This window comes from Myripristis murdjan, chromosome 1 (genome assembly GCF_902150065.1).
Source record: "Myripristis murdjan chromosome 1, fMyrMur1.1, whole genome shotgun sequence".
Taxonomy (NCBI): Eukaryota; Metazoa; Chordata; class Actinopteri; order Holocentriformes; family Holocentridae; genus Myripristis; species Myripristis murdjan.
This window is the reverse complement of record NC_043980.1, coordinates 23,075,412-23,219,590: the sequence shown is the minus strand read 5'-3', so window position 1 is coordinate 23,219,590 and position 144,179 is coordinate 23,075,412. Positions and strand designations below refer to the sequence as shown.

At 40.0% G+C, this 144,179-nt stretch overlaps 5 protein-coding genes across 7 annotated transcripts in view; 3 read left to right on the top strand and 2 right to left on the bottom strand.

Annotated features, from left to right (window-relative positions):
* Positions 1–8,544: 8,544 nt before the first annotated feature.
* Positions 8,545–20,414, top strand: ednraa (endothelin receptor type Aa). The gene is made up of 8 exons (XM_030061674.1): positions 8,545–8,788; positions 9,871–10,413; positions 12,425–12,552; positions 14,388–14,586; positions 16,098–16,250; positions 16,534–16,667; positions 17,096–17,204; positions 17,645–20,414. Exons 2-8 carry the CDS (start codon positions 9,919–9,921, stop codon positions 17,780–17,782), a joined length of 1,356 nt encoding a protein of 451 aa, XP_029917534.1. The 5' UTR covers positions 8,545–8,788; positions 9,871–9,918; the 3' UTR covers positions 17,783–20,414.
* A 5,048-nt stretch (positions 20,415–25,462) lies between these two features.
* Positions 25,463–32,237, top strand: tmem184c (transmembrane protein 184C). The gene is made up of 10 exons (XM_030051909.1): positions 25,463–26,108; positions 26,397–26,527; positions 26,638–26,674; positions 27,008–27,213; positions 27,555–27,629; positions 27,753–27,846; positions 28,008–28,120; positions 30,006–30,105; positions 30,248–30,419; positions 30,548–32,237. The coding sequence occupies exons 1-10, from the start codon at positions 25,992–25,994 to the stop codon at positions 30,838–30,840; spliced, it is 1,338 nt and encodes a 445-aa protein (XP_029907769.1). The 5' UTR covers positions 25,463–25,991; the 3' UTR covers positions 30,841–32,237.
* On the bottom strand, positions 32,234–47,359 carry prmt9 (protein arginine methyltransferase 9). Of its 2 annotated transcripts, none has more exons than XM_030051886.1 (13): positions 46,953–47,359; positions 46,385–46,588; positions 45,021–45,169; positions 44,605–44,841; positions 44,218–44,385; positions 43,929–44,031; positions 42,021–42,130; positions 41,679–41,871; positions 39,046–39,229; positions 36,127–36,826; positions 35,840–35,993; positions 33,686–33,808; positions 32,234–32,991 (listed from the first exon to the last, which is right to left on the bottom strand). In XM_030051886.1, exons 2-13 carry the CDS (start codon positions 46,580–46,582, stop codon positions 32,749–32,751), a joined length of 2,562 nt encoding a protein of 853 aa, XP_029907746.1. In that variant the 5' UTR covers positions 46,583–46,588; positions 46,953–47,359; the 3' UTR covers positions 32,234–32,748. The 2 variants fall into 2 exon arrangements, with proteins under 2 accessions (XP_029907746.1, XP_029907755.1); XM_030051895.1 differs by having other exon boundaries at positions 46,385–46,584.
* A 1,310-nt stretch (positions 47,360–48,669) lies between these two features.
* On the top strand, positions 48,670–100,945 carry arhgap10 (Rho GTPase activating protein 10). Of its 2 annotated transcripts, none has more exons than XM_030065241.1 (23): positions 48,670–49,257; positions 61,288–61,383; positions 61,715–61,776; positions 63,559–63,630; positions 63,883–63,984; positions 64,890–65,000; positions 65,446–65,550; positions 66,634–66,763; positions 66,974–67,080; positions 67,258–67,352; positions 68,080–68,161; positions 68,379–68,421; positions 68,587–68,655; positions 69,862–69,936; positions 72,234–72,318; positions 74,304–74,362; positions 76,278–76,383; positions 78,727–78,886; positions 81,890–82,031; positions 87,714–87,873; positions 94,723–94,824; positions 96,293–96,384; positions 99,108–100,945. In XM_030065241.1, exons 1-23 carry the CDS (start codon positions 49,104–49,106, stop codon positions 99,194–99,196), a joined length of 2,298 nt encoding a protein of 765 aa, XP_029921101.1. In that variant the 5' UTR covers positions 48,670–49,103; the 3' UTR covers positions 99,197–100,945. The 2 variants fall into 2 exon arrangements, with proteins under 2 accessions (XP_029921101.1, XP_029921018.1); XM_030065158.1 differs by having other exon boundaries at positions 87,708–87,873.
* Positions 100,946–103,675: 2,730 nt separating this feature from the next.
* nr3c2 (nuclear receptor subfamily 3, group C, member 2) overlaps positions 103,676–144,179 on the bottom strand; it is an 85,526-nt gene continuing 45,022 nt past the window's right edge. The window contains exons 3-9 of the mRNA XM_030052476.1: positions 137,833–137,960; positions 128,444–128,560; positions 124,894–125,238; positions 122,589–122,733; positions 115,071–115,201; positions 108,747–108,904; positions 103,676–107,871 (exon numbers count right to left, since the gene is read on the bottom strand). Of these exons, the coding sequence (XP_029908336.1) occupies positions 107,716–107,871; positions 108,747–108,904; positions 115,071–115,201; positions 122,589–122,733; positions 124,894–125,238; positions 128,444–128,560; positions 137,833–137,960 (1,180 nt within the window). The 3' untranslated portion in view covers positions 103,676–107,715. The remainder of the gene's footprint in view (positions 107,872–108,746; positions 108,905–115,070; positions 115,202–122,588; positions 122,734–124,893; positions 125,239–128,443; positions 128,561–137,832; positions 137,961–144,179) is intronic.

The following is a 144,179-nucleotide window of genomic DNA, read 5'->3' as shown; positions in this document are numbered from 1 at the left end:
GATGATAAGGTCCAGGGAGTCGCTGCCTAGCCCAGTGGAGGAGTGCAGCTCAGAAGGAGTTCATACAGTATGATGGGCCAGTTGGGGCGAGGGGATCCCTGAGGTCCATTAATCAGCATGAAGAATAAACACAGCACTACCAGGAAAGGTAATGAGTCATGCACAAAGATTGTACGAGATAGCTATAGACTGCAAGGCCACAATGGTTTGACATCATGACGTGTGAGACAGCAATGAACATTCATAAACACTGATTATGGTCTTAATACAGAGACTTACCCACACACTTACCAAGTGAGTTCATATTGGATGTGTTGAAAAGAGTAAACAGGTATCTATGTGCACGCACGCACACACACGCACACACACACGCACACACACACACACACACACACAGACAGATAGATAGATAGATAGATAGACATATGTCATCTCCACATTGTTTATACCTGGTGATACTATGCATCTCCAGTGTCCACAGTGAGATCCACTTGCAACCTGATCACACACACCTCACATCAGCTGTTTTTAAGGATGTCCATGTCTACACATATCTCTGCCTACCTATTTGTTGTATGTGGAATGGAGTTGTGTGGTCATAATGTCTCCCTGACTGCCTCAGGAGGGGGTTTGGGTCCTTTACACCTGTATTTTTATGAGATTGCTACATCACTATTGTAGTACTTTCGGATCCCCTGAAATGCATATTAATACCAAGTGTAAAAGTGGTAACACCAAATTCTCACAGTTACATTCAGTAACTGCAACTACAAGTATTTTGGCTGGCATGAGGATACATCAAACCGTCATAGTCAGCCAAAGCAATGTCGGTTGTGCTCCAGGGTTTCAGTAACCTGATATTTGATTGCATTTTTAGGGGCCAAGCGCTGAAACAGCGCAAAGCCCTATTGTTAATGGGTTTTTTTTGTTTGTTTGTTTTTTTTTTATTGTTTTTTTTTTTTTTTTTTTTTTTTTTTGTTTTTGGATGGGGGTGTGGGTTTCTTCTTTAAAACACTATCATATCTTGCCATGTAGTCAAAGGGGGTGTACAGAATATTGGTTAAAAGGAAATAGCAATTTGATATGATAGTCAATGGAGGAAAGGGGCCCACGCTGATGGTTGGTGGACAGCAGGGCCCCACTTGACAGATTGCCATCATTTGCTAACCATATGTCAATGTGATCGCCAATAACGATCAAGGGAAGACTTTGTAAATCTCCTGAACACCTGTAGCCGACTGTAGCTGACTAAACAAAGACACATGCAATTTTATCCATCTCTTTAACTACAATATTGACTTTGATCCCCATGCTGCTTTCTTGTCTAACAGAATCTCTTTATAAAAACGCTGAAGTGAGCAGATAGATGAAATTGGCAGGTGAAATATATTCAGACACTTCTGACTGATATTAGATCTTTATCCACCAATGAGCCAAAACTGAGCAACATCTGGGGTTCGACCAGTGAAGCCACATTACTCTCTCTTGACTCTGTGGTTTATCTTCAGAGTTGGCCACTTGGTATTCACAGCTGTGTTTACAAGTAGCATGCCATGTTCAAATTGTCCACAGATGTTTTCCAAATCCGCCCTACCTGAGGAAAAGACCAAGGCCCCGCTAAGCAGCCTTGATCACAGCTGTTCGTTTTTTGATGAGACTGCAACAAAAGTGCATATAGGAATACATTTTTTCACATACTCAAACACACTTATCAAGCAGCAGAATACTTTTTAGAGAGCCGGTTGCATGTATAAAAAATTGCTGATACTGCTGTGCTAATCATCTGTAGTTGAGGAATTTCTGCTGGTTTTGGAGTGAGGCATAGTTGAGGTGGCTAATTGGAGAAGATTTATTGCAGTGAACATCAGGCCTCATGCAATGGTTCATCTGTCTGTAGAGGTCGTCTTATTTCTTGAATGTCTGTGATCAAAGAACGTATTAGAGTGTCACCACTTGACCACAAGATGAACAGGGACTGAGATAAGTGCCAGCAGAGACTCTATTTCAGTTTCATAAAATTTAATTTGTCATGCCCATGTAGAACCACTGAAATAAAAAGAAATGGATCTGTTAAATAACTTTTAAAAGAAAATGAATTCATCAGGCACCGTTTGAAATTGACATTGAGAATTTCAGAATGATTATATTTGAACTGAACTTGTGTCTGTTTATTCCTGTTCCCAGAAAAGTTGTGAAACTCCATTGGAAACAGTTGTTATTATCTCATCCCACTGGCAGATTTCTTTCACTTGCTTGATGAAAAACAATATTTTTTATCTCTGTATATGGGATTTTAAAGACTTGTTCAAAAGGGGATTTTGCAATGCATTTTTTTGTTTGTTTGTTTGTTTGTTTGTTTTTTTGGTTCAGATTCAACACTTTGAAACACACATCTGGGCGCAAGAACCTGTTGCTGCCCAAATGTCAACTTGATGATAGCCAGTTAGCCATCTACTCTAAGCCCACCAGCAGTGCCCCACTCTTCACTTAGCCAACCACAAGCTATGCAGCACTGTGCGGTGTTCATCCTCTCTGCCAGTGATTGAGTCTTATTCTCCCCACTTAATGAAAGAGTTGATAAACAGTAAGTGAAACACAGCTGTTTCATTAGGAGATATTTTTTTTAAAATAAGATTTCCAGACTACATCAATAGTTTGTGGTAGCTGACCTTTCTCCTTAAAACCAGTCCTCTTGCTGCACAGACTGAAATGGAATCATAATTATGTTCCAGACATTTTGAGTGTGCATTCATGGACTTTCTGATAGGAGAAAGCAAAGTGCGATGGGCTCAGACTCTTGTGCTTATCAGTGAGAGTAGAGTCTGTCAGACAAGAACCAGATTGTAAGCAGGAATGTGTCTAGGCTGTAACTGCCATGTCAAAGACACTGAGCTATCCATGTTTAGCCAGCACTGCAAGGATTGGCAATTGGTAATTACTCTTAAGTAATTACTGAAACAAGGTCAGGTCGGCCTGTTGGCATGTTGTATGGTGAGTGAGGGCATGTAGTAGGGGAATGGGGTATGTACAGTAGATTTGGTTTAGGGTGGTGCTACAGCAGAGAGAATGTCATTAGGTTGCCAAAACTGGCAGGGTCAATTAATGGGGAGTGTGATACAATCCTTTTTTGTGGGAGCATGAATGTAGTTTTGAAATTTAATGTTAGGCTCACCAACAAGTCCAGATTAAGACACCCTGGTGTCCTTGGACCACAGGGGCACCAGGGTGTTTTTTTTTTTTTTTTTTTTTTGCAAAGTTAGAGATTGCAGGTACACTAGACAACATCGCATTTTCTCCAGATTTTTTTTTTTTTTTTTTTTTTTTTACCCCTAGTGGGTGAAACTGTCTGGTCATATGGATAATCTAGGCTCACTCACCAAACTTGATAGGGATCATTCTCTGGGGAGCATTAGTCCACTTGCATGGTAATCCATTCAGTACTTTTAGACATTTGTTTATTTGAGTTGAATGTTTTGCCCCAAGGGTGGCTCTGAGCATCACCAAAGTTGACAGGGTGCATGTTCTTGGTAACATGGATGTGCTTGCCAAATGTCATGGAAATCTGCCAGATAAAATTTAAAAGATCAAATTTGACATTTTGGCCAAAAGGTAAAGCCATAGACAAGGTCAAAGGGTCACCAAATCAAGAGGAAGCTTCCTTTGGGGAGTTTGAATACACTCACCAAATATCATGTCCATCCACTAATTAGATTTTGTGATATCTTGTTAACAAATGGACATTTTGGCCTGAGGTTGAGCTTGACCAGAGAAAGGTCATAGTGCCAGCAAAACAATGCAGTAAGTGGATGTTTAAGGAGAAAGGTCAGCCACCACAGCTCACCAAATTTTAGGAACATCAACCAAAAGATAAAGACATTATGGATATTTATCTGCTTCCAATGTTGAGGGAACACAAGACCTTTGTTGATAATAGTTTCTAATAGTGATAATAGTGTTTAAATAAAAGAGTACCTTTGAAAGCAGCTTGACTATGAACACCTTTTCAGAAATTATTCACTGAAGATGCAGATTATGCATTTTTGTTGGTATAACAGGCAGGGGCATGCAAAATATTCTTTATTTTATGTTGATGGAGCATGAGGATGTTTACGGCTTAAAAAAAAAAAAAAAGTTACATTGAGAATCATGTTTTCATTTTGGGTAAAAAAAAAAAAAAAAAAAAAAAAAAAAACAGATTGAGGGAAGATGTTGCCCTGGGAATATAGCATAGACAGCCTAGGGAACTTATTGAGTGAACATGTAATAAACAATCAAACAACCACGAATTACCTAGTTACTACCAAGTAACACCAAACCAATGGCGCTTGTGAATGAAAATGATATAGGAATTACCACGGAACTAGTAATCCAGTCTTCAGTATCCAGAGCCTAGAAACACCTTAAATAGCCTAGAAACTCCTTTTTTCACTAAAATCCTACACAAAACTGCTAGACTTAAAAGTATGTCACCTAAAATTACTCACCATGTATCTTTAGAGCAGCTATAAGTTCTGAGTTTCTTACTTTAAGATAATACAAGTTGTTGACGATCACTCACAATATTCTTAAATGTTAAGAGTGTCAGTGCCATGTAGGTAATTTTTGTGCCTATATTCAGTCATTGGGTAAGTTGAAAAGTGGATGTATTGCTTTACTTTGCCAACATGCTTCTCTCTCTGCATTGAGTGGTGATGCCATGTTCCAGAGGGCTAGAAAATAACCTCTTGTTGTATAAAAACAAACAAAGATGAAATCTCACAGACAGGAAAAGAGAGAGAGGACAGGAAAAACTATAAGTTGGAGGTGCATGAAACTGAAATCTGAGCACTGATGTGAGTGCTGATTGCAATACATTACACACTTTGTATGTGTTGTCTCTTTGATGCTAAATGAAATCAATAACTGAGTGCCAACGCGTGATTCCTGACATGCTTTTGTGTTTTATGATTTATTAATTTGTATATAGGAAAAGGCCGTTCCAAAGATAATCAGCCATATCTGAGGATCTCATTAACAAAAACTGTGTTATAACTGCTGGTACAGGCCTAGATAGGAAAAAAAAACCTGCCATAACCTCTGACTTTGCTCTGTTTGTGAAATAAGAATAAAAGATAATGCAAAAGTCAGTAACAATCTACTCCACACTTTCAGACATCTTGGGGCCATAGCGTCAGGAAGTTTTGGGAACGTCAGAAGAGCCAGATGTTTCTGAAGAACACAAGCTTCTCCACGGGCTCTTTTCATCACCTATCCTCATTCGCTGTTTTGACAAAGCTTCCCTCCTTCCAATTAAAATAGTCTGTTAATATTATATTGATTAATTTCAGATGAATACAAGCGCTGGCACTAATCAGGCTATTATAAAACTAACTCCGTGACATTTTATAATTCTTCTTTCGTTTTCTTTTGTGCCATAACTTTTTGTTTGTGCGAACCATATGTCCCAAATTAATAACACCAGGCAGTATACTGAAACCTCCTCACTATGTCACTGCTTGTCACAGTAGGATTGGCCTCAAACTTATTTTACATCTTTCTCTCTCTCTCTCTCTCTCTCTCTCTCTCTCTCTCTCGCTCTCTCTCTCTCTCCCCCTCTCTCTCTCACTCACTCAATATCTCCCTTCCCTCTCTCTCTTTTTCTTTTTTTTTTCTTTCTTTTTTTTTTTTTGCGCAAGTGTCCCAGTTAAGAAATTGCTTACATCCCACTCAGTCTGGGGCTGGGTTGAAATTTCCCACAGGGTATGTACCAATATGCAGAGAGCACACTTCGACAGATGCCATCAGAGAACAAGCATATGAATTACCAGGCAGCCTGCCATCTTTGAGTTCAGACAGAATGGCATTAATACCTGATTAAGACCCAAACAACAACACAACAACAACATGAAAGCCAAAGCAACTGGGAGCAGGTAAAGGTTTCATCATTTATATATTAATGGATTTACTAACAAAGACTCTACTACCCCCTCAAAAGTTAAAATGTCATAGAAGCTGCCAACAACCAGGGGACTTTGGAAAAAAAAAAAAAAAAAAAAAAAACTAGGGGGAAGAAATCCGATCCCGTCAGCAAATCACGTTCCAATAAATTAAATATTCGCCACTGTTGACCATAACTAATTCAGAAGCCATAATATATTCATGGCTACAATTAAAGAAAACATGATCCCTTTAAATTTAAATGGCAGTAAATATTGGCATTACCCAATTAAGTCACAATCAGCAGTAGGAAAAGTACCTGCAAGTGAACAGTTAGTGCCGAAGATTTAATTCTTGGGAAAAAGCATAAAAGTTTCATTCCAATTAGAAAAAGACAAAAAAAAAAAAAAAAAAAAATTAGAGACAGCACTGTTTTATTAGGGAATTTTATATATAATTGTTATAATTTATAGTTATTTAACAAATGGCACAGTATCTGCAGACTAAATGTGTCACAAATTACTGCCATAATTATTGCCATAATATTTAATGATCTATGTCATTATGTCTGTATTGTATGATAAAAAAAAAAACAAAAAAAAAAACTCAAACTTTGATTTCTTGATTTCTACAAACTGTATTTTACAGTATTGACAGGACCCAAAAGGCTGCGTAACAAAAGCATTTGCATTACATGGCTGAGGGGAAATGAGCCTGGAACCCAAGGCCAAAACATACAGCCATACACAACAGCTGTGAGAGCTGAGGAAGGAACAAATATCTCAGTGGTAAAAGAAAAAAAAAAAAGATTATCCTTGAGAAGCACACAACCGCGACATCTCAGAGGATATTCAATCGATGCCCTTTCACAGCGAAGGTCTGAGGGCCACAGCTAATCAAAGATGGAGGCACTGTGTGTGTGTGTGTGTGTGTGTGTGTGTGTGTCCCAACTGTCCCTTTGTGCCAGTTACTACCAATGCATTGTAAAACATTACTGTTTCTATTATATTTACAGAATTTTCAGGTGTCCCTGACTCTAAAATGTTTAATAATTGCATGTTTTTTCTCCTTAATTAAATTACTTAAAAGAATTATTATTTACTATACTGCAAAATTACTATTATTTTCTTAAGAATAAGAACAACAGGTTGTTAATATTACATTTATATACACGACTTTCCATTTCCAATGGCAAGAAGTGCCCTGTTTGTAAAAATCAACATTCACTAATATCCTGTAAGACCACACAATCACAAAATCCAAAAAATCAATTACCTCTTCAATGGACCCGTTCTAGGTTGTAGATCTAGAATTTATTTGTTTGCTCGTTGTTTCTTGTTTGTTTGGTTGGTTAGTTAGTTATTTAGATTAGAGCTGACTATCTCAGGACAAATATTTATCGAGCTGTCCCAGCACAGATATAATAGCATATGTATATGAGCTCTTTAATTGAGTGGTTTTCCCCCTTAAGTAGCTGCTGTCTCAGCTCTTTGGCACTGGGTAAGGCAGGTTGCGGTCATTTTGATAGCTCTCTTCCTGCTCTAAGAGCACATCATGATGAATGGTCCATTTTGTAATCCGTAATGGACACTGATGCAGAAGCACTCCTCTCCCTTGACATTGAACTGCCTTTGCTCATTTAGCCACTTCACAGAAAACACTGAACATTTAGCTGTCTTTTTAAGCATGCCAAGAAAGCAGACATGTTAATTTAATTGTAGCTTTTGTTGTGCACTTGACAGTTGTATGCGATAAATGTAGCAAAATACAAACCTTCACACAGATTTATAAAGTAAAGGGAAGCCCCACCTATACTCTGTTTATCCACCTTTTAATTTACCATAGAGAGTATTACCACCTTTTAAAGCTAATATGAAGCTTTATGTGTGTAATTGCAGTGTGCATCATAGCAGATGGCACCAGTCTGACGCAAGCTGCATTAAAATAGAGTCTTCTCACATAAATACAATCATCATCATCATTATAACGCTTTATTGCTGATTATTAACAGCAACACCCATTCAAAAGACTAACTCTCTTACACTTGCAACTTGTGTAGTGAGTAAATTGGAAGGTGGTTTGGCCACCCACACAGTGGCTATTTAGAAAAGTAAAGGCCAACTGATAGTTAGCATCCACTTCCTTTCTCAATCTGCCCCCTCCACTCCTTTCTCCAGAGTTCAGACGAAAACAACACAACAGCACAACATGGACACTGATTTCCTCGTGCCGTCCTCCTCCCTTCCATCCAGGCCTGTTTCCTTTCGTGTGAAGAAACAGTTGCGCGTAATGCGCTCAAGACATAATCTGACACAGAGAGGGATATGGAGAGAAGGTAGGAGGGGTATAGGGAAAGGGGCAGATTGGAGGGGCGTTGGGCTCCCAGATGCCCCTGCCCCTGTGTGTGAATGTGTGTGTGTGCTGCTGTGCCTTGGAGATGACTGTCAGCAGGCGGTGCCTCTCAGAGAAAAGAGAGAGGGGGGTGATGTTTCCAAAGGGGGCCCAGTCTGTTACCAAAGGGAGGTGGAGATTTACTATCCCACCCAGTCAAAGTGTTCCACTGGTGCTCTGACACACACATACGCACACACATACACACATGCACAGATGCACAGAAACTCACACACACACATACACACGCACACACTTGAGCACACTCACTCACACGTACTGCAAACTCTCCACAGGAAACCCTGAGCCATAATGCGAAGGCACCTCAGAGCAGACGGGTGCGTTGCTCAAACCAAGTGGGATACGGTGCGACTTTGATAGTGCTTTAATTACTCATGTGATGTGATACAGATGTCTGGGGGCTTCAGCCGAAAGTTTGCCTGACGGTTTCCAAGGGGGCCAGGCAGACATTTTAGAAGCGGTAGGTGAAAACCAAACGTATTTATTATTTATGGATAGATCAGTTTGTGTGCTGTCACAGATCCCAGCAGTGCCGTGCTGATGCTAAACTGTGATGCTACTTGAAGGGCTGGCTGCTAAATAGTTCTTTGTGTACTTGGTGACAGATGGGACTTTGAACAGGAAGAACTCTTGGCTATAAGAGTTGCCTGTACTGTGATGTGATGTGATGAAAAGGGCTTTGCTATGGATCTGACTACTTGAAACTTTACCCGCTCTTTACTTTCCTCCTCTCTTTACCTTTAGAGTTCTGTGAGATGGGTATCTCTAATTGTGTGCATAAAGTTTTGTTTTTCTGTAGAGTAGGAGTAAAAATGTAAATATCTATGACTTTTTAACATTAAATTGAGCACATTTACACACAGAGACCCTGGGGAATCAGCGTTCTTTTTAAGTGAGATAAACTTTTTTTTTCTGGATTTTTTTTTTTTCCATTTGATTTTAATTTGAATCTTGGTGCTGGCATTGCACAATTGACCAGATCTGAAGCAGTTCTTTCATGTTAAAATGGTTCTTTGTTTTGTAACCACGAGCCTGAGCCTTTTCTAAATCAGAAACAGTAGGGGAATGCACGCTGAGGAAACCATTCTGCTGAGAGCCACGTAAGGGGTCTATTGTCAAAGCAATGAGAAGACATAGAGCCTGGCTCTGTAGCCGCAACCTTATTGACACAAAGACGTAGCTGATTGCCTCTTCCAGGAATGACTGTGAGCAAAAGAGATACCCAGCGCACTATGCTGATGCTTCATCCCAGCTGTCTGACTGTAACTAGTCTTGGCATCTCCCATCTGTGCCCCCTTGGCAAAACCTTTTTGAAGTCTTAAGGAAGTTGTTAAACTTCCTCAAAGCATTTGGAAAGGGACGACGGCGCTGTCAAACTTTCTTGTAACTGACACATTCTGCTTTGACTAGATTTTAAATGAAGACAAAATACAGAAACAATAGGTTGAGTGGGCAAAATGTTTTGTTTTTTTCCCCCTGAAGTTTGTTGTCTGCAAATAACCTAAGTTTCCTCTCATTATTTGTGTGTTTTTTTCTCACCAGTGATATATTGGGACTTTAATCTTTCAATCAGTGAAATCAAAGTGTGGAATGTGTTCTACAATGGGCGTCCCAGCTGTACATATGTTGGTGCTAATGGCCTGTATGGCAGCCAGAGGAATGTGCCAGATAAACACTACCGAGGCAGAGGACGACTCTTCCCGAGACTTTCTCCTCCACTCCACCCTCCAGACTCCAGGTTTCCTCAGCACCAGAGCTCCCAGCCTGGAGCCGGGCCCCACCATCTTCCACCATGGGGCCCCAGGGGCTGGAACAGGATTTGGCTCTGCAAATGAATCTGTCATAAGGAGGCCAGTAGCACCTCCACCGTGCGCCATCACAACGTCCATTCATGACTATTTTAAATATATAAACACAGTAATCTCCATTATTGTGTTTGTGGTCGGCCTGGTCGGCAACAGCACCCTACTAAGGATTATCTACCAGAACAAGTGTATGAGGAATGGGCCAAATGCTCTCATTGCCAGCCTGGCACTGGGGGACCTCATCTACATAACCGTTGATATACCCATCAATGTATACAAGGTACAGTTGTCACAACATTCATTATGCTGCACATCAAATACTCTGCCTACTCTGGTTGGTGCTACAGATGAGACAACATGAAAATTATCGTGACCAAAATTGCCCTGGTTCTCAGTATTATTGCTGGATTATTCTAGCAGTATCCCTTGAGCGCTTTAATAGAACCCAAAATATGACCAAACATTGAACCTTATCCACTTCAAAGGGTTAAAAATCTACCAAGAGCTGCCACTACACTAAGTCATGGTTTATTAAAAACCAAAACAAACACACATCATGTGATGAGCATGCGTGGTAGCTTTAAGGAGACTTGAATGCTTGATGATAGACAATATGTACCACAAAAACTGACTTTTTTCTAAACATGCTAATCTTTGAAAAATGTGCTAACTGTGATCATTAAGATTAGTTTTTTGCTAAGCTTTGTAGTTAATCAGATTCGATTTTTTGTATGGTTAATTGAATATAATAATTTTATCTTGATAGCCAAGCTGCAGAGTGATCTGTCACCTTGCTGACAAAATGAAATTAGTACCCAGAAACAGTGGAGCAGATATAGAGAAATAACCTGGAATGCAAGAGACAGAAAATGGGAATGAAATGGGGTGTGTAAGGTAGGTTGCATATAGAAGGCAGAGTTTTATCGGTTACACTGCTTTATCTTGGTCATGTAGGCAGATTAGTGATGAGAGGAGCAGGGATATGGCTGGCTAAAATAAACACAAGAGTCACACATAGCAGTGACCTTGCACTGACCTGGGATATTAGTCACTGACCCTTATCTAAAATTCAGACAGAAAACTGTATTCAACATAACATTCAACTTAGTGGTTCAAATTAGTTAGTGTTTCATGTAAAACATATGCTTAATACTCTCTTCATGTGGTATTTTCAGTGATAAACAATCTCATGTTTAATATAATAATAGAGGATAATGGTTGAACTGAGTGAACAATCAGTCTGATCGTTCCAGTACATTATGAAAGGCCAATTCTTTGAAGAAAAACAGAAACAAAAAGCCACCACATTGGAATCACTCTTGAATTTCCTCATCCATATCATATCAGATTACATTATGACTTTTCAATATGCAAAAAGGGATATTGCAGGCTCAATTTGTGCACAGCCAGAAAAACAACCTCATATAACTGAAGTCCCTGGTGAGAATCTCTGTATTGTCCACCGCGGGACCATATGTTGAAGCCCCTGGTTCGCTTCCTCTGGGGTTTGACAGTGTTTCCAAAAATAATCAGCCACTGACTTACACACTAAAAGCAGCGGCGTGGGCCCCTTTCCTTTCTCCTACTCTTCTGTGCTCCTGGGAACGCACAAGTAAAAAAAACAGGGAGCCAGGATGCACCCGTGAAGTGCTTCCTTTGGCCTCAGCTCTGAGAAACTCTCAGATACCCCCTCATATTTCTTTGTTTAGCCCATGTTAAGTCCTGTTGAGGGAAGGGTGCCAAGACCACTTTGGTAAACAAACAAAGGTCTCTACGCATAGAGCCATTTAGTTTCCTTTGGGAAGTGATTGTAAGTAGAAGTGGTACTTTGATACGTGGGAAGACATAAAGTGCTACCTCTAAAGTTTGGAGGTAAATTTAGAGATGACGTCAGCCCACTGGAGAAGCCAAAGTTTTACTGTATCAGCTGATGAGCTGTGTATTGTGCACTGTTGGACTGCTCTCACACTAACATCAAGGCACTGATGAAAGGCTTTTGATGTGGATTTGACCAAGCAGCTGTGAAATATCCATAAATAGATAGTAAGGATGTTCATCCCATGGTGAGCATTCAGTAAACAAAGATTAATCATCAGCTCCCTAACAACAAATCCTTTAAAACCAAGTGTTACTCTCTGTACTGGTGGTGTAAAAACATTAAACAGTTATAGTATCTATTGACAGTTATGAATGTCAGTAAAGTGATGCATATTCAGTAGCTACAACAAATACTGAATTCCTTGGAGTTGTGTGTTAGTTTGACAGTAACGTGTTGATTATTTCTCCACCAGCTCCTGGCCTCACGCTGGCCGTTTGACAGCAGCGTCGCTGGCCTGTGTCTGTGTAAGCTGGTGCCCTTTCTGCAGAAAACCTCTGTTGGTATCACCGTGCTCAACCTCTGTGCCCTCAGTGTGGACAGGTCAGTGCCAACTTTAGCTTTATGCCTTACATAAATTCAATGTTTTGACTAAATTCCTGTTCTTTGTTTATCAAAATAAAGAATTAGCTGGCTATGATGTAGCTCAGTTCAGCTGGATATTAATTCATAATAACATTTTACTGAATTAATTCACTATCAGTGGCCTCCTCATACAGTTTAGATGACTTTATACGTATGTCTTCTTTCACACATGCATCCCCACTGCACATTCACATGGCCCTGTAAAATCATGGCTTTTAACCTCTTCTGTTGCACAGAGTGTACACTGAGAATCCATGGTGTTACCAACCTAGGCTTTTTCAAAAAAATCAGATCCTGCTGGACAAAACTTCAGAAGGCGGGCAGCTTCCTCTTGTCTGGACAGTCGACCAAAGCATCTTTCAGTTGGCGCAAAGGGGCCATTGTTCTTGATTAATCCAAAACAAATGTTTCCCTTTTCTCCTCATTGACATGTGGAGATGAGTTACAACAAATACCTCACAGACGAATTCGTCTCTTTATTTGATTAAAATGAAAACAACAGGAAGAAATTACCAGTATGATGCTCCTTTTCAGGAAGATTGAACTCTGGAAAGTTATCAATCTCTCTCGTTCTTTTGTGCTGCACCCATCTGACACTAATTGCTGGTAATAGCTCACTTTGATTCAGTTGAAGTCAATGATGCTTTATTGGCATGGCCATAAACAAATAAGTATTGGCCTTCTTTGATGAAATTATTTTGAGCCAATGAAACATCCATACATTTAACATGCTGTGTATATTATAAGCACTGACTATACATATGATGTTAATATTCACAAATGTTTTGATAGCGACTATCGCATCATGGATTTTTAACTGACAAGATTTTTTTTCAATAGTACCTTCTAGTGGTTCCCTAATGATGAATAAATAATGATCATAAGTTGTTCAGGCGCAGCTTCATCTCACTGTGTACACTAGGAGACATAACCTTCGAGATAAGAGGTTGCCAAGCCTGCTCTGATTGGGCTCCAAGGTTCAACAAGGCAGACATATTTAATGACCTCTATTATGAGAAAAAAAAAAAGAGAGACAGAAAGAAAGAAAGAAAAAAAGACTATAACACTGCTCAGTTGTGTTCAAGAGCAGATGCTCTCAATTTGTTTTCAGGAAATGTGTGGCATATCTTTGTGTGTGTATTATGAAAGTACTTGAGTCTGCTGTGTCTCCTTTCAATGTTGGAGGAAGAGAAAAAGGTGGATACATTACCACTTAGTAAAATATAAATGCCGCCATGTTGTTCGACAGAGAAATTCAAATGTGTCATGAAAAATATATTGTTTTTGCCATAAAATCTTGATGCAGGATTTTACTAAAACATTTCGACAAGTGGTTTCCATTAATGAAACAAACAAGCAAACAAGTATTCAGTGCATGGGAAACACAAGCCAACAGACAGACCCCTCTGCCAACATGGGCCAGTTTGTTTGGAGGCTTCACAAAAATATAAATATTAGATTTTTAAAATAAACAATTGATCATCTCTCTTCATTAAATCTTAACATTTTGATATTCTTTACTGACTGTGCAGTTTGTTGTGTTTGGTGTACTGCCATGCATAAACACAATGGTGTTAGCTTAATCAGTCAGTGCAGCTGCAAAGACAAAGAAATCTAGGCGATAACTTTGCCTAGTTATATTATCATATATTTAATGAGTGACTCAAAGTGATATATTCCTTGTTGCTACAGTGACTCAAAGGGATCTTTTAGGTTTTATCTAGTGTATGTCATCCAAGTAGTCTGCTCGACAGCACGCGTTCTGCCTCACTCTGTCTGTCTGTCTGTCACAGATACAGAGCAGTTGCATCGTGGAGCAGAGTTCAGGGAGTGGGCATCCCCTTGCTGACAGCCATAGAGATCGTCTGCGTCTGGATACTGTCAGTCATTTTGGCAGTGCCAGAGGCCATTGGCTTCGACATGGTCAGCTTCACCTACAGGAATAAAACCATACGCACCTGCATGCTTAACCCAAAGAGTGACTTCATGTTGGTATGTTATCATCCTTTTCTTGTCTTTTTGGATAAGGAGCTTGCACTCGAGCAGTGTTTTGCTTATTCACAGGCCAAGATGTGCTGCACAGTACATTGTGTCAAGGCACTCATGCTGAGGAACTGTTGAGTTTTGAAAAAAAAAAAAAAAAAAAAAAAAAATAGACAAAACATTATCGGACGCAGAGATAGGAAACCCACCTGCTGTCGGACTACTTAAAGTGACACTACAGGTTCATGTCAGTATTACATAATCTCAAAACGATGTATTGTTAGGCTGGAGGTTATACAGCCTCAGTCTGCATAGCTGACTAGTGTTTTTACCTGATGAGCAGCATGATTAGATGTGCTGTTAGTCTTAAATATTATAGCTTTCCCAGTGTCGTCATGTCAGCAAACTCCATTAGCTGCAATAAATACTGCTTGAACCACTATGAATACATAACAAAATTATCATATAAACAGGTTGAAATCTTTGGATGCGCCTGACAAAATGTTCACAAATATTTTTTAAAAAAATCTTGCAAAAAACGGATTTCTTCATTCACTCCTCTTGAGGACATCATGATTGGTGTTTGCGGCCTTTTTCGCATGCTTGGAGAACATAATTGATTGCAGGCAAAGAGTAATTACTGAGGCCTGATGTATGGGGGCCTAAAGCTGAGCCACATGTGCATATCTATCCCACATGCTGAAAGCGGGAGTATGCCACTATCTCACATTTTGGCAGAACAATGCTGAGGTCTGGGCCATGTGAACTAACCCAGCGGCATGATTTCAACTCAGCCTTCCTGTAAATGAGGCAACTAAATAGCACATTTTCTTCTGAGGAAACATTTGTTTACCAGACACACATAGTCTTGTATTTTGGGCTGCATGCTTGGCCAGACAAGGTGCAATATGCAGAATTTAGGGCTGACTGAAGTGAAGACTCAACTAACAGAAAATGTGAAATACGCACATAATTTATCAGTGAGATAGGCCTTCAAATTTTGTGCTTAGGCTATTCTGTTGTTGTTGTTGTTGGTTTTTGTGTGTGTTTTTTCTCATTTTTTCTCATCTTCTCAGAGTCCTCACCTCAGTGCAGCTTAACATAATGCACTTTTAAAATTTGTATTATTGTTTTGCACAGAAAATATTTTATAGTTTGTTTTATTTGGTGCTTTATTTAAAAAGTAACTTTGAAATATACATATAATTCATTACAGCTGTGTAGAACCAGATGCTCATACAAACAGTGTAATTATGATGTAAACATATGTAGTGGTTATAGGAGTTTAAGTGTGGGTCAAGTTCAGTTTTGGTAATTATTATTATAACACCTGGAAGCCTCTGGTCATAAATCAGTATCTCTCACTGCAAAAACTCAAAATCTTACCAAGAATATTTGTCTTATTTCTAGTCAAACTATCTGGTATCTGGTTTGGTATGATTTTGAGTTTTTGTAGTGTAACTGGCAGGTTGTGTCTGTTTAAATGGCATACTCTATCATGTGTGCTTGTTTCCCTGCAGTACTACAAGGATGTAAAGGACTGGTGGCTGTTTGGCTTCTATTTTTGTGTGCCGCTGGCCTGCACAGCTTTTTTCTACACTCTGATGACCTGCGAGATGCTCAATCACAGGAACGGCAGCCTCCGAATAGCCCTCAGCGAGCACCTCAAACAGGTTAGACTCTCTTCTGAAACATGCACTAGTAACACTATAACTCTGCTTTCAATTTGGTGAACCTTCTATTTTCCTATGAAAGGTATTTATTCAGCCTAAAGCAAACAAGAGTTTTTCCTGTGAAAGATTAGAAAATGCCTCACAGACGTTGCATGACCAGTATGATGCAACTCAACTTTCTGAGGGAGTTAAACAAACTAGTTAAGACTGTCTCAGTTAAAAGTGTTTGTTCCCTCTTTGGCCATCTTACCGTTAATCTATAATCTGTTGTTTTTGTCTGCAGAGAAGGGAAGTGGCCAAGGCGGTCTTCTGTCTCGTTCTCATCTTTGCTCTGTGCTGGTTCCCGCTGCACCTCAGTAGGATTCTCAAGAGGACGGTCTACTCCCAGAACGACGTGGACCGCTGTGACTTGCTCAAGTGAGTTAGCAATATAAACAAACACAAACAGAATGACAGGAAGATTAAATCTTAAATTAAGGAGAAACTCAAAGGTCCATGAACAGCCCTGCCGAAAAGTGAACAGTGCATGTGCTGTAGCTCCACTTATGGTGATTTTAATGCTTTAAATTTGACTGAAAGATTGTCCGTTACGCTATTGGTTGATAAAATTCTGCAATGATATGGCTTTTGAAACCTTTTCAAACTCTATTGGATAAACTCAGAAATGCACAACAGACAAGCTTTGTTTCATTATTTTAAGCTGACATTTGGGAAATTTGAGGTTTTCACTCAACATCGATGACAGGCTGATTGTGGAGGACTGCCTCCCTCGTGCCCCAGGAAGGTTGAAATTAAGTGGTACTCTATGCCAAAATAATAATGATAGACTTTGCTTTTGTTTTCAGTTTCCTGTTGGTCCTTGATTACTTCAGTATAAACCTTGCAACAGTCAACTCCTGCATAAACCCGATTATCCTCTACTTTGTCAGCAAGAAGTTCAAAAACTGCTTCAAGGTATAGTACATTTCCATTTGTACCAGATGGATATATGTATGCACTCACAAACACACACACAGGCACGTACACACAGACCATGTCTAAAAAGCCTCTGCGTTAGTCTCGCCAGTTAAACAAACAGTGAACTCAGCCCTTTGCCCACGACTCGGAGGCTCTGGTGCTGATGACATTCCATAAGGAAAATGTAAAGCAGACTGGTGATTTATGTACACATTTTACTGGCTGAGGTCACTTACTGAAAATGTCTGTCACAGCGACCTGGGCTGGAGATAAACCATGCCCCAGTTCTGCCTGTTGCGATTTCGGGGATGAGAAAACCAGGAGATAGCTTTCGATCTTGAAAAAATTCTAGGAAAAATTTGCAGATGAATTAAGCTATACATTTTCACCCCATGTTTAAACATTTCTCTTTTTCTTCTTCTGCCATGTCTTTTTAGTCTTGTTTGTGCTGCTGGTGCTACTCTGACCAACAGTTAACCAGCAATGGACACATGAACGGTACTAGTATCCAGTGTAAAAGCCCCGAGCCTAACAACCTCCACACTGACCGTAGCATCCGGAAAGACAGTGACTGACCGCTCACCCATGGACTTTGACTCCCTGTGGACAAACTCTCATTATACCCAGCCAGCTTTTTAAAATGCATCAGCATTCAGTTCTCACCACAAACACATATAAGAATGACTCTTTACAGACAACATGTATGCATCCCAAGGACCATGAAGGCCACATCCAAAGCCTGAAGCGGATGCATGAGGAAGTGGAGTTAAAAGGCACAGACAATGGGTTTGGTGTACAGTTGCTCTGGCCTCTCAAAACAAACTAATTCCTATTCCTATTCCAACACCTGAGGATAGTGATGCTGTAGCTTGAGAGAGGAGGGAGGAGAGGGGGATGAGAGCGAAAGGAAGGCAAGACTCTTTAACTGGATGTAGCTGAAAGGTGACTATAAATTACCCTCAATCAGTAGCCAAGCGTGCTATTCTTATGGAGGCCAACACTGCTGGGAAGGACGCATAAGCCACAGGAAGGAAAAGCAGACTGCTCACTGTCAGAGGGGATGATGGGAGAAGAGTATGCGCTATCCCCAGGAGTTCGCCCACGCTACTCTGTGACGGCACGGAACAGAAAAGCACATGTCACTGACTCAAGCAGCATTTCATTCTCCATCAGAGATGCTAGTAGTTTTACAGTGTATTACTCACATTCATTATTCATTGAGCTACTTCTGGTATAATTAGAAGAATATTTTGCAATCGGTTTGCCTGGCGTTTGACTCCCACCGCTAGTCCTCAAAATGTAAAATAATGTTCCATATTACTTTATTAAAGAGAGAGAAATAAAGAATCCTTCTGAATGAAAAGGTGCTTTTCATCACCTTGAGCATCCAAGGATTGTCAAACATAATTTTTGGTTAGTATGAGCAACATTCATTCATACTGTCTAGTCTTCAAGTTTGCAATACAAATATTAAAGATTTGTCCAGTCTCCAAATATACAAGGGTACCCTGTCAGAAAAGAAAGTATGGAGTTTTACTCTTTAGGGGATAAGGTACAACTCTGCACCCTATATTCTGAGCATATGATAAACAAAAAGCAGACATGAAGTACTACAATTAAAAGTATACACAAAGGAAAACAAAAAAGGACACAAATTAAGTATTTTTCCCACAACACTGTGAATTTTCCACAACATTAAAAACTAAAAAATGCCATTATTGCGGGGTTGTTAGAAATATGCTCCTGTAATCCACATAGTATCCACTTTTATAAAGTGTGCTGTTTTGATCAAAGTAATTATTGTATATTGAATGCTGTACTTTTGTTATGCCAGAGGCAGGAGGCTGAGAGCGATGGTAGAATTATGTTGTTAGAATGGGAATTATGTCAGCTACCAAAGAAACATGCTACCTTACCTTATACGCCTACTATCTGATATGTGAATACATGTACTATTTGTGTGTTTGTGTGTGCGTGAGTGTGTGTGTGTGTGTGTGTGTGCACATGTGTACTTGTGTGTATAATTACTTGCACTTCTTCAGTTGGAGTGTTTTGCACACTATGTACAGCAGGCCAGACTGTCTGCCCTATCAGTACAATATTATTTTACCACTATTCACAGAAGAGATTCATAATAACCTATAGAGGACTGTATTCATGCAATTATATGTTCGGTGTCATTGGTTTAAAACATTATTCTCATGTTAGTGCTGCTGCTTATACTAATAAATTAATTTCTAAACGAGTACAATCATCTCCACTGTAAGAAAATGGAGGTTTATTTCACCCCGCTTCAAATATTGGTCTCTTTGGGAAGTGAAGGGCCCCCCTCTGTTTTTCATCTGTGTCTGTGAGAAAGAGGCGCCTGGGAGTGATTTGAAGTGCACTGTGACCCGCTTGGCAACTGAGCCCTTAGGGTTGCTCATGTCAGTGGAGAGGATGTGAACAGCTTGAACAGACGGTGGGAATTTAATCCATATAACTCACTTGTCGTCTGTGTTGCCGAAATAAGATCTCTGGAAGAATAATCCGACTGTTATTTATCCATCTTTGAGCTATGTCTTGGCTTGGAAGTTATCCCGGATCATGTATAGGATCATCTGTGTTTGTAAATATAGTTGAATCATGAGAAGTCACCGAAAAGCCTTGATGCAAGTGTTGCTTTATTTAATTAAAAATGCATTTTGAGAAATATGTCTTTGCCCAGGTAACAACCTGTGTTGGTGAGAGTGTTTGTAATGGATTAAATAAAGTGCTGCTTGCATCAGTGCTGAGTTTGTGGCAACGTCTTTTAATTCAGCTTCTATTTGGCTGTGGCCAAGTGCCTCATTAATCCAGGAGTATGTTCTGTCTAGCCCTCTCATAAAAAGACAATTACCAGAGCCATGTAATCCCAGACACAGTTTGAAAAGCCCCAAGAGCAACAGAAAAGTATAAGAACCATGGCTTTATCCAGTCACTTTGTTATTTGTTTCGGTGGGTTGGCGATAAGTCTCAGATAGGTCATAATCTTTATGAAACTGTTCCATATCCCTCATATGAAACCACGTCATATTTCATATCAGCTGGGTTCTAGTAAGCCTCAATAAACACTGAATTCCACTCACAACTCAGAACTGTTGTTGCCAAGATATAACATGTAATAACAAAAATAACATGGGACATAATCGTGCTATTCAGGAAAATCAAAGAGCAAAATGGGAGAGAAGGACACAGAGGGAGAGAGAGAAAGAGAGAGAGAGAGAGAGAGAGAGAGAGAGAGAGAGAGAGAGAGGGAGAGAGAGAGAGAGAGAGAGAGAAACAGGATGGTTTTAGCTCTGTGGAATTTGGTGGGAACCTTGTTTCTCGCCAGCAGTGAATTGAATAAAGCTCAAAAGCAAATAACAGAGGACCTCAAAGGTCCAAAGTGCTCCTCCGTGTACAGCTTATTTAGAGCAGGGTGACTTATGCCAGGGCTCTTCTTTGGTTGTTACTAAACAAGCTGAGGACCAATCACTGTCCATGGCAAAGGCAATAAAGGATGTCTGTACAACGCACTTTACACTGTGAAACAAGAGCATTACATCATTGCTTTCTGTTCCCATTCTCACTGATGATGTTTACAGCACATTAAGAGTGAAACCTGCATTAATTTGATTAGAAGATTTCAGTAAATATGAACTGGTTGGAATATATGCAAGCAAGCTAAAAATATGGACTGAATACTACAACAGAAGAAGAATTTTTTTTCTTTGCTGTATTTCTTTGCTGTACTGTAGACATCACTCCATCTGGGTTCTTTGTGTTCTTTGTATTTTTTTTTTCTATTTCAGATCAAGCTGAAGTATTATTGTATTGTGAAGTATTTTGGGGCAATGCATAGAAAAAGGTTGCACTTGGTCGCCACTGTGCCCGAAATCAAACTTGAAGGACAAATTTGAGTGATCTGGTTGATTCTCATGGTATTTGGAAAGTATATCCATGCCATACAGCATCCAGTGTCAAGAGATATCTTTAAGAACTGGGTCCAGACAATAACAGAATTACATAGTCCTGATGGGAATATGGGAATATAATATTTATCTCCTATCTGAGGGGAATAGCTCCTCAGAGAGGCTAACATGGCGCCACTCAAAGATGTAAAATAGGCATTTTCTGCATTGCTAAGTCAGGTCAACAGATGAAGGCTCTGCTTTCACTCCAGACTCATTAAGCAATATTCCCTTAGCATTAAAATTATACTTGCTGCTGAAGTACTGCTCCATCATCCACATCTACAGTTGTTGCATTTAGGGAGGAGTTGTTGTTAAAGGAACCCCTTGTGCAAGCTATCCTTCCTCATAGGTCCTGCATTATATTGCAAGGTATCTAGTCTGCTGCGGCCGTCTCTGTCTCCTGGCACCCAAAGCAATGGGCCTGGATGCATATTGTTTTGTTGTGCTCAAACCAAAAATCAAACCAACCAAATCAAAAATTAAAATATGAACTCAACAACAACAACTCTTCCCAAAAACACTGACACAGGTACATGGGGTAATTCAAAGTCACTGGGGACAATATCGGGGGTTAGGGGTGTACAGATGTAAACTATCTGGATGGAGGCACATGGGAAAACTCTTTAGGGTTGAAATTACTGTTAGATTTCGGTTAATGTTAAATATTAGGGAGAGAAAGAAATCAGTGGAAATAATTCAAACATATTTAAAACAGTAAATACAGTATAGCCCTGTGACCACTTCATTGGGTCCACCTGTAAAATCTAATGCAGTTCAGTGCAACAGCTCTGCCATAAATTCTACCTTTTAACAAAGTTTATAATACTTAGTTTTTCTTGACATTGTGGAGAATGTGTAAATTTAATTATATGTTTATTACTAAGGTTGTAGTTTGCAGATGTCCTGTACTGGAGTACATTATATTGGGAGGTGTTTCTAATTTTTTGTCGTCCCATTTTAGATACATGAGGGGGACAGAATATTAGAAACACCTCTCAATAAAATGCAGTCCAATTCAACAGCAGCACTAACTATGAGCTCAAAGCCAAACATAGAATAGAACGAACACCTCTATTACTGTGACAAAAAGAAAACCTCAGCATTATAGGCATCAGAAAAGTAAACTTTATTGTAGAACATGTGTATTGGATTGGATTAGCTTGTGCACATGTACCTAATAAAGTGGCCACTGAGTTTGTATTAAGTCTGCATAAGTATAGTTATACAAACATGTTTCTAGATGTGCCATTTTTGTAAACCTTGCCAAATCACACAGTAACATTTTGGAAGGATAGACTGGGTGAACTGTTCCTTTAATTGAAGCAGCTCTATACTGTGTATTTATGTGAGCCAGTAAGTGTAATTCGTGTGGCAGTAGGGAATGCTTCCTGACAGAAAACAGTTAGACACTAGACAGGAACGCCTTCTTCCCATCATCAGCCTCACGATTAGGAAGCTCACTGTAAATGGCAGAGCCAGTCTGGGCCTCTGAACACGGTTAGTCATAGACCAGTAACAGCTTACACCAGGACCCCTTGAGCAGCACCCAAAGCGAGTGTGTTCAGTGTCACACAGTGGGGCCATGTTGCTGAAAAGAGCAGGGTTTTTGGGGTCCCAACCAACACTTTAAGAAACTTTAAGCTACATATAGCTATAACTCACAGGAATTGGTTTCCTATGGTTTACGTTCATGCTGCATCACTTTGCAGTGCCTCTCAAGAAGACATCTACTGTATTTCATTCTTCTTGTGTTATTGTTCAGGGAAATTTAAACATTTCCTAATACTTAGAACAGCGGCAGGAAAAAAAAGGAATCTGTGAATTATTGTAGACTTATGTATTCTCTTGACAAAGGAGGCCCACATTGGTTGATCCAGCATCTATTATCTCTAGTCAGGAATCAGACATTGTTGTGCATTGATTATATTATTCTTTATACCTGCTTATACCTATTCTTTTCAGGTTACCCCTTTTTATATGTGTATGCTGCAAGGCAGATATGGATTGCTACACTCTACAGTTAAGACTATGATTCAGTGGGATATGGTGGACGTCACATCCTTTATGCTAAAATATGTTTTGGGTCTGATCAAACAGAGCATATGTTTATCTACTCTGCCCTTACATGGCTGTACTCTGTATGCCATTTTGCATGGCAACCCCTCCAAGCTATCCACCATGGCACTCTCTCGCAGAACTTGTGGCAAAGACTATTTCTAATTCATAAAAGCCAAAAGGATCAATTCAAAATTCATGAACAATCTGTCCCGCAACAACCAGTGATTTCTGTGACTGTGGGGCAGTGCAGATATGGTGCAATAGAAAGGAAAGTTCTGCCTCCCCTCATTTTACAGGAAGACACACACACACACACACACACACACACACACACACACACACGTACACACACGTGTACACACACACACACACACACACACACACACACACACACACACACCAAACAAAAGCAGCAGAGAGAGGTAAGAGGAAATTCCAAGTTCTTTTTGATTACTTTCTCCATGTCATATTTTGATAGAATGAAAAATATCACAGAAACCTGGAAACCTTTTCAGACTCAGTTCACTGAGAAGTTATGGATGACATTTATTTTGTTTTACAAGCCAGTCAAATAGAGCATTTGACCTCATCATGGAAAGGTTCCCACAGGGAGCCAAGTCCATGTATTACATCATTAGAAATTCTTGCCATCACTATGAACGTAATTGAGGTAGAACACAAAAGGTTGTAAACGAGTGCAAGCTGCAATTTTGTCATGATTCACGGTTTGACTGTGAGAAACTTTTGCTAAAAAGAACAGCTGTCCAAAGCCTAAAACTAAATTCATAGAAGATGCTAACATCTATTGTGTTATATGAAGATTATACGCAACTGAATGTAATGTTAATTTTTGAAGGTGGAGAAATCACACCAATGTGTACCTTCTACTAGAAACTGGATATTGGCCATTCAGTGTCATGCAGCTTCTGACATTATAAATATGATGCAGCTTGCTTGGTTATGTATATATTGTATAATATATATAAACTGCTTGTCTCTTTTAACAGATTCAATACAAACATGCAAGGATGGATGCAAGGATCATCATCGTTGTCATCCTGGGTTGCAAAGAATCATGGAAAGTAGTCGGTTTTAAATAAACAGAACAACAACACAAAATACAAAAATATGAATTTCTTCGTAGGCCCACAGACCCTCAGAAGTCCGTGTGGATTGAACCCTACAAAACCTTCAAGAGGAAACCTTAAAAACAGAATTCACATGATTTTTTTAATCTGATCTTTGACATTTCAGTCAAAAATTTTCAATATGATTAATGAATAATTCACTTTTAAAAGTAGAAACAAAAATTTTGAGAGTATGCAGCTGGAGCAAAAACAATTGTGTACACTATTAAATTAAGGTGTTGGTTTCTAGTTCAATAGATCCAAGCCTGTTTATTACTGTTTAATTCTAAAAGATATCAGGATCAAACTGAGGAAAATGTGCATACAGATTATTGTTATCATTATTATTTAAAAATATATATATACAACAAAGACAAGCAGATCTGCCATCTTTTAGGAGTGGATGTTTAGACTTCTGTATTTTCAGTTCCTTAATGTCTACATGCATAACAGTGAATATGAAACATTTCTCTTTAGGACTGCTGAACATAATTTCATGTTTCTAATTTTCCTCAGATGGCTTGCAGTATTATGAAAGCTTTTGCAGGCCTTAGAGAGACTTTTAAAATCTTTCATGAGTCTCTCGTTTCTTTGGAATTGATTTGCAAGCAGCATTTAAGGCAAACAGAGGTAATTTGGAAAACTGGTAAAACAGACCCAGCCAAAATGCAAATGCTTTTAGAAACAAGAACAAGAGCAAACTGTGATCTGTAAGATCAACAGGGAAGGTGAAATGACTCACAGCATGAACAGCAAACAGTAAGGGTTGTTTTTATGGTTAAGACAGTGTGGATCACATCATTTTAAAATTATTGCTTGAGAAAAAAAATACATATTTTTAGAAGTCATAATTCACATGTGTGCATCAACACCAAATCTTTGTCTGAATGGGAAATCATTTCAGTGTCTCAGGTTGAAAATCTATCAATTCCTAATTCACATTGCCATCTCGTGGCCAAAGTGGGCATCGCGCACGGCGGCCGATGACACTGCAGAGCAACCAAACTAGCCGCCACCCGATGAGACCCTGAACACAACACGCGTCACCACATGCAGATTCATTAGTATCAACCAATCAGACGGCATGTAGGCGGGAGGAGCTCTGAAGCCAACAGGAAGTACACCTGAAATCAGCGTTTACTTGTTTGAAAACTTTCAGCTGTTAACGCGAATCGGCTACAAAGACACTTTTATGTATATTTAGCTGGTTGATACTTAATCGTGGGGCTGTATTTCATTGTTTTAAGCGGATAGCTATTGTCTTGGTGTACGTAAAGCGAGAGAGACAGCATGGGACATTGTCACGGGTTGTTTACATGAAGCAGCTGACCAGCTAACGTTAGCAAACTAGCTTGATAAATTGCCTGTCTTTTGGGCTCATACTTAACCAGCAGCTGTGTATTTTTTATGAATGAAATAGTGAAGTACATGAGCGTTACTGAACTACCGTTTGGGTCGCACTACTTTGAGGTGCACTGAGAGTTTGGCCGCTCAGTATTGCGAAGCTAGATGTGTTGAGCGTTAGCAGGACTTAGCAAGAAGTGTTGACTTATTAACTTATCCCAATCAAGTTGCTGGTCAGTCAGACTGGCCAGCTTGGAAAGCTTGAGAGCTTCTTGTCCAAGATGCCCTGTACCTGTGGGAACTGGAGAAGATGGATCCGGCCTTTGGTCGTCTTACTCTACATTTTGTTGTTATTAGTCGTCTTGCCCCTGTGCATTTGGGAGCTGCAGAAGTCGGGGGTCAGTTGTAATCCAAATGTCTGATTGTCGTGTTTCATTGTTTTGGTTTTGGTCTAGATTTTACCTTTAATTTACATCGATGATTTGTTTGGCTAGCCTGGGTATGAGAGCTCAGTCCATAGGTGAAACAGCCAAATTATAGGCTTCCCCAGATGTAACATATGGCTAAAGCATATCCTCTACTGTTAAATTATCTCGTTCATTCTGATTAGTTAATGTTTTACTCTCTGTGACTGTTATGGCTACCAAAGCGATAGAGTTAACTGTTCTCAACACAATGCCTTTCAGGTTGGCACTCATAACAAAGCATGGTTCATTGCGGGGATATTTGTCTTCATGACCATACCCATATCATTATGGGGCATCCTCCAGCATTTGGTGCACTACACCCAGCCTGAGCTTCAGAAACCCATTATCAGGTGAGGAAGTCAGCAAGGCAGCCTGTTTTAACATTGGTACAAATCAGCCATGAAAAATAGTCTAATAAGTTTATTGCCTGTTTTATTGACTGTCTATTTATTTACTGCAGGATATTATGGATGGTCCCCATCTACAGCTTGGACAGTGTGAGTTGTGTGTGGTATTCAAGAACAGGCAGCACATGTACAGTATTACATTATATTGTTTGGAAGTACTGAGGCATTAGAGGTCACTTGTACATCTGGTGATGCTACTACTGGAATCATGTTTCTGATTCTACACAGTTTTTTTTTTTTTTTTGTTTGTTTTTTTTTTTTACAGAGCAAGGAATGCACTTTTGTGTCAACTGTAAATGATCTTTGCTCTTGTAATGTGGCTTCTGTTTTAGGTGATTCTCTTGTACAAAATGCTTTTTTCAGTTAAGCTTCTTTGATTTTTACTCATCTCGTCATCCTTGCCCTCTCTGTTTTGCCTTGCAGTGGATTGCATTGAAATACCCCAATATAGCAATTTATGTGGACACATGCAGAGAGTGCTATGAGGCCTATGTCATCTACAACTTCATGACTTTCTTGCTTAACTATCTGGGAAACCAGTATCCCAGCCTGGTGCTAATGCTGGAGGTCCAGGAACAGCAGAAACACCTGCCTCCTCTCTGCTGCTGCCCCCCGTGGCCAATGGGAGAGTGAGTTTACATATGAATTTCTGTTGCTGTGTGATTAAACCACATTATCACACATTGTCTGCTATGTTTTCAACCACATTGGTCAGCTTTACCAGTAAGTCATGTTATCGTAGTGTCTTAGTCAGTGTTGGGGTTAACAATATTTATTCATGTAATCAAACTAGTTTTTACACAAGTGTGCTCTTGCGAAAAAAAAAAGAAAAAAAAAATCAAGCATGCAAAATCACCCCTTTGATACTGTCGACATGTCAGAGATGTGCTCAAGAACTACAAAAATTTAAGCAGCAAGGTAGCTGTTGCATAATCAATGCAAATATTATTCAATCATAAATTCTCCACAGGGTTTTACTACTGAGATGCAAGCTTGGAGTGTTGCAGTACACAGTCGTAAGACCAGTGACAACAGTGATCGCCTTGTAAGTGTGATGTGGCCTTTACACACTTAATGTGGATCATGATGCTCAGTTATGTCAGTGAATATCAACAACAGCATGACATTCATAATGTGGATCTCTGTTGTGATTGTTCTTGTCTTCTAGGATCTGTCAGCTGTGTGGGGTGTATGATGAAGGCAATTTTAGTTCAAAAAATGCCTGGACGTACCTGGTTATCTTCAACAATATATCACAGTTGGTAATGATCGTACTTATTTTTAAGTGGATTTTTGTCTCAATTGGGGGCCAGAAATTAGCTTGCAAGCATGTTAAAATATAAGGAAAACTCAAGTTAGAAAGGCAAGTATCCTGCCTCTCAACCAACTCTTCTCTCTTTCTCCTTCTTTCTGCCAATCCCAGTTTGCCATGTACTGCCTGGTGTTGTTCTACAGGGCCCTGAGAGAAGAACTTGCCCCAATCAAACCAGTGGGAAAGTTCTTGTGTGTCAAACTGGTGGTTTTTGTCTCTTTCTGGTAATTATCAGTGCGCTCAAACTTAAAATGTCACTCACATAGTTGTATTTCTGAACTTGCACGGTCATTCATAGCAGTGTTTACCACTAATGTGACTGATACTCCTTCATAGCTTAATCTTTAAAATAATGTGGGTTTTCAGTGCTTTCTTTGAAATACAGTACAGGCCAAAAGTTTGGACACACCTTCTTATTCAATGCGTTTTCTTTATTTTCATGACTATTTACATTGTAGATTCTAACTGAAGGAATCAAAACTATGAATGAACACGTGGAGTTATATACTTAACAAAAAAAGGTGAAATAACTGAAAACATGTTTTATATTCTAGTTTCTTCAAAATAGCCACCCTTTGCTCTGATTACTGCTTTGCACACTCTTGGCATTCACTCCATGAGCTTCAAGAGGTAGTCACCTGAAATGGTTTTCCAACAGTCTTGAAGGAGTTCCCAGAGGTGTTTAGCACTTGTTGGCCCCTTTGCCTTCACTCTGCGGTCCAGCTCACCCCAAACCATCTCGATTGGGTTCAGGTCCGGTGACTGTGGAGGCCAGGTCATCTGCCGCAGCACTCCATCACTCTCCTTCTTGGTCAAATAGCCCTTACACAGCCTGGAGGTGTGTTTGGGCTCATTGTCCTGTTGAAAAATAAATGATCGTCCAACTAAACGCAAACCGGATGGGATGGCATGTCGCCGCAGGATGCTGTGGTAGCCATGCTGCTTCAGTGTGCCTTCAATTTTGAATAAATCCCCAACAGTGTCACCAGCAAAACACCCCCACACCATCACACCTCCTCCTCCATGCTTCACAGTGGGAACCAGGCATGTGGAATCCATCCGTTCACCTTTTCTGCGTCTCACAAAGACACGGCGGTTGGAACCAAAGATCTCAGATTTGGACTCATCAGACCAAAGCACAGATTTCCACTGGTCTAATGTCCATTCCTTGTGTTTCTTGGCCCAAACAAATCTCTTCTGCTTGTTGCCTCTCCTTAGCAGTGGTTTCTTAGCAGCTATTTGACCATGAAGGCCTGATTGGCGCAGTCTCCTCTTAACAGTTGTTCTAGAGATGGGTCTGCTGCTAGAACTCTGTGTGGCATTTATCTGGTCTCTGATCTGAGCTGCTGTTAACTTGCAATTTCTGAGGCTGGTGACTCGGATGAACTTGTCCTCAGAAGCAGAGGTGACTCTTGGTCTTCCTTTCCTGGGTCGGTCCTCATGTGTGCCAGTTTCGTTGTAGCGCTTGATGGTTTTTGCGACTCCATTTGGGGACACATTTCAAGTTTTTGCAATTTTCCGGACTGACTGACCTTCATTTCTTAAAGTAATGATGGCCACTTGTTTTTCTTTAGTTAGCTGATTGGTTCTTGCCATAATATGAATTTTAACAGTTGTCCAATAGGGCTGTCGGCTGTGTACCAACCTGACTTCTGCACAACACAACTGATGGTCCCAACCCCATTGATAAAGCAAGAAATTCCACTAATTAACCCTGATAAGGCACACCTGCGAAGTGAAAACCATTTCAGGTGACTACCTCTTGAAGCTCATCGAGAGAATGCCAAGAGTGTGCAAAGCAGTAATCAGAGCAAAGGGTGGCTATTTTGAAGAAACTAGAATATAAAACATGTTTTCAGTTATTTCACCTTTTTTTGTTAAGTACATAACTCCACATGTGTTCATTCATAGTTTTGATTCCTTCAGTGAGAATCTACAATGTAAATAGTCATGAAAATAAAGAAAACGCATTGAATGAGAAGGTGTGTCCAAACTTTTGGCCTGTACTGTATATGCTTGCAGTCTCTTGCTTCACAGAGACACTGATGCATCAGATTTTGTGAAAGATGCAGTGTTGAGATTTTCTTACATTTTCTTTTGCGAACTCAGGCAAGCTGTTTTCATTGCTTTGCTGGTGAAAGTCGGGGTGATTTCAGAGAAACGCACATGGGACTGGCAAAGTGTGGAGGCTGTAGCAACTGGCTTACAGGTAGAACTATGACTTAAAAACGTGGCATTAAACATCTATGGCTAACTGAATGTACATAATAGATAGAATTTCATGATTTACTATGTAGATTTTGTATTTTATGTACTTAGTCTCTTGATTGCCAAACCCCTATTTCCTTCAGGATTTCATCATATGTGTGGAGATGTTTCTAGCAGCCATTGCCCATCACTTCAGCTTCACATACAAGCCTTACATCCAGGAGGCTGAGGAGGGCTCTTGTTTTGACTCCTTCTTGGCCATGTGGGACATCTCAGATGTCAGAGCAGATATTTCTGAACAAGTCCGCAATGTTGGTGAGTGCATCCTGACTACTGGTAGTGTACTTTTACATCTGCTGTGTATTGTAAGCACGTTTATTTTCTTCTCTCCTGTACACAGATAGAATACTGTGTTTAGTCATTTTTGTTTTCTTCAATGACAGGGAGAACTGTGTTGGGTCGTCCAAGGAAGTCCTACTTTGATGAGGCGCAGAATGACGGTGAACGATCTGGCCTTCTTGCTGCGGGTTCCCAGGATGCTGCCACAGAGAGCTTGTCCAACCCAGCATCACCCAAGGGTCGATACCAAGGCCTGGGCAAAACCCTCACACCGCATTCCTTGTCGGCACCAGCTGGGCTCAGCTCAGCCCCTTGGGAAGAAGGACATGAGGCTAGACCAGAAGAAACCCAGGACACCAAAGAACCAACAGACGCAGATCTCATTGTAATCACCTAGCTTATCATCATGGCAATCGTCACTGAGAGACTGTACCAGACATGGTTGGGCAGGACCCAATTACAGCCTTGCCAGTTCCCTCCAGACAGTTTTACTAATCCAACATCACCAAAACTAGTGAACATTGTAAGAAAAAGCACATTAACTGAGTGATAATAGATATTTGCCAACAAATGCAAAAACAGATGGACCTCTGTCAATGACAGCTCTAAGAATGTTCCGTTATGGCATGTGATCATGAACTTGTAAAAATTTAGCTTTTCTTTTTAAATTTTTGTTGTACCACAGAGTTGCTATGGTTAAGTATGATATATCTGAATTGTTTGATATTTCTTGTAATTGGGCAAGACTTTTCACTTGGTCCACTTGCATTCTTAAGGTGTGTCCCAAAGCTCCAACTCACACCTTTCCTTCAAGACTGGAAACCCAGTGTTTCTGCTGCCGTGTTGCCTGTACATGGCAATACATAGTGCTTTTAGAGGAAATCTGCTGACATGAGCAATCATAAAGTGAAATCTATGGTGCTAAAGCACAAGAACTGTCACAATTTTTCTGTCCTTTTCTCTTAGTTAAGTAGGAGATATGTGGTCCTGAGGGAGGGGATGAAAAGAGCAGTGGCAGTATGTTTTGGCTTGCACGCTAAGGGTAACATTTTTTTTTTTAACCATGTAAAAATGTACTGGGAAAAACACTTAGAAATAGCCCTATGTCTGTTAGATAATCTTATGGTCAGTTTTACAAAGCCTGTCAATATCAGAGAGAATGCAAAGTATTTCCAGAGGGTTTGAGCAGTTTCTTTACATATCGTCAAATCAGTGCACGACTTAAACAATTTAGACTTTAGACTGAGCAAACAGCACATGCTTGTAATGTCCTGGTACTAACGTCTTGATGCACACAGCTCTCACTCTAGGGTTTAATGAAATCATATTAGTCTGTAGTCCTTTCAGATGCCTTGTTCATCTATGTGCCGTGGAAATACTCTATCCACTATATCAAATTCACATTTATATTCCCAGGATCAGTCTCATTTGATAAGGTGTTCTTTTTCTCCCTCCATTTTAGTCTTTATGTATGATGGGATACCAGTGTATCCACTGAAGCCATGCAGTCTCCCAATATCTTAGTTTCTCATTTGTCATTGATTTGTGCAGGGATACTGATTTGACACATCTACTGTACAGTGTTGATTATCATTTTATGTCTACATGTACATGTGTGTATTATACCAGCAGCATAATCTGCATTATGTGCAGTTAGAGTATGTTGCATTGCCTTACCTGACATTTTTTTTCTGTCAAAATGTTAATCTGACAGGATTAGATCAGATCAGATGTAAACTTTTAGTTCAGTTCAAAATGATATTTGCCATCTTTAAATAAAACAGATTCACTTCATTTCATCAGATTCTTCTTTGCTTACACATTAATGTTCACAATAGCTCTTTTTACAGTTGAACTACTGACAAATGACTAATGTTCATAAAAACAACAGCACCCATAGTGAAGGAAAATACTATAATACACAAAGTACTGTACAACTTGTAAACGTTCTTGGATCATACATGAAACATTTACAAATAACTGGATATTCAAAGCTGTAAATGCCTTAGGCTTGACAAACTTAAAGGTTCCCACAGTTTGAGGTTACAGGATCAGGGGTTGTGTGGGTGTCTACTTGATCTGAAAACAGGTCATCTCGTGTCTGGGAAAACATGGAAATTTGACAACTAGCTTCACATTAATGTAGCACAGCAATGTGGAATATGGTAAACTGTCATTGATAACAGGGAGAGACTGCGTAACATTTAATGTACTCTATCTGCCATCATAGCCTCAATTTGATGTAAGCATAACACATTGAAATGAAAGAGGCAGCAGAACTATGATACCATGGACTACAACACAATTACTCGACAGGCCCAGACTCTCTATTCTCTATGTGGGCTGATATGGAGATACTGCTCTTGTGAAGCTGCACAGCAAGGCAGACCCAGTCTCCTGCTCTGATCTCAAGGGGCTTCTGCAGCACCACGGCTGCCTGCTTCCAGTGCGAGTCCTGGCTGAGGGTACTGATGCTGATCTCCTCATCCAGGTGGATCTGGTACCAGAAGGGGATTGCTGTCACCCTGCCTGAAGAGGTAGCCTGGACCTGCAGAACAAGTATCAGGACTTAAAAGACATTTCACTGATGCAACATTTGTTGGTTTTGGCACTTGTTTAAGTTTCGAACAGTCAACAGCTTCTACTGTCTGCAGCTGCAAACTCTTATAATTCACCAGTTTTGTCTTGTTTGTGTTAGTAATACAGTCCTGTGGAAATGTCCTGAAAAATTAAGTTGTTCACTATGTTGCCTTGGGAAATATTTTTTTTACCTCTTGAAATCCAAAAAGACAGGTTAAATGACAAATGCAGTATTCTAAGAGGACTCAGAATAGTGTTAGAAATTGGAGGTTATTTCTTTTGATTTGAGAAGAGATGAAAAACATCTCTGGAAGCATAGATGACTGTCGTTTTACCTTTTTGATTAACAGCTGCAGCTCTGACTTTGTTAAATGTTAGACAAGTTTATACATGTAGAAATTCCTGACATGGCTGCCACATTTAGTACTGCTTTATCATAATCACATGAGGCTGCAGTTTTTATCAGGCAGAAGTGTGTTTCAAGCAAAGCTCTGAACAGCATAACGGTGCACTTCCAAGTTGCAAGTTTTGATTCAGTTCTTTTGACAAAACCAATTTGACTCCCTCACTTTAAAAATATCACTCAACTAAACAACTGATTTGTGAATCAATCCATCACTGGTCTTACATGCAGATGTTCGTTAGGCAAATGAATGCTATACCTTAACTTCTCTGTTAGAGTAGTTAGCACTGGAGTCCATAAGGTCCAATACAAAAAGCTCCACAGACGCACTGAGATGCCTGCATTCCAGAGTGGAAAAGTCCAGAAACACGTGAACCGGTACCTGGAGCAGAGGGAAATACACAAGTAATAGAAAATATCCCATCTGTTGAGGGGATCTTTGAAGAGTGGCCACATATCATCTGTACCTGAATTTGCACCAATGCAAACTCAAAAAGATGGTTTACAAATATGAAGCTGACATTGATCATTTCTACTCAGGTAAAAAGTAGCATGGACAGATTTAGATGAAGGCTAACTCAAAGAAGAGTCAGATAAAAACGACATCAGCATTCTTCCTCTTCATCTGTTATTTGTAGTCAACCAGCAATGATCCAAATGCGCATGTGCCTACCAAACTGTAGTCTTTCTCACTAATCGTTGTTTCTTTTTATCATCATTCAAAGCAAGTTTCAGCAGGTCATTGATTAGTGCAACTTATCTTTGACCTGAAAGTTTTTCAACTTTGAGAGAGGCACTGGCTGCTGTGGTTTGCAGCACAGGGCTGCTGACTCGAAGGCTGGTGGAGTAATGAAATGGCAACACAGAAAGTGTCACTGTTCCTTTACTATAGAACAAAAGAATCTTTCCTCCTCCCTGTCACAGTTGTAAATATCTCAGAGTCTGGTGTTTGATGTGCTTGATATAATGTGTACTGATGGATTCAGGTAGGAATGTCCTGGGCCAAGCTGTGTGTTCTCTTGTGTGACAGTTGTGCTAGAAAGTGCCCTCCACTGAGGGCTTCAAAGACGACATCTGTTAAAACAAACCACTGTCCCGTGAGGGGCCTGCAAAATTAGAACACAAACATGATGCCAGAAAGAAAATAACAAAAATTTCCAGACCAAATAAAGAAAAAAAAAAAAAAAAAAAAAAAGATTTCAAAAGGACTTCTCAGCTGCTGTAATGCAGCTGGAAAGCACACATGAAAGAGAAGCAAGGAACAGAAAACAAAGTCATGGACCTCGATATCTCAGTGAAATATCTTTGCAACAAAAGACAACATATGCATGACAACAACAACAATAAAAAAAAAAACTAATTGGAGGTGAAATATACCTTTGAATATATATTAGGTGGAAAATTAAAAGTCAATTTACCTCATCCAAAAATTCTGTGGACATAATGCAAGTCTAATGTGATAATGATCAAGATAGGTTTATAAACCTATATACCTTTAAACCTTTATAAAGGTTTTTTTTTTTTTTTTTTTACCTTGGCATTACCACAACATGTGTCAATCATATTATACAAAACCCCTGGGCAACATATTTGTCTGTAAGAGGCAACCCTTTGAATGTGAATGATGCAAGCCTAAAAACACAGCATCTGTGGAAACTGTCAATATTGACTATTGCATCAGTAACATGAAACAGAATACGAGATATGACTGGCTTGAGAAGTGCAAAAAGAAGATTCTGCTACTTGTGTCATGAACAAAGAAGGCTGAAGTTCACACTAATGTTTCAGTGTGTTTTCTGTTGATTTCTTGTAATATCATTCACAGTGACAATGACACTGTAAGCACAAAAAAAAAAAAATTCAGCAGGGATATTTTCATTTAGCTTTGATCAGATGCAAGCATATTCACCCACAGTGTGCTTCAACTGGATACTGATTTGCAAAATGAAGTCATTTGGTGAGCAGCATATGCAGACGTAAAGTACCACATGAACATGAAACAATGGCTCATGCTATTGATATCAGGAAAAAAAGGATGTTCAATAGAGCCAGCATATATAGAGAGCTGGCTGTGCAACATAGTGACCAGTTCCTGTCTTTCTCACTGTGGACTGAGCGAGAGAAAAGTGAGACACTACTGCTATTCATCTCAAGCAGGATGTTTTTAAATCTTTTTTTGTTTTGTTTTGTTTTGTTTAATAAATCAATAATAACGATAATGATAATAAAACCTACAGTAAATTGTCCAGTTGTGTGAAACTCTGCAAGGAGTCATGGGCACATTGGCACAGCACAGAACAACTCCTCCATTAACTACATAACACAAGACAGAATTAGGGAGTAAAGATCTTTAGCAAAATCACAGCTTTCATTATATTTTATGTTGTGGCTGTATTGACGTAGGAATACTCACAGTGAACTGGTTGATGAAGGGAGCGATATTAAAGCCAAGTGTTGGCTCCTGTCCCTGGACAGCACTCTCTAACAGCAGCGTGTCTGACTCCACCAACATCCCATACAACACGATCCGTTCTGGGAAGATATGACCTCCTTCCTCCAGTAGACACCTAGTGTGGATCAAAAAGATTTTTGTCTCAAGTACAGAACAGAACAGAACAGAACAGAACAGAAGAGGACAGGACAGGACAGACAGAAAAGAAGTTCTCACATCTCATGCCTTACTTGTGCCATTTCTCTTACCTGGCCAGTGAAGCTTTCTCCATCAACTTCTGTCGGATCAGACCACAAGTCTCTACACAATCCAAGATGATGGCACTCCACAGCTTTTCCCCGGAGGGCCTCTGGAGCATGGCCTGCTCATCCTCCAAATGGTTGAGCCAGAACTCCAAATGCTGTTCTGGGACGTTATTGGAGCAAGCCAGTCTCCGCAGGACTTCTTGCTGCTGGCTCTTTTCCACTGAGCTGTAGGCTTTCACATGACCTTGGCTGGCAGCCATGAGGGAGAGGAGAGAGAAACCCTCTGACACGTCCAGCACATAGAAAAGGTCACGGGGGTCTCTGGAGTTAACTGGGTCAGATTTGATATCTGACCCTTGCTCCTTGTTTTGATGAGCAGTCTTCAGGGTGGTGATGAGTTTGGCTAGTGAGCTGCAAAAACTCTGATGGTACTGCCGATTGTTCAGTAGCGCCATTTCTGAACATTCCAGCATACAGAAGTCTTTCGCTTGATTTTGGCCTGTCTGGAGACATGCTAATGCACTGCAGAGTTCCACCTCTGGGCTTGGGTTTGGGATGGGGTTCTCAGTATACTGAGACTCCAGACGCTTGTCTAGACGGATTTCATGCCCATCTCTCACCACTGCAACACTGCACAGCCTCAGGTAGGCATCTCGGCAGGAGACCTCGATAATCAGTTTGTCTTGTGGTCTTAGAAGAAAACCTGGAAAAGAGCAAACAGAAGAAAGCTTTATGAATTAAAATAAATGATAAAAATAAATATCCATCTGCGCCCGCTGGAAAAAAGATGTCAAAATGACAAAGGGCTTCAAACCACCAACAGAGAAGAAATAATAAATGCAGTCAAACATACAAATAATATTATTATTCACAATGCCATGCTTATAAATTGGTAAACATAAACTGGAAGAGAATAAGCATCCTTGCTAAAATGTTAAAAAAAAAAAAAAAAAGAAGAAGAAGGGGGGAGGGGAAAAAGATTCAGAGACGAAGGGAAATGAGGAGGTGGAAAGGAAAGGAAAGAGGACGAGAGCAGGGAGAAAGCCCAACAGAGAAATGAGATTCAGGGGACTCGGGATAGAGAGAGGGGGAGAGGCACAGAAAGAAATCCTGAAGGAATAACATCTGTTCATGTCTTCATGTCAGCGCCTGGCTTGTCAGGGGCATTTGGGAAAAATGCATATTTATTGCCTATAAGAATTTCATGAACACTAAAGAGTGTCACAGGCGATCACGGTGCACATGTCGCATCGGCCGGGAAACGGATGTTGGTGATCACCGGGAAAGGTGGCGGCTCCCTCGACGCTGCCCTTGCCAATTAGTAGCTCTTTGAAATGCTGTAGAGCCCTGCCTGAAAGATGATGTGCCACAATACTAACTGCACCATGTCACCGCATGCCCATGGCTGTCAAACGCACAGAGCCATGATCTGACAGCAAGACACGGTATAGAATGAGCAGCTGCCTCTAAAACTTTTGGCACCCTTGACTTCAGAAAAAAAAAAAAAAAAAAAAAAAAAAAAAACAGTCACTAATCTGTATTTAATGCTCAGGAAAATTACCAAGTTCTGTTGTTTTAATGTAAAGCAAATTTAACCCTTTGAGGTTCTAAAATTTGCTATGCTGCTTGGTAAGAATCCATTTGAATTCAGTAAAACTGTTTAGACTGTAAGGTGATGGCCTTGGTGATAATGAAAATGGCCTTGTATTGCTTTGGGATAGCAGTATATTCTTTTAATGGCTTTCAGTGAGGTACTGTAGATTTTTCTCAGTTAATATTAAGTTTGACTCTGGCATACTGTGCACTGCATGATTAAGCAATAAAGTGTCAAGATAGTGAAAATCTGAGGGAGTAAAGTTATCATTTGCTATCACCCTAGACTATTTTCACTTAGAAATTTCACTTCACTAAAATGAACTTAAGACCAATGGCACAATAGTATTATAAGTATTATAATAATTATAATTATTATAATATTGGTATTGTGTTGCCAGTTCCATGTATCAACAATCCAGGGTTAACAAGTTATCGATGGAATCCTAATAATGCATACTTTTTTCTAAAAAGAAAAACAAAAACAGAAGTTGCCATCTTTAAGGAATATTCATTTTTGCCTCATTATATAGATGGATGTCATTTAAAGCAACCAAACTAAATTCAAACTAAGATTATACTGGTTCATAGCAATTTCAATTAGATTTGGAATTATTGCTGTCAACAATTCTGCCAATTATTAATTTTATTATTTTTTATGCACATATGCTTTGGAAAGAAACTAATTGTGCACCATTGGATAGGTTAGGTAGGCCTGTTATGCTCTTCCAATATGCTATTTTTGTATTGTACTTTATGTTTCCTTGTGCTTTATTTTGTTGAATACTGTAGTGCATCATTTTGTTTAATGATTAACAGAAAATAACACATCACTTGCTTTTTGAGCTTAATTGTAAAAGGATGTTTTTACCATGGGCATTTTTACATCCTCTTGGCTTTTGCAACCTCATTAATAACCGTTGACAGCACTTAATTACAGTATGTTAACTTTCAAAACAAATGTTGAATTATGTTGTATACAGATGCAAAAGGAAGGCCTTGAAACTACTAATAAGCCTGAATGATTTAGGCAAGCCTTGAAATTTTCCCTGAGATTTTTCATGAGAAGCACCAAAACAAGCTCTAGTTTCCACAACGCACACTGCCCTCATCTGATGTAAGGCAGAAATGCATCACAGAAAAAGGGTTTAACAGAGTATAAAATAAATATTTTTGAAATTACTTCAAAAACATGTTGAATTAATCAACATTTGATATAATTAGCTGTAAATGGGCCGTGCTGCTTAAACTGAAGAGCGAAAATAGAGCAAAATCAATCAACACTTTTAACAAAAGATGTATGACAGAGAACTACCATCAGCGTCCTACCATTAGGGATCTGGACAGGGTAGATGGCTTGCTCCCAGCAGGTGTCCTCCTGCGGTCCAGTGGACAGGCTGTTGTCTTCGTCCAGGTGCAGCTGGAACCACACGGCCAAGGCATCAAGCTCACCCTCCTGGTTGACAGGCAGACAGATCCTCTGGACCTCCCTGGAGGTGAGGCCCTCCAGTTCCTACACGTGAGCCTCAGCATTAGTATTAGAGCTAAAAAGCAAAGTTATTACCCGGACAGAAGAATGTGAACATCGGTGAAACCCTGTACAATCTGCACCTACCCCCGCTGGCATTTGATCATTTAGAGTAAATTAACCTGGCTAGTTAAGGGTTTAAAAAATATTTTATTTGTTTTTTTTAACATAGGGAGGACTAATGCTTGTGTTTAACTGTGACGTCACCCAATCAGACAGTTTAAGTATGAACAAAGCCTTATGATAATTTGGCAAATGTCTCTGGGGGGTGTAGCACAAAAACAGGTGACATAATGCAACTACTATAGGCAGGTGAGAAATAAGGAAAGACTGAGTTCACTAGAAAAAAAAAATACCAAAAGATACATGGCATCAGCCCTAGCAGGGTATATTCAAACAACAAAGACATTCTGACTAATTACAAAATAGGAAGCGCAGAGACAATTGGGTTGGTAGTGTTACTTCTGGGTGAGAAATAAACTCAGGTTTCAAAAACAATGTTTGGTTCTGTTTAAAATGGGTTACACAGAATGGAAATGGGAAGGAAAAAACATCTCTTGTCAAAACCTGTCAGCTCACTTCATCTGTGGGCAGCTGTCAACTGTAACAACATACAGCCAGTGGAGGTAAAGGCGTTGGGGAATTTTGGAATATTGCAATGGGGCAGATCAGATGTCTCAGATAGAAAAAAATGCGTTTGTAGCTTGTCAAGACAACGGCAGGTACCAAGGACAGTTACACAAACATCTCTGAACCACTGTATTTGATGCTGGATGTAAACACATGTCCGATGTCAGCAGTCTTCTGCAGTCTTATTAACATCCTGTAGTTATCAAAAGCTAAATTCAAAATATGACTGCCACAAATTTTGATTCAGTCCACATAAGCAGATGCTGTCAGTTCAATCTGGGCAGTAGTGATACACATCCCGGCTGCTGCACAGAGCTCATTTCTGCATGCTGTGTGTCACAGTAAGAAGAAGCAGCCATTGCCCTCTGCAACGTTTGCAAAACACAAGACACACTACAGAATTGTTGATATTTTATGTATATTTTTATAATATTTTTTTGTGTAACAGTTTAAACGCTCCTAATAACTAAACATGAAGAGTTGATACAGAAAGAGGGCAGAAAATGTCAAGGGAGGTTAAAAAAACTAAGTTCAAGTGTAAACAATAGCAGGTGTGTCTCATTTGCTGTGAGGAATGTGCTAATGATATTCTATTAGACACGGAAGGAAACTGGCCAGTCCATGGCCAGCAAGGGTATAGACTGAGAATAAAAACAGGTCCTGCAAATAGGCTTTTTGTGTGGCATAGCAGCATCTCAACAACCTGAATGTGAAACTGCACAAACACAAGCAGGTAACCACAACTATGTATTCAGCAGTGAGAGCCTTACAAACAACACAACATCTATGGGAGAGTCAAAAGCATTTGGAAAACTTTGCTTCCTTTCCAAGGTTTTGATGCTCTTAATTCAGTTCAGATTTTTTTTTCTTTTCAAATTCATCTGTGTTTGATACAGGGCATGTGACAGAATAATGACCTGCAGCACTTAATTAAATTATTTTGTATCAGTACACTCACAATCAAGTTTCACTCTCTTGAAATGACTTTGTTTGTTTTATTTCTGTATCACAGCTCGGTCATGAGGCTATCCATGTACTGAGCAGGTTCGGCAATATCTTCTCTTTGTGTGTGTGAATAGAAACTCGCTGTGATGAAGATCAGCATATTATCCCACAGGTAGTGTCTGGTGAAGAAACACCACCTCTCCACTCTGAAAGTTTACAATTCATGACTTTATATTCATGACTGATAAACATATACCAAAGACAAGCTGCCATGTTCACTGGGAGCTAATAAATCAGAGAACAATTTCTACAGGCCAATCGCTAAAGACTTTGCACTCACTTTTTGCAATGTTTATGCCGATGGGGCAGGCTGAATGTTAGCTATATGGAACTGGTACAAATACTGCAAAGTATAGTCATTATTTTTTCATTCATTCATTCATTTAAACCTTCATTTAAGCCAAAAAAATAGTTTAGGTTTCCCTCGTTTACAATGATGTTGATACAGAAAAACATATAAAATTAAAAAACTCAAAAGAGAAAAATACCCACTGAAAACAACTGCATACTGAGGTGAAGTGTGCTAGATAGATAGATTATTTTTCTTGACATAGGTCCATGTACACCCACTTATTTAGGACTTGTAAAACACTGTATATGGTTCACCGAAAAAGACATAAATTTGCTTGACTGAATGACATGGGCTGCAAATCCATTCTCATGCTGCCATTAAGTTATATCATTTAAAGCTTCATTCTAAGCATCCCACATCAGGCAAGACATAACTTCACTGTAGTCTCTCAACGTGGAAACTGAATGTGTTTATGACCTCTGTTCTGAGAAATACATTAGTGTTTACCTGCACATTGTTGAAATCAATGTCGAGGGCTCTGAAGGGCTCGGTGAGAGGCTTATATCCTCCTGGCAGTCTGCTCAGTCTCTCTGTAGTATAAGGCTCCATGGAGTCATCTGGCTCTGAGCTGCAGCTCACTGGGCTATGAAGCTGCCCGGCTGCAGCCATGGACAGGCCCCCCACCTCCGACACGCACAGCCTAAAACACAAGAAACAGCAATATCTCATGGATCTCACTTGTTGAAATACTCTGTAAACACAGCTGATGGTTCAAGAACTGATCTTCTATTTCTCTAATAACAAAGCTGAGTAATCTTGAAAGAGTTAACATGTGGTGTCTGGACAAACCTATGATGCCGGCGGATCTCAAGACACTCAACAGCCATACCGAACACAGTGGCTCCAGCAGGGATGACCCGGCCTGTCGAGGACGGTTCCTTGAACTTATCCTGCCCGCTCTATAGGACAGAAAACAGACACAAAACATGCAACAATTAGCTTTCTGTTAGTCTCTCTATAATTTCATGTAACATACTAACAGCTCTAAATGCACAAGTCAAACATCCATCAAATGCTTGTGTTAAATTTGATGGCTGTTCTGTTCATTCATTTAAACATAAGTCTTATATTAATTGTGCTTTAAATGATATCATACATTAAGACCCCTAGATGGCACTAACATACCATAACACTTGACATCCCAGCCCACAAACAAATAACCCATTTTCTTGCATTGAACATAGCACATAACATTTTTACACTTTCAGCAAAGCGCTACATGCTTTTATGTGCAGTATATTGGAGATAAGGCAGGTGCCTGCTTCTGCAGTCTTATAAGTATAGAATAATCCTTTTTAACCAATAGGCTCAAGGTAGAGATGAAGGCCTGAATAAAGAAATTTTACAATAATAAAAGACTGCTCTAAGTTTGATGTTAAATGTTAAGCAAATATAAAACTGTGGCCACATACTGGTTATTCATACAGACTTTAGAGGTGACAAATGTGCTGACTTCTTTTTGGGAAAAAAAAACAAAAAAACAGTCTTTGAACTACCTATATCTAGTCTAAAAGAGTTAAAAGGCACAAAGGTAAAACCGGACATGAGGCTGACAGAGTCTAAAGTCCTAACTTTGAGAATGTCATTCCTACACTTACAGCTCAGTTAAAATAAAACACATGTGAAACACACAGTCAGCACTTGGACAGTGAGATATTGTCAGCCTGGTAAGGAAAAAGAAAGATGATGGTAGAGTAAACACATCAGAAAGACGAAGCAGCAAAGAGTGCCTGTCTCTCAGTCAGTGAGTGGGTGGGGACACTGCTGTCTCTTTTATTCAGTCACAGACACTCTTAAGCTCTCTCTGAATGGCGTCAGTACTACCAGGGAAGATATAGTGATGGTCATTTTTTACTTCAGGACCAGAGCAACTCAGCATCTAGATTACAGTGGCAGTACATCTAGTAGTGGGGTGGAGCAGCATCTCTCTTTAGAATAATGAAACTTAACCCAGTGAAAAAATCAGGTCGTTGCAGCCTCTATAGTAACAGGATACATCAGGGGGGAAAAAACTGAATGTAACAATACAAATAGAAAATAATACAATGACAACACAAGGTTTTTAAAAGTTTGATGCCAATAAAAAAATGCAAAAAGTGGCCAAGAATGCAAGAGGGCTGCTTCCGGTGTTGCAGTAATGGACAACCATCCAATGACAATTTTGTTGTATTTAACTTGAAGTTGAACTTGAGTGAAGTTATGTGGAAAATTCATTATGAAAGTCCCTGGACTATCACAGTTCCCTAGCAAAACATTGTCCCATACTGATGACCTATATTCATGGGAAAAACCATATTACTTTCCCCTGGTAACACTAATATCATTCATAGAAGACTTGAGACATTTTTTCCCCTTTTTGTTAGGAGATAAAACAGGATCGTCCCAAGGACAGAAAATCTTGTGACATAACTACTGGCAAATGACAGTAATTTTGGTAATTCTGCAAGTCAGCAACACTTTAATGTTTGAATGTTGAGGATGTAGAAAAGTCAATTTTAAATGCTGCTTGGTGAATCTGACGTTTACAGGTACAGCTTAAAGCAAGCAGTAAAAAGGTGTTTGTAGCACCAGTGGGTGGAATACACTGTATCCTCATGCTGATGAGTTAAATATTCTGAAGTCACAACAGTGTCAGCAATTTCTTAGTGTGTGAAGACTTTTTTTCCCCAAATTTTCATGCAGCATGCTTTAGGTCACCTGCGGAGGTAGAAGTAAATGGTGCCAGGCATGGATGAGACTCTCTATGATGCCCTCTCCAAATAATCCTGCATCTACAGTCTCTGTCACCACCAAGGACACCCTGACCGGGGAGCAACACACAAAAGGACATAATTGAGAAGACCATGAGAAATACTTAAGGCATGAACTTGATGATAGCAAATGTTAAAAGTAATGTAAGTAGTCTAGCTAATATTTACAGACTTAAAAAATGTATTTGTGCCTGAAGGATAAGTGACAAAGACTTTTCTCTGAGTGTAAATCTTACCTGTGTGGGATGTCTTTAGGCACTTCCATCTCCAGAGATTTTTTATGGAGGATCTTTATGCTGCCATCCATTCCATTAGCAGCCACCACCTCACAGGCAAGGTCATACATCGTCTTGGACAGTTCACAGGCGAACACCTCAGCAGCTCCTGCCTTCTTAGCGCACATGCTTGACAGAAAGAACCAGCAAATAAGAACAAGAACACCCATGCAGGGATGGATAACTCCTACTCTATGTATATCCAAAATAATAGTTTTCATATCATCAAAATTCGGTATGCATACAACTACACACAATCTGAAATAATTTTACGATGACAAAAATCAAGTCCTTATCAAAAAAAAAAAGGTTTAACCAAGTTTCCAAATTCTCATGAAAATATCTCACCCAAGGATCCCAGTGCCAGTACCTATGTCAAGTACAGTGTTGCAGCCTCTCTGAACTGCTTTCTGAATGGCTTGCTGGTACTTCCGGTTCCTCCCGTGGTCATTGAGCATCAAGAAGTGCCAGCGCTCCACCAGCCAGTTGGCTACACGGTAGAAATTCTCCCTGGCTTCTGGAAAATCTGGTTTCAACTTCAAGGCTTTGTGGAAATGACCTGCCGCTTCATCTCTGAACCCCATTCTGCACAAAAAAAAGTGCCACAGCATTTCAAATTGAGGGAAGAAAAAAGAGATCTACTCAGTAAAACTAAATTTTGCCCTGCAGGAAGGGGAATAGTCATGTATCACAAGAAAATATTAATACGCTTACACACACTTTATAAGACTTGCTGCAGAGTGTTGTTATGCAGAGGAGCATACCTGAACAGGTGTTCACCCATGCTGTTTAAGATGACCTCATCTGCAGGGAAAAGTTCCAGGGCTTGTTCATAACAGTCAAAGAGATCCTGAATGCGCCCCAGAGAGTCCAGCTCATCTGCCCATTTGAAGAGAGTGAACCTGAAGGACTCCTGAAAGAAGGCCAAAACAGACTGGTAAGTACGTGTATAGAACAGTAAGTAGACTTATTTACATAAGAGAAAAAAGCCTTTTCTCTTCCTCACCAGCAACTTAGTTATGTCTTACAATGATGACATTAGAATCAATCCTATCATAATCAGTGACCACGCCCCCATACCTCTAAACTTAAACGGTAAGCAATCAGAAACTGATCCTAGATGGTATTTTAATACTGCAATCAAATGTTTCATAAGGCGAGAGTGGGCATCCTTTATGGAAATAAATGACTCTCCAGACATCACACGGACACTACGTCAGGAAACTGGGAAGGTTGTATTAAGAGGCAAAATACTATCTTATTCATCTCCTAAGAGAGAAATGGGAAAACGACTTGAAAAAAAAAAAAAAAAAAAAAACAATCTCAAAAATATTTATGCCAACAGCCCCACCAAAGATGCCTAGGTCAAACTATTAGGGAAAAATAAACTTCAACTGAATGAATTCAATTAAAAAAAAAAAAAATCATGGTACAGAAACTGAGGCACAATTGTATTGAATATAACAATAAATCAGGAAGACATCAGGCTAATCAACCAAAACAAAACAGAGAAAAATCAACAATCCCAGCAATTAAAAATTCAGCAGGGTAGCTCATGTACACACCAGAGATTTTAACAGGAAATTATACACATCAGAATTAAAATCAGACAGATATTGAAATTCCTCCATAATATGGACCTTCCAAAATTATTCAAAGATCAAAAAGAAGCATTGACTACACCACTAACTGCATAAGAATCGAAGAAGTTCTTGGTAAAGTGTCAAATAATAGATACAGAAGACCTAGAGATCAATCCCAGCGGCAACTTCTAGGCCAAAATATGCAAAACACCTTCTCCACGATTCAAAACACAAACATGCACTTAATGCAGAACAAAGTTATCCACAGAAAACATTTTACTCTACAAAAACCTGTGCACACAAACACTCATGCATACATATACAACTACAAAATGTGGTGTACTGAGCACAGCATGTTCCTGTCTGGCGAAATTATCGCTTCAAAATTTTTTTCTTTTCCGTTTTGCTCTGTTCTGTGGTATTTTGTTTTGTGCTGTTCTGCCTTTCTCTTGTCCTGTACTCACACACTTGTATACGCTGTAAATTCTGTTCACTTGTGGTGTGATAAGGAGAAAAAAATCAGAACAAGTGTAAACAGTCAGTACCCTTGCAAAATCCTTTAACACAGGGGCGAGGTTGAGGACCAGGAGGTAGTGGACAAATGCGGTCCCATAGTCCTGGTTGAACAGGCACTGCTGGGCACTCTCCAGGGATCTGGACACCAGCTCATTCCTGGCTGGGTCCTCCCGCTGCCGCCTTCGGGTCCTCCTACCTCGCTTTGGCCTTGTTGTGGCATTGGGCATCTCTTTCTTATAAGAGCAAGGAAAATGACAGAGAGAAGAAACATTGAATGGGTAATAATAATAATAATAATAATAATAATAATAATGATAATAAAAAGATAAAACATAAACAGCACTTATTCAAGGTTTGCCTGGTAGCAAAAGCAGTAAAACCACAGAGGGTTCCAATGACGAAATCAGGTAAACAGACTCTGGAGAGCACTGAGTTGGCTACAATTAATTTATTCTGAATAGCAAAGCCAACTGAAACACAGATGCTACTTCACTTTGCACACTGTTGAACTGGAGGTTACTCACAAGATGGCCTCTGTAACACTATTTACTACGGTTTGTTACATGTTATATATCTACTACATGTGTTTGTACTTACTTATTGTGTGTTGAGCTGGATGATGGACTGGAAAGGTAACTGCAGGCCGTTATTAATTTAGCGTGAAACCACGACGTTAGCTAGAGACCAAGCCTCCTAAGGGTTACCAAGTAAGCCAGAAACCTAGCTCACATGATAAAACTTCGCTTTAATGACACAAGCAAGACAAAACTGCGAGGAGTACGCCTTTCTACATTCAACTTAAGGTATATTTAAAAGCTACGGAATTTAACGAATTAAAAGGGTTAAGGAAATTTCAAATCACATCTTAAATTTCGCATCTCTGTACCATCTGAACCGTCGGAGCCAGAAACATGTCCGCACGATAAATAACCCGGATAGAAACATACTAACTAAGCTAAAGTTCCGCTCGTTCCGTACGTCTCAGATAGCAGCCCCGCTCACGTTTTAGGCGTGAATGAAAGTAGAATGAAAGTTTCTGTTTTATTAAGAATAAAAAAGTGGTGCAGTCAACAATTCAACCATCATCAGAGTATCGAGGACACCAGAGACACAGTATGCACTACAATACACTCACTGCCCCGGACGGCGCGAATAACATAGAAGTCCTCGTAGAGCCAAAGAGTTCTATTGCCCACCAAGATAATTCAGGCCTGTAGATGTGACAGCACAGGAGCATCAACGCGGGGTTAAACTCATAGATAGAGTAATGCAATGGTTAGGTAATGTAGCACAAAACGGTGTTTGTTGTTTGAGATTAAAGCAGGGATCTGCCTATGTTCCCTAAAGTCCTATGTTATCTCAACATCAATAATAATTTCCATAACTGCTGCTATAATGAAAAATGCATCATGTTATAGCAAGCCCACTTCTATGCATAATATCTGAAATGGTGTTGATGGTCAAGCTGCTTTCAAACATATTATTTGAGCTATTCAAACACACTTTCTGGTAACATTACGAAACATTAACATATTTGGCATTTGCGTCAGCATGCACAATATCAGCCACATGAATAACATTAAACATCAGCAATAGTCACTGTTACAATTGGCCGTATAGTTCAATGTTTCTTGCATTATCCAATGTATTACATAGTTCAGGACAGCTTGGCTGCTAAGCAGAGGATAGACACAGCAGGAGCCAGATGTACTTTCTCTATCTTGTTATTTAGGTCTGTTGCATTAGATACACGCCCAGTCAACATTCACACACATAGCATCACACATTCCGGGAGCAAGGCATGGACAGTGGTTGGCCTGTCCATGTCCGGGTAACTGGCCAATTATTCTCGGTTGCGTTTAAGTCCAACCTATGTACGGGGCAGGCCCAGCCCAAGAACATAAATGTGTATCATTTCCTGATATCGGCGCTCATTCTGACTGAGATCCTGCGGGAGCTCTGTCACACTGAGACCAGCGCTGCCTTGCTTTATATGTGACCATAATAAATATTGCCTCAGAAAACTGAAGACTGACTCCGGACTGTACTTGGGCTTTCAACAAAAGAATCGGGAGCTAACAGTCACAAACCGATGTTCCCTCAACATAAACAATAAGAATACGGTGTGAAATGCCCATGGCCTCTGGTATATAAACTAATGCATACCATGGTCGTACATGTTCAGTATGAAACGATGTTTGAAAATGTGGGGTCCTGGCAACATGAAGCACCAGGAACAGACAGGCTCCCCTTAAGCGAAGACGGAATTAGACAGCAGGGAACTATCTCGTTAATGTTTGTCACTCAGAAGTTTTGCCACACGCCCACAGATGTCAGTGGAGTTTCTCAATCTGTCACTTTGCTTGAAGGACTAGCGAGTGAGATGGAAGAAATCATAATTTGGATATAACAGCCATGATTTTGTGACAGCCCCGGTTAACCGGCTACTTTTAAATGCTTGACCCGATAGCGTATTGCTATCTTCGTTATTTAAGTCCGTTACCTCTCACTATTTGCGCCTTTCGACAACCGTGGAACAACACCCATGCGCCTGTGACCGAAGTTACTATGCTAACCTGCTAACCAGCTAACCGCTACTTTACGTAGATATGGTTTTCCCAACTAGGCGTGGAAGTGAAGTTACCGGCGAGAAAAGCGGCGATTTAATTGACTACACTAGTTTGCTATTTAACAGAATATTCACCGGGCGTGTGTGCTAGCAAACTCAGCTAGCAGTCTATCAGAGAAATGGGACTACACCCGCTGGAGTTTAGTGAGTGCTATCTGGACAGCCCCGGCTTCAGGGAGAAAATTAAGGCTCACGAAGCAGAGCTGGACAAAACTAACAGGTTCATCAAAGAACTGTACAAGGATGGGAAGAATCTTATCAATGCAACAAAGCGTAAGATCTTATTTTTATGTCAATATTATTAATGTTATCTGAAATGAACTTAGCAGAAACCACGTCTGGCTTTGCTGTCAGGATAATCCCTCTCTCGTTTTGACGAGCTCTTGAGCCAGTAGGCCTACCTCTTTTACAGTTTGTTTAATAAGATATGCGTTTGGCAGCAAAACAGCACATGAATAGAGTCATTGCCAAACAATGTGAGGTGTTGCGGATGTGAGAACGCACACTTTTTGCGTGCAGTCAGCATCGTCAGTAGCTGAACTCGATCATGTCTTTTTATTGCTTTTGCTGACACTGGTATATTGCTTTGCTTATAGTTTGTCAGGAAACACATTCACGTTTGATAGCATATTACATAAACCTAACCGTGGTTTACATTTGCTTAATAATAGTATTGTGCTGGGTCATTTCCTCACCCGCCTTACTGAGTTTACAGTTTGAGGACTGTATGGAGTCTAGTGTTCTGGGTTGGGTTTGGCTCTAAGGTGCCACATGAAGAACTGAGCTCCCAGTTAAGGTGGTGCCACACTGGGATGCATTGAAACATCAAAAAGAACATGCATACAACATAAAAATTCCTGTCAATACTCATTTGTTTGAGATGGAAAATCTCATTGTTGTTGGTCTCTTCAAGTAACACTATACTTGAGGCACCCATTGTTGTTTTGTATTTCCTCATAACAACTCCAGCTCTTGAAATAATTACTCTACAACTAAGTACGGTGTTTTGAAGATTAGTAGAAGTTGGCAGACAGTCAGTTCTCTGTTAAATGAATGTTGGCACTAATTCTTGTTTGTAGAGAAAATCATTGCCGATAGTAATTGATTTGCTTGTAGTAGTGGCAAGATGCAAGACAGACAGGCTTCAGGCTTGCCACTGCAGCGTTGTGGGAATTCCTTTGGTCCTCCTGCTTGTCATAAAAATATCATTTAAAAAAAAAAAAAAAAAACACTTCAGAAAAGCTTACAGTGGACACTAAATGATGTAAACCTGACTTGTTTTGGGTGGGACCCTGTTATGCTCTCAGAGCATCCCGAGCTCTTCAAGGCTTGCTTCAGTGAGCTGCCAGACATATTACACAGTGATCTTATTCCATGCTGACTCAATAGTGTTGTGTAGTTCCAGAAGGGTTTTTTTTCAGTATATTCATGCTCCAAACATTTTGTTCGGCCTCACCCTAAAGGTTTTACGCTGAGCTGAAATATGAGGAGTGTGCATGTCATAGGAGTAAAATAAAGTCACTGTCAATTCTCTTAACCATTTGGAGACAGTTGGTGCTCAGTTATTTGCTTCGTAATCCTCCTAGAGTTATTATTTTGACAAATGAACGGATGCTTCTTGTTAGCAGTAGCATTCAGGTACAGTTTGGGGATCAAATGCTGCCCCCTTCATATTCAGGGGACTCCAGTGCACCAAGGAAACATCATTACACACAATACCACACTGATAATCAGGCCCTGTTTCATGATGATGGTGGACAGTGTTGTCTAACATGTTGGTTCAAAATCTTCCATAAGTGTTCAACTGGATTGAGATCTGGTGACTGTGAATGTCATTGCTTATGATTTACATCATTCATCGTCATCAAGTCATTCAGTGAGCCCTTGTGCCCTGTGGCTGGCACATCCTGCAATAGATCACACTACTCTCATTCTTTTATTCAGATTTTTCCTTTGTCACCTGTCTGTATCTCTGGTATTTACAGGAACATAGTGTAGAGCGATACTGTAGGTCTTCAGTGAAAGTTAGATCTTTTTAAAATGAATGATTGCCAATATGTCACTTTCACAGGCTGCCATGTGGCCACATAGGGTGACCTTTGGTATTCATTTGTATTGCTAAAACATGCTTGGAAATTGGTGCAGTGCTATGCCGGTGTAAGCCTATACACAATATCCTATTTCCGAAAGGCTTCAGATGTCTTGTACTGCTATGGCTAAGCAACATAACCCTTCTGTGCTGGCAATCCAGAGTGTTTATAGTGGCCCACCTATGAGTGATGTATAAAAAAAAATATCTAGCCTAGTAACCATTTAGAAGAAGGCTTTGTGGGAAGCCCCGTGAATATCAGACTGTGACAGAAATTATGAAAGTAGGCAGTCCTGGTCATACCTGCCCCACTATAATCTAAACACTGGAGTTTCGACCAAAGTTTCAACTTTAGAAATCAGTTGTGATATTTCTGTGTTGTCACATACTGTGTAGATGAACAGAGCTCATCCTGTTTTTGCTCAACCTGTGCTGTAGCACTGCGTGGACACTTTTTGGAAAGTGTGGTTTGTCGTCTTGCCAATAGTCAAATTAGTGTTTTTGACATTCTTGGATGACTGTAATCATGCAGTGTTGACTGTATATGCCAATAGAAGCAGCAAAGCAACTCAGACTCTCTGCCACAACAAAATATTAAAATATTGTCTTGTGCTGTCTCAGGCCCATAGAGTTACACAACAATAAGCTACTATTTACAAAAGGTGTTTCCAGCTCATAACCTTCAATTTCAGGATGAGTGATTGTTATTAATTCAAAGTGTATTTAATAGCTGTCAATTTTATATCTGTGCAGAGGGACAGACTTGTTACAGACATCTGTGGTGCCTCTGTTACCCAGAGGGATCTTTGAATCTACAAATATTATTTTATGTATATCTGTGAAGAAAGAACAAATGGTAAGATGCAGTTTTAAAACTTGTTAGTGCAACTCCCACCTGATCTCAATGCAGGATTTTCATTTTGATGAATCTGAAATTATCAGGAGAGGCCTAATAAGCCTGAATGGACACTATGAGTCCACCCTCACTTGTACCACAGATTATAAGTAAGTTATAAATAAGTTATAAAGTAACAGTCTTACACTCCCAGGGTGGAGCTCAGCCCCAGCAAAGCTCCTGTCACTCGAGCACCTCTCTAACAAGCTTGTGTCATGAGCTTACAGTTGTCTGTAGTGCTCCTCTTGGTAGAGATTATAGAAAATAGCTTAGCAGTTGGGAGACGCTTGTTTTTTTTTTTTTTTTTTTTTTCTTAATCTCTCTTCTTTGTGGTTTGTAGTAGGAGGGCTCAGCTTTGATGTAGATAAGGATGCTAGACGTGGTAGACTATCTCAGCCAATGTTTTTGATGATCAGAATTGATTTGAGCAGGCTGAGCTGTGTAATCCTCACTACATATAATTATCACTGTCAGCTTTACAGAAACATCTAACGCTAGACTGTGTTGTAAAAGTGGTCGATGTAGCATGATTCTAATCTACAGTAAACATGCAAGTTTAGCTTTTCCTTCATGACCTGTAGTAAATGTCATGTTGCAGCAGAGAAATGCTTTGGTTTGTGTCTGACCCAAGAATGATCTGGTGTTTGGGTTTTCAAATGGAACTTCCAACTCTCACTGTTGTCATAATCTCCAAGTCCCAGTCCATCCTCAGCCCCTCGGTCACTCCCTTCACTCCTACGGGTGAGAGGATGTCCCATGACGGAAAGTCCTTGGTTCTGGGAGGAAACGTTCAAGCAGGGTCCCGGGCCAGAGAGCCATGACATGGAAGTGCCCACTAGAAGAGCAACATGCAGATGTGCTTCTGTTTCAGTGGGTTTCCTCCACAGGAACTCTGTCCTGTGTGTACCCTCTCCACGACCCCTCATTTTTATTGCCCATCCCTCATTTAGCAAAATAATTGATTTCTTGTGAACAGTTTAGGAAAGAATGAGTTCTTCTTGATCTGTACAACATAATTTATCTCGTCAGTGCACAATCAAATAACAACAAGCATAGTCACATTGGTGGGGGTTGTCTTTCATGTTTTTTTTTTTTTTTTTTTTTTTTTTTTTTTTTTTCAAGAGCATAATACTAGTTTGGGCTGAGTTGCTGTGTGTCGGGTCAATCATGGTCGGTCATTTCCGCTGCTGAACTTCCTCTGGTACATTGACCAACCACCTCACAAATCAAAATGTTTTGTCTTTTTCTTCATCACCAGTTCCCTAATAAAAACTAGCCAATGTGAAGGTCTTTTTTTGTCATTGGCAGACAATGTACTGCAATGATTTGCTCTGGCTATGGCTGCTTCTCTCTGTAATCACATTACTGATTCTGCCAAGTAGCCACATCACAATCTTTCATTAAAACCGCATTAACAGAGACGTGAGGTCATGTAGGAGGAACGCTTTTCCATCTCTCCTTCTGGAAAGAACAAGACCTACTATAAAAGTGATATTGCATACCTGACATTATAATACTTTTGAAGCTCCTTTTATGGTGCAGACAAATGTGAAGGAGGTTGCTAATCTTGTTGATGAGCTTGGTGACTGGGTGATCCTGACAGTATTGTTATATAACAGTCACTATGGTGGTATTATAGTCAGAAAGTCCCTCTCAGTCAGTATCACCTGTCCTGATGACTATTTCTTGGTGCTGAGAGATGTTGGCACAGGCAGGGCACGAGATACAACCTGGTTTTGCCCAGTCAAACCAGTTGATTAGCTAAAGTTAACCTGAAGCTGGACAGTAACTGAGTAGCTCACGTTCCTCCACATTTGCTAGTAGCACCTCTCACCAATACATGCTCAAGGGCTAAACCAAGCTTCAATAGTGAAACCAAATAAGTGGTTCATACACTTCCTGCAGGCAGAATAGCACCTTCACTGCAATGGTACCAAATTGTCTGAGTAACAATTGCTTAAAACCTGCATATATTTCAGTCTTAGACATGTTGTTTTAACTAGGTTTTTATGAGCCACTTGACAAGAAGACTCTGATGCTGTATTCATAACATCAGATCTTCTGTAAATATGAATTACTGGCTAGGAAAACCTGTGCACGTGGGTATTTTTTTTTTTTTTTTTTTTTTTTTTTTTTTGCTAGGGCTGTTATCTGTGATCTGCCATCACAAATTACAGAAGTGTGTCCACACAGGAAATAAACATTGCAACACCAATATTGGTAGTCCAAGACAAAAAGTGGGAAATATCTGCTGTTGTTTATTTATTTATGTTTGTATTTATATAAATAAATTATCATCTTGTAAAATCTGCAGCTATTTGAAAGAGATCATAGCTAATGTTATTTTGGAGAACACCACTGATTGTACCGTAGCCTATTGAGTTGTAGGAGAACTCAGTAGGCTTGTTTGGAGGGCCAAGAAGTTAGGAATGAAGTAATGCCTGCTTTGGGTGGGAGAAAAACATACAGTGAGGAAAAAGAGGGTCTTCAGTTGGGGGGGTTGTACAGAGGGCAAAGGTGGCAGCAGAGTGGAGCTTGGACTGTGACTGGAAAAGATGGGCGAGTGGAACAGGAAGGACGGGGGAAAGGCACAGCATGTAAACACTGACTGCTCTTTGAGGTCCTGGACTTAGCATGCTCTGACCTAAGTGGCACATCTGATTAGTGTGCAGAAAGCATAACAAAACAGACTCAAACAGGCGCCAATGAATACACCGTGGACATGGTTGATAGTATACCCAAAGTGATCTTCAGCAGCTGAACTTTGACATATACATGCCTTTTTATGGATTGTTTTGGGCAAAGTTTGTGTGTATTGGCTGCCTCACTATGTTGAAACTCCTCCTCACTGAAGTGAGTTGGGAAAAAAAGTGCAATGTGGTTGTCTCTCACAGCATATTTTCCTGTTGTCTTGTCTAAGACTAGGTGTTACAACTTCATTAGCCTACACTAATTTAGGAAACATGGAGGTTAAGAAATTCATGGCACCGTGTTTATAAGAAACACAATTAGGCCTTGTTAGGCCTGTAATATTGTGTATTTTATTTTTATTTTATTTTATTTTCTCGAGGTCCAATGTCATGTGAACAGTTTTGGTGTCTGACTCAATCAGGCCCCCAGCTACCTTCATTGCATAGTATTAATGACCTTTAACAATATAGCCTGTTGTAGTCTACCTCATCTATACAGTTTTGGTGTTTTTAGTTGCATAATGCATCATTTGCGTTTAATGTTACCATAGCTAAACAAATTTTCCTTTGTGAAGCAATAAAGCTAAACTGAACATAATTTTGCATTTGATGCTGTAGTTGTTCCACGGCCTCTTGATGATGAAAGACTAAGCCTGTACTACTTTTGTTTTGAACTGTGTTACTCCCCAGTAACCAGAGCCCTACGTGATTCAGTACCTTCTCCATTGTGTCATCCTTGTTTTCCTTCCCACTTCCCACCTCTGCTGAATAGGGGTACCAGTGTTTATGTCATGCAGCTTGGCATTATTTTTTATTATTTGTTTATTTATTTATTCATCACATGTTTTTCTTGTTAAAGAAAACCTGGCCCATAAGATCAAATTAACGTACGGTTGAGTCTGTATGACTCATACTCTGAAGCCAGTGAAGGGGTCTCTGGTTTTCTGCACAGAAACTAGCCAAGTTTGACAGCTCCCAGGTTTGCTCTGAAATACCTTGCTTTAAAAGGCAAAAACTAGACGAAGCTTTGCCTTGGACTTATGCCCTAGTGTGTGGTATTTCTTTCTTGTGATGTATCTTTTTTTTCCCTGTGGGACAGCAGCTATCACTTAAATCTGTAAATGCAGACCTCTAATCTGACACATTTATTTATTGCTCCAGTGATCGTATCCAGTTGATGTATGCTGTTGTAATTCCACTGACACTGTACAGTGACAGCACTGCTGTTGCTAATTTCTTCCTTCTCTGAATGTTGCCTGTTGTCAAACAATGTTTGGGCTTCATGTGTCAGGATAATTTAATCATGTAATGAAGTTCTTACAGCAGGGCCTAGTATCTGTCTATATTAAGTGTCAACCCTGCAGTGAATGAAGGAAGCATGCAGTTTGCAGTACAGTCCTTGTAACTAGAGCAGGAATGGGTGGGATTCTGCAGACTGTTTGTGCACCGCACTCACACATGGGTCAAATAAAGAGAATGGAAATCAATCCATTGACATCACTGTTCTTGGTGAACACTCTCCTTGTTCACAATGACCTGGACCTTGATCCCTTCATTGTAGAGAGAAAGCGTGTCCTTGAAAGGCTAATCAAGTCCAGCTGAAACGGATAGCATGGTAGACTTAAAAAAAAAAAAAAAAAAATTAGGACCCAGAAAAAAAAGAGGAGCAATGATAAAATACACAAGGCCCAAATGCTCTTTTAGATTTATCTATCAGTGCAACTAATGAGGAGGCTTCAGCATTTTTTTTTTTTTTTTTTTACAACAGATTACAGGCTGGAAAGTGATATTTGAAAGCCAGAAATGTGGGCATCTGGCATCATAATTGTTCAGGCACTGGCATTGATTAGTGACCCTATCAGATATCCCCTTCATGGTAGTTTTGTTTTATAGGACAGTATAAATACTTTTTGCATCTTTAAGACTGCCAGTGTCATATTGTCCTGATGTCATAGGTTTTTATTCTTTATCTTTCGCAAAAGAGAAAAAAGAGTGAAATTGGATACTACCCTGATCTCACTTCAGACACAATATTGTGCGTTGAGGCTTTGTCAAGGTTAAAGGGAATGTTGTCAAAACATGTTTTTACCCTGATAGATGTGAAGGAGCAGTTGCTGAATTTTCCACTTTGCATTCATTAGTGTTTAGTGATTAGTGAGTGCTGTTGTCAGCCATCAAGGGCTCCCTTAATGGTGAAGTAAACACTGATCAAGTGTTAGGTTGATGGACAGTGTGTACATTTATTGAAAGCTAAATTTAGTGCCCTTACACATTGAAAAACATAAACCAATCATCTTTAGTTGATTAAAAATAATGAGGATGGTCATTTGCTTTACTGAGACAAAGGAATAAAACAAAAGTAATAAAATTGGGGAAAAGCCCAGCAGCTTAAAAATAAAAGCTAAAAACACTTTGAAAAAGGCACAAAAAAACAGTTAAAACAATTTGAATGAAAGCGAATAAAGTCTGAAGGTTAAAGAAATGTAATAGCATCAATAAAAACACATCAGGACAGCGAAATAAAAGCAAGATAAAATGTAGGCTATCTTTTGTAAAAGAGGGTTTTAAGCAGCGATTTAAAACATGATTTATGGACAGCTAAAAGTTGTGAGTCATCAGTATAGCAATAACAATGGATGCTGTCTTTGAGAGGGAGCATATGAATGGAGAACATCAGGGACCCTAGAATACAACCTTGGGGAATGCCACCATTGAGATGCACCAAGGTAGAGGAGGCAGGGACAGAACAGATTTCCTTTTTTGTTGGAGTTTAAAATATAACATTGAAAGAAAATAACATTATCACTGACCTTGATAATATTACCAGGATACTGTGATCAACAGTGTTAAAAGCATTGCTGATTTGTAGCATAATTGGGGCCAAGCAGTCATCCATGTTAGCAGCAGTGAGGAACTCAGTAGTCACCCTGAGCAGAGTCCCTATGCTATGGTGAGCTCTGAAGCGCAATTATGTCTTTTCTAAAATGTTTGAATTTGTGAATGACAGCAGGTGCCATGAAATAACGCTTCCTTGGACAAGAAGAATAGTTTTGAATAGGTCTCATAATGTCAAGAACAAGGGGGTTGAGTTGTTGCTGTTTATAATAGGAAGGACCATTATAAGCAGGGAGCAGTAGACACTGAAAAACAAATGATATGTAAAATTAGTGGGCTAACTGTACCAACAGCCTCATCCTGCAGATGAGGATTTCATGATGATATGTTTGTGGTGTCAGTGACCTGTAATATGTCAGTTTTGCTTTACATGCTGTGAATGAGATCATGAAATAAGATTCTTAATTAATTCCATTGGAGTTAACAGAAATTACCGGAGCAAAATCATTAGTGTCCAAATAAATTGATAAGGTCGTCTCAGGACATGATTCGGCTTTTTCCTCCACTGTCCTAGCTGAAAGTTCAAGGGTTGTAACTGATTGCACACTGTGTAAGGATGGGGCAATAAAAACAAATGAGCAGTGACAGATTGTTACTGTAATAATGCAGTCAGTAGAGGCTTTGTCACAATATTTCAGACCCCCAGTGCAGAAAAGGTGTGATTTGAGAGCAAATTGTGCAGTGTGCTAGAGTGCCTTCTGGCATGACAAAATTGTCTTAATCAGTCTGGAAAGGATTAGCCTACCATTGAAAATACCTCCCAATTGAAACCTGTAACAGGTGTGTGTGCCAGATCCAGTGGATCATCCTGCTTAGTGATGCTATCAAATTATTGAGCATGCCATAATGGAATTGTTTGGACTCTCACTTGTTTTCACTCCTTTCACTTGCTGCAAATGATGAAAAATCAGCTACACTGCAGTTACCTTTTATGTTTTTTTTGGGATGCACACCCTGGCCTGGATTCCTTGCTTTCTGTGTGGTTTAGACTCCTCCTAGAATTACAGTCAGTCCAAAGTAAATTGCTATGTTCAGCATACAAATGTTTGCTCCCAAAATAATGACCTGACAGGCATATATTTGCCATACCTCTATTATGACAGCACTGTCCCTAACCCATACTTCACTAATCCCGCATAGCACTTCATTAGGCCATGTTTACATCCATTGGAAGTCATTTCTCTATGACAGAATATACCTAATAATAATAATAATAATAATACCTATTGTAAGGCAAAAAAATAATTAGAATATAAAAAAAGACATAATATTCACCTCCTATTTTAAAAAGTCTCATCTGCACATCTACAAACAGGTCCTTTGAAAGGCATGGCTTACAAAAAGGTACCAGCACAGTGAATTTGTAGTTTTATACTATACAAGGTTTTGTCCAGGATTGGTCTTGACTGCCTGGAAGACTGTCTTATACACCTTGTCCACATATGCCTGAGGAAGACCCTGGTGGTGAGAATGTTGCATGAAGAATAAGGGATCAGCTATTCAGCATGCAGGTATATTTTTGTCTATTATCTATTAGTAAAATTTTCTCCAGAAATATTGGAAATGTTTGAAGTCATTTAGTCCTCTGTTTATGAGATGAGTTGCCTTTTGTATAATTAAGTCATCAAGTGTCTTGCTTCTGATTGTAGTCTGACAATAATGTAGTATCCCATAATATGTGCTTCTGTTTTATTGCTTCTGACCTCATCAGAATGTTTTCTTTAAACAATTATCTGAGCCAAGACTTTTCAAGACCTGCCACGGGTTATTAGGACCTCTTAGACTTGCCGCTTGGACCATAGCCTGTTTTTCATTATCTGTAGGATGAATAGGAAGAGGCAAATGTAGACCTTTTCAAGTCTTGATCGGTGATTTAAAGTAAAGCCTGTGCAGTGTCTTGAAGAAGTTAATGAGCCAAAAAATAAACCATTATAAGCCATGAACAGGTCATAATTTGAAGCCTTTTATTTTGTCTTGCTGTCATCAGAACAGCTCACGACTTGATTTGTTACATTCCTAATAGATTCTTATTGAAACTTGCCCGTGTCGATGGATGTCAGACTCAGGGTGTAACTGATACTTAATTGTATTTGTGTGTGTGTGTGTGTGTGTGTGTGTGTGTGTGTGTGTGTGTGTATGCATTTGTGTTGTTGTTTGAACATTTAATTCCTTAAGAACAACAATTACCTCACCCCTAAGGAGAGGGGGATGTTTCCTGCAAGTGCTATTTAAAGGCCTGCTCAAAGAACAAACAGTTGTAAATACTATAATACACAAGCTGTCTCAATGTCCGGTTTTGCATCTCCTAGCTTCCTGTGGTGCCATGATCTATACAAATTGACCAAAGGAATTGAGTACAGGTGTTTTAAGCTTTTGGTGGTCCATATTCCTTTGTTATGTGTTTGAAGACTGCACAGATTTGAGATCACTTTGAGTCACCCACAGTGGATTTAAAACGGTTTTGAAATAAGTCATTGAGGCAGAAGCTATGCTCTTTGTGCCAGGCTCAGGCAGGCATTGTCTAACACCACTCACGTGTTTGAGCTTTGAGCCCTGGTATAAGTTTAATCCATAGCATGTGTACACACACGGCTCAGAATTTGACATTGTTGTTTGGATGAGATGCAGGTGTAAGCTGCGTAATAGCCACAGGGAGAAATGCAAAAGAAACTGGAAACAGCCTATTCTGCAAAAATTGTGAAAATGCAGGTTGATGGCTCTGACTTAGTATAGCATTTATGGATAATCAGAAATATTAGTCTACATTTATAAAGGTCTAGTTTACTGTTTAGTTTCAGAATGCTATTAGTGTAATAGGAATAATTTGGCTTCTCAGTCTACCTAGCCAACAAATGGCTTTGTGGCCTTTAGAAATACTTGCTTGTTTGTATACAGTCTAAGAACTCAATTTTAGAGTTAAAACAGATCAATTTTTCCCTATAGAGTCCCAGCCAGCTGCCACAGCTAATGACACTCCTCCTCAGGATACCGCTCATAGCTCCAGTCTTAAAATACCCACGCTACGCACTGTCATGCCTCCCAAGGGGACTACCATGGGACAGAGATTCCCACCTTAGGGAATCTCAACACTGTTTTGAAATAGAAAGGGCTTGGTCTATTTACTGATTTGCAAGGGCTCTTTCTTCTGTCAACACTAACTACAATACATAAAAATCAACATCCATATAGCCTAACATTCTCAACATTAAAGTACCATGATTAAATTGACTAATTTCTTCTAGTAGAGTATCTTAAGGGCTTAGACCTATTTTCTATCGAAATTTTATATTGAAATACACAGACACATCTGTCTGCTGTGGTTTAATTTGCTCACTCTGTTGCACTGGGTTAACTTGTGGTACCCTCCGCCCACTAGACTGCAATTCTGAGTTTAACAGGATGTAGCAGACTGCTGGCAGAACCAGCAGGATGTTTGCATTGTGGTTAACTGCACAGTCTGTGTATTATACCTGTGTGGCATCAGAGATGAATAAGAAACACTTTTTTCCCCCAAATGGTTCCTCACTTCATTGGTTTTTCTCTAAAAATAACCATTAGGTCTAACCTGTCTTCTTTACACCACCAAACATCCTTTCTATTCAGTAAATTTTCATTACTCAGAGGATCTCAGCTACATATAACCATAACCATAGAGAGTATAAGCATAATAGCAAATCTTCATCCTAATAAATGCATTGTTTATTAAGACTTGCATTATACAAATCTTCTTTCAGAGCTTGGGATGGCACAGCGAAAGTTTGCCCAATGCCTGGGAGAATTTCAGTTTGAGTATATCGGAGATGCAAAGACAGACGATGAGAGATGTATTGGTAAGTGTGGGTTTACCTACACACATAATGCTAACCAACCTATTGCTCCTACCCATGCAGCCACATACTATAAATGTTTGTTTAGGGTTTTATCTACCATTAAATTAAGAACTTGTAATTTTCTCAATCGTTGGTTTCTTCCCCTAACCAGGACCACTGATAATCATAATGTCTGTGGGTTGTATCTGTGTGTGTTTAAGGCTGTGTGTGTGTGTGTGTGTGTGTGTGTGTGTGTATGAGAGAGAGAGAAAGAGAGAGAAAATGTGTGTTACTGTGCTTTGCGATATCTGTTTTATTTTATGATTATTATTTATTCTATTTTTTTTTCCAGATGAGTCCTTGCAAGAGTTCTCATCATTCCTTAAGAACTTGGAAGACCAAAGAGAGCTAATGGTGAGCATAACCAGTTGGGACCTGCTGAAAAGCCACGGAAAATACCTGTGTGTGTGTGTGTGTGTGTCTGTCTGTCTGTCTGTCTGTCTCTCTCTCTCTCTCTCTCTCTCTCTCTCTCTCTCTCTCTCTCTCTCTCCCTCTCTCTCTCCCTCTCTCTCTGTATGTTAGAGCTTGGCAATATACCAGTATTATCATATGGAATTTTGCATATCATAATGTGATATGGCAGGAAGTGAAGGGATGACATTTTTTCTGAACTATAAATTTCTGAACTATCTAACTATTATTGGCCTCTACTTTCTTAGACACATTACTAATGACCTCATATGAGGCAAAATCGAATGAAACCATCCATAGAATACCGTCCTAATATTGATATCAAGGTATTTGGTCAGTGATACTGTGATATTTGATTTTGTCGATATCACCGAGCCCTTCTGTGTATGTGTGCATGTGTGATTGTGTCTGCTAGTGCGCAGGCTTTCACATGGTGTTTTGTGCTTGAATTGCTTTATTTCAGTCAGTTACTCCAACCTACAGATGCAGCGAGCAGTGGGCAGAGCCAACAGGTTTACTATAGTGGTTAAGTAATGATTGTGTTGTAACACCACCTCCCCTCTCCTGTCTAAGGGTCACTGTCACAGCACCTGCCAGGGAGTGGTTTGGGAGAGGGCGGGATTGCATATCCGTATCATTACACTCAAGCCTTAAATACTAGGACAAATCACATGGGCTACTACAGGCAACAACAATACAGCCCATTACAACATGCTTCCATAAAACCTAGCTACTACTCTAGGCCTAGTTGTTAAAGTTGCTCATTTATAAACCACAGTAATTACACATCCAATATGAAGGAAGTTAGAGAGTCTTTCATGGTGACAGTGCCTCCTTAAAGCAGCTCACTGTATCTTGCCCACTGCTATTTTTGATGATGCAGCCTGTTAACATTGAAAAGGTTTTGCTTAGATTCTGTCTTGTGATCTTCTCGTGAACTCTGCAGAGGTTATGTAATACATATGCTTGTCAAAACTCCACAAACCTATTCCTGCAAACAATGTCTTTTTTCAGTTAACCTAAGCAGTAGGCTAGATCAGCAATGATGACTTTATGAAAACTGTTCCCATGGGCATGAATCAAAAAGATTCCCCTTTTTTGGAAAGGAATGCACAGTTTACGTGCTCCGTGCTTTTTTGCTATAGACAGCCCCATGTAGCATCATTGCCATGTAATGCCTGTCCCTGTGGTCTGTAGTTAGGGTCTGGGACCACCATCAGTAGATGACTGAGTTTGTTTTGTCCTGGGGCTAGAGCCAGGCTCAGACCATAATAGTAAATACGCTGCTCAACACAACACTGCTCAGCATAGTAGGATGACATCACAGTGCAAAGTAAGGAAATGTGGGATGGGCAGGCAGGCGCAGACATGTCCTGTAGCCAGCCCAGCAAAAGCACTGGAGGAATGGAGAAAAACACTCTGACTAGCTATGAATTCTGAGGAAGACCATGAATGAGCTCCTGTACATAAGATAGATGGACTGAGTGAAAATTATGAATATGGTGGGCTATAGGCAGCTGATCTGTATATCCATGTGTATAATTATGTTGCTATGAAGTACTGTGAATGATAGCTAAATGTTACAAAGTAGCTGTAAACAGCTGCCACTTTATGCTATAATCAACAAACCTCTCACAGTGGAATATGTTGCTAAAACATATAAAATCTTAAATGGACTAAGCAATATTAAAGGACTTACCCTGGCTTTTTTCTCTGTCTGTCTAGATGAGAAACATCACAGAAACCTTAATGAAACCCCTGGAGAAATTCAGGAAAGAGCAACTCGGCATAGCAAGGGTACTGTATAACATTTCATTGCTCATTTCACATCATTTCATGTTAACAATATAATAAATATGTTTGGCAGCCCTTAACCTATAACTGCTTAATGATTTTAAAAAATAAATTAAAAAATACCTTATTCAGCTCTGTGTACCTGATAATGCCACACTGTATGCACTGGACTACGCATAGCTCTGATTCCTTTGTCAGCAAGACTAATCAAATGTTTTGTTCCCCTTATCTGCTTCTGCTCTGCACCCTTTTAAGGCGGAAAGAAAGAAGTATGAGAAGGAAACAGAGAAGTACTACAGCTCCTTGGAAAAGCTTTTGAATATGTCAGCAAAGAAGAAGGAGCCACAGCTACAGGAGGTACTTCTCCTTAATTGAACCCTGTGACAGATAATATGGAAAATGGAGAATAGCAACTTACTCTGACAGTAAAATGGATGGCAAAGGATTTTTGTTAAATTTGATAATCCCCTATTTTGGCCTTTGCCTTTGGTGCCATGGGGATGAGCGTAGCTGTAGTGAATATTTGGACAGTGTGAGTTTCCACTGGCCTGTCTTGCAAGAAGAGTTTCCCTGGCTTGTTTGGAAAAGAAATGTATACTCACTCTTACAGTATGATCAAGGTCAACTCCAGTGGCTGTAATTTGTGGAACTTTCGTTCTACAGTACACTGAGATAAATATTTTGTATTGTGGAGGACAAGGCAACCTCTGAATAATATTTCAGTGATCAGTTCTTCACCCTTCTGTTTAACCGTGTAAGGCCAGCCATATGTTGTATGCACCAAGCAGAGAGGGCACTTTAAACTGTTGACATTTTTACCGCAGGCTGTTCTGCTCTTGCTGACTCTTGTGACACAAGGATCTGTGTTACCAACAGACATTGCTATCAGAGCTGAGTAAATATACCAAGTCATTTGTTCACAGCTACAGACGTTGAGTCAGGCCCTCCTTCAACCTCCTCACAGCTTTTTCAGCATGATTTCTTAAAAAAGATGAATCGCTAGTTGACATTCAGTGGACCAGGATGTCAGCCAGCAGTCCTAGCAAGAAGTAACTCATCAGTCAAACTCGGCATTTTTTAATAGCGCACTATGCAAAAAGAAGTGTACTCTCGCTCTCTGCCTTCACAATATCTTAACTCGCTTCCTATATTGCACATCATGCATGTATTTAATATTTCACTAAAACCAGAATATTTCTTTGTTTCCACACATCTGTCTATGGCCATAAGCATCATGCAGTGTGTCTTCTCTCCTTCTCCAGGCAGACATCCAGGTGGAGACCATGAGGCAGCACTTTCAGGAGGAGTCACTGGATTATGTGTGTAAACTGCAGGAAATCCAAGAGAGGAAAAAGTTTGAGTGTGTGGAACCAGTGAGTGCACCTATGATGTAACCAAATGGAATAAATTAGGAAAATCACCCATGCTCGAGAAAGACTTATATGTTTACATGTCTAAATGAGAGAATGTCCAGAGGAGCCTTGCTGATGAAAAATGATTTAATCCAAAAAGTGATCAAAAAGCAAAAGCACAAACTGAAAGCCATTCCTTCTTTTAATTAGTATCTAAATAGAATGGCAGAGTTCATGTGTGGCATCTTTTACATTAACTAAAGCATGGGTCGGTATAGCACTTCCCATATTCTGCTCACTTAGGAGTCACTGAACAATGAACATCTTAGCCTACCTGAATGTAATCATGTTGCAGGTCATCGTGTTCCAATGACAGTTTCTCTTTCCATTGTTTAACTTTGCTTTTTATTCTACTTGAGACGTTGACATATTAATCTGTTTCCTTTTGTCTTTTGATTTACTTTAGATGCTGGCCTTCTTTCAGACGGTCTTCACATTTTATCACCAGGGCTTTGAGCTGGCGAAGGACTTTGACCACTATAAGCGAGCGCTGCAGATCAATATTCAGAATGTAAAACACCAGAAATATCCACTTTTTTTAGATTTAGACTTAGATTTGTATTTCTTTTCTTTACACTAAGCTACACAGCTTGACCAAATGCTTGTGATACTCAAAACATACAAGAAATCTTTTAATCTTTTCCTTTATCACCTTTATCTTCATATGTAACCCAGGAAGTTAGAAAGTGGAGTAGGGTAATTTTAGTTTTTAATTTGGTTTTAGTTTTATTTAGTTGTGGATTTTAGATTTCAGTTTCGATTTAGTGTTACTGAGTTTACAAGGTACTTTTACACTTTGTTTTTTTTTTTCTGTTCTAGTTTCATTATGTTTCTTATAAACATTTCTTAAAGGTCAAATATTTCCTTACACACTGTTGGTTAGTATTAGCCTCTTTGTGTGTGTTCTTTACATACTGGTTAGTTTGTGGGATTCCTCCCTTTGTGACTTGTTCCACAAATTTTAACATCAGTGATGATGACAGACTTACTGTAGTCAGAAACCACATCATATGGTTTATGTTCAAAATAGTCCCCCTGACTCTAACCATTGTTATCAAATAGGTCCAGCATTGTCATCTTTAATGCGCCAGCACGGTATGTCACAGCAAAGGGTCAGTGATGTAAAGTCAGTGTAGCTGTTGTGTAAAATGAGACATTTCAGCCAGGAAAGTGGTTATGGTTAGAGTTAGCATAAGAGGTGGGATTTTTGTCAGAAAGCCTCAAGTGCTGTCTGGCAGAAAGACTCGGGCTAATTTTACACATGAGCTCAGTGCACACTGGGACTGACCCTGGACCAGTGCTGACAGATTGGGTTGCTGAACTACTGTGTTATGGTTTAGTGAAGACTCTACTTGCATTAAAAGACAAAAACTAAAGCATTATTCTCCACAGTTTGATTTAGTTTTAGTTAGTTTTGTTATGCACATTGTAGTTGTAGTTTTTTGTTTTTTTCCTTTTCTTGTTTTTTGCAAATTCTGTTTTTTATTTTTACTTCAGTTAGCTAAAATATCTTTCACCAATAACTTTATTTTTGTGTTCATAAAAATAACACTGCTCAGGAGTATGTCTTTCCTTTACCTCATTTCCTTTCCAGACGAGGAGTCGCTTTGAAGGCACACGGTCAGAGGTGTATGAGTTGATGAAGAGGATCAGGGAGGCACCCCAAGACTACAGACAGACCAGCCCTATTAGTAGCGAAGGCTACCTCTATGTACAGGAGAAACGTAAGACCTTGTATGGTGCGAGTGTGGCTGCATGAATATGTGCCCTGGGTTTTCATATTACTTTGGCAGATTTGGGCGTGGGAATCCCATGAATCTCTCACTGGTGTGCCAGTAATTAGCTACAACTTAACTTTTGCTATGTTAAGCAAATATTAGTTATATAGCAAAAACAGCTGAATTTTATCACAAATCTGTACCTGGTCTTTTTAGGGCCTCCTCCGTTTGGTTCAAGTTGGGTCAAACGCTACTGCACATTTGTCAAAGAGCAGAAGATCCTACACATGGTGACCTTTGACCACAGATCTGGTGGGAAGATTGTGAGTAATACTATAGCACATTATGCACAGTGTGATATTATTGCCACTTGACAACTCATGACATTATCTCAAACATCCTAACTTTGCAATCTGTCAATTCTTATAATAACCAATTATTATTGTTATGATTTCTGTCACCCGAAGCCATTCTGAACTGTACATCTGTCTTCTTTACAGGGTGAGACAGAGTCTGTCACTCTCAAATCTTGCGTCCGCAAAACAACAGACACGTTGGACAGGAGGTTCTGCTTAGACCTTGATATAACAGATCGGTAAACACTTTTCCTCAAACACCTTCTAATGATATTCTGATTGGAGGTGCAGGTCTACCAGCCAGTGAATCTTGCTGACGTGTAATGCAGTACAGACACATGTGCCCAATCTATAGCTGAACCGGCAATCATGCATTATTTAATGTAATACTCCTCGTTAACAGTTGAGCTAGAGGTTTCAGCACCACACACATGCACTCTGTTTAGCATTTAGCTTATAACTCTGTTCTTGTTTGACTGGCAAAGGGCAGGACAGAAGGATGTATCCTGGAGGGTTGCCATCACACATGTAGCAGGGGGGATTTGCCGTGCTTTGCTGTGTCTTACTGTAATAGCCATCACACTATGCCAGTCAACTCTGACCCTGTTCTGTAATATTAATAGCACTGTGAAATCCCAGATTAATTTTTTATATTTGAAGTCCACACAGCCACCCTGGCTGTGAGGAATAACTGGATATGCCTCTGGTCTGATACCACTGTGTATGTACTAAAAGTAGCTTGAAACACTGAAGGGAATCACATACCTGTGGTTATTAAGACACCCAGGTGCAGGCACCCATCTACATCATATTTTGTTTCCAGGAATGGTAAGCTGTAAGAGCACATTCAGTGTTTTATACTCACACTGAGTAGGGATTCAGCCCCTAATAACTTAGATGCCACACACTGCTTCTTTAATGTTTTTCTGAGGCTGATCTAATGTTGTGGTATTTATTCTCTACCAGTCCAGGGACCGTTCTTACAGTACAGGCCCTGTCAGAGGATGACCACAAGTTCTGGATGCAGGCCATGGGTGGGAAAGAACCTGTGAGTCAGCCGAGCATATCATGTCATCGTCTAATGGTCACTCTTGCCTAATACAGGCCTAAGAGGAACCCTGTGCTATTAAACTGCATTATATGGCAAAAAAACAGCGCTCTTGGTTTAGTATACACTTTGTTTTTACAACAGTCTAACACAAGAGATTAATATACTTGATTGATTTTGAAAAGTAATAAAGGCTTTTTTCAAAAAACTCTAACAGATTGGGCATTATCTTGGAAGGACTTATTCCAAAGAAAGGGGAAGTGAGTATCTAGCTGTGCTTAATTTTTATTTTTATTTGATGAAAATGAACTTGCGGTTTTCAGTCTGCAAAAGAATGACTATAAGTTGAACACGTAAGTCTTTCCTGACAACACTGCTGGAGAATTTGTCACAACTGAAGGATTTGTGTTTTCCTCACTCTGCAGTTGATGCCCAGTTGGATGACGTGGGCTTGTGTTTTGTGAAGAATTCCATCAGTGCCATAGAGACGCGAGGTGAGCTTTAGACTTAAACACAGGCGTAACAGGAAGCTTAATTGGCTGTAAAGGTCTTTAAGTTCCTGAGTCCCTACACTGTCTGGAAAAGTATGAAAAAGTATAGACTGTGCTTTTGATAATTTCCAGGTCTGGAGAGAGTATGGAGAAGCATTTGCGTCTTCTGATTATTGCTTATATTAACAGTTTTCTGAAAAGCATTTTTCTATAAAGCATAATTCAGAAGTTGCTATAATAAATAAATGAATGATACAAGCAGTGTATTTTGATTTTGTTCACATTTGGAGCAGACAGCTGAGTATGTTTTTTTTTATTAAGTGGGCAGGGTAAAGTAATTCAAACATCTGTCCATATTACTGTGCATAAATCAAAGGTGGCATTTGCTGCACCAGCCCATCCAAGGCCATAAGATGGGAAAAGGTTTCTGAGAAATGGCTTACTCATCTAAAATCTAAAAAAAAAAAAAATGTTTGGTAAACAACCTAAAAACAGAGCAAAGACCATGGTTCTAACTGTGTAAGAAATCTTTCACCATCTCTAACATGGGCGAGGCAACCATCATTAGTCATATGGAGGGGGAAAACCACAGGGATCTTGTGAAAGCATCATCAGCACCTGGTGTCTCATCATTTGTGATGAATCTGCCAGCTCTCCACAACCATTGGAGTATTTACATGCTTGATAAACATGTAGGTAGTAGTAGTCTGAGATGTTAAACAGTCTGAAAAAAATCATCCACCAGCGTGTCTGGAAATGTAGGTCTGGAAAAGCCTGGGATTTTGGAATGGGAAATTTTTAGGAACCTTGTTAAAGGTGAGTCATATCAGGGAGTTTTTATTATTGGATTGATAGATAATGAGTGAACATTGGAGCTGTGTCATTATCTGTACACAAGAGGGCAGAGTCGCTCCAATTATTATAAGAAAAAAAAAAAAAAAGTTAGACTTGTTGACAGAGAGAGCAGAGCATTAATGTAGTGCTAATATCCTTGGCCCAGTTTTAAATTTGTCATGAATTTGCTTCATACTTCACTTTGTCAGATGGCCACGTTTGAACTTTCATTTTATCAGTCAAAATATCAGTTTTTGTCTTAAACATATATGATGCACCCAAGGAGTACCAACTGTAGCTTTTTAAATTCATTTTTTATATCGATCACATTCAATACTACTGTTGTATATTTAACAGTGCAATCTGATTTGGCAGGTATCAGTGACCAGGGCCTGTACAGAGTGGTGGGGGTCAGCTCCAAGGTTCAGAAGCTTCTCTCACTCATGATTGGTGAGATGCAGTTTTTTTTCTTTTCTTGCAATCCCTTATTGTCAAATGCTCTGGATGTTTATTTGTATTAGAGTGTTGCTACCGAGAGCTGAATAAAACTGGAGCACAGGTTTAATTTATATGCCGGTGTTGTTTGACTGTCTCTGTGATATTACGCTGCTGCTAGTTAGTGGAATGTGGTAGAATGAGGGACAGCATGGTTCCGGCGATATTAAAACAGAAGTGACAGACAATACGCCTATGACTCAGCCTCTCAGAGCCAGAATCCGGTCTCACTCTCTGCAGTGCAACAGGTGCCAGAGTGTATCCTATCCTCATTGGCATTCAGTTTTATATCCCCAGACAGCCAGACAGGGTCCCTCCTGTCCATGTCCTTGCACTTTTTGGCTTTTGGTTCATTAACACACAGCTAGAAATCAGACTGCCTCTCATCTGCTTGTGGCTGGCTCACTCACTCAGTTGCTTTCCTCTGTCTCCTTTTTACCACTCACTTCTCTTGAATCCCTTTCACTTATCTCTTTTTCTACAGAGCTTGTCCTCTGTCCTTTCCTTTACTCCCTGTCTGCTCTCTGGTTTCCTGCCGTCTCCAGCAGACACCAACTCGCTTTCAGCTCTGTGTTCAGAATGACAACAAACCCAGGCTGTTTCTGGCCTATCTCAGCTTCCCCTCCAAACCCTTCCAGCCTCCCAACCTGCCGACTCATGCTGTAGACACCATTAACACTCTGCTGCGACTCTTGAAGTTTCTTTTAGGTCTGGTTATGGTACAAGAAGTGTCTGTGTATTGTCTGGACATATCACACATTATTGTGAATGATGAATAATGCAGACTTGACTCAGGAAAACTTGAAAAATAGAATGTTTTTGTATAATAAATGCATGCATTTTCACCAGCTTAACACATATTTCTATTTTATTGTTTACAAGTGTTAGATTACTAAAAAACCACATGCAGCACGGAAGGTGTTTTCAGCATCACTATATTTTAAATCTTCGAAATGATTAATATGCTTCATAGTGGTAGTACTACTTTCAAAACATGCGCAAACAAATAGATGCATACAACAGTGTATGGTGTGTGGGTGAAGCCAGCCTTTAAACCTTGAAGGAAGACTTAAGATCCTCCCACTCCTCCTTCATTTCATCTCTCACCCACTAACATGGCCAGAGTCCAATCAGAGAGGACAGAGTGATTAAAAAAATGAGTGTTTCATTATGTTACAGAAGAAAAAGAAAGAGTGGCACACATGGAATATATATCAGAAGGAATACTGTAAAAATAACAGTTCAGAGATGAGGCAAGAGTGCAACATAAGTGAGATCCGATTTTTCACTTGATGTACAGTTGATGTTGCATGGTAAAGCAAGTTTGAATAATGCCGTGAGACATTACCATTGGAAATATGCAATCAGAAATCATCCAGGTTTTCTCAGCTGACGAGGGAAATAGAGAAGAAAAAGTCCTTTGAACTTCCTCCTTTTTGATGAAAAGTTTGGTAGCCAGTTCCGCAATTCTGTTTTTGCCTAACTGACCCAACTAAAGTCTGTATAATCAAAGGCCTGTTTATGCTAGGCCACACTACAGAGCCTGTGTGAACCCCATCAATCACCACACACACACACACACACACACACACACATCTTTGGCTGCAAAGTCTCCACAAAAACATTTGCTTTCAGAAGTTGATATTGGACGGGCTATTTTGTGGATGGAGCAGGCAGAGAAACACAAAGTCCCACTGGGTGTAGTGTATAGATGAAATCAAATAAATAAATTCCCCACAAACAGACCAGCTACCACCCACAAAGGCAAAAGCTTTCTTGTGACCTGGGCCATGTGCCTGTGCCTGACTCAAACACTTTACTGACTCACACACATACATACATATTGAGCTTCCACATCAGAGGTTACTTAAGGTATGACTACCCCCCCTTCGTTTCCTCTAAAACACAGCCCTGGAGTCCCTGTGGAGTCGGTACAGTAGTAAGGGATTAATTAAACTTGTAATGAGTATAGAATCAGCAGCCCTCAACAGAAACTGTAACTTCCTTCCATACCCACTGGGGCTCGGCATGAACCCTAAGGGTAGTAGCTATGCTTTTATCCTCACATGGCTAATTACAAGTTATTTATATTTTAGCATATTTGGACTTTCTAAGATGCCATTACAACCATAGCAAGTTGTTTGATACACTTGCAAAATGTAAAAATAATTAATTAGTTGGTACTCTGTATTATGTTTCATTCATTGGAAATTTTTAAGTCAACCTGTGTTGCATGATTGTAATTCATGCAGATGAGAAGAGCACCGAAGTGGATTTGTCTACCTGTGAGGATTGGGACATTAAAACAATCACGAGTGCACTGAAGCTGTATCTGAGGTAAGGATTAATGTGATGAAATATGAATGAGGAAAACACAAACACACACATTTTACACCATCCATTCCTATTCGAGTAGCACTGATGGTATTGATATTGTATAGCTAATGTACAAATTTAAACAAAATGTCATTTAATGTTGCATATTTTGACTATGTGGTCCTCGAATACATTTTGTACTGTGGTATTTCTGTACTTTACTGCAGTTTGTGTAGTTAATATGGTAGCGGTGGAGGCTAGCATTGAAATAGAGAATCGGTCTTGTCTTTGGTTGACTGCATGAGAGATAGTTACTGATCCCTTTTGAATTTTGATGCATAATCCCTCTTATAACCTGTCCAACTTTATTATTCAGAACTGTTGTGTTTTATAAGCAAATCCAGTTCTGAACAAACCCTCGGTTGTTAACAGATACATTTCTTCATCTCTCTTGTTCTCCCTATCATTTTCTTGATGAGTATAATAGAGCTTCTCTGTTGACTTGCATATGAAACACTTCATCCATTGTAACACTGTCGATCTTTTATAAAATAGCTACAGTGTTAATTAGGCAAGTTGTCTCTGCCAGGTGGTATTCGTTTGGAACCCAAGCCTTGCGACATCACATTGTTTACAGTATGCCTGTTCCACATTTTCACTTACTTCTTCCAGCTTGATAGATACTTACTGTGGGTGAAGTTCACAGATCCTAAACATTTAGTTTGGCTACCCGAAACTAAAGAAGTTCTATTTAAATGACGAATGTTTTTTTTTTTTTTTTTTAAACTTCCGTCGACAGCAGATTGACTTGGCTTTGCTTGTTTGGATGAAGGCAAAGTTGTATTTACTGAAATACAAGTTCAGCATCTGCCTGTCTTTCCTTGCAAACACAATGTGTATTCAGAAGAAAGTACTTGCATTTATTTTATCCAAGACTTTTAATGACTGAGGTTTTTTTTTTTTTTGTTTGTTTGTTTTGTTTTTTTTCAAGTCTACTTTGTTTTTCTTAAATACCATACACTCAAAATTGTGATCAGGCGTCAACCTGTACCATTAGAGGATGGTCATTATTTTCTGATGCCAATGATGTTTTCACAATGAAATGAAACAAACTCAAAGTGAAAATACAAAAAAAAGTTAAATGTTAATTATGATCCAAATCTGTTACCCATTGTTACAATGTAGTTATTTGTTTTGAGGTGAACCTCAAGACGCTGAGGCGAAACGCGTTGTTCCCTCTAAATAAAGTGTTAAAGTAAAGTTTGAGTCAGTGTGCGGAGGATCCTGCTGCCTTCCAGCACCTGACGACCTGTGGCTGTGCGAGGAGTTTGCACTGATTGTAGTTATTTGTTTGTTTGTTTGTTTGTTTTTGTGTTACTTTAAAAGTGGTACAAGTGTAAATGCATGGGAACTAGACTGGTATCCATCAGCAAGTATTCTGTTTGGGATGCTGGGGACAAGAGCTGCTCAAAGGGGTCAAGACCTATTCCAGGAAGTGGTTTGATGTGGGTCATGGGACATTGTCACACTCAGAGGCCCCTCTGTTTCAACTCCCAAAGTAACAGAAGTTTTCTGAGAGAGTTTTATGCATTGTAAAGCAATGTTTACCATATCCACTGAGTATTTTTTAAACATAGTTTAAGCAAAGCATGCATATGCTATACAGGGTAGGCTGTGTTGTTATGCTGTAATAAAGTATGATGGATCTTACTCTGTCTTTTGGTTTCTCTCTGGCCTTTTGGAGGAAAGCAGGGTCAGTCTCCTTCTCAGTTTGCTCCGAGGCTAAGTACCCTTGGCCAGGGGCCAGCCGCAGTGTGGAAGTACCTTCAGATGAACTTGGTTATCTCAATGTGCACGCCATCTAATTCCATCCCCTGGCCTGGCCACATTAATCATTGCTGTGTGCAGACCCTATAAAACAGTGTGCCGTCTATTTCTGTCCCCCTTGCTCACTTAAACTCTCCTTCTCAACCGCCCCATCTCCTCCTCTCTCTTTCTCTCTGAAGGAGCCTTCCTGAGCCACTGATGACCTATGGACTTTACAAAGAGTTCATCAGCCCTGCAAGTAAGTTTCCCCACGTCTGCACTTGCCACCAACAATTAATCTGAGGACAGACTATCAGCAAACAAAGGTGTATAAACATATTTATCAGTCTGAAATCTATATTTTATCAGAATTAATCATTTGGGCACTGGGGTGCGATGATGTATGTGTGATCAATGATTTAGTGAAATCATGCATTCAGCAAAAGAAGTTTATAACAGTGAAAGAGCTCATTAATTGTTTTTACCAAATCAGCTTTTTATGGGGTAGTAGTGATTATGGACATGTTTTGTGGATAATCTGAAAAGCATGTGTCAATGTCAGTTACCAAGTCTCTGAAACTATGGTTTCTGAAAGACCTTTACTATTATGTGTTACTGATAAATTATTTTTCAAACTGGGTCAAATCTCAGTTTCTCTCTGCGCACTTAGTGATGTATGTGTGGTAATAAATCCTACCATCTGAGGACAGTCTTGTCCTATTTTTCAGGACGATGAATATATCAGTAGTTGACTTCTTAGCTTTCAGCAAACATAGCTGACCCACAGCGAGTGACCACAGTGCCTTTTGGGTGACTTTGGTTGAGATGTCCCTTTCTTTTTTCTTTTCTCTTTTTCTTTTTTCTCTTTTCCCACTTCTGACAGTTTTATGATGCTGTCGTCTTTACCATTTGTGTTTACCCGATCAACCATGCAAGAAGCCTGGCTGATGTTGCTGTCTCTTAGAGTAATTATTCACCTCCGCTTAAACATGCTGCTTGAAACATGTTGCCAACTAATCCATTAAAGGTTAAGGCTAAGAGGTTTAAAATGATAAAGACACTATAATTTACACGCCCTCAAATGGTCCACTGACCTTGAACAGCAAAAAGACAAAATTTTTCACCCACATACCATTACTTATGTATGAAATGTTTTCTAAGCGAGCCAAAGTTGAACCTTATTACAACAAGTGCTATAATTGGATCAGGTTGACATTTTTATCAGGCGCTCGCAATGCCCTCATAACGAGGGGGAAAAAATGGATTAGCAATGAATATTTTTTGATGGATGACAGCATCCATAAGAAGCTTTTTCCATGTTTAAATCCTTGTCGTTCCCATAGTAATGGTATTGTGTGTGTGTGTGTGTGTGTGTGTGTGTGTGTGTGTGTGTGTGTGTGTGTGTGTGTGTGGGCGGTCAGATGCCCATGTGTGAGGAAATGTTTAAGAGATGATCTTGGGGGTTTTAACACAACCCTTTTATACGGTAGCGTCAGTAGCATAAAGCTATCTCCGCAACCAGCGTAGTGGTCCCTGCTGCCAAATTCCAGGAGGCTTGAGACCATATATCACCATCACACCTCTTCCTCACTCGTTTAAACTAGAATGTGTCATCCTCTAATGGTTAACTCCTTACTCTTGCTGGTTATAGCCTTTGATGAATGCACCCTGATAAGCCCAGACTGAACATTTTGATTGTCACTATTAACATGGATATGATAACCAAGCAGGTAGGCACAACTAATAGACGGGTTAAAACAGTCAAATACATATTTAAAAAAATATCCATTACTGTAATGCAGTCTTAAAAACCAGAAGAAGCCAACATGTATACTGTATTATGATAATATGATAATATGATATCCAACATCCCAGATAATATCTAGTCTTGTATCACTGTATCAGTGTAATATTGATATATTGCCTAACCATATTTTAGCATGTGCCATTATTGTATATTGGGACTTTCAAATTGAAATCCTGGTAAGACATTGCTCAAATCAATTATGTGCTGTGTATAGTGTGGCCAGATTAACAAGTGAAACCCTTTCAATTTACTGTGCTAGTACTGTACAGTATTCACTCTCAGCTGTGTTGGCTCCATGCCACCTGAGGAACACAGAGAATTGCATGCAGTTTAATGCAAGTGCATTGCTGCTCCTGTGTTTGAACAGAGGGTGGTAGTCCAGAGTCTCGTATCCAAGCCATCCACTGCCTGGTCCACAAACTGCCAGAGAGGAATCGACAAGTCCTGGGGCTGCTTATGAAGCATCTGGCCAAGTGAGTGTTCAGAGTTCCTTGGTCATAGTTCATCAAATCTCCACCCCCTCCCTCTCTCAGTTCTCTCTCTCTCTCTCTCTCTGCTCTTCCTGTCTGTCTCCTCATTCTCACTCCACATGCTTTCTCTTTCTCTCCCTCACTCCCACTCTTTTCACTCCCCCTTCCCTGCTGTCACTCCATCTCTTCTCTGTCTACTCAACGACTGCTGGGTAAGAAAACTGATGCTGCTAGCGTCTTAACTTTTTGCCTTTTCTTAGGTCATTTTAGCATAATATTTAAAGCTGTTCAGGCAGTGCTGTCTAGCCTACCTTACCTGTTCAGCATCCCATTCCACAGCCCACCAGTGAAATTAAATGGACCACTCAAATTAAGCCCTCACTCGAGATTACCCTATTCACCCCTGAATGGACCGCTATTGTGCATCACTCCATTTTAGAGATTAGATAGGAAGAGAGATTTAAGAAATAATGTTAGCTAACATTACAAGGTTTTACCTCAGCAAGCTTTTTATAAACTAAATACGAGCAAATTGAAGATAAGTAAATAATCCCTCTTCCCTGAGGCAGTCAAAGTCTGGTGGATCTTATTTCATAGAAACCTGCTGCAGAATCAGGCTCTGGTAAAAAGGCAGTGCTATTGAAATTGAATTTGGATTATCCAGCGTGAAATTCTCCAGACTGGAGAGACTCATATTTTTCTGAAGTTGGCGTGTGTGCCTGTCCTGCAGGGGAAGGAAGCAAAGCCAAAATTTCACACTCCTATCTGAAATGGTTTCAGAGATGTTATAAATGTGAGTTGTCACCAGTGTTTTTGTCTTCAAAGGCATCCTTTGAAGCTATTTAAACTGTCTCTCTGCAGATGGAGTGCATATCATCATATTTTTAGTGTGAAATCTCTTCACCTGTCTGTAACTTTTACTTCAAATAAAGTTTTTTACACTTCTGTGACCCCATAAGTTTAAATTACAGTACTGTATGTGTCCCAATTTTGAAATAGAGGAAGAAGACATTTAATGAAACAGGCAAATCCTGTGAAGACCAAATCCAAATGCCCTCATGAGGTGGAATGACCCTTACCTCTTTCTATTTAGTGTCACTCATATGATCACATGTATATTTTCCCAGAAGCACCACTGTCAGAAGCATTAGAAACCCAAAACTAAAAGTTGGAACAGATGACAAAATTCCATACTAGTAGAAACTAGAAAACTGTGTGGTGTACTACATCACTATTTTGTTCACACAATGTGCTCTTAGAGGTATGAGTGTATAACTTCAGTGTCTAGGTGTACATATAAGGGTAACTCTCAGTTTTAATGGAGTATGTTTTCTATTAAGATGTAGGAAATTTGGAAATGCATGAAAACAAAACAAAAAAAAAAAATACATTATGTGAATATACTCTAAAACTTAATCTCTCAAAAAGTGGCTTTTTGGTGTTTTAGTGTTTTTGCAACCTCACTTATTCCAAAATATCCATGTCAGTATATTGTAATACAACACTCTCTTCTGAATGAGACAAATTAGTCAACTGTCAATGCACACACAAATCAAAGAAATGTACAATATCTCATTATTGTTGGTGAATCACGTAGTATTTTTTATTTAAGTGAGTTATAATTCTTATAATTCTAGCTCTTTCATATCAATACAGTGTCCTTTAAAGTGGTCAGTTGTCCCATTTTAGACCTTAACCATTAAGTGAGAGGTAAAATCAGAGGTCAGTTATGATTGTGTTTTGCTAGTCATTTTGATAACATTTCCATATTTAACTGATCAGTTGATTGTGTTACATTGCAATTCTGAATTTCATATCAGTGTTCTGATATGGTAGTCTCTATCAAATCAGTATAGTATATGGTCACAAGTAAACGCATCTCTGGGAATGCATTTCAGAAGTTTCTTTGGAGTATTTCTTGTCTTAAGTGCATTTTGTTGGTATTATGGTAGGGGGCCACTGGCTAATTGTCCTAGTACAAATTTTAGTCCCAATCGGTGCCTGTTAGTGCTAACTAGCCAAAATGTTTGAACCCCCACAATAACTCACTAGATGACATCATATATGCAGTTTTATACAGTAATCACAATATTCTGTATATACTGCAACATTATAGCAACGGCAGCATTTGCATTCAGAATAAAGTATACTGCAAATATTGCCAGAGCTGTTGTCATTACAGAATCAGGGGCATCACAGCATTATAGAGTCTTCCTTATTAAAAAAAAAAAAAAAAAAAAAAAAAACAGTGATAAAGCAACCCTTTATCAGGGACTGTAACAGGAACGGAGTTTGGTTTGGTTTGGTTGCAGTAGACCGTAAACAATTTGTCCACATCTTCCTTAGTGTTGCAGCCCACAGTAAGCAGAACTTGATGACTGTGGCCAACCTGGGTGTGGTGTTTGGCCCAACACTAATGAGGCCACAGGAGGAGACTGTCGCCGCCATCATGGACCTTAAGTTCCAGAACATTGTGGTGGAGATCCTCATCGAGCAGCACCAGAAGGTAACACACTGGGATTTAACAAATACGCACTGCAGTATCTCCTGTACAGTCACAAGCTATTACCCTTAAAACTGAATGCTCTCTGAAAAAAGTATCTACTCACAGCATTGTATCTTCCAGTGGTAGTAAACAATTACTGTCGTTTACAGAGATAGAAAGAGCATTTCCAATTTATTATTAATTTCTATCAAAGTTATTGTGTGTCAAGTCCCCAAAACAACATTTATGCTAGTATCCTCTCCTCCCAAAATGTCTGTTGTTGAGAAGCTGAAACGGTGTAATGGGAACAGTGTAACTTGGCAACATTAGACAAATCTTTACTGCATTGAATGTACTTGTATGAGACTTTCTGTTAGATTCATAGAGAACCGCTGCCTCTAAATCTAAATCACTAAATGGTCACTAAAGGTCACTAAATCAGGTGATATGATGTAAATAAACTGCAGCATATTTGTGTTTACCAATCTGCCTAGTCTGTAAACACATTATACCGAGGAATGCCAAAAGGATGACAGAGGCAGAAGATCTAAGTACAGCTTTCTCTGGATGCCTGTCGTGGCAATTATATCTAATTCCACTCTGACAACAATGAGGAACGAGACAAAATCTCGTACACTATTGTCACACTTTAATAATGCTCAAAGCATGGCAAACAAGAAGTCAATCCTACAAGTGCACCCCAAACAGTGAACAGAAGATTCCCTTTATACTAGTTCTGTCTCTCATTCTTATCTGGTATCAGCAGGCCAAGGCCGTTTGCTACATCTTCTCGCATTCTGTGTACACACTTGCTACACTCAGTAGTTTTCTACTTCTTCTTTCCCACAGACCATCTGCCCTGGCCTTTCGTAAGCCGACTGTTAACAATAACCCTTACTCTGTTACATATAGAGAAAACATTTTATGCCACTGCCATTGCTCCATTCCGTATGCATTTGTGGCACTACTTTAAGCAATAAAACATTAGGGTCAAACACCATGAAGGTTAAATGTGGTGTATGAATGCAGGAATTCCCCTCACAGTGCTATATAAGAGACACATTGTAATTTTGCTTTCAAGCTTCAGTTTGCTACTTACTGTGTCCAGAGGTAGTGCACATATCTGACACCAGATTTCATTTGGTCAAACAGATTGATATGATTTTCAAAATATATTGTTGCATTTTAATGCTGGAGAATATCGCATCTTGATATTAAATGAAAGTACATGTTTATCCTAATACTTCTAATGAGACTGAAAGATAAGAAAATGCATATTTATTGTGTTTTGTTGTTGTTGGTTTGGACATCTAGATACTATATTTCTTTTTTTCTCTACAAAAAGTAAACAGATAAAGGTCCTCTCATAGAGTTGTTTACTGAATTTCACTAAATTTCAGTAAATTGAGTTCCCCTTATAATGCCTAGTGTTTTTGTCTTCCCAATCAAACAATTCCTAGATATCAGATAACATCTCAAAAAAAAAAAAAATCCCTTAAATTAACAAAGGAGTTCAAAACTAGACTAGTTTATGGAATAAAATCTGGCCAATAGGGGGAGCCCAAAGTGCTCATACCAGGATTAAAAACACAGTATTGTCATTTTCAGTATGTTGATTATACTGTAGATTACACTATATGTTTTATTATCTGGAACGTCCTTTGCCTGCCGAAATACACTTATTTTGGTTATGTGTCACTTTTTAACCCATAGTTCATCAGATCATGTAATCTCCCCAGAATGTCATTAATCGGTGTCAATCCTTGAAGGGGGTTAATTCTCCGTGTCAAACGAGAAAAAGGTTTGAGATTAGTTTTCTAATCTCTCTTTGGAGCAGTACTGCACTCTGCATAGAATCAGATGAAACCAGGAGCTTTTAGCGTTTTCTTTTTTTTTTTTTTTGTCAGTCTCATTAAACGGCAGATAATGTGTGCAGTTGAATAATATCTCCTGCCAGCTCACAAATCTAAAATGGGGAGTGAGAGAATACAGAGCCGTGCTGACAACCATCAGTTTATACAAATGTGATAAAACAACACTAGGAGCACATGGTATACCGCTACTTTCTGACATTACCCAAAGGTATCCAACACCGTCCAGGTGATAAAGGATGTAGTGTTAGAATGCAGCAGGAGCATTTTGGAAAGTACAATGTGTTAGAGCGGGGGGGAAAGTTGAGTAGACAGACAGACAGACAGGCATTAACTTCTCTCCCAGCCGAGTCCCACTCCAGACTGTTGATACCCCCAGATGCCAACAGTAGACTGTGTTTTACATTCACCTCCATCTGCAGAGAGAGAGAGAAGCGAGAGAAGCAGCAGCAACTCTCAGCCGTATCAGATTTCTCACTTTCTCTATCTGCCTTTCTCCTACAAACTTTCCCTCTCATGCCCCCTCCTCTATGTGTCTGCCTCTCTCGCTCTCGCTTTCTCTCACTCTCACTTTCTCTCCCACTTTCTATCTCCCTCCTTCCCTACCTCCCTCTTCACTTCTGTGATCCTGTCTGAGGCTCTGCTGAGACTTCCTCTCCTCTGCAGCCCTATTCTCTTTTAACTCTACATCTGAAGTTTACATGTAAACACAGGCCTGGTGTAAACAAGCAGTGCCAGTTGGTCAGCCCTCTTCAAGTCCATACCCTGTTTATTTTATCATCCACTTTTTCAGAGAGTGGGTCAGATGCTCTGAGACATGTTCGCCTTAACCTAGACCCATATTCCTAGACTGGATGTGGTCTCATTACATCTGTGGGGCTTTTCTTGTTTATCAGGCATGAGCAAAATCTTTTGTGGTGCAATTTTAATAGTGTGCAGTCAATGAGCAGCTCATCTGTCCCTAAGGACACATGCTGTGGCTGTAAATAGCCTTTTCCACTCAACTACGACTAAGTAAAGCCTAAAAATTTCAAAGCCTGTTTACTAAGCAAGGTCACGTGAGGACATACTGCTGCCCAGTATGCTTTGAATCTCTGCACTGTACTTAAGTCCTGATAGAGACACTCACTCACATGCATGCACGTGCATTCAGATTTTTGCAGATGCCCCGGAGTCATGCCCTCTGTCATCTGCTGTCCCAGTCTTATCTGCTCCCACAAGGCAGTCCAAGAAGCTGAGTCGCCAAAACCGGCCCCTGGCCGTCTACAATCCACAATCCCTGGACATTCAGACTGGTAAGAGACATGCACCTGTATACCTGTAAGCTCTGACAGTCCAACTTCTGAGTATACTAAGAAATTTGACAGTCCGTTTTTCTCTAGTGTTTACAAAAACATGCAACCAAACATTTTACAGCCTTAACAAATACAAGTAAAATGTAACTTCAGCCATCCAGTAATGACTCTGGCAGACACTGTATCAAAAGAGTAGATGATAACTTTGAGAGTGACAATTTTCTCCCAGGAAAGCGCAGTGGAAGCAGCACATAGTTTGTAGACTTGGCCTTCAAATGCAGTGTCTGAATTAAAATAGTTGTATTCTTACATTTTGTCTACACCAGACCTGTTTGTAAACTGTCTCCATTTTAAAAGGTGATACAAAGACATGCTGGTCTTGTCTCATCTAGCCCATAGAGCTACACAGGACCATATAAATTCAGAATTCATGTACAATTGTTGTTAATTGAACATTTGGAATCTGTATGTACCTTATATCATGGAAGAAAGCTTAGTAATAAAATAGCTCCACTCTGCTATGGTTTAGTCTGGTTACCATAAAGAAAATGTAAAGAAAAACAAAACAAAACAAAACAATTGTTCAGTTTCATCTTATAAATGGATAGATCAGAATTTCTGACCTTCAGATCAAAATTTCTTTTATCCTTATTTTCTACTCACCTATGACATTTATTGGTAGATAACATTTTTCAGTGCTTCAAGTCAATATTTTTCTCCTACTAGACAGACAGCCCCTGCTAAGGAGGCATAGTTATAGTGGATGTAAATGGGATCAAACTCCATTCAGTTTCTAAAGCAGTCAAACTCCACGGTGTACCTAAAGCAAACATCATATTGGAGCTGTTATTTTGTAAATAGCAGCTCATACTATTGCTAAATCCCATACTGTGTGCTGGGCCTATGCTCTCTGTGGAAACTTCTGTGTGTGACAAAGTGATGGTACAAAAGTAAGAAAAGTTATTTTCGCTTGAATGCACAATACTCTTGAAATTGATTTCCCACCCTTCTCACTGCATCAGCTAACAGTGCATGAGTAACAAGTATGAGGTTTCTCAGTTTCCAGTTCTCTTAAGCATACGATTTCCTGTGCGAAAGTGTTTCACAGTTTATTGTTGTCTTTAACATACCACTCCTTAGGTGTCCACAGCACCTCCTACAGAAAACACTGGCCCAGCTAACAGTAAGGAATTTAGAGATAAGTTTGACATCAAAATTATGAAATTACAGCTCAAATTCACTATTATAATGTTGGCTTTAGGGGCACCATGGAGTTTGTTCAAGTGTCTCTAGAGCTGAATGAAGACTGAAATTGTTTCCAACAAGTCTGATCTGTTCAACTCCTTCCCTGTTGCAAAACCAAGAGCGTCACCAGGAGTGTTCTTCTCCAAAATGAATGAAGCAAATACAGACCAGAAAACAACACAATTTTGAGCAATGACAATGAAGGAGTTAGTGGACCAACTTGGTGGATGTATTACACTCAGATGGACCAGCAAATATGGCTATGTGGGTGAGAGTCCAAACACATTCTATCACTTCATGCATCCAAGGCCCACTGACATGATAAGACAATGGTAGAAGTATCAGCACCCTGTGCAGGTGAGCTGGTCACCTCATCTGGTGGCCTTAACACTCAGCAATTTCTGCTCTTGGGCCACTCAAATCCCTTCCCCCTTCACAATACCAAAGGAGACTAAATCTGCTTACCAGATTGCCTCCCTTTATATTGTGCCAGCTTTTACCATGGGGTATTTTAATATCTGGGATGAAAGGCGTAATCCTTTTTTAACCTTTGTGTCTTGTATATGGGCCCTGGATAATGGATTTAAAGTAAGTTGTCTTAGCATTCAGAGGGTGAAAATGAGTTTAAGGATGATGAAGTGAAGAGTGTTAATATATTTGTGTGACTGTGTGCATGATCCATGTGTGGTCTAATATCCCTCTAGATGTGACAGCATACCTTCGAGTTGATCACTTAAAAGGAAAGTGTATCATACAGTATTAGTAATGGGAGGCTTCCTAACAGGTAGAGGTTTTCTGAGGAAAGTGCATTTAGTGTGCCAGAAGCACATTTTTCAGTAAGAGACGATTACAGATAAGTTGTATGTTTGACATGGATTCAATTGAATTCTCAAATGTGCTCAAGGATGGAGCTGAATTCTTGCTTTTGCCAAATCCATAAGGAGCAGAACAAAGCATTATCAATCCTGGCAGTGGTATACCATTTTCATGAACTTGGTGTTCAAGAAAACAAATCCTCATCTCGTCAACATGATAATAGATGTGGCAGAGGCTTTGATAATGCAGTTTTTTTCATCAGTTCAGTCCTGTATGTAGCATTTTGGATTCATTTGGTGTAGTCTAAACCAGACATTGCTCAATTAGGTTAGCTTATTTTGTTTTAATAGAGGAATTCTGAATACATTAGCTGATTATTGCAAACATTACATTGGCATGGAGGTTATTAAATTGTTTTGATTGCTGCTTCATCCCCATGTTACAACTGTAAATATAATAAGTTTGCATTAGCATAATTCTTTATTGTAATAAAAATAACAGCTAATAGTGTAACAATCATGGCAATGTGATGGATTTCAGATTAATGCAATAAATGTTACCTACTGTCTGTGCAATAACGTTTTTCCTTTTACTGTAATAATTATTACATGAATTTCATGGGAAGATGTGAATTTAACAGCAAGGTTAAAAAAATATATCAAAGATTGAGTGAGGGATTGATTGTTTTGTTCACTGGTTTGTTTACGTCAGTTATATAGGGTAAAATCTTTCTCTCAAGGAGATACACAAACACAGTACCTACAGAGTTAAGTATAGCACCACAGATGGAATAATTGAACTGATTATGTAAAACAATTAAAATTCAATATGTAACCTAACTGCCACGCATTGGCAAACTTGGTTATGATGCCACTGCTACATCTCAAAAAAGTGATGTGTTTGAAAGAGGCCTTGAATGATAATTTTGGATGGATTTCATTGCCAATCAGAAAACTTTCACATAATAATCAAATACTTGGCTTATCAGTAGGCTATATGTGACATGTAACATAGTAATTTTCAGTCCTTACATGCTTTTATGCTCTACCACACTGACCGTTCAATTTCCACCAATTTCCTCCAGTGGTCAGCTGGTCCACTCTGATCAATAAAACACTCCCCACTACTTCATGTGCATGTCCATGTCCTAGAATTAATCGTCATATTCTCATCGTCATGCTTTGAAAGTAGAATGTGATGTTGTATGATGTTGTATCATAACCAAGTGTTAAAATGCTAGACTTGCTGGACCTTAAGCCTCTTGCCCTCAAAGCCCTGTCCTGCTCAGTGTGGGGATACTCACAAGTCACCAGTTAACTGCTGCACCATTGGAGTTTGTCCCAGTGAATAAGAAAGTATTTATAGTTCAACTACAAGTTGCAGAGAGAAAAACTGTAGAGTTCTTCTCTTCTTTATAGTTCTTGACTTTCTAGGAGATGGTGAGTGAGATGCTGGAGAAAGCTCTACCTGTCAACTACAGTCCTAATGGGAGACATCAGCACCCATGTTGACGATGACTTGAAATCCTAGAGCTGTATAATTGCAAGAAATAGCCACTAAGAGTCTGAATACATGTGGTACATTATTTGACCTTTGTGTTAGCCACAGAAGGAGGTTCATATACATGGTTTGTAGATGTTATATGACTCTGCAAGTACTGCAGCAGTTTGTCTTACTGATTAAGAACTAAGGAGTAACTGTTGTTATGGTTTGACTAGATTTGACAGTAGTTATTAATCATTCATCATTCATGCAACCTAGCAATAGACAGTCACCATGAGAGAAATATGCCCAAATGACATAAAATTGTGTATTACTGGTAATACTGTAGTAGTCAAATTGAGAAATCATGCAAAATTAATCTCACAAAATCAAAACTAGGAAGTAATTCAGCCAATTGCCCCTCCATTAGATTCTGTTCTCTTGAAATCCAGTTTCTCTTCAACTCAAAGAAAATAATTTCCATCAATGTTTAGTTTGTAAAGAAATATAACTCAAATTTTATAGTGAGTCAGAAAGTCAAACAATCGTTCAAGTCCCATAAGAAGGTACTATTGACCATGATGTTCTGCTCAAGCTCCTTGAAAAGTAGCTTGGCATCATTGTATACACTTGTAAATTGTCTCAGTCTCCCCAGACTTATAGAACTGTCTCTGTTATGGCAGGAAATGCTTTTTGATCAGCTTTTGTGTGGTATCCCACAGAAGTCAGTTTTTGGCCCCTTGCTGGTCTTGCTTTTTATGCTTCCCATAGGTCATAAGCACTTTTCACTACTATACAGATGACACCCAAAGCTTTCTTCTACTCAAACCTAGTGATGCAGGCCAGCAGCTTAACCCTCATCAAGGGTTTCCTCTCAGATATCAAGTGCTGGGTGTCCAATAACTTACTCCAGATAAACAAAGACAAAATTATGATTGTTCTGTTCTGTTTGCTCCACCTAACTCCATCAGGCTGTTAGGGAGTTATTTAACAATCTTTCTACCTCATGCAAAACCTGCTGCTGGTGTTCTGGGTATGATGTTTGATTCCGACCTCTGTTTTGATGTCTAAGTTAAGAGGATGGTTCCTCCTGCTTCTTCCAACTGAAAAATATCTCCAAAATTAGGTGTTTTATCCTTTGCCAACCAAGAGAAACTTATCCACGCTTTCATCTCTTCTCCTACAACTCCCTCTACCCCAATGTAGTGTTTCTCTACCATCTGCAAGTAATGGAAATGCAACTAATGCCACGAGACTTTTAACCAAATATAAGAAGCAGGATCATATTATGCCCATTTAAACCTTTTGAACTGATTTTAAGATTGTACTGGCAATCTTTAAGGTACTGCATGGTAGGCTGCTACATATGAGATCTTGCTTAATTCCCTTAAGCTAGTACACAGATCAATACTGTCAGATTACCCAATACTGTCCAGTACTTTGTGATATTATTTTTGAACAGCATTACACAAATCATCAATCAGATTATTTTTATTTTGTTTTCAGACAGCAGAACAAGTCATTTTTCTGTGCTACAAGGCCAATGCCTGTAGTTGTTGTTTTTAGTTATATTAATATAGAAATGTGAATTATTAATGTTTTGGTGCATCTTTGGTTAAATGCAGAACATGCATTTAACAGTTAAGGTAAGTAAAAGCTAACTGGAACATACTCATAAGTTAAACTTAGATAATGATTGGCATTGATGTGGTGTAATTGACTGTTGAGATGGAATAACACAGCCATGCTCAAACTGCTTATCGTTTCAACTTTAAGTTACTTTAGCTCCTCCCCCTTCTGCCCAAAACCAGATCTTTGCTTCACATTAAAACTGAAAAAAGGACTTTCCATCTTAGTGTTTTCTAGGCAACTGCTTCTCATTACAGAAGTGTACCATAATGAACCACACAAACTTGAATGTAATCTCCACTGTTTTGACAGAAATATGACTTGAAAAGGCACCTGTTGATTCAGCATTGCCGCAACAACTGATAAATTATTCAGTTATTTTATCTGTCAGCATCAGATTGCAGTCGGTTAATGGAAACAGGCCTTGGCTTTTACAATAGAAGAAAATAATTAAAAGCCACCTCAAGTAATGAAACTAAACAGTACATCATTCTTTCATCTAAGTGTCAGCAGTGGGAGATTGCTCCAACTCAGCCACAGATGAGACATCAATGGGCAGCAATGAGTCTGTATCATCCCAGTCGTCCACTGCCTCAGCCTCAGAGACATCTCCAGAGAAAACTGACCACAGCCCAGTCAGCAGCAGCCTCAGCTCCTGGAGCAACTCTGGGTGAGTGGTTAAGTATACTAATCACAAATAGATCTCAGACCATGTTCCACTCAAAATGTGGGTATTAAAGATTATTTTGTGAAGTGAAGTAATGGCTCCATCTTTTCTATGTGGAACCATGAGGAATTTTTATCTGAGTTGTTTACACCACTCCAATCATCTTGGATATCCACCATAACAAAAATTGTGAAGTCTGTGGATTTCACCAGATCTTTGTTCTCAAGGCAGGCTTTTCTAAGCCAAAGGTAGATACACAGCAAACAGAAGACACAAATGAAAAGTATTGGTCCGCCTGACCTCTGCACATCACTGATACGGTCTCACAATAAGACCTTGATCCTACACAAAACACACCAGCTCAACTATTGAACTGTTCAGGTTGCCAGTGACTGCACTTCTGTGCACAAATATACAGTATATCTCTCACATCATCATGCACAAAACATTGTTCTGTAGTTGCAACCAGCAGCCGGAGGGTCGGTCAGTAGGGTCGGTTTGTAGCTTGCTTATTAGGGCAGCTGACTTTCACGCAGGGGTCCAGGATACTAATCGAAGGGCTGGCAAAAGATTCAAGCAGAGTTTGACCCTGCAATCCAGCAAGTACAGAATGTTTATATTATGCTGGTTGACTGGATCAATTTAAAAGTTAACATTTTTTTGACCAAGTACTATGAAAAAAAATTCCGTCCCACACCAAAATGTATCCTATCATATATTATGTTTATTTATTTTATCATTGAATGATGTTGCTCATGAATAGGGCTAAATAACAGATCATTCATTAATCCTGTTTTTGAAGATTCTTACTGACAGCACACAAGTACAGGCTTACTTTACATGACCACTTGTCACAGAAGTCCCAATAAGGTAACCTGCTCCAGTCTACTCACAGTTTACAAATTATGTCCTTATTCAGTAGGTAGGCTATAACTTCCTCCAGCATATAATCTCTTGGGATATGTTGTTTTGTCTCTTTGGCATCATTTGTGAATTTGTATCTTGCTGATTATGATTATGCTATTCAATCGATGAGTGTCAATAACTCATTTTAATTTCTGTTTTGTCTCTATTGCAATAATTGCAGATAATGATGATAATGCTAACACAAGTTTGATGCTTCACCATGCCTCTCTGTGGTTTCTCCTTTTCATCCTCTGTGCTCTCTACTCAGTCCTTGGTCCTTTTTGCTGTTTCCAGCCCATGACTTGTCTTGAATGCTGATGTGAAAGATGAATTATTGGGTTATGCTGCAGATGTTAGGCTCTCTGCTGTGTCATGTCTACACAATCACCTTGAAATAGACTTTCTGTCTCATTCAGTGTCCCCTTCTCTTTCTCAGTCAGCTGAAAAGAGCTGTAAAATAAAAACAGATCGGCCAGGACTTGACAAAGGAAAAATGTGATTCCTCTCTCACTATGACCTGTGTGTGTGCGTGTGTGTGTGTGTGTGTGTGTGTGTGTGTGTGTGTGTGTGTGTGCGTGCATGCACGTGTGTGCAGGAGAGCCTGCGAATATGCGTGTGTTGGCATGCATGTGTGCATATACATGTGGAGCCTTAGTTATAAGTTTGTGTTTACATAACCAATTCCTTTTTCATTTTTTATTTTCTTATTTATTTATTTATTTTTTGCTTTGCTTTCCCACATATGTGGCATCATGTTGGAGGACGGAAGGAGCAACCAGGAGGAGGTCGTAAATCTCAGCTCTTATTTGTTTGGGAGACAGGTGGCCGTGCGTTGGCCGTGTAAATCGTATTGACATAGGGGAGATATTCATCTTGTTTACCCTTATAGCTGCGGCCGCTGTCCCTTTATGAAGACTTGTGCCATATGTCACAGGGTGTCGCCCTGGCTTTGTTCACCCATAAATCTTAGCATGTGAGATGGTGGAGACCTGTTAGCACAGCACCTCTCTGGCCTAGAACCCAGGGAATCGGCTTCAGTCCCTGCCAAAAAGAGCGGTAGGGATGGGCAATTGCTAGATTACCTCCAGCCACTCTCTGAAATGTGTTATCTGTACTCTGTGGTGTGCTCAAAAGTGCACCTGGAAAACAGCATATTTTAGTCCGTTTGTTATAGGCAAGCTGCTGCAGAATTTGCCTGGTCATACACAAATGCATCCTAACTCACTATATCACGCAATAACTCTCTCTGGACTCTAGCATGATTTATCATCTCCGCCAGCTTCAATGTCTCGCCTCATTTCTCCACTTCTCCCTAAATTCAGTCACCGTTTCTCCCTGTGGTACTGTTGCCCTAAGTCCTGCCCAATGAGGTTGCATTTTTTTGGCCTCTTCTCTCTCCTTTCGTCTGCCCTACCTCCATCCCTCTCTCTCCTTGCTGGCAGACAGCTGTGGATCATAAAATGGTGGATCCAAGCTTATTTCCTGCCCACCCAAACTGGCGGTCACTGGGCTGGCAGCTTGGCTGTAGACCTGATCCTGCCTTCTGCTAGAAAGTCTACTGAATCCTCCCGCTACCCCACTTCCTCTAGTAGAGAGACGGTTCATAGCCCCTTTCATCCCTGTATTAGCTCTATGCTAGGATCAACGATGCCTGGATACTGCAGGGTGAAATTCCTGCAGCAATGGGAACCAGCAGTCCGCTTCTATTGATGACTGTGTCCCTGCTGCTGAAGCGGTAATGTATGATAATCTGTGAAAACCCTGATGGCTGGCTTAAAACTGACCACAGACCTGCAACAGTGTGTTCTCAGCAACTTTTGTCAGTGAAGTCATATTGATCACAGTATACTTTAGTATTTTATGTTTGTTAAGATTATTGCTAAATACATGTTGTTGTTATGAATCATAACATTTCTGCTAAATACATGTTGTTATTGATTAATTTTGATGTATTATGATGTATGTGGCAATTGGTTATAAAAATGCCTAAAACTATTGTTGAACATTACCAATATCTGGAGAGTGTTTTATTTATTTATTTTTTTTTTTCATGTGGGCCTAACATACAATGCATTTTCACAAGTTCCCATTAACTGTATTTAATCATGTTTGCAGAAGAAGCTTAGCTAGGCTTGTGATGGGAAAAACAACGGATGAGCAATTCAAAGCTTGATGCTATTTTTGTTGTAGAGAAACGGCAAACGATTTCCCTCGGTTTGGCTTAGCTGTAATTGTGAAAGCAATTTTTGGATGAATCCATTTTCCCCTGGTACATTTAACAAGTTTCTAGGGCAGCCATGTGGCATTCAATGATTTTCCCAAACTGTTTATCCTATAATTATTTAGATATCTATTTACTTGACAGATCTTCACAGATTTGGATAATCCCTTTCCAACCGAAATAAGCACTTAGATGACTATTTGGATTTTTTTTTTTTCTTTGACACGTGTGAATGTGTGTACGTTTGTGCCTGTATGCGTGCATGTGTGTGTCTGCCTGTGCATGTGTCTTTGAATTTCCTTGTGTATCTGAGTAGGCTCACCTGCAGGTGGGTGAAGTGTTGGTGCTCCTGTGCTCTCGCTTGTCTTGGCTGTGGCCCAGGCAGACAGTGGTTGCGCCTGGGCCCAGGTTAATGAGTGGATTTGCTGCACTGCAGCGCGTTGTCCCCCCATGCTGATGTGGAGCAGCTGAGCACCAGTGGCCCCACACTGCTGCAGAGCTATAAATCACCCACAGCCGGGCAAGGCCCAAACTGAACAGCCACCAGTGGGGATGGACAAATGCACTGAGAGGGAGACAGGGAGAGCATGGAGCGAGGAAGAGCTACAGAGGGGGAAGTGAAAGAAAGAGGCCAGAACTGTGTGTTCACCTCCACCTACGTACACAAAAGAACCCCTGCCAGGTTCCCCCTCAAGGCCCTGTTTCTCTTCGCCACCAATGCCAATCTAACCACTATTCACAACATCCTCTCAACCTCCAACCCCTCCCCAGCTGCTCCCTCTAATTGCCTTTATTAGCGTCTCTATGGGAGCGGCAGCTAGGAGCAATTTGCTCATTATGTGCTGTATTAGCACTGGCCCTGGGGCGGGCATGGAACGCAGAGGGATGCCTGGCTCAGGCTCTAGCTCTCCTCTGCTCCACTCTGCCTTCATCAGGACCCCCACATTAGTCCTGTAGGTTGGCTGTAGAATAGTTGGCTCAGATACCAGCCAGTGTAAAGCACAGTTAGTACTGTAACAGCTCAAGCTGATAATCAAGGCATTAGAGTGTTGACGTTTCACATGACATGCAGCTGTATACATTCTGTAGTTCGCTAAACAGTACGTAGCCAGACTTGATGCGAGGGCGACTCATTAGTGTTCTTGGGAGGGACTTAAGTGTGGGGGGATGGAAACTTGACTGTTTATACAGTCTTTCAGAGTTTGTTTGTTTGCTTTTTGTTGTTTTATTCACTGGATTGTCTAGTTAAGGTATTGGAGCTCAGGTAACTTTTTTTCTACTGTCAAAAGTACAATTGGTCATTTGGGTTTCATTCATTAGGAGCTGGATGTCAGTGGCAGTGATGGCTGCACACAGTTCTGATGATTTGTATCAAAACTATACTATTGCTATTCTACACATTGGAAATGAGCTCCTGTGGACAGCTCTCAACTGGCCCTGTATGAATATTCCTCCAGAATTCAAAAAATCATGTTTTATTCATGATCGAATATATCTCCTATTCAGAATCTACTCCCTCAGCATTTTACAGGTAAATCCTGACACTGGGTGGATTTTAGACAGAATCTGTTATTAGTCAGGACTGTTTGCCTTAATCTACTGTAGACAGGTTGGCAGGTTGGGGTTAAGAATTGATCCAGTAAATAAACATGTTAGCCAAGTAGATTTATTATTACTGTATGTTACACAACTTTATTTGTTACACTGTGGCCGAGCAGCATTTTTTCTCAAACCATGGAATATATTCAAAGTCTTTTCTTTGTGTCAGTTTTCAGTTCAGAATCTCAGAAAACCTAAAACAAAATTATTTTCAGTGTGTACTTTTTATGTCAACATGCACATGGATTAAGTGCTTTGGAAGACATGTTTATTAGAGTAGAACTGATGATTTTATTATGGAATCCTGACGCTCTTTCTTTTGTATGCTGTGGCACAAATGTACAGCCTCTGCACAGTAGGAACCCTAACTGCGAGCCACCTGTGTGTAGCTGCCATACATTAGCATGTGTGTGAGAAAGTGCCAGTTTCTGGCATTGATGACCATGAGACCTGTGATATGATGACTTGAATTTTTTGTGCAGATAGTATTTGTTTTGAGTCACATTGAAATAGTATTTAGTTTCATAATATTCAGTATAAAACTGGACAATACGGTCCAGGGATGGCTGTTGGTGCTTTCACATACGTTTACACACTGTTGATTTCTGATTTCTGTCATTGTAGTAATGTGGCTACAAACACGTAGATGCAAATAACAGAACAGCTGCAGCAGGAAACTGTATCCCTTGACATTAATGCACAACAATTATGCCATATCATGAAATTAAAATTCCAAAAATCACCAATCATCTATCCTTATATCAAGATATCACCATCAGGTTTTGTTTCACCATCAGGTTTTGTTTAAATAAGGGAGCTTTCACACCTACCATGGTTGGCCCATTTTAATTTTAACCATGGTGCATTTGCTCTCCTAGTTTGATTTGGTTCGACAGGTGACAGCATGCATTTTGAATTCTGGTGTGGAATTCATAGTGCAAACAAGTTGAGCCATGGTCCACAAGTGACAATGTAATCTGAACTATAGGGAGTGAACGAAAATACAGTGCATTGCAAGTTGAAAAGTGGATGTTGACACCTGAAGCTGCTAGGCAGTCAGAAATGGTAGTGCTGCCAAAATGAGTTGAGGACAAATGTGGAGTAAAACTGAGGTCAGGGCTCTTCTGGAAATATGGGCTGATGATAGCCAAGGTCTACCTGGTGACAATACTGTTGCACCATTGTTCCACAGTGTTTTCTCTTTATTCATTTAGTAGCAGTGCACCACCACAGCAAGGACATCATCACAAAGAAAATGTGAAATTAAAAATAAAATAATCTTAGTCTTACTATTACCCTGATAAAAACAATTATAGTCTAACTGTTATGGTAAGCAATGATTATATAATGTTAAAAGAAGTCCCAACTCGACCCAAACAGTGACAGACTTGAGACAAAACTACAGTCATTGCCCATTCCACCACAGCTGCATAAAATTACCAAGGAAACAATGGTGCCAGTATTGCGCTGTTGTTGGAATAGGCTGTTGTCCTCGACCAGACTTTGCCTCGTTAAATTTCTTTACAATAGACGATGTTCAACTGCATGTAATTAATTTGTTTATATATTTGGTTTCATGTGAACTGGCTGAAATGGACCAAACCAAGTGAACTTTGAGTGTGAAACAGACCTTAAGTTCTGCTCGTGGCATTACTTGACTTATGACATTACAGCGGAGAGTTGATTTTAGCCCTGATCTGTTCATCTTTGGAACTTGGGCCTAATAAATTGTTACTGACTTTTGACTCAAACAAGGGTGACTTTGTTCGACCTCTGCCCATAGCCAATCCAATAATCTCGCGCTCACATCACTCAATTTTTCCACTCAATTTTGTAAGATCTGTTTGAAAGGCAGTATCTTCACAAGACCATTATGGTTCTTCCTTCCCTGGCATGTGTTAGCGTGTTGGCCAAAATTAATGTCTTAGCACAGTGCCCCACTCCAGAGACTTGACTCAGACCTTCACCATGTTGCAGAGCATCTTGACATTAGAAATGGCCTACCAGTTATCCCTCTCTGTCACAGCACCGCCCCTGTCACAAACTGTAGATCACAAGGGCACGACTCCAGTCAATAGACAACACAGTGGAATCTGTGGTGATTGAGCTGCAATTTCTGTCGGCAGGACGAGCACAGCCGCAGCCTCCTGGACCAATTCTGGAGCTTCCGGAGAGGTCAAACACACCGCTGCTGCTGTCGCCTCTGATGGAGACAAGCCAGAGGAGAGGTAACACAGGATTCTCTCTCTCAAATGCCTTTCTTTTTTCTTTGCACTCTGTTGGATTGTAGTTAACTACCTCTCACTTCCTTGATTTCTCTAGTTCTCAGTCCTTTACATTCTTGTATGCTCATTTATTTGTCTCTCAGTTGGAGACCCTTTCATTTTCTCAGTTAGTTTTCATCCACTTGCTCCATAACTTTTCCTGCTTCTTCTTTTTATCTTGCATGTGCACTCACAGGCTCACCGACACCTTCACTTGTCTAACATCTACTTCCAGTCTTGCACATCAATATTATCACTCACTCTCACATTTGTTCACCCACTCTCTAATTTGAGCGACATTTGAAGTATTTTAATTCAACACAAATACTGGTTATGGCGGCAGCAGCCACCCGCTCCCCTCTCTGACAAATCCCAGGTACACACACAGGTATCTCAGTGAACTGGATGGGACTCTGTAGACAGTCAGCCCATTACAGTGATCTATTGCTCTGCTACCTCCAGACTAAATGATGAATTCATTTCCAGTGCGTTGAAATGATGCAGAGGAAATTGCAGACAGCCGGGTCATTCTGTTGGGCAATCCATTAATGTTATTTTCATTTAAATACAAATCCTCATTCCTCCAAACACAGTTCCACAAGAATGCGCTCTTTTGAAAATCTGAATCCCAGAACTCAGCTGAAGATTGTTGTATTGACAACTCTGTGACCGCAAACTTTTTTTTTAGTTTGTATATCCTTTTTCTCCCCTCTCTCGAGTGCCCTCATCCTACATTGTTGTTACTCTGCGGAAAGAATATGAAATATTTATCAGGGCATCGTGTGTTGTAGGCAGAATTTCTACATGGTAATGTTGCTGGCATTCGAGATAACTGTTTGCAATGGCGGGCAAAACAACCTAGCTGTTGAAGCAGAGTTTTTATTTTTTCACTTTTTTTTGCAATGGAATTGCATAAATATGGCTTTTCACTAACCTTTGCAGAGCAATGAATATGGTTTCTTTGACAGCACTCTTTTACATCAAACTTTGATTTCAAATGCAGCTTCAAAGCTCGCAAATGTGAATTTAAAAGCTGAAGCACTGTGGAGAAGGAATTCCATTCTCCCTCTGTTCGTGTGCAGAGCTACTTTAGAATTCCCCCCACTTTTTAATTATCTCACCATAGATGGCTGCTTGGACCTGATGTGTGTCTGCTTGTCTGCTGCACACGATACAAACAGCCCTGCATCTCATTGTGTGTGTGTGTGCTTTGACTTGCTTGCTGGGTCTGTCTAGACTGCAGATAGGGCAAGACAAGAGTGCGCAGCGGCCTGGCTCCTCTCTTTTCTACTTTTGCTCATTTTCCAGCCTGGCCCATTTCTGCTGTTTCAGGCTAGTGAGTGAATGAACAAGCAGGCCCTGGGCCCAGATTGAACTGTGCAGTAATCCTCTCCAAAGCTCCGCCAGTTCACTGATTGCCTTCATTTTTCAGTGTCACCAGCAGGAAAGCCAAGGCAGTGTACCCGTGCGAGGCTGAGCACGACTCTGAGCTCTCCTTCCAGGTCGGCGCAATATTCAACGCCGGTAAGTGTTATCGCCTACACCAGTCGCTCACTCAGAACCAGCCGTGGCATATTGGATTTGGAAGAAAACCGGACACCCAATCTGATCTTCAATCGGACAGAGTGATGAGACGCAGAGAGGGAGAATGGGGAGGGGGGAGATACAGATTTGCTCTCCAGTCCGTCTGGGAAGAAGCTTGACTGAGCTTTAATCACTCACAGAGGAAATGAGGGTTTTGGAGTTCCCTTTTTTTTTTTTTTTTTTTATTTCCAGGCCCTCATGTGACATGCTGACACAGTAGATATAGTCTTTACAGGGGAACACATTATCATGTCAGTGATAAGTCCCCACAATCCATTGCAAATTATTAGCTGCTATTGCCAATCATCAATGAGTGCTTACTTAAGTATGAACTAGATCCTGTAGGTATTTTTTTTCCAGGGTTGTATCTTTCTGAAAGTATTAGCTATTCTGCAGAGTCCCGCAGTGCCAAATTAACTGTGTCCCATCAAAAATATCACAATCTCAAATAATAGTAGAGTAATGATCTTAGAATCAAAAATTGATGGATGGCACTAAAGCACTTTTAGAGCGCTGAAACCTTGGTTCTTTTATGTTTTAGTACATAGACAAAGTATATAGCTGAAGCCTGCACAGCCATCAGCGGTCTTGACCGGCAATGCTTGAAAGATTTATTGTGAGCATTAAAGCTTATATTGGCCATATTAAATGCAATACAAGGTGGATTTTCAACTCTTACATAAAAATTGTATTCCCTGAAATAATAAACACAAAATGACTCAAATATTGCATACTGTAATATTTCATAAACTCTGCTTTTTTTCTTTTCCTTTCTTTCTTTTCTTTCTTTTCTTCTTCTTCTTTTTATTATTTATTTATTTATTTATTTATTTATTTATTTATTGGAGCCCGTGTCCTTATTGTGAAATTTTATTCAGCGCTTTTTGGGGAATTTCTGTTGACTTTTGTCTGGTCTGTGCCTGCCAGCACGTAGTCAGGCCCCAAACGAAGTGATTGACAGCATTACATAAAATGTTAGGTGATGAGGTAACCATTAACTAAATAGCATTTACAGTGCCTCGTGGAAGTATTACAATCCCTCAACCTTTTGCTCATTTTGTTGTGATTTTCAATTATTTTGAAATGCATTTATTCATGATTTTTAGTCAGAGTTCTTTGCAGAGCACTGCATTCTGTCAAAGTGAAATCAAAGCTGCAGAAATTTATGTCAGGACATGAAATTAAAATAACAGAAAAACTGAGTTTGCTTGCGTATTCAGCGACTTTGCATCTAAAAAAAAAATGTTTTTAAATATCTTTTAGCATCTGTCACTCCAGTGTATATTTAGTGGTCCTAGGCTATCTCCCCCTTTTTTGTCTTTCCTGCTGACATGAGAGAGGTCTCTTGCCTAGAACTTAACAGGATGGAATGGTATTTTAGGGTAAGGTAAAGGTAAAAAAATATTTAGGATTTTTTTTTCTGTCCATATCACCCAAGCCAAATGTTCACACTGGTCCTCATTATTTATTATAATTTTTTTTTTTTTTTTTTTTGTAATTTTGCATTTGTACAAGTCATACAATACTTCATGTGATGTGCTGAAATCAGACATTACAGACAGCCAAAGTGGAGTAGAGCAGGATCCTCCAAAATGTGCAGATGAAATTATGTCTGTCCCACTCTGCTAACATGCTCTGAAATTATTTTTCTCTTCTTTACATTTTAGTTTCCCTTCCAATAGACCATCAGTGCATTAGGGCTGCCATTAACAACTGCTTTGTTTTCTACCACTAAAACTGTAGTGCTGACTGGAGTTGACTGCGTTGGTTTAAAATATTGATGTCGACAAATTTTCTGCGTTGACGTCATCAATTACATCAATTTATCAGCTCCTGAGTGCTTTGTGTAAATAAATGGATTTTAAAATAACTTAATAACACTAGAAATTGCCAAAAAGAAAGAATGTGATTGCTTTTGCCAGTCACTGTATTTAAAAAAAAAAAAAGCAAATTGTGTTCTGCTACAATGTTTCCCTCACCTTGACAATAGAACATGGTCTTGTTTACCTCTCTGTTATTTATTTTCTTTAGTTGCTTGTGCATCATGTGCTCAGGCAAATCAAAACTGGTCAGATATAATGCAAGAAAGTCACTGGACAATTCAAACTAATTTCTAAGATGTGCATTGCAGCAGGTTAAGATGTGAAACAGGAAAAAATACATATTGATGTATTTCATTCAGAATGCCTAATTAGTTCATGTTTTGATTAATGCCTTATAAGCTACAGCTTACAACTGCATGGATAATTCTCTTGACTAGCAGATGCACTCACAATTTGAAAGTGGCTCAGTCTGTTGCCAATCCACAATTTGGGGAGGATTTTGAAGTGGTGTGCCACAAAAACTTTACGCACATTCCCATGGAGTTTACAACTGCTAGTCATACTACACAGTTTTTAGGCATCCAGATTTTTTGGGGGGCTGCTGAGATTCAGCTCACAGGGAGACAAATTATCAACTGGATCAAAAAAAAAAAAAAAAAGAACATAAGATGTACAGATCAGATGAGTGACAGTGTTGTGCATTGTATCAGTGTAACTGCTGTATCACCTTCAGGCCTTTTACTAAACGTGACACACATGCATACTGTGTTCGCTGTCTGTCCCTCACCCCTGCCCTGCCTGTGGCTTTGAACCCCGCTGACCCTGTGTCCTCTCCTGCAGTGACCCCGTCTAGAGAGCCTGGCTGGCTGGAGGGAGAGCTGGAGGGAAAGAGGGGCCTCATCCCTGAAAACTACGTGGAGATGCTGTAGCTTCAACATGCAACCCATGAGGAAATGAAGCCACAAATGAAAATCACGAAGGTGGTGTAACCTCCACCGTGCAAACTGTGTGGAGATGCCCTTGACTCAACTCTCAAAATCACAGCAGAACCTTGTTTATCCAACCCTCATGCTTCCACATCGACCGTTCTCCTGAACAGGCATAGTGTGAAAATATGATACTGTGCGACTAGCTGAGTATCTCTGACACACCAAGGATATGTGTTTTGGCAGGCGAGCCGACTATTTTTTACTTGTAGTGTATTTTGTGATGCATGTGCAGTCGTGTTTCACCGTTTGAATTAGGTTTGTTGCAGAATTCACAGGAATTTTCCAAACTCAAATCGCCTCACATCTCCTAAGTGACTTCCAAGTCTGATGGGTTTGCATTAACAAGGTTCTACTGTGGAGTATGTAGCAGCATCCAGAGAGCGAGCCTCCTTCTGTCACACCGCCTCACTCTCCTCTGCCCACTTATACATGGTATCCATGAGCGCCTCCCAAATCAATGTGCTGCCACTCTCAAAGGAACACCCTCGTACACCCGCATGGCATCATATCGCCGACTCAACATGCAAGCAATTGCAACAAAAAGTTTGTTAAGGAGTTCTGCACAAGTCCACTGCCTAAGCTGACTCTTTGGAATGATTTGCACAGCTTCAGTTCAAGCTCTGTGAAAAAAAAAATCAAAACTAGAGCCTTAACCACCAAAACACCAAGTATAAATGTATATATATACGGGTATGTATGAAAATTACTAAGAGTGTCACTGCTTTGAGTTGCATGTGCTGTAATTTTAAGAATACTTGGATATTCAACACAAGAAACATTGATATCTTAATTTTAATTATTTAATTGGCACATTGATTGCATGACTTAGAATTTTAAACACTATTTTTTTTTTTTTTTGGTTTTGTTTGCAGTTACATTTTCAGCAGCGGTGAGATTTACACTCCATTACAGAAAGACAATGAATGGCTTCTTTGATGACTGTCCAACTGTGACATATTAGACTATCATGGTCACATTTAGAGGAAAATATATAGTAATGACTAAAGTCTTTACCATGCCAAACAATTTATGCAAAATGTTTTTGTTGTTTGTTTGTTATTTGTTTTGTTTTGTTTTATTAAACAATGTTTTTTTTTTTGTTTGTTTGTTTTTTTTTTTAACTCACTTTAGACGTTGTTCAGCGTTTCTGAGCAGAGAATTGAGACACTCCGGCAATGTTGATATCTTGCCTGTCATTATTCTATCTTCATCTTCGATTTAATAAGCAATTAGAGTATAAATCAAAGTTTTATTATCAGTGCAACCAGAGATGCAGTATTTCAAAGTTTCACGTCCGTTGTGTATATAATTATTGCTTTGAAACGGTTCAATAAAAAAATATATATCATGAAAATCTCCCTGCAGTGATGAACAGTGTTTTCAAATGTTATTTTTCATTTTGAATGGTTTTCATTCTACGATATACATGTCACATACTTTCATCCCTCTGCTGTTCAACAAAAGACACTTTAATTTTTCTGAGAGCTTTTGTTCAGTGGACTGTTTTTGCTTTGAATTGCAATTGCAATAATTTAAGACATTGATTCATGACGTTTGTAAAAGGCCTTGGCATCAGTTTCATTTTTATAACATTGAATATCCTCTTGATCGATGTTAAACAAATAAAGGATTTTTTGTTCTTTACTGTATTATGTATTCTTCCAGTAAAATAAATGGTCTAAGTGATAACTTGAAGTTTAACAGAATGAGTTCTTACAGAAAGTTTTTCAATTTAAAGAAAAACAAAAGCTCACAAAACTTATTACTTCAGTGACTGATTTTGTGTGGTTTCAGCAAAGTTATTAGACAATAAGAGGATTGTTTTATGTTTCCCAAAATAGGACTGACATTGTGTTCACCATTCAGAGTGTGGACCAAAGAGGATTAAGGAAAGCATTGTAGACCATGTTTGTTTCTGTTCAGCCAGAGTAGTTACACTGAAGAAGCGCCTGTTGTTTCAATGCATATTCGGGGAATATTTTATCATTTAAATTATTTCAAGTGCACAGAATCTAGCTCCGTGTCCATTTGTGCTGAGTCAATCAGCATGTCAGCGAGAAGACAGTGTCTAACTATAAAATCACTGTTGAAATGAGGATTCATTTCTGTGGTAAGCACTGTAACACTGGGCCATGTAATGTAAGCCTTCCTCTGTATATCGACCTGCACTGGGCCGTCTGACTTAGAGCCTACTTCTAAAATAACTTTCCAAGGGGATTAAAATTAGATCATCGTAATCTTTCACACAAGCAAGTACACACTCTGATCCAACTACCTTCCCTGATTCATTAAGATCCCAGTCACTCATGTCAATTACAGTCTCATAGTTGCATAGTCTCAACAAAATAATGGCCTCCAGGCCCAGTTATTGGCCCTAAATTACATCTTTATGCTGGCCCACCACACCTCCAATAAACGGGCTGATGCACTATTCTGTAGTGGTATGCACACACACACACACACACACACACACACACATTGTCCAAAACACTCGTGGTTGTCAGGAGTGTCAGTCTGGCACCATACAAGTCCCCAAGCTCCCTAAAGCAACAGCAGCAGCCATGATTACATAATAAAAAAAATGAGGCAGAGCTAATAAGATGGGCAAAATATCCCTCCCACCCCCCCAATCACCAGTGCCGCCACCCACCCAACCCCAAGGCCCTTCATCATCCTCCCTATGCCAGAATAGTGCTGAATCATAGAGACATCCACCCTGCCTGCCTCTCACTCTCCTTTGGACTGTCTGTCAGAAACTATGCCATATCCCTCTATCTGCCTTTCCTTTTCTGAACGCCTGCATGTCTGTCTGTCTCTCAGGAGTATTTAAAACTTCATCTCACTCCCTCTCTCTCTCTCTCTCTCTCCCTCCCTCTCTCTCTCTCTCTCTCTCTTTCTCTCTCTCCCATTCTCCCCTGTTCTCTTCCCCTTCTCTGCTCCTCTCACTGTGTGTCAGTCTCATTCAGTGTCTGTGTGCTCTACTTCTTTCCTACTCCTCTGGGATTTTAAGTAATTTGTTTATGAAATCAGCAAAGCTATGTGCATTTACCGGGTGTCTTTCCTCCTAAGCATGTGGACGCAAAGCACAAAGCACACTCTCTCAGTTTTGTCATCGGCAATCTAGGTGGGTCAGCCTCATTATTTGGGCCTTTGCTTTGAGCCGCCTCAGTAGCACTTAACGCTGAGCAGATCACTTAACCTGAGGTCTCTGGAAGAGCCAACTGTGTGTGCAGATGTGTGTTTGCACTCTGCATCTATGTCTGTCAAATCGGAATGATGTCTACTGTCTGCAATCTCATTATGTCAATTTAGACTTGAGGTGTGCTTCGGTCAAATGCAGCTGGATATTTTTATTTCCCTTTTCATAGAGCTTTTGGCTGTGTGCCAGCTGTCTTCTGGCTTCCATGGCGCAGTGTCCTTCAGCCCCCAAAAAATAGTCCCAGACCATGACTCAGCTTAGATCACAACCCTACAGCAATTCACCTAGTAGGTCAACACTAGCTATCCAACAATGACATAACTACGTTACACAAAAGTCTCAGAATTTCCCCAAAAATGCATGTCTGGGTGTTATGTAAAGATAAAAGACTCCAGTATCTTATAATCTGGTATTTTCATTTTTTTCAGTGCACAGCCACTGAAATATAATCATGGTAAGACTTGAAGCTGTATTGGGGGTGAAAACTGAGTGGAAAAAGGGGGGGAGGGGGGAGAAAAGTGAAATACAAATGTAAAGCAGAGAGGTTGCAGACAGCAGAGTGTGGAAAAAAAAAAAAAACCTGAGCTCAGAAAGTGGGCCACAGAAGCCGCCATGTGCGCGGGCGCAGCCGTGAAATCAGCCTGATCCAATAGATTCTGTTTATCTGGCACGACTACACAGTGAAAGCTATTGGAAATCTGGGGGAGATTTGGAGAGGGCTGTGGATTTTGAGAGAAAAAAATGAGCAAAAAAGTAATACTGTCTGCTCTACAGTCTGGCAAAGCAGGCGTGTTTTCAGATCAGCCCTTAACGAGGTTAATGGTGATTTTTCTCTGCAGGCATGGGGAGAAGTGTTGTACTGTAAAAGTCTCATCCTCGCACACTTTATCTTCCTCATTTTCGCTCTCTTCCTCTCGTTCCATTTCCGTCCTCCTCTGTCTCCCTTCCCTCTGATGCTGACTGCTGTGTCTGCTGCTCCTCCACACCATTTCTTTTTTGCAAACTGCATGATGTTTGGCTCATTATCCTCCCTAGGCCACCAAATACAGCTGTTTTGGATCCATCCTGATCGAGCAATCAGACGCAGGACACCTTCTCTATCATTCTGTCTCATGCTACTATTTGGAAGCACCACTTTCAACACACACCTTCACACACACACACACACACACACACACACACACACACACACACAAACAAAACCAATCTGTGACATCAAATCAATTTATTTAACAATTTTATTAGAATCCTGCAATAGTTTTGCAAACACAGGTATGGCAATATCTGCATCAAGATGTACAGTAGTAAGTTTCAAAGATTTTTTTTTTTTTAATTCATTTATGTTGAAGGATATCTATGTTCTCTGGATAGTTGCTGAGAAATATTGTACAAAGCATTTGAGTAAAAAGTCATTTTTGGAATTAAAACACCATCTATTAATAAGAAATGCTCTGCCATGGCTATGGAGATATGGCTTAGTGTCTACACCCGATTTGTGACTATGAACATAAAATGGCAATGACATGACTCCATATATGGTGCTGTATGCTATAGTGTACTGTGAAACAAGCAAAAAATTGAACAGATTCCGAGTCACTCATGCCTAAAACGAGACAGCTTTAGAGATACCATTACCTCTAAGGACTGAAAAGGTTTTTATTTTACTGTTTTCTATATGGTAGTGAGTGGTGATCATTATTTAAACAGTTCCCGGATGAAGTTATATCAGCAAAAGGTAGACCGCATATTTCTGGAAGGCAGAAGGGTCATATCGAGGCTGTGTTAACTTCATCACATCAGCAGTTTAACGTGTAGATTTTTAGTTACATTGTTTGCATTAAGCTTGTTCTCGCCATTCTTTGGGTCCAATTGGTTTATTTTGTGGGAGAAAAATTCTCCTTATGGTAGTCAGAACAGCATTTACAGCTCAGAGGAACTCAGCGACAATCAAATTGGCTGAAGCTAAGTTCTTGCAAATTCGTTAACATCCATCATTTTATCGTCCCTCTGCTCACGGTGTGGGCACAATGCTCGGGTTTTAAAACTGAAAAGGCAAGAAAATGTTTTCAGGTATTCCAGCTTTAATAGTTTGTGATTTCTTGATTTTATTGTGGTGCTCATCAACAATACCGCCATGGGTTAGGAAAATCATTTCAACAGCAACAACTCATGGATCCATCACTGATACATTTATCTGTTACAAAATAAGAAATACTTTTTGCTTCTTTTTTTTTTTTTTTTTTTGAGCCACATGAACAATAATGCAAAAAGTAAAAAAAAAAAAAAAAAAAAATGCAAAATCAAATAACTTTACTTAAAAAGAAGATAATAAAGGTACTCTCTCTAACATTCAGGTAGTAAGTTCCATAAGTCTCTCACAATGTTTGATACATTCATTTCTCTATCTGGCCCATTCTGGCGCCGACCTTACTATAAATTCTTCTCTATGATCCAACACACAGAACATGGCGAGTGGGAAACACACATTTCCAAAATTCCAACAAGATGGTTAAAGTAGAAATGTTTCATACTATACTCAACATAAGGACTTGCTGTATTATTTACAATATATACTGTAAAATTGTAAATCAGGTGAGATAAAAAGGCACAAGTTTCCCTTCTTTAAATACAATGTAAACATCTCATCAAAAAGCATGCATTAACATTTCATTTTACAAAAAGGATATCATTTTTAGACAAAGTACTTAAATATTGTTTTCCAGCAAAATATAATTCTCTCAAAAATACTTTCCCATTCATCCTATGAACCTTTTGACATAGTTTTTTTTTTTTTTCCTTAAAAAAGGAGGAAGGGGAGGCGGGGGGGCAAAATAAAGAAACAAAGTGAGAGATTAGCTTCAGGGTCCTTCACAACTTGAACACAATAATACACAATAAAGACAAGGATGTAAAATGAGGCCTTTCTGCAAATGATACCATAGCTGTGATCCTGCCATCCCCATCCTTTGTGCATCCATATTTACACACCACCGCCATGCAAGAGACATAATGTAGCACAGCGCCGTCACCGTGAGAGGTGAGGCCACAAACACAAGTAGTGTACCATCCCGCTGTTACTAATGATGTCATGTTGACTAGTCTAACTTTAGGCTGGGTGATCATGCAGAAGTCTTCCCCACATCATCACAGTTACTTATCAAAACAGACAATTCCTGCTAGCTGCACTAATGCCTCATTTCACATTGTATCTCCTCTGTGCAAATCTAAATGTGGAAATAGGATATGGCTAATCCTATAACATAAATGCATAATACCCACGCTGAAAGAGCAGATCAACTATGCACATGCTTGCCAGGAAAAACACACACAATCTTACCCCATACACGCATGCATACGCGCACGCACACACACACACACACACACACACACACACGTAAATACACACTCACAGGGCACACAAAAACAAATAATCACACGCCCCCACTGTTTTTCTTCCCCAGCGGCTCTATCGCTTTTCAGTAGCATCACAGTAGTGTTCCACAACCACCCAGAAACCAGTGGGGTGTGAGACAAGTTAATGGTCCAGATGACTAGGCCTGCCATACCTATAATAGTACTTGGCCCAAAGATAAGAGAAATGAGAAACACAGAAGCAGGAAAGGTGACCATACCAATGCAATAGTCAGTTCTTTATCAAGCATTCATCAACATGTACCTCAAAACATTTTCTGTACAACAGCTGAATAGAATGTGACTGTAAGCAAGTTAATACCTGTACACGTTTGCCTAGTTTTGATACATTAGCCATTTGCTGTAAGCACTGCAGAGTAATGCTCCTTTTTTCAGATTATATCAACATTACAGAGTATGCATGTTTAAACTGCGCCCATAGCGTACTGCATGGACTGTCTACGAAGTTACTGTACATGTTATGTTATGTTTTGCCTGGCTTTGTAGAAATGAAGCACCTTAATGTAAAATGACTGGCTTGTCAAAAACTAAACCTTTGCAACACACTTTTATAAAAATGCTTTTATTATTTCTGGGAAGAGTAGATAAGTGTTGGTTCACAAAGGGCTGGTTTTGCTTCATTGTGAGTAAAAACGGACATTTGGACGGGTGCTCTGGAGATTACACAAATGACAGCAATTACTATGGATGCACCTCAGTCAAATCCATTACCAGCAGACTCACTGAAATCCTTTTTGTAAGTGCATGGTGTTTTCCATTCTCTAGTACTCCCGAACATTTGCACAAGATAATCATTCAACAATATTGTCTTAATTCTACACCACAAAGCCTTAAATAGTGACTTTATGACATGGTAGCTGTACGTGCATTGTCCTCTAGTTTTCTTCACACAATAGAAACATATTTCAAAACAGCTTTAGCTCTGAAGTTTTGCATATTAGTTTTTGATTGTTTTACTACATGTTTCAATAAAAAAAACTGAGTATGTGGATGTTAAAGACGGGTGTCGCGTTCACACCAATCGAGAATCAAAGTTGGACTTGTTAGATTTTATGTCACTATTCAGCTTATGATGACGCTTGTATAGCCCTTGGAGTATTTTCAAATAGACCTTTCTCATTACAGATAGTCTAAAATTTCTGTTGAAAGTGTGCCTCCTAATAAAGTCCTTTGCCCTGTGGTTTTGCAGTTTGTCACTACACTGCAAAGCAAAATCTAAGTATTGGCATAATTATTTATTTTTTACATATTCTCAGAGTGGTGCTATTATTTGTGAAAGAATGCATAAGCCACAGTTAATGTTTGCAATTTTTTTTTTTTCCTAAAATTGTGAGGGAATTTGCGGATCTGATTTTAGTGCATGTGGAGTGCATCTGTGCATTTGTGTGAATGCATGTGGACAGCATGTGTATCAGTGAGAACTCCCCTCTAAATGTGTGCGTAGTGAATGTATCTAGCGCATTCTAAGAAATGTATGGCTTTATCTCCATAGAAAATACTGTTATCGTCTTTGGGGCAGGGGGGGTTAGGGATGCTTTGTCACATTTGTCACAAGTCCTTCTCAGTGTGTCGTACTAGACTCCAACAACTATTCACAGCTCTGACCAGCCCAAGGTGACTGCAGAATAAGGGTCAAATCCTTCTCCCCTTTTCTTCTGTTCTGGGCACCATGTCACTTCCCCTCCTGCCTGGGAGAAGGTTGCTGGCATATTGGGCAACAGGTGTCGGCCACAGGTCAGGCCTTCCTTGTACATTTCCTCTTCCTTGATCTATTTCCTCCCCTCTTCCAGTTATGAATGTTGTTTCTCCCCTAGCTGTATATAGTGAGTCACTTCTTGTGGAAGTAGAGTGTGTGGGTGAGGCCTGACTCCACCTTTGGTATCTGGTCACTGATGATCTCCACCAACATGTCAGGGAACTCCACCTTCAGGGCCTGGGACTCACGAAAGGTGTAGAAACAGAAGTCCAATAGGTTCCCCACCAGCTGGACAACACACAGGCACACCGTTCAGTGCGATGCACACAGCTTTTCATTACTTCATGCATGCAAATTATTATACACATGCAGATTGCCACTGCAGGCTTTTACTAGTTCCGTGACTCTTCACCTTGCCTTCCCTTGGCCTCTGCTTTATTTGAGGATTGCATTATTTATATGCATGTTTTTAAAACTATATGATAGATACACTACAGTGCATTAAAGACATGAATGGCAATATGTATCAGTGAATGTTGCTCTCTATAGGGGCACTGACCTCATAAGAAATCTTTTTAGCTCACCACTAGGGGGTACCACTGTTGTTTTTGTAGATTTTACTTCCTTTAAGAAGGGTCATCTCTCTTAGTACTAACCCTATTCACTCAGTCATTAAAGTCAGTGAAGCCTGGTCATTTATCTCTCTAGCCTCTCCCCCATTGACTCTAACTTTATCCACACTGTTGTAATGTCACATCCTGGCTGATCCATGAATAAAGGAATAGTGATTTAGCACATTTGTTGGGGGGAGCCATGTGTACTGATCCAATAAACAGTGAGCTGGCATTGATTCCCTTCTGTTCCACTCACCAATACAGGCTGGTCACTGCCTATTCCAAAATAACCTCCCCCTCAGGGAGAGACTGGATGCAATAATCCTTATTCCAGGCCACAGTACCATTGACCCGCTAAGTAAATGCATTAGCCAAATCCACTGTGTTGCCGTTTTACTCAAAACATTTCCACTGATATGAGAAGCACAAAGTGCTATTGGACACTTTCCTCCCTGTGTGAAGGCATGGCACACGCAGAAGCTGCCAAGGGAAGTCTGTGCTGTACTGTGGGCAACTGGCATAGGAAGCAGACAGAGCAAGGGTACTTACATCATGCATGGCATCCAGTAGCTTGGTGAGCTGGAAGAAGCGCTGCCAGGTTTGGCCAGAGTTGTTAGTTGCTTTTCCCACTGAACGCCGCAGCTCCTTGATGTAGTTAACCCTCATCTCCTCAAATGCTGCCTGGTTCTTCAGACCCTCTTTGGGAACTGGGGAAGATACATACCTACTGTCATAAACTGGATATAACAACTTACTAATAGCATTGTTTTAAATGTAACAGTCTGAATATTGGCCAACAAAATGAATTGGACTTATGAATGGTTTCGCACCATTTGTGCATCTTGTACACATTTATTATGAAGTAATACAGTTTGTTTAGCCACTGGACATGACTGGCAGGCAGGGATTCATTTCATTTAATGAAATATACAATTATGTCAATCACAAGCAAAGCAAAGAGACCTTTTTTTCAAGTGTGTCCTCATTTGTGGTATTTTAATAAGAACATTTATCACTCTATAAAGCGCAATTAGAGTGCACAGTGGATTTTTCTCAAGCTCCCACGCAGTAGCCCTTTTTTGGACATTTTTTTTTCTGTGTTATGATGACCTAAGCCTAGTTAGCAACTAATTACAACCACTTACGCCATTTCAAGTGGTAATTAGTTTTTATGTGTACAACAGTGACAGCAAAGAGGGAACAATAATCCTCATGTGCATCAAGGACTTAAGAATTTTTTTTAGGTCAACCAAATCTTATTTATCATGCAGGACGTTAAATGCGGGATGTCATCATCTTTCTCTGTTAGTAAGAGTAACTCGATTAAGTATCGTTTCATCATTTGCTCTGCGGCTTTAACTCAAAGACAGTATAATGGGAGAGATGCAGGCAGATGTGAGGAATGAGATAACTACACCATGTCCTGAGGATGCATTGAAATAAAGAGGCACCCCCACCCTCCTGTCCCTCTCTGTAGAGGACAAAGTCATAGATATGGACGTCTGCCAACACTCTTAAATGACATTCAGCTACTGGCTACCAGATTAAGAAACACCTCGCTTTTCAAAGAGAGCTCCTCAAATTAGCCTCAGGGAATGCCTTCAATTACCCTTCAGCAATGGCTAAGACCTCCAATGCACACTGTTGTCATGATCAGAAGAACTGCAAAACACTGCTTCTGTTACTAATCAAACTGTAATGTGGAAAAATCCCCAACTAAATTATTAACATATACTTGGTAACTGGCTGAATATTAAATCATATTAGTAAATGTGATTTATACATTGTGGGACATCATAGAACACATCTAGTCCACATATCACTCCATTAAGGGCATGTCATTATCACATAAAGCAGTTTGGGCCATGGCTAAGCTTTAGAAGTCATTATTTTCATCCCATCAGAGAAGCCACAGGACAGAGTTTATGCTCCCAAAAGCGTGTAGTTGTATTAGTTAATAGTCCTCACCAGTGGCTCCAGGACTGGATTCCTCTGCATTCACAGCATGGCTCAACATGTTGAAAAGAGACAGTAGTAAACTCTGTCATACATTTTTATGGTCTTGTTGAAAGCGTAAGACTTTGAAACTTGAAAAGATAAATACAAGAGTGGACTGTGAAAATGTGGAGCCCAATTGCTGAGTAGATTCCTCTTAAAAAAAAAAAAAAAAAAAAGAAAGAAAGAAAAGAAAAGAAAGAGAGAAAGAAAGAAAGAAAAAAGTTTTATTCATTACAAATAAATCTGGTATTTCCCTGTGTAATGGGCAGCTGGAATGCCTCTGATTTACCTTTAGTCAATGCCGCGGGAAAAAAAAAGAAAAAAAAAAACGTGTCTCTGTTTGACAGAAACAACATCTACATCTAAATCTACATCTTGTCATTTAGTTTGCATCTTTTTGAAGACAGGTGACTGTAGGTCAATAACTGTGTTTGTGTCTGTCTGCCTCTCACCTCTCACACTCTCATGTATTAACTCCAGACTACTAGATTTCAGATGGCAAAAATATGGAGCCGAGGGACAAAAACAAAAGGTAAAAACAGAGTGGATCATAGGACAGAGGTGGTGATTTCTGTGCTTATTTCATGGTCAACATGACAGGAATGTGCTAAAACCGAGGGACACATTTGGACTTTGTGTTTTGCTCCTACTGACCCACATATTCCCTGATTAGAAACTGGCCTAGCATTAGGGGCATTACCATGGCCTGACCCAAACTGGGGCATTTATACCACTGGAGTAACTGGTGTTAAAAGGATTTTCACTGCAGGTAGAGAGAGTTTTCAATGGGAATCTATCTGTCATGTGGAAATTTGAGCAGAGCTGCTTTATTATGTGTACTGAAAGCCCAGGGAAGCTCTTTTCTCCGGCACTTACAATAAACAGCCAAACATAACTCATACAGCTCGACGAGATGCCATTGTGAAACATGCTCCCATTCAGCACATGTGACGTTTAAAGACATGCAGTTTCCTGCTGTGGGTTGCTGGTACATACCTTACTGACAGGGTTGCTTTTGGTCTTGATTTAATACCTGATTCTATTGATTAAGCAATTCTGCAACTGGCCCCGTGCACGTCTACAATAACAAGCCTTAAGATCCTGTCTTTAACAGGACATCTTAATCAAAACATGGTCAAAAACATAAAGAAAATTCATGATAATGCATGATATTACTGAATGGTTAAAATGAGAATGTTAATATTTTATGTAGTGTGATTCAGTTATCAAGGTTTTACATGTTTTGCTTTAAAAACGTGTCACAAGAATTGAGCTTATCTCATTAATAAACACACTTTACATTTAAATCCATGTGGCATGAGGCTCAGCGGCCATTTCAAGGTAAAGTATAATAAAAGAAACTGTTTACCATAGATAATCTCACAATATTATGCATTTCTGTGTTGACCTGAAGGAGTGTGACTGCTTTGAGCAGGCCACCGCTCCTGTACCAATTCCAAACAGGGTCACATGAGACACCGCAGGCTCAGTGAAACCTTAGCCAAGGTCAGAGAGGAATAACAGCCCTTCTCTCTTTCTCTTTCTCCTTCCCGCTCTCTCTTTCCCTCTCTCTGTCACACACACACACACAGATACACACACATTTTGCACACCGCCCCAAAGGCACACACACACTCAGTGACTCCATAGTACTTGCTCAGTTGACATGTTCTGACAACTCCTCTGTAAACATTTCTGCAACTACTCCTTACACAAGCCCTTGACATTATCTCTGAATGGCTGTACAGTACTTGGTACAGTACCTCAGCGAATCCAGAAATGGACTGCTTGTTTTGAAACAATTCGGAAGTGCTTAGCTGAAATGTTTGCAGAACAGCCACACAGTCGCTCCATCATGCAGATGCCAGAGTGGACAGGTACGGTGCAGCTGGACAGGGAGGACAGGAATTTCTCTGCAACACATCAGTAATGAAGCCCTGCAAGCTCATTTTCCTCCCTCTCACACTGCACCGCTGCTATCTCGACTAAATCAAACATGCAGAGCAGAATATAGCAATTGCTCTGACAGTCAGTGCAACTCCGACACCTTAAATTCTCACTTTCACTTTTCCCTATCCCTGCTTTCATTTGCTCGCTTTCCCTCGAAAATTCCAGCCCAGGTTTGAAGGAAGTGGAGAAAAATAGCAGGTCTTGGAGCAATGCCTGGTGCTTGACTGGCCTTTATTAACTACAGCAGGGCTCTCTGGAAAACCTCCAGAGGACCAGCCAGGAGAGGAGAGGGAGGCCACAGCAACAGAAGGACACCCCCCTCCGCCCCCCCTTACCCACCCATCCCACCGCCGCTCTCTTTGTCTTCCTCTTTCTTTCTCCCTATAGCTATGCACCTGTCTCTTTCTCACCACCACAAGCTCACACTGTCAACTTTTGTCTGATTTCGCTCCCTAAATCTCTCTTTCCCTCTTGGTTTCTTATCCTCTCCACAGTGTGTTTTCACTCTGCTCCTGCTCCCTCCCCTACCGTCCGACAGCTTCAGTCCAACCAGAGCTTCCCTGCTTGTAGATGAACCTAATAACACTGAGTTTATATCAGGACAATGCCTAGACACCTCCTTTTCCATATCGTATTGTTAAGCCAAAACCATCTCACTCCAAGGCCTGGAAATATGTTTTCAATAAATCTGCTGGTAACAAATTTTCATGCTCCAGAAAATGTACTATAGGTACTGCATGGGAAGCAAAATCCTCCTCTCTTAACCATCACTCTCTTGCATTGGCCAAAAAGTCCCTTATATTTGTTCCAAAATATAACAGAATGCTTTTGAAAGTGAATTTCAAAAATGGAGGACTAAGATAACAGTCCAACTAGGCTAGATTTCCTTCATTTTCTTTTACAAAAACCTGCGGACCTTCCAACTGGATCATATCTGTCCTGTACCTGGTCAGTCTGTCCAGTAAGATCCGAGAGTGCTGGGTTTCAGAATGAAATATTTTTCAGTTCATATTTTGGAACCAGTTCAATTAAAATTTCTTTTTACTTTTTCCCCCAAAAACTGTCACAGCAGGAAAAAAAACTTCTCTATCATGTTGTCAGTGAGAAACAGAGAATTTTGCCATATATTGTCAGGACATTATGGCTTTGATCCTTTGCAGTCCTTACTATTCATTACTTATAATGTTAGTGATCTAAGGATATTAGCTCATACTACTATTACTATTATTACTACTATTATTCCACCATTGCACTCAACTATTGCACTCAATGATGTCAACTAAATGGTGACATCATTGTCTAGAGCGACTTACAAATCTAAATCTGAAAAACCTGTAATGCTGGAAAGAGGTGAGTTTTGCAAGGGGCGTGTTGGGCCATATGAGTCTAGAAACCCTGCACCACTCTGGGAAATCTCAATAAGTAAAAAAATAAATTCCCCTCTAATAACTATTCCCACAGATTGGCACTGGTGCTGAGGTTCAAAGAGTTTTAAGTCTGACCTGCATGAGGACTCCTCAAATAGATAGACACAACTCTCCCCTACCCACCCTCTCTCTCTCTCTCTCTCTCTCTCCCCCTCTCTCTCTCTCAACAAAAATTGGTGTTACAGCACTGACGCTGTTTCATGTTCAACAGGAGGGAGTCAAATTCAAATGCTTTTGAACAATAATGATAGAGACCATGTGGTGTTTTAAAATACAGGGATTTCAAAGAGAAACATCCAGTAATTGCTATCACCAAAGTAGCCAAGTCAGAAGGAGGACGACTTATAGAAGAAAGTGGAGGTGAACCACACTAAATAAAGTAAACTCTTGCACACAACAAACATAAACTAAGCTCTCCTAAATGCAGCAGCTCTACAGATACTTTGACTGTCCACACACTCTTAACATAGGCTTGTCATGACCAGTCTGCAGCAAATGTGATGTTTAGCATGGCACAGCCTGACCTAATGCCAGCTGATTGCAAGGAAAAGCCCTTACACTGTTATACATCAAAAATCAATTCAGTACGTTACAGAACTCATTTTCTATGGAAATTTTACTCTATCTTGCTGTTGTACCCAATTTCCCTTGTTAGTGATTTACTACATTTCCCAGAATTCCTCTCGATAACGCTGAGAACCTGCCTGATCTTGTTGCACTCAGCTATGGGTTTTACATTGGAAAGAGCTGGAGAGAGTTGGAAGCAATAGTGATAGCGATAATAAGAACAAGAGAGGTTTTCCAGCTGGGAAAGAGCAAAAGTTGCACCCTTTATTCAAAATGCAGCCTGTCTTGTGGCATTTTGGTCTATTGAGGCTCCTGTCTGTGGAGAAATTAATACCTCTGCTTTTATAATATGATGAATTTAACCCTCTATGACAGCTGATCATTGCTAGAGAAAAAAAAAGCGTTTTGGCTCTAAGAAGTTGAAGAGACATTTACTCTTATGGTTTTAGATATGTTAAAATATGGTTTACATCATGTGCATTTGGCCAATTATCCACGAAACTAAGAAAAACTTAACAAATTAACAAAATGAGCCCAGAAATGCGAGGTGTTTCAATAATAAGGTGGATTTTTTTTTTCTAGTAGTTGTAAACCCATATACATCATACATTATCGTATTCACATTCCCCTGCATGTTCCTTGGCCGCTCTCGAGTGATGTACTTGTTTCTCTGCTTATGGATCTACAGTAAAAGAAACCTCATGTGGCACAGAGTCTGAATTTTGCTAAAGCCGCAGAGCAGCACATCCATATAGAACACAGGAACACACGGTGCAGTGGAACACGCTTGAATTTTAAGGGAGCTTTTTTTTTTTTCCAACTCCTGCATCCTCCTCTCATATATTGAATATACACTTGGATCAACACACTGGCACTCGTTCTTTACTCCTGTAGTATTTTCACGCATACACACACGATGCCTGCTGCCTACCTGTGCTGAGAAGCAGCAGGACCTTCATGGAGAGGAATTCGTCGTAGGTTAGCTGCAGTCGCACGAACTCCTGGCTCACCTGCCTCATGCCCAGGCACAGGTCGTACATGGCCGACTGCTGCATACGGTCCCTGGAGAAAGTGCACAAGAGAAGGTGAGGAGAGCGATGATGGTATCCAAATTTGTCTTAAAGCTCTCCTCCTGCTCCACTGTTAGAGCGCTTAACTACATTCCTTAACTACAGGCAAGTTATATATATATAAATAAATTCACTTATTGAGCTTTACTGAACTCACCCACTGACTTGGTCATTCACTTCTTGCACTTCTTCTATTGATAATATCTGGACAGCCGGCTCAGTTAAATGAAAAGCCAAAGTATACTTCTGCTTAACATTTATTTCAGGCACTGCACTGTGATGCACTGGGCTGCAGTGTGAGCCTGGTGGGTTTTTTTCATTTGTTTTTTTTTCCTCAGTGCAGTTTACAGAAACCTACTGAATGCAGTCACGTACTAAAGCATGTCATACCAGGGTCAGACTTCATGATTTCAGCGTGATTTTGACACAGTTTTGACACGGATGACAATTTCTAGCATTGTTCGCAAATACAAAGTTTGTGAACAAGGGTTATTTAGTGTGGCATGGCACATAGCGGCCCACGACACCCCGACATTAAGTCTGCATGTCAAAATATTTTGGGCTTTTGTGTGACTGGTGTGACAGCACCTGCGATACACACGCCTGACTGTCACACTGTTAATTTCTCCCTCCAACAATCACCTGTGGACAGTGTCCTAGATCATGAAGGATGGCATGTGTTGATTGATAGGAGTCAAACGTGCAATGTCCCCTCTCTTTAGGCCAAGATATTGCAACAATTTATATCTCTGAGTGCCTGTTTTGATGAGGCATGAATGAACCGCAGTGCAACCCTGATGAAGGCAGTATTTATCTGCTCAGCTGCTGGCTTGTGTAATGTCTGATTAAAGTTGTAGAGATATATGTTTGTGGCTATTTTCAGTGAACTACAACAATCATAGTGATGCAGTGCATGATGTCTATCAGACACGTGATGCCCCTTTGAGTTGTATGCTGTTTTCCAACACAAACTGAATGGAGAGGCAAAATTTTAATGCGGTCTACATGACATGTTGAGGGGCTAACCTGTTTTTTATGTGATTATTCCTCTACAAAAGTGAGCAATAATCAAAAGTCAGTTAATGCTGTATTTGCCTGATGCCAGGCTCATTAGCTTGTAGTTAATAGAGTAAGCGACTACAGCGTCTGAATAAGAAAAAAAAATTGCTAAAAGAAAAATTATTAAATAAAAGAAAACACAGCCTACTCAAATGTTTTAAAAACAGCTAAAACAAAATCAAAACAATCAGACTTTATTTGTATAGCACTTTTCATACAAACAAAATGTAACACAAGTGCTTCACACAAAATACCCTCCCCACACACACACACACACACACACACACACACACACACACAAAAGCAGTCCTCAAGCCATTATTGATATAGACTGAAAAGAAGAATGAGGAATATTTTGCACGCAGAGCAAGGGATCGCCACTATGACATTTTCACCCATTCACTCACTCAATCAATCACTAGCTCACTCATTTGTTCACTCATCCATCCACTCTTACTTTTTTCATCCATTCACAAGACTAAGCTGTTCATTTATTGTTCATTTATTCTGATTTACGTAGCCGTTAACTCACTCACTCGCTCATTCTCTAACTCTATTCACCACCACAGCAGTTCAGCTTTGTGAAACAATATTTCCACACACCATAGAGGAGCATCCAGCTAGTATGGGCTAAGAGCAGAATACCAAATCCCTCCAGATTGCAGAGCACTGCGTACAGTAACAGAGCACAGATGCAGCACTCCTCTAAAGCTGTGGCAGCGCAGAAAAAGACCCCACATCTGACCCCAGCCACCACTGAAACATGATTGGACACACACTCTCAAAAAAAAAAAAAAATAAAAATAAAAAAACAAACAAACAAATAATAAAAAAAAAACAGTGTCATTTCCAACATATTTCTATGTCTGGTTTGGTTCAACACGCATTACTTTTCGACATAATGCATATTGAGCGCTATTTACACAAGCTGTGTTGAAAAGTAACAGCCTGGAGTCCCAAAATACACAGAGTGATCATTTTCAAGGGTGTACACAGCAAACACACATGCATTTATGCAATTATGCATGCAAACACGTGCACAATATGCTTTGTCACTCCCTCTCTCTTTCCCTCTCTCTCTCTTTCTTTCTCTCTGTCTCTCTCTCTCTCTCTCTCTCTCTCTTTCTCACTCTCTTTCTCTCAGCAAAATAATCACAATCACGTCAGGGAGCACAAAAACAGGAAAGAAACTGTAGAGGAGTGAAACCGTACGCCAAAGAGAAATGTGCTCTGCAGATGCCACAAATTCGAGGGAATCACTGGCTTTAGATGCCACTTCTCCACCATAAATCACCATCGTGTCGAGAGTATAATAATTAAATGCAAGTGGTGTGGCTCGAGTTGAAAGAAGTTGGAGTTCAACATAGAATACAGTCAAACCGCATCATTACATAGAGAGCGAGGGCGGAGATCCCACTCTGCGATAACAACTAGACTAAACATTCTGTAGAGGGGACCAGCAGCCGCTGATTGGAGATTATCACATAATGGTGCCATTAAAAGCATAAGGAAGCGTAATGCTCTACAGTATTTACTATACAGCTGAGTCTGTCTGCCTGACTAAATAACTGATACACGGTGACAACTTATTTGCTTCAGAGATGAATAGACCTGTTTCCCCACTGAGTAGTACTGTGTATGTGAGCAGTTTCGCAAAGTGCAGCATAACATCATTTGATACAACTTTGGGCTGGAGTTTCAAAAGTCTCCACACGTTTTTTTTTTTTTTTTTTTTTTTTTTTTTCCTGAAATCAATTTTGCTGAATCACTGCCCAAAATGAGCTGCTGGTTTTGGGAAGAAAAAAAAAACTGGCAGCAATCTCTCTCTTTCTTCTCCCTCCCTTCCTCTCTCCCTCTTTCCCTCTCTCTCCCTCCGTGTCTCTCTCTCTCCGTCTCTCTCTCCTTCACAGACACACACACACTCTCTCACATTCTCATTTCCACTCTATCCTCTCTATCTTTCTCTCTCTCTCTCTCCCTCTCTCTCTCTCTCAGTATTGAACTCTCGCTCACAGTTGCTATGGTGAGAGATTCAGGAAGCAACACTAAACTGGGGAGAAACGAAAGGTAGTGAGAAAGTCAAGATTCACCTTTGACTGCTGGAAATAGCGAACAATATTCCTTCAGAGAGGAAGTACCTTCAAACAAAAACCATGTAAAATGAAGTCGCTGCCAACTGTTTGCATGTTTGCGTGTTTGTTTTTTTGTTTGGGGTGCACAGGGTGTTTCGGTGCTGCATTACGTCGACATCATTCTTTCCAGAGCATGTTTGTATAAGTTGAATTAGATCTTTCTGCCTCTGCAGTAGTTAAGATATAACTTGTCTTACTCTGGTATGTACCTTTATTTAATGATGACCATGTCTGAGTGCCCACTCCTGACTCTGAACTTTAAAGAAAGCCCTTTGTTTATCTATTGCAAACATTTAATGCACACCAAGGACTAAACAACACAGAGTATGCAGGCTTACTTTGTCTTTGACGTAAAATGCACATCTGTCTTTTCAGTATTCACTCTCAATCATTGAGTGATTTCGGCTCTAATAGCAGAGTGAGTGGATTGTCTGTTCAGTGCCTTAATGCCCTGAGTCAATAAGCACTAAGTAGCTATGGAAACAAGTCACTGCCCATTCCCCCTAAAGACCGTGGATAAGTAGTCTCAGCAAAGTTATGGACTATTAGGACAATAATATGGTGGGGATCAAAGAACTTGCCAACACACAGAAAAACAACAAACTAAAATAAACTAAATAGGCAGGCAAGCAACCAAACACTATTGGTACTCATCTTTATAATGCTCAGTATAAGACTGAGTTACAATCTAGCTGCATGTTGTCCTCAGCTGAGGGGGATTGGTGGTGGGGGGGGTTGCACTTGACCTGATAACAGGCCCATAAAGACACGGAGGGGATGGCAGTGACATCCAGTCTGCCCTGACAGAGCTCCGAGCATGTGACCGACATCCAGGCCATCACTAAATGTAGCAGGTCTACATCTCAGCTGCACTGTCAGCCTGAATAGCAGACCCATCTGTCAGTGGGGCAGGCCCGCTGCGATTGCGTCACACACTGCAACAGCAGTCAGGACGGTCATCACTACATGGATGCAAAGAAGATGTCATCTCTATCCTTTCTTTGCAAACTGATTATATGCTAATTCATAATAAAAATGCAACTAGGGCTGCCTCATGCATGCTGACGATTCAAATCATCTATGGCATTCTTTAAAGATAAAAAAAATAAATAAAATGAAATAGATCAAATGTAGCCTATTTCTGATGAGGCACACCTTCAAAGTGAGAGGATGAAATTGATAAATAGCAATTCGCACAGAAGCACACTGACACCTTTAGTGTTCCTATAGTATTTCTATAGTAATTCAATACTGCTGCTGCTGCTGCTGCTGCTCAAAATATTTTCCACAGACCATGCCCCTGCTACAAGAAATAATGTTTAAATATTAAAAAAAAAAAAAAAAAATACAGAAGTATGTTATAAGACCATTTTAACCTGTAATTCTAGTATTTCAAACTGGCCGGCAATTGGAATCTTTAGGCTGCTGGCATAATGAATTTTAGAAATTTTAAAAACTCAAAAATGTTTGTATGCTCTGCTACATTTACTTAAAACCAAAGTGACTGAAAAAAAGTGACTGATTTGATTATTGAATGTGCTCTATCAACAGTGTAACTTGTGTAGAATCATGTTCTGATGTGCTGTCATAAAAAATATGAATAACACACACATATATATATATATATATATATATACTGTGGAAGCATCATATTGAACAGACAAATGTAAATCAACTGGGGAAACTCCTCGTCAGGCAGAGCACTAAATGTAACTTCAATATTTTATTTTTCTGTGTATTAACACTTGCTCCTCATTTCAATCTGAACATACCAAACACACAGACCTTACATTACAGTGAGTCTGTGTCAAAATGAAGGAGCCAAAAACTTGGGAGTGAAATTTATTTAATCTCACTGAAAAACCTGTTTGAGCATGATCCCTTTAGTAGGCAGTCTACAGAGGCTGCTCTCCTCCCTTTTGATTAATTCTCCACCATCTAACTCAACATCAGCCGTAAACCACAAGTCCAACAAGAATATGCTCTCTCACACTTCCCTTCCACTCTCTCTCTTATTCAGATATATTAGGGCAGATCTAGTGGCCCATAGACTGCCCTTGCTGGGCTTTGATCGTATGTGTCTGATGCAGTTACCGTCCAAAGGAACAAAAGAATTTCCTTGAGGTGTGCCAGGAATCAGATGCAACATTATGACCTTGTTTTAAGTACGTCAACACTTCCTGAAAGAAAAGTAATTACCATAAAAAACACTTTTTGGCTCTGTGACTGATCTCCATGCAGGTACAGCAGATAGCATTCTCAAAACAATTCAGAGGGAACATTCAGTGGCCAAATTCATGTTTTTGCATGCAGATTAAAAGTGAAAATGAAAGAAAATACACATTTGATGAGGTGCTTAAAAAAGCAAAACCTCCAAATTATTAAGAGTCAAAAGCAGGCTGGTGAACCAAACTCATGCATCTCATGCATCTCACTATAATTCAGCCAAAAAAAAAAAAAAAAGAAAAACAGTTATGTGAATAAAAGTTCTATTTTAGCACAAATGGTAAGTTACTGTGAAACATGGGATAGTACACATGACTTCCACCAAACATGAATAATCTGACAAGCACACTTCATATTGTGCATTACTGTGCATTGTAAATTATTTAGCACATTTCCCAACCAACTTGTTACTTCAAAACTAATTAATTCTTCATCACATCCTTTAACCCTTACCATACTGGCCCTTTCCTAGATACATATTTTAGTAAAGGGGATTTTCAGGAGGAGATAAAAAAAAAAAAAAAAAAAAAAAAAAAAGTCAATGGTTGGTGCTACATTGAAGTGGTCAATTTCATCTGAAAGCTGTGAACCTCAAGATTGATTTTGGATATGGCTCAGCACTGTCAAGTTATTATAGTCATAAAACTGTAATAAATAAAGTGTTTAGGTTAGGTGCCTATTTATTTTTTGTTTATCTAGAGTGTATAAGAGGTAGAACATTTTGATAGGAGCATATGATTTCCATTTCCATGTTCAATTATATGTCATAAGTTGTTACAGCAACAGTTGTTTTTGGGTGGATCCCATTTGTTACGCAGATTCCGTGTAATATTTAACCACTTTAATATCTGACCACTTGAAAATTAATAAAAATGCTCAAAAATCCATCCAAAATACCACTTTAGGACACCAAGACCTTGATGAACACTATAGAAAAATTCATGCTCTGATTTGGTGTAAAAAAAAAAAAAAAAAAAAAAAAAAAAAAAAAAACTTTTGACATCTGAAGATTTCTCTAAAAACTGAATTTTTTGGCAAGTGGATGGTGAGTATCCTGTTCTGGAAATTGCTCAGAAACTCACCCTTATTGTCAATATACCTGGAAAACCTTATATACTCTTACCGGTCTCTTGTTTGTGGTTGTAAAGTTTCATGAGGCTTTGATTATCCTAGAGGTCACAATAGGTCATTTTATACAGTGACGTCAAGATTCAAAAAACTGGTCCCACTACAATGAAATGGCTACTAACATCATCACACATGAATAAAACTGGACTCATTGAATCCTCAAGTCTTAGCTTTTCAGTCAAACCCAATTTATGCAACTCCAAGCCTGTTTAGGCCCCAGTCTGCACTAATACACCACTTTAGAATATCTGTACTGCATGCAAACAGCTGCATGGTTTGTGGCCCAAACTACATGTGATTAGCATAAGGTGGGCATGTCTGCAAAGGGGAGACCTGTGGGTACCTATAGAAACCATCTTAATTCAGATATCATGAGGTGAGAGGCAAAGAAACCCTTTTGAATATATCCATGCTAGTATTTCCCTCACCAGAAATTAAGTTTACAGCAACATTTAGCTCACTTACTGACAACCAAGTATGGCATACTCAACTTTAATCAAGGTAACCTAAGGAATTGATTGGTTAATAGGCCTGTTTGTATAACGGGGGTGCCACAGGATTTGAGAGAGGACCAAAAGTATTTTAAATCTGCTAAAGTGCTGACAATACAGATTGCCTCCTCCTCTTTTTATGTGTGACTTGTCTTTCACAAAGACTTCCCTCGAGATGATGCTCTACCACTCAGATTTACAATTACACAGGTAAAAGGTGTGGACAGTGTGACATTCCTTAATTGGAATATAAAATAATATCATGTAAATATAATATCATTTAAAATCAAGAGCATAATAGTGGGTAAATGTGTGCAGTATGCTGTAGGAAGTGTAGACATACTCATTAAAGATGAGGTCGGGGGCAAAGTAGAGCATCTGTCCATTAGTGTGTTTGTAGGAGCGCCAGCTGAGGCAAAAGGAGGACAGACACATCCACGAGTACTGGATCAGGGTGATTTGGTCCTCAATGGGCAGGCCCCGGAAACCTAACACACACACACACATACACACACACACACACACACACACACACACACACACACACATAGAGCAAACATGAGATGAAGCTGAAGAGAATAAAGCATGGATCCTGAGGATATCTGACAACATTTAACTGAGTTTACTCATTTGGACTTGGGCAACAACCTTCCGTGTATTTGCTTTTCTGTGCATGTGTGTGCTCTACCTGTACACGCATGTCTGTATGAGCATTCTGCCCCATGTGTATGCCGGTATGCGACAGTATGGTGGCATGATGGCTTCCTTTTGCCAATATTTGTTTAGACATGATAACAACCCCTGAGTATTCACCCGTTCGTGCTTCACACGAATCCCCCAAGGCTTCCAGTTATTGGCGTGTTGTCTATGGAGCTCCATAAATAGAGTAGAATAGGAAACTTGCCAAACTCTCAATCAAACTCTCTGGCAAGACACTCATCCTTATGCAAAACACAGGCCAAATGAGGACATGCAAGTGACTTATCAAGGCTTAAGGATTCTATTTCAGCCCATGGATGTCAGTCTGCCAAACAACGCATGTCACATATCAATTTTTGCAATAGGTATGTAGGCTGTGCAACATCTTCTATTACAAAGCCTGTTAGAATTAAGCAACTGGCTTATTACTGTGTGCTCTGTGGATCTAATCGATAGCACTGAGCTGGATAATTATTAAAATATGAGCTTACTTTACTTCACTGAAAGACTGATGAGTATATGGTCTATAATCTGCAAAAGAACATGACAACTTTCACGAGTAGCTTAATCATGTTGCTGACATGGCTGTAAAAAAGTTTGCATGAGATAACAGTAACAGTGTGCACTATTAACTTTGCTTTTGATACTCTGTTCACCATTAGAGCGATAGACTTCCCTGTGAATATAATGTGCAGTAGTAACTCTTATAGTTGGACCAATATGGTTCAGTCCTCCATGTTGTCCTGTGCATTAAGTAAACCGAACGCAGGCAGAGGCATGTCTGAAAGTCGAAGGCACTCATTTTGACCCTTCTGTCTGGCTCCCCTTCTATTTATACGTCCGGATACGGCAAGCAGACACCGTGGAGGTATCAAATATTTGCAATACAGCAAATTAAACAGCTTCAAAGAGTTACCTGTAAGGCATCTTTTAATATGTCTCCCACTGACTGACATTTTAGGGAACTTGTTTATCTCGTTTCAAACAATATTCTGTCTGTGCTGTGGCTTGCAGGTAAAAAAAGGAAAAAGGAAAAAGGAAAAAAAGAAAAAAGTGTTAGACATTAGAGATTCATTTAAACATAACATCTGACAACTCTGATGTAAATTCGTTCTATTTGGAAATCTTAATCTTGATTCTATTTAATCTTAAAATGGGATTCCATTGCTAATCTTGTTGAAGCTTTGCAGAATAATTCCCCAACCTAATATTGGAAATTAAATACATTATGCTTCACAGTCGGTGGTAAGGCGGGAAGTTTTGTGACCTGACAAGAGTAGCTGAGATGCATTCTTAAAATGTAGAGATCCACCGTGAAGATCTAGGCCTGTTATCCTCATTAAAGTCCCAATCCATAATTGCGGCACAGAGCACCCTGTTGAAACACAGTCAACCAGGCTTTGTTTATACTTTGTTTTTTCCCCCCACTTTCTGCTTCTTTGACGGAGCTATTGATAAAGTGTTTTGTATATTTCTTCTGTTTGTACTGATTATGAATACTTTGAATATGGGTGTGTGTGTACTTTTAAAAAAAGGGTTCCTTTCCATCTACTGTCCACTCTTCAAAAATTGTTGTGTATTTGGCCAAATTTTTATGCCCAAGGAAATGATGGATTGGCACTTTAACAGAGAGAATTTAGTAGAGGAGTGAGATGAATAAACCTCATCTAAGCAAAAAAAAAAAAAAAAAAAAAAACCTTCAAAACTAATTCTTGGATTCATGGTAGCACTTTAAACACTGAGCGCCATTTCTTAATCAAAAATAAACAAAGCGCTAACTCCGATTGTTTAATAAGTTATTAGAATGACCTCTTGTCAAATCAGATCAACATTTACTGTCTAACCTGGATCAACAGTGTCCAGGTGTCGTGACACCTTGCCCAACTTTAGCTCACACACACTCCTGAACAGCATTTAGGCCTGGGCCCACCACTCCAGTGGTCACTAACCTGGAAGTACTTTGGCCCACTTCACCATGCGTACCATCTGCTTTCCGGCCAGGCGGTTGAGACTAGACAGCAGGTGGTCGGTGGTGTCAGGCTGGGTGTTGTCATAGCCAGAGTACACCTCTTCAGGCTCAATCAGCTCTAACACGCTACAGATGGAGGGTGGCAGAAAAGGTGTTACCACCCCAGGCCCATGGGGCACCAGGGCATTGGCAGCACTGGCATTCAGCTCCTTCTCTGAGGACAGGTAACCGCCTCCCACTCCACCAGCGGGGGTTTGGCCGTCCTTCGAGCCCTGCAGGTCTTCGCTAACTCCTTTCAGCTTACCTAACTTCTTGGACTTCCGTGCTGCGGGGAACACAACAAATTCTTATTAGCAGGTTGTTGACATCAGCGCGGATTACAAACAGTGTTGGAATAAGTACCCAAATCCTTTACTTAGGAGTAGTAATGCCATGATGGAAAAAACAGTCCACTAAAAGTAAAGATCCTGCATTTAAAAATAAGTGTTAAGAAAGAAAGAAGTGTTGTTAGGTCTACTCCACATACTGTTGGTTCCTTTCAGCTCAGTGCGTCATGCTGTATGATTTGCATGAAAATCTTATCTGCTCTACTCTAAATGTAGTTGAGTAAAAGTACAAAATGTCAGAAACTGGAAAAACTCCAATACAGAAAGAAAACACTTAAGAACAGTACTCAATCAAATGTACTTACTATTATGTATTTTCCATCTCTGATTACCTACTGATGTTGAGTATCTGGCTAAGATTATGAGGATATTAAAACATATATACAGGAATTGGTAAAATCACAACCAAAACCAAATAGTATATGCGTCATCTGTTATTCAGAGAGCAAAACTCTCTCACTTTAACATCACTCACATAGGGGCTTAGTTAAAATGTTTTTGCAGCGCGTAGTAAAATTTTTAAAGGAAATCTGTTATCTATCTGTTTAAAGGAAGTTGTAACCTCTGGGAAGTTGTAACTTTGCAGGGGAAAGCACGTTAGGATGTGAATCAGGACTTGGAAACTGTTCATCTTGAATTAAACGCACTAAAGGTTCACAAACAACACTGAGAGTAGTACTTAACAGCACAAGATAGGCATGTTTCATTCATGAGATTTCTTGTGTATTGTTTGCATATTCCCTTATGCTGTAATACAAAATAAAGACACAGTATCTTTGACAGATAAACAACAGTAAAGAAGCAAGCAAGTAACTGACAATACAGTGCTATTATTCACATACTCTCAGTGTCCTATAGAAACTTTATATCTCCAACAGCCTTACTGGAATTGATTTGCCAATGAAGGTGCATGTCATGTTTTATAATGTATTATCTATGGCTTGGCAGCACTGGAAATATAACACTGTACTGGACACAGACAACATGTTAATATGACAGCTTACAACTGCATTTACCAACATGTGCTGTGTACTGGTAAATGCAATTTATTTGGTACATGCAATACACACTGTGTAAATGCAATTGCAATGCAGAAAATGTACATTATTCCCAGAAATTCAGTCAAGGTATTCTGACAGTCATTATTTTCCATCTTTTGCTATTCATGGCCTGTTTAGTTAGCACACATACAGGAGGGTGGAGTGAACCCTTCGCACTCGTCTCTGTTCTGAGAATGGCAGACTGCAGACTACACCGTCATATGGTGCAGGATAGGAAGAACATATCTTAAAGCTGAGATTCTACTTTAACAGCTCATAACTCTGTGTAATTTATCTGATTTCTGATACATACTCAACCAACCAACCAACCTGACTGAAAAAAATCACTTTTTTTTTTTTTGGTTAACATTTGGTGTATTTTTTATTTTTGTAAATAGCAATGGTACATATGCTATTTTATCATCATTATTATTATTTTCCTTTTAGTAAAGCCAGACTGCCTTGTCTTGTCGCACACACTCATATCCACTGCAACCTGATCTCAGTTCTCCATTATCATCACTAACATCACTTCATCCAAAAAAAAGATGAAATGAAGAAAAACGATTAATTTGAAACACATTCCTGCAACCACCCACTTACAAGAGTAAACTCTCACTAAGCTCACAAAGTACACTCAAGTAGTTGACAGTTCCAGTACATGTTGCTGTTTGATTTCCAGGTCACACATTTTCTACAAACCAGTAAGTACATAAATGTGGCCTCATAGAATCTGTCCAAGGTACTGAAATGGCCCTAAACATGTAGAATATTCAATACAAATACTCCATATTCTCAACTTTTAATCACCGCAGCAGAAGAAAATTTCACGTTCTATACTTTAATTTTGTTGAATGATGAACAGAATCATTGTAATATGTTTTGATAAATGAATAAACATATTGAAGTGCGAGTCTAGGACAACATCTTATGCCTCTGGGAATTATTGGCATTGTTTTCTTTAGGTCCCTGGATATTAAAAGTTATCAAATTTAGATGGCCATGATTTGTTGGAATCCAGTCTGCAAGCACTCGAGTACACCTAAAATAATTCATCTCTGTGTGATTCATCCCAACATCAGTTAACAATGATTATGTATTAATATAGAAAAGCTATTCTTAGTGGATGTAAATCATCCAGCCAAAACATTTTCAAAATTAGATAGTTGGATTGCATAGCTGACCTATTCAAATTTGCAAATTTGTTTATACTGACACACACACACACACACACACACACACACTGAGTCTGACAGATCATTGGTGGTGAGCAGCCTTCTAGAGGCATTTATTAATTCCTCCCCTCACCACTATAGATAAATATCACTCCAGTCTAGAGGGGATGTCACAGTGGCTTGAGCCAGAGGACTCTCAATGTGTATGAAATTAACGCATAAAGCATAAAGCAGGCTAATCTCTGTTCGGAGTGACAATAGTGTGTGTGTGTGTGTGTGTGTGTGTGTGTGTGTGTGTGTGTGTGTGTGTGTGTGTGTGTGTATGTGTGTGTGTTTTCCTTTGGCCACCATTAAAATGTGTTGTCACAACTAATTTCACAGCATATGGTAGCCAGAAAATCATACAAATTGTTTTTTTTTTTCTTTTTTTCTTTTACATGCAATTCAAATTTAAATTCTGCTCCCTATGGAAAAATGGAATTCAAATCCAAAAACTGTGATGCACTGGCAACCAGTCCAGGGTGTTTCCCTGCCTTTTGCCCAGTGCACGCTGGGATACACTGCAGTCTGCTCTGACCCTGAATTAGAGCAGGTGGATAGTTTTAATTTTAGTTTTATGTAGTTTGTGCATGCATAAGACTCTTTAAGGCTCATCAACTGGCATCTTATACAGTGGATTTAGTATATATAAACTGTAGATGAATTATGCATATTGTACTCACACAAACTGCACACATACACACACACACATACACACACACACACAGGAGCACTCTATGACTCAGTATCCCCAGGCATCCTGTGACTACAGCAGACTTTTCCCTATCTATCATTTCTTATTAGCGGAGAGGAGTTCACACAATCTGACTCAAATGTCAGATCTGAGACACGTGACGGGGCAAATCTGGAATGCGGGTCTGACTCCTCACCTCCCAGGTTCATCCCGGCTTGGAGACACTTCCGTACGCGGCATGCCGGACAGTTTTTCCTTCGGATCTTGTCGATGATGCAGTCATTTCTCCCGGCGCACAGGTAGTTGTGCTGACCTACAGAAAGACATGATACAGCATCAGCTTAATGGTGAACCATATACAGCTTGACGTAGCACAGCTGTGATATTCACAAAGTGATGTGTAGCAAAGAATAAGGGAGATAAGGAGGACTACCTTCTGCAGCAAGGTTAATATAAAATAACGGGTAATATAAGGTAACATATACAAATTTCCTCCAGGATCAATTAAGTCTCTATGTATCTATAGGTCCTGTATCTATAACATAACATAACATATTTGTGCACACTGTATATTGCAAAAAAACATGACATTTTTTATGTGAAAAGAAGAAAATCTGTTTGTACTAAAACACACATGCAAACACATTTCCATGAAGTCTGAAAGAACACCAGTGGTGAACAGCCGTCTATAAGAGAGATAAGGAGGACTAAGTTCTGCAGCATGGATAACATATTTTTTAATGTCTATTGCAAAAAAAATATGACTTTGTTTGTACATATGCATATGTTTCTAAAAAACAAATCCTTCACACAACTATGAACAATTACAGTCGGACCTCAGTTTTTGTAATGTAGGTCAACACTGAGTGCAACTGAACGACTAACGTATTAGACATCTGCTTTTCAAGGTTATCGCTGTAAAAATGACCGAAATTGTGACTATTCGACTTTCACATTCCACTGTGCACGACTGCTGGTGTTTTTTACAGTATATGGCACGATGCTATAAGAATTCGTCGGAACCAGGACACTGGCTGCAGCTCGACTTCTCCTGACAGTGATGCTAACATGGCAAGAATCCCTCCTGCCTCCTGCCTAGCCCTTAGCTAAACCCAATGATCTCCCATTTCAGAGCGCTTCCTTCCGCTCCACTAGCTCTTCACTGTACAGCTCCTCTCCTCCTCCACTCGCTCCTTCTCTACGCCTGCATCTCCATCCCTCCCTTTTTTTTTTTTTTTTTCCTTTTTTCCACACGTCCGCCAGCCTTAGAGCACCACACGCCCACACACAGACAGGCTAATGCTCGTGCACACACACACACTCATTCACTCACACACACATACGTACACACACAGTGCCAAAGCTGCTCCACTTGGCAATTTCAAAAACACAGCAAATCTCATATCTACTTGTAGAAACACACACACACACGCACGCACGCACGCACGCACGCACGCACGCACGCACGCACGCACGCACGCACGCACGCACGCACGCACGCACGCACGCACACACACACACACACACGCACACAACAAACACACACACAGATGGAATATCAGTGTAGTGACCCTTTATCCAAGGACCCCAATATCAGTTAGTCCCATTAGGGCCGACTTTAAATTTGTGCATCTAAGACTGTGTATTTCAGTGTGCGCATGCCTACATGTTTGTGTGCCCGGTGTGTATTTTTGCACACATTTATGTTGTCTTCTTTACTTCTGTGCAAGTATAAGAGACTGTTGGCATGCATGTTTGTGTGCTGGCAAGAGAGCTTGTGTGCCATTTGTTTACATGCGGATTGTGAGCATGTGCTCATGCATGCATTTCTCTACATTGTCTTTTTTACATCCACAGTACAGTATTTGTGTGTAGGACTGAGCAGAAGTTGTTTTCCAAGCTAGCAGGAGAAGTGCGCAGTGTGTCTGTCTGGCTGCTGCCAAAAGCCAAGGAACCGAGCTGCAGGAGGAGAGGCAGCAGCTGTAGCCCCACCACTATTTCTGGCTAAATCACATGACCGTTACATAAGCCCATTTTTCTTGCTCTAAAAAACAGTAAACTGCGACACAGGAAACACAACACAGCCGTCCCTATCCCCACCCCCCTCGTGCACACTCTCTGTCACACACACACACACACACACACACACACACACACACACACACACACAAGCGCGCGCGCGCACACACACACACACACACACACACACACACACACACACAAATGCTCCCACTCGGTCAGGCCAAACCAAATGGCGATACTGAAAACTCTGGACCTCTGTGTCCACTAACTGTTTAGCTCATTCCCATGAATCTTGTTAATAATTGTTAGACTGAGATACACATGGTGAGACAGGCGCTCAGACTGTACACACTTAAGTGTGTGCATGTGTGTGAGAATTTATTTATTTATGCGCTTGTTTCTGTGAGTGTGTGTGCGCGCGCATCCACATGCACACAGTTTCCCTCCAAATATGTGCATTTGCTGATTGTTGCAGCACTTGTCCTGCGCTTGCTGAGGTGATAGTTTTTTGAGTCTTACACTGATAAACTTTATATGAAAGTGAAAAAAAAAAAACATTTCTCAAACGATCTGTCTCTCAAAAAAAGTGGTTTATTCATGAACTAATCACTGACTCCCATTTCCATATGTAGCTCATCCAAAATAGTAATACTTCTATTTTCCTTTTTTATCCTGCAAAAATATCCACTGATATTGCCAATGAGCCCTCAGGATATTTTCTTGTAATACTTTAAAAGAATAAACATTGCATTGTTTTATGATGAGAAAATGGCAATAACTGCAACACATCCTCAGATAAGAAATTTGGCTTAATTCTCAAAACTCTAGTCCGCTGTTACAATACACACTCTGTCAGCACACTCCATTACATGGCAACCCTCAGACTTTTTAATGGAGTCCACTCATGTCTACTTTTAGCTGATGATCTCACAATCTGGCAACAACCTGCTGAGTAGTCTCTGTTGTCTGTCAACTCCTGCATACATCAGTTTTGGGGAGATTCTTTTGAGTGGGAACTATGCTGCTGTACTATCGGGACCTCAATTTAACAAGAGCGATCTCTGCCCTACAGGACTGCTGCCAGAAGCCCGCGCTATGTCCGCTCTCCAAACAAAAGACAGACAGACTTTAGGCCTTTGCTAAAATATGGCTATTAACCTCACATTTTTTAAATAGCTACTCCAAACAGCCACTCAGATCATCTATTGTGGGAAAAAAAAGCCTCTCAGATACAGCAGCTGACCCACATAGTACTACAGCAACTCCTCACACACTCAACAGCATTTGGCAGTGGCTGAAGATAGAAGACAGAATACAACTAAATACAGTCTCGTGGATTAACTCAATTATCCAATCGAATCCTACCATGCAATACATTTATTCCATTCTCTGATTGTCTAGTAAGTACCAAACAACCAATAACAAGCGCCTCATAGATGTTGTATTTACCATTGACCTGGTTTTTGTTACATACAAAACCACAGCATGCAAGCACCAGGCAAACTGTTGCTTTGCAATACAAGGCTACTCCTCCAGTTCTCTGGACAATGCACAAACAGCTGTGTTGGACTGGGTTCTCCACAATTTAGTTTCACTGTCTGAAACATAATAAAAACAGGCAACAGAAGTCAAGTTGACTGTAAATAGAATCTGTTATTTTATTTGCAAATGTCTATTGCTCTTCTAGTGTAACACACTGCATATTATATGCTGTTGCACATTTTCTTCTTGCAAAGATTTTCACTTACAGTAAATTCTGTATACAACCAGAACCTTACATCTGATACTAAATGTCTAACACATCAGGGCAGCCAGTAGAGATGTATAAAAGGACCAGTTACAAATTATTGCTATCAAGAGAAACAGTTCTCTCACCTACTGTATGGTGCTGTATTATTTTCTCCCCAATTACACCTCTTAAAGAGCCAGTTTGACATACTGCTTACTGAGACATTCATAACAAGTAAACATAGTATTTGTTTCTAATCACTACAAATAGATATTTTATAGATTTTTTTTTTTTTTTCTCTTCGACTACACGTATGGCTGACAAATTATCTTGAGCTGGTATTCATTTGGACCCAGTTAGATGTTCACAATTTTTCATAGCATTTCATTTAGTTTCCACATTATTGTGTTAAAAATAAAAACATGTTTTCAACATGAAACAAATCAAAGAGCGCTACCTGCTGACACCCATTTTCTGATCACATGGTTACAACAGAAATATGAAAAACCCTTGTATTTCCTGTCAACCTTGTTTTGCAAACATTTTTTTTGTACTGAAACTTGAATGCCTATGTTAAAGATTGTGCTTCCCACTATTAACCAGAAAAGCCATGCAGAGTCATTCTATGGAATTTCAAGTGGTTTGTATTATGTAATAATTTATATCTAATGCCTTGTATGAAGCCAGTGTCTTTGATGCAACTGCATATTTGGCATGGTATACAGCACAGCTTGCCTGGCTGAAGTAGCAGAGAACACAAAAGACTTTGAAAAAGCATAATTTGGCAATCAAACAAATACTGACAGTGATTTTTTAATAATGATCTATTAGGGCATGAGAATACATCCTTATCAGCAGAGTATGCAACCCCCAATATTGTCCTGTATCAATAACACACAAGTCATTCATGAGGCACTGATAACACTCATCAGATTTACACTGCTTACTTGCTTGGGCACAAAAGGTGTAGCCCACTGACTGCTGCCGATCCATTTTGCATTGATGTCAAAGAACAAAGGCATCATCAGGGAGCAGAGAGAGATGACGGCCAGATTAGAGTGCCACAGGGCCTGCAGGTCATCCCAGGCCAAGAGAATTAGGGAAGTAGAGGAAATTGCATGCGTGTGTATGTCTGTGTGTGTGTGTGTGTGTGTGTGTGTGTGTGTCTCCACACATGCATGCACGTGTGTGCATGCCTGTCATTATCTGACTTTATCATCCATGCACCAAAGACACAGGACATCTTTTACTGTGGTAATGCGCTTCAAGGGTAGGCAACATCCTCTGTGTATACACTGCATGCCCATGTGTCTATTTTTAACAGGGTAGGACAAAGCCATAAAACTATTTAGGTTCCATTACAAATACGCAATCTGAGGCTGCTTTCTCCATAATATAGACATATTAGCAATGTGGGTCATGTACGTACTCAAGCTTTGCGATTTAATTCCTACCTAATACCACATATCCAAACTGCTATGCTGCTAACAGAGATGTGTGTGCCCTTGTGTGTGTGCCCTTGTGTGTGTGCCATGCCTGTGTCTGTGTCTGTGTGTTGTGTGCTGTTTATGATCAAAGCTCCTCTGCGATGTGAGATGTGTTAGGGAGCAGGACAAGACTGCTACATGGCTCGATTCTGGCTGTTACATGAGCTGCTCACACATAACCTGAAGCATTCACTCCTGAGCTGGAGGAGGCCTTCATTTCCCAGCCTCAGTAATATTATTGGGGAACAGACCTGCCAGTCAAAGCATTAACAGGACAGGACCTGTCCTCAGATGACTCTCAAGGTCCTTTCAGACACAACGCGATTTGAGCTGTGCTTGCTACTGGGTTCAGCACACGTCTGACTAGGTGTTTGGGGAAGTCATGGGGGCCAGAGCAAAACGAACAAAGATGCATCTGTGCCGTGTTAATCTGACTGCTAAAACACACTTGACACACCAACTTGGTTGGAAATAGGGTCCCATGATAGGGCTTTCCTCCCAAGGTCTCAATACAAGCATTAACTTGTGTTGTACAATTAAGGGAATTCTGACATATACAATATTATCTTTTTCCTCCATTTTGCCTTGCATGTCTGGCTGGCAGCCTTGTTTCTATTGGCCATGCGGGTATTCGTCACAAGGCCCCTCGCCAAGCGGCATGCTGCACTGTGCCTACGCTTTGCTCGACACAGTGAAAAGGCATCATGGCATGGCGCAAACCATTAGAATTAATGGGTTTCAGAGTGCAGTGGTGCCATTGTCCTGTTGTGTCTCAAAGGACCTTCAGATGTATCCTGCATTGCTGTGTGAGGTGGATTCAAAGTGTAGATCTGTAGATTGACACTGGTGCCATGGAAACCATGATCCTGTCACATTACAGAACTCAGTAAGACCGCAACAAGGTTGAATGTCTCTGTTGAACCTTTCCGTTCAAGAAGAGACCAGGAAAAACAAGTAGTGAACTAAAAACAGCGCTGAGTATTATTGCAAAGAGCCGACATGCCAAGCCACTGATGACATGCGAATAATAAGCTAGCGTGGAACTCTTCAAATCTTCCAGTGCTCCACATGGAGCCGTTTATTGAGTGCAGCTGTCTTGTATCAACAAACTAGTCCTTAGTCAAGTGGATGCAGGGAAGAAGCAACATGTGAACATATCCATGCATTTCCACTTTTCATTAATGATGACGAATCTACACTTGTACACTATTGTTCTATTGGAGTGGATCTGTGAAACATTTTTCTTTTGTGTCTGCTGCGATCCACAGTGCAGAAAATGCTTTCATGCTAAAGCATATCAATTTCAGTAGCACATACAAATTGCCTGCTTATTCAGATGTGACAGTTAAGTCAACATTCGTGGTAAAACATGTAAGCCTCATCTAATATTCAGTGCTTTCCATGCCGGCTTACACTTAGCGAGTGCATTTCAAAGTATAAAAGAACAAGGACATTTGAAATGTGTTAGTGTGAGTTTAAGTGTTGCCATACTGTAAAAGAGGTAAACTGAAGGACTTGTGGTGAATGGGAGAGCAGATGGATGACCGTTTCTATAATGAAATGAAAGTAATCAGGGCTTCATCTGAGACACTGTAATGTGGTATGCAAGGGTGTGTGTATGTGTGTATGTTTGTCAGTGTTAAGTGCTTTAAGGTGCTGCAGTCTGGTGATTGTATAACATATTTTCAAGCAAAATTTTAAGACAGTACCTTATAAAATGTTTCTCTACCTTACATGCAGCAAGTTACAACCTTAGAGTCGGCTGTGCCTTCCTCTAGACATGACCAAAATGAATAGGAATGAATATTAGGCCTCTTCAGGGGGAATGCAGAGTATAGATTTGAACAGTAAAAGGCCAATGCAGCCAATAAATATTCCACACAGACACTGGAAGTGTAAACCTAAAGTGTTACCCTCAAAAAATAACTCTGCCGAGCTCCAGTAATGAAGAATAAAGCTACCTAACAATGAGTTGTCAGACTTGGAGAAGGAGGGGAAAAAAGACCCTCCACAGACAGCGGATTTCATTTGATTTGTTGATGACTCCAGAATACTAACTAGCTATGTAGTAAAGGGCTGCGAGCCAGTTAGTCATCTAATGAGCTACACAGCCGACCAAAAAGTTGTGTCCCCCGAGGCAGGCGGTGCCAAAAGAAATTAAGCATGGGCTGGATTATTCCCCTTGTACTGATGCCCGCTCTCTGCAGTCTTCTCTCATATCTCAGATGCCGAGTCGAAGTTTTTCACTTTGAGAGAAGAGAGCAAGAGAGGGAGGAGGAGAAAACGGGAAGGGAGGGGAGGAGTAAAACGTCTCTTCACGTCCTAACTTACACCTCTCTGGAGCTCATTGCTGACACATCACTTTAGCTCTCCCTCTCCCTCTTTCTTACCCTCTCTCTCAGCTCCTCCTCTCTTTATCTCTCTGTCTGCGTGTGCCTTTTTCTTCGTCCTTCCTCCTCCCCCCTCCTCCCTTTCTGTATCTGTTTCACTGTCCTCTATCTCTCTTCACTTTGCAAAATCCTTCTCTCACTATTTTCATCCTTTGCCTCCCTCTACCTTGCCTCTCTCCATCTCAGCAGCAGCAGCAGCAGCTGTGGAGGGGTCAAGTAAGGTAACGGCGCACTGTGCACATCAAAAGGACGCACACACACATGCAGACGCACATTGCACGCAACCTTGATGACATCAGGCCGCTGCATGGGTTGCCCTTATTACGCTTTCATATTTTGCCCAGTAGCAGTTGTTTGTCGGTGCAGAGTCAAGAGGAAACTCCATTCAAATCAAACCCAGAAGGTCACAAAGAGAGATACACAAGTAGGGAGCAGTGCCCTGTATTACCTACACAAAGCAATACAGGCATTAGATATAAAGCCTTGCATCCCATTTCATGCAGAATTTGTCAATCACCATTGTTTTGTGATAAAATCAAAGTCAGTTTTGCATGCATCTTAGCAGTTATCTCACAAAGCCTTGAGCTGAGAGCAGCAGGCAGGCTAATGGCCCTCTTCAGGGACTCATATGGACACGACTGTCTGTCTCAAACAAACAGCATGATCTGTCAGATCTTTAGCATCTGCCACCAGCTCTCTACTGGCCTCGCTTAAAGCAAGAATGATGGCATGTCTGATCTGATAACACCAGACACATAATCTGGTTTCAGGTCTCTGTAATGATGGTGTGTAAATATCATGAAATGAAGGCATGATTTGATAGGAAATGACTGCAATTCCTCCAATGGCCAGGAAAACACCTAGAGGGTTGGACGGCTGGCTGGCAGGCCTGTTTGCTTGTTTGTGCTTGCGCCGGGTATGTAAGAGTGTGTTTTGCATTCAAACGTCCCTCTAAATGAGTTAGGCCAATGCCTCAGGCAACAGGCAGAAAATGAAAAGCACATTATGACTGCTGCTTATTTTCCCCAAGCTAAATATAACGTAAAAGCCTGTTGAGGGAGAATTACCTACTGGATGTTTTTCTTTTTTTTTTTTTCTTTCTTTTGTTGTTGTTGTTGTTGTTGTTGTTGTTGTTTTATTTTATCATTTGTTGTGTTCTTTTTTCTTTTATTGAGGTGCCAGTCAACGAGCACTTAGCATGGCTACAGTTCACAATTTTTTTTTCACAATTTTTTTCTGATTTTTGTAGCAAATATAGAGAAAGACTGCTGAGAGTAAATTCACAGTTATGCTGTTATTGCATTCAGCTACCTCTGAAATAATGCCATATGACAGTTTATCATCAGTTACTAATGGAGAAAACCATTTGATCACTTTGATTTGACTGTACATTTCTTGTCTTTGGTGATTTACAATCTATACTGTAAAATTTAATATAGAACACCTAATTACATTTTGTGATTCTGTTCTACATTGTATATAACCAGTTATATCTAATTATAAGACAATGATACATTTGCTCAATTACCACCCTTTGTCTTCACAGTATAAAGGCATATTCATGTGATTGCCTTGACCTGAAGATGACCAGTCTTGGTTGAAACTAAAAAAACAAAAATAAAGCAGGGTGCAGGTATTCTCCTCTTTTTTTGGTATTCACTTTTTTCTACCATCACCTGCAAAATGATATGAATGTATGCATGCTTCTTTGAGACTTTTGTATGATGAAAAAGACATGACTGGTCATTATGGCTGCTAAAAGTGCAGATTGCATCAAGCATTTATCCATCAATCAAGGTGTCTTTCAGTCCACAACATTTTTGCAATACAGAGAAACAAGTATTACTTGAATTTTGATAATTATAATGCTCTTCTGTATACAATGAAATATATGCATTATCTTTATTATCTCTTTTTGCACTGTGCCATCTTGGTTGAGCATGAGTTCATGACATACCTTCCACGGCTCTTTTAAAGAAGACTTTGCAGCTTCCACATGTGACGACACCATAGTGACATCCTGATGCCTCGTCTCCACAAACCAGGCACACTTTGGCCGTTGATGATGGTTGCCTCAATGACGAACTGGAAGGACAATGCACAAAAAAACACAAATTAGTTTTCTGACCAAACATAAATCAAAAAAGGCATTTCAAAAGTCAATAGCAAAGCTAGGGCAGAGTGTCCCTTTCTAACTATGTTGCAGTCTGACACACGCTGTGAAACATTCTTAGTTTTACGAGCAGTACAGTACAGTAGCGGCATAATGTGGCGAGCCATAAAGATGTCTGCCAACCGAGGGAGAGGAGGGCTTTGCACCCATCTGATTTATGGCTTCGCCTGGCTTACAGAGACGACAGTGACAGAATTACAAAGGAGATCGCTTGAACCCAATAAGCAAATCAAAGACAAGCTAGACAGAGTCCAGGATGCCAAAGGACAGAGGACTCAAAACACTACGCCATCCTTGAAAGTAGAAACTAGGTGACAAAAAGTGTTGAAACAATGACAGAGGGAAAAAAGAAGAAAATAGGAAAATATGAGACAATATATATTGCAGTTTACGGTTGAGGAACAAAACCACAGAACTGATTTATATTCTCTAATTCTATCTAATCCGAATCATCGTTTACCTTGGCATCATTTGCTGCCTTGATTCTGAGCATTTTCTACAATTAAACAGTGCAGAATGTATTTTGTTGCTGATGTAATACAAATAGAAGACTCACCGAGTTACCATTGACCTACTCCTGCACATGACACTATTCAGATAAAATGTGTCAAGGTGTCAAAGTTCAACAGTACTGAGTCATGCTTGGTTCACAGAAATATTTGATTATAGTTAATAAATAATGAATCCAGTTCGCAAAGAGGATGACTCAAAGCATACTACATCAAAAAATTAAACTCCATCGGTCTCATGCGCAGTACAGGCCATTGCACATGTACAGTCAATTCAGCATTTTAACATCCAAATTTAAAGCAGACCCAGGGACATCCAGACAAAATCTATTTTTCAAGTCGGACTCCGGTAAATGGAGACATCGAGCAAGAGACGGGGGAGGAGGAGGCAGGTAAAATTTTGAAAATGGATCAGGCAGCCCAAATAAAGTTTAGATGAGTCAGCAGAGATGTGATTAAACAGCTCCAATGAAACCTGACATGGTTTCATCAGTCTGCAGCACACAGATGGCCTGTGGATAGGGCTGAAAGTGACCCTCTGCTATCATGGACAAGGCATGGAGCTAAACTGTGAGAGTAAACTTGGGGTGAGCTCAGCAAACAGCGGCGTGTATCAAAGAGCAGCAGGTTAGGGTCTGCTACTTATTCATGGCGCCTGTTAGCGGATACACACTGAACCAGTTGGGTCAGTGCATATTGTAAATATTTTCTTTTTCACACATTTACATTTTGAATAGAGTAAAAGCTTTGTGAATTTAAAGGTTAGGTCTATATAGGGAAAAAATAAGAATGTGTAATCTCTTATAAGCATTCACACACACACACACACGTACACACACACACGCTTAACCACCACAACAGCTAGATGGGTACAAAGAGAGAACACCTTGTATCAAAACATTAAAAGTGGCCTCAGCTTCCCCTCCTTTTCTGTGCTAATTACCTCTCTCTCATCTCAATCAATAACATGCAAGGTGATTGTCTGGTTAACATTCTCCTTACATCCTTCATCAAACCAGCTGCCAAGCTCTCCCTCCCTCTCTCTCTCTCTCCCTCTCTCTCTCTCTCTCTCTTTCTCTCTCTCTCTCTGTCTCTCGCTCTCTCTGTCTCTCTTGTGCACACACAGTTCCTCCTGGGGACTTGCTGGAAAGGGGTACAGCAACAGTGCACTCAGATACAATCAGGACCAGTGATCTAATTCCCTCTCGTCCATCTACACACACATTCAATTTGTTAGGACGTTTAGAGGAGTCTCTGGCGAGGTGTTTGTCTGACTAGATCTATCTGGCATTGGGCCCCATGGTTTCGGCTAGCATGTGCATGTGTGTGTGTGTGTGTGTGTGTGTGTGTGTGAGAGAGAGAGAGAGAGAGAGAGAGAGAGACAGAGAGTGCATGTGTTGATGTTTAGATTTGTTTGCATAAGGGTGTGTCTATTGAATATTCCACCATACATTGACTTTCTCTGCAGCAACCCCCCCCCCAAAAAAAACAGTGGCTCTGCTAACAAGAGGACAGCTTCATCATCAAAGAGCAGCAAGAAAATGAGGAGATAACTCTGCAAACATTAGAGTGACCGGTCCAGAAATCCTCCTAAGGAATGCTTCTAATACCCACTCAGTGATGGTCCTCCCTTTAATAGTGGCACACAACATTAAAACCTTGCCGCTGCTTGCCAGCCTGCCTGCCAGTCCACCAACAAGGTGACTTCCCCTCCCTCTGAGAATTATATAGGTCATTCTCCCTCTCTGCTTATGAAACCAGAGCAGACAGACCAGCCTGCAGTGACTGTGCACTACAGCCGCCAGAAGCTCCAACTAAAAGACATTCCCAAATCAGGCTATTTCAGCAGAGACGTCTCTGTTTTGTGATTGTACTTTGAATTTGCAGGTTTGAACAAATTACCTTCTCTGGTTGGCTTATGATTTAGATGCAGAATCTTCCAAAATAGCAGCTCCTGTCCTCCGGAATAAAGATTGCACTTTTGCAACCATCACGAGTAACAATCAGTTCAACCATATCCAACCTCATTTCTTGTCATTTCTTGTCATTTCTTACTGACCATGCAGCGCCAGCCAGTAAAGTGCTGATAAGGCAGCAGCAGAGGCAAACTTGCAGAGATAATGTTGAGTTACAGATGTTTGTTGTTTCAGGAGCATTCACCACGTAACAGGATTAGATGGTTAAACAAAATCAGCTTACATACGTTTCCACAAGACCTTTTTTTTTTTAAATTTTTTTTTTTTTTTTTTTTTTTAGAATAGCTGCCAGTTGACAGCCTAGAGGGGATCATGTGTTTGGTCGTGTGTATCTGTCTATGTGTATGTGTATACCTGTCCGTAGCTAATCTTGCATACTACTGGGCCTATCAGCCTCATATTTTTTGTGCACACTTATGACTGTATGATCAAGGACGTGTCATGGTTGTGATGATTCAAAACCTTAGAAAGTGCTAAAAATCCAAGCACCAGAGATGGAGAGCTTGCCTCTGTATCTCCACTCTTTCTCCCCTTCTCCACTGCTTGGACTTAGATAAGAAACCAGGGAAAATACAGAGGCACTGCCTGCATACTTCCTCTTCTCCAATGCTCAGACTTAGGTGAAAATCAGGTAAAGAGTTAGCGCTTAAGGTCCTTGTTCATACAGTCATAGCTGTGCACAAAAAAAAAAAAAAAAATTAGGCTTGTAGGCCCAGCAGTATGCCAGATTAGCTGTGGACAGATATATACATACACATACACATACACACAGATGATATTGGTATTTTCACTTTGTAAGGGACGTTTCACTTTTGCTGGTCTTGCGAAATTGTTCCTGTCCAGATTTGCATTCCAAGGTAAGGCAACACGCCTGGCAGAGATCTGCACTCTTCCAGGATTGAGCAATAAAACCTCAAACTGACATCTAGAGCCACACTTGTAAGATAATGAGCATGACTGCAACCAAAAAACATAAAAAGTCATTCTGGACTGGACTAGTTTTGCAATTGTGTGTGCATGGTATTACTGTAAACTGGGACTGCCTCTTTTGGTCTTGACCCTTGTCTCCTCTATTTCTGGGTACAGTCATAGACTAACTCAAGGGGACTGACAGCACAGATCAAAGGTCTCATTCTTTGCTCCAGTTGTTGCTTTTTTCTGCTCCTACACAAACCCCAGGGCAGCAGTTTCATTGTTTTCAATGTCCTTTCATCTTTAAAGATAACACACAAAGCTAACAACTGATTCAGTCGCTGTTTATTTCCCAGGAGGATACAGATGAGTGTGGGTAAACAATGCCTATTTCTTCCCACCATAGGCAGAAATTTGGATGTTTCTAACCGGTTCTCTCACCCTCTCCCCTGCCTCCCAGGCCTACATGCTCCTTAAGAAGATATTAATAAAATGGTAAGAAAAAAAAAAAAACTCAGTGTGAGTTTGCAACCAGACAAAGCCCACAATGCCCACTAAAAATGTACTACAACCACAGGGCAGATGTGTGGGCTCAAATTGGTGTCAAGCTTTCGACAAGTAATTTGGATGTCACACTGGGAGCATTCTCAAAATGGTTCAAATATCTCTACCTTCTCTCAGCTGTGGAAAGAATGCTAAGTCAGCGAGAGCAAACACAGGATAGGACGGTTGTTTAAGCCAAAGATGTCTCCAAATCAGGAAATAATGTACTTGACAATCACAGCAGGCATCGCAGCTGCCTCCCTTTTGCTTGTCTTTTTCCCAAACTCTGTCAAAGCTACTGCAGGTAGGTGTCCATAGTGTCCCTGTACCATAAACAGGTCAGCATGGGACATGGGAAAAAAAAAAAAGTCATCTAATCGTGATATAACTAGCATGATTAGTTGCCATAGAAACTGAGTTTGTCAAGGAAAAGTTGAGGAAAATTGATGAGTAGAATTATAAAGGAAGTGGAGGGGGCATAGTCATTCTCAGGTTATAAAGATAACATCATTATGGGTGAATAATGGGCTGTGAGATGCTGCTAAGGCTGGTGATGGAAGACAGTAAGGCCCACGTGGTAGGAATGAACCCTTTGACCCAGATAAGTACATTAGCATGATAGAGTCAGTAAACAAGCAGTTGAACCACAGAGCAAGCTTTGTTGTATAGGAAAACAATGTTCTCATCATGCATGTAATGCCAGTCTCTGTCCGTCTCACACACACAGACACGTATGCACACACTCAAACACGCATACACAAGTATTGTATTTGCACCGCTGTAGACCCGCCCACTGTAAAGATAGGATTGTGAGTGTGTGTGTGTGTGTGTGTGTGTGTAAGCAGACGAACTGACTCATTCATTCTAGAGGCTGTTATCACGGGGATGGTTCAGACAAGTGCCATAGCCTCCCTGAACCAGTCTTCATGAAAGAGAAGCATCCTTGACTCTGCAAACAATAGCTTCCACAGTACAGTCTGGCCTGCAATATTTATGTAATACACACCTTGGCATGCTGAAAATCTAAATCTAAAGGTAGACTAGTTTAAACAAAACCAAGGGGAGATGAGAAAGAGAGTGGAAGAGAGGACAAAATGGCTTACATAATCATAGGCAGACAGTATAAACATTAGGTTGACGCCCACTCACCGCTTCTCAAAGAGAGAGCGGTCCTGTGGGTAGAGAGCCACCAGGGAATTATTTTCCTGGTGAAGGTGACCCTGGCATTGGGCAGAGCACCTGAGCATACAGAAATATGAGATTTCCTCTTTGCCAGGCTCATGTTACAATTGTGTTAAGGTTACAATATAATCCCCTCTAAGTGGCTTCCGCATATGGTTAACTATGAAGAGAAAAATGCAGCTTTGTAATGTTGTGCATGAAAGCTCCATATGTTCCAGTCAGGCACAACGGCCATTTTCATGTTATATCGATATTTCATTTTGTTTGTATTTACAGTAAGACACAATAGACAAAGACCCACAGTATGGGACATATCGGGCCATTTCATCATCAAATGAAATTTATTTCACCGTAGAGAATGGTGAATTTGCTGTCTGATGGTATCTGATGGTCTGACATCCAGGCTGTGATTGCATTCCTTGTTGTATTTTTCATTTGTGTTGTCTCCCCACCACGGCTTATGCCTACAAACTTAAACTGACCTTCCCCATAACAAATCATGATTATCTTCCTCCTGTAAATCCACTGTTTTGAGTGTAAACAAAGAAATGAGAGGTCATACAATGCAAACAGTCATGTATCCACACACACACACACACACACACACTCTAGAGAGTTGACAGGGGCTTGCTGTAAGGGTGCATACAGGCTGGCACAGTATCACTCTGATCTACACACAGTAACCAATGTTTTCTACCCTATCTTTTCCCAACATGTCTGAAGCTGTACTTCAAATACTGAACAAATGCAAACATCAACTTCACTGCCACACGTCACTGAACTTTCACCTTTTTTTCATTCAGTATTCAGTAGCAGCTGAATGGCCCAGAGGCCTGGATAGTGGAGACACTGAAGCCCTTTCGGGTACTGGGAACTGATTAGAACAAAGGCCTGGGGAGCTGGTTGACCACTATAAAACTTCCCCTCAATCACTTACTGTCAAAAGCAGTAAATGAAATTAATCACCTGAGATACTGCGGCTATCTCAGTAGTAGTAAAGATTGCATGC

What these genes read in the sequence shown, in the direction of transcription:
- ednraa (XM_030061674.1), top strand. Translation starts at nt 9,919, where the DNA reads ATGTGTTCTACAATGGGCGTCCCAGCTGTACATATGTTGGTGCTAATG. An exon ending in TACCCATCAATGTATACAAG is followed by an intron (nt 10,414 to 12,424) that starts GTACAGTTGTCA and finishes TTTCTCCACCAG; the next exon opens with CTCCTGGCCTCACGCTGGCC. An exon ending in AGTTCAAAAACTGCTTCAAG is followed by an intron (nt 17,205 to 17,644) that starts GTATAGTACATT and finishes ATGTCTTTTTAG; the next exon opens with TCTTGTTTGTGCTGCTGGTG.
- tmem184c (XM_030051909.1), top strand. Translation starts at nt 25,992, where the DNA reads ATGCCCTGTACCTGTGGGAACTGGAGAAGATGGATCCGGCCTTTGGTC. An exon ending in TCAACAATATATCACAGTTG is followed by an intron (nt 27,847 to 28,007) that starts GTAATGATCGTA and finishes TGCCAATCCCAG; the next exon opens with TTTGCCATGTACTGCCTGGT. An exon ending in CTGTAGCAACTGGCTTACAG is followed by an intron (nt 30,106 to 30,247) that starts GTAGAACTATGA and finishes TATTTCCTTCAG; the next exon opens with GATTTCATCATATGTGTGGA.
- prmt9 (XM_030051886.1), bottom strand. Translation starts at nt 46,582, where the DNA reads ATGCCCAATGCCACAACAAGGCCAAAGCGAGGTAGGAGGACCCGAAGG. An exon ending in TTGATTTCAACAATGTGCAG is followed by an intron (nt 39,230 to 41,678) that starts GTAAACACTAAT and finishes GCTCACGTGTAG; the next exon opens with GAACTGGAGGGCCTCACCTC. An exon ending in CCTTCATCAACCAGTTCACT is followed by an intron (nt 33,809 to 35,839) that starts GTGAGTATTCCT and finishes CCTCTGCTCCAG; the next exon opens with GTACCGGTTCACGTGTTTCT.
- arhgap10 (XM_030065158.1), top strand. Translation starts at nt 49,104, where the DNA reads ATGGGACTACACCCGCTGGAGTTTAGTGAGTGCTATCTGGACAGCCCC. An exon ending in AGACGATGAGAGATGTATTG is followed by an intron (nt 61,384 to 61,714) that starts GTAAGTGTGGGT and finishes TTTTTTTTCCAG; the next exon opens with ATGAGTCCTTGCAAGAGTTC. An exon ending in TTATTCCAAAGAAAGGGGAA is followed by an intron (nt 68,422 to 68,586) that starts GTGAGTATCTAG and finishes CTCACTCTGCAG; the next exon opens with TTGATGCCCAGTTGGATGAC.